Source organism: Humulus lupulus, chromosome 6 (assembly GCF_963169125.1).
Source record: "Humulus lupulus chromosome 6, drHumLupu1.1, whole genome shotgun sequence".
NCBI classification, from domain to species: Eukaryota; Viridiplantae; Streptophyta; class Magnoliopsida; order Rosales; family Cannabaceae; genus Humulus; species Humulus lupulus.
Genome location: NC_084798.1, coordinates 70,351,578 through 70,495,756, shown reverse-complemented (window position 1 = coordinate 70,495,756; position 144,179 = coordinate 70,351,578). Strand labels below are relative to the sequence as shown.

At 36.7% G+C, this 144,179-nt stretch overlaps 2 protein-coding genes across 2 annotated transcripts; both read left to right on the top strand.

Moving 5' to 3' along the window:
* Positions 1-52,912: 52,912 nt before the first annotated feature.
* Positions 52,913-95,747, top strand: LOC133784068 (beta-glucosidase 17-like). The gene is made up of 13 exons (XM_062223593.1): positions 52,913-53,008; positions 55,040-55,109; positions 75,766-75,824; positions 78,388-78,463; positions 79,526-79,603; positions 93,609-93,696; positions 93,829-94,081; positions 94,321-94,436; positions 94,581-94,795; positions 94,899-94,930; positions 95,063-95,165; positions 95,258-95,366; positions 95,576-95,747. The coding sequence occupies exons 4-13, from the start codon at positions 78,403-78,405 to the stop codon at positions 95,745-95,747; spliced, it is 1,227 nt and encodes a 408-aa protein (XP_062079577.1). The 5' UTR covers positions 52,913-53,008; positions 55,040-55,109; positions 75,766-75,824; positions 78,388-78,402.
* Positions 95,748-101,026: 5,279 nt separating this feature from the next.
* Positions 101,027-103,504, top strand: LOC133785194 (uncharacterized). The gene is made up of 5 exons (XM_062224448.1): positions 101,027-101,246; positions 101,478-102,185; positions 102,278-102,314; positions 102,403-102,462; positions 102,994-103,504. Exons 1-5 carry the CDS (start codon positions 101,027-101,029, stop codon positions 103,502-103,504), a joined length of 1,536 nt encoding a protein of 511 aa, XP_062080432.1.
* Positions 103,505-144,179: the final 40,675 nt, after the last annotated feature.

Below are 144,179 nucleotides of genomic sequence, written 5' to 3'. Positions count from 1 at the left end.
GTGGATGCCAAGCGGCGTGATGTGGAATTCAAAGTCGGAGATCAAGTCTTCTTAAGGATATCTCCTATGAAAGGTGTGAAGCGGTTCAGGAAGAAAAGCAAGCTTAGTCCCAGGTTTATAGGTCCTTTTGAGATATTGGACAAAGTGAGAGTAGTTTCATATAGATTAGCCCTGTTGCCAGCTCTAGCAGATAGTCACAATATGTTCCACATCTCGATGCTGCGTAGATATGTGTCAAACTCATCTCACGTCCTCAAATATGATATGATAGCACTCCATAAAGACTTGAATTATGAGGAAAGACCGGCTAGCATCCTAGATAGAATGATGAAAGAATTACGGTCTAAGAGTTTTCCGATTGTCAAGGTCCTATGGAGTAATAGTTTTGAATGGCAGGCAACGTGGGAGTTGGAGGAAGACATGTTAACCCAGTATCCGGAATTGTTTGATAAGTAAATTTTGGGGACGAAATTCTTTTTAGTTGGGGAGAATTGTAGAGTCCCATAATATTTACTTAACTAGCTAGATAGTAGTAGTAGTTGTAGTCAGTATTAGTTTGTAGTATGTTAGATTCCGTGGATTTTGGTTCAAGTCGGGACTTAGTTGGAAACTCATAGCAATAGTTATGAATTTTATAAGTTTAACCTATAGTTTAAGAATATTAATTATAACATAAGGTTTGATTAATATTGTTGGTCCTAGGCGTATTATTTATTATAACCTAAGGTTTAGATAGAGCCAATAAGAATATGACACTTGTCATAAGCATGATTATTAGGGAATTAGAGTTTGTTATTTTATGGTTAGTTAAGAAATTTGTGGATTAGGTTGTTATTTAGATAATTAAATAGATTTTCCCGTAACTTTAGCGTACTATAACTTCTGACCTATTTTTGATCCAGTTACATTATGAATTTCGAAAAATAATATTTCTAGAAAGTTGTAGATAATTGAATTATCTTTCTAACAGTATAAAGATGGTCTAAATCGAAGTCCTACAGCTCTAGTTATGTTAATTTTACTACATGTGAGTTTAGAGTTACGAGATTTAGGAAGTTAGAAGTTAGGATTCTATTTTTGTTATTTTTATTTTTAATTTTTTAAAACAAACTTTGACTCCTTAGACTTCCCTCTGAACGATTTGACCAAGTCCTAAGCCTTTGACTGAAGAATATTCAAATATTTGCAATTAAATTCATTATTTTTATTCAAATCCAAAAATAAGATTTTTATTCCTAGAACTCTATAAATATGACTTAGAACCCAGCCCTTCTCCTCACTCTTCAGCTGTGATCAGACTCCAAGGTGCTAGTGCTACCATAGAGTGATAAACACTTGGGTTGGGAAAAAGCTTTCCCATTCTTAAGCTTTATAAAATACTTGGGAAGTGAGGTTTAGTGTATTTCAGTATTGGAGTTAGACCAATCCATAAGGTCAACTAAGGTACTCATATTCTTTAAGTCCAATTCTTTAAAACTCTTTAGTTTTCTTTAGTTCCTTTTATTCAGATCCTAACTTTCGTTATTGGTTCTTGATTAGGTTCTTGAAACTTAAGTTCTTTCTTGGTAAGTTTCTTCCTGATGGTTTAGTTTCCACATTCATCCTTTAGTCTTTAGAAATACTCACCAATTGTATTGTTGGTTTTAGAAGTGTTCCAAATCCCGTCCTTGTTCTCATATTCCGGTGTTGGTAAGGAAAATATGATAGATTTTATGTGCTTATATGTTATGTTATGTTATGTTATGATATGTTATGTTATATGTTTATGCTATGTGTTGACGCGGTTCTTCGCTAACAGGTAATTAAGAAAAGAAGAGAAAGGGATTAGTGCTTAGGTTGAACCGAAACAGATATATGATCTTAGAAAATGAAATGGTGACTCAAAATACGTTTTTTGAGTGGTTCAAAGGTTAAAATCCTTCTACTCCACTAGTCAGTATTATTGCTATATACTGGATATTTGATTACAGGGTATTTCTTACAATCGAGAATCCAACCTCTATTAACTCCCAAGGTCTCCATATTTATAGGAGAAGGCACCTGGGAGTTGGTAAAAAGGTCATCCCGTGACCTTCTTTCCTATCATGTCAACTCTGTGACATTCATGATTAATTCCTAAACCTGACACATAAGTGTGGTCAAATCAATAGATAAGGGGATAATGGGCCGCACGGCCCAACCCAATCGTGGGTGTCTGAATACGCACGTTCCTGCTGTGTGTCCGAGAAGTTAGGGGTATATCAGACACGTGATGTCTGATATATGCACGTTTACCTTGCGTGGTTGACTTTATAAAAGGTCACAGCCTCCAACTCTAGCTCGTACCACGAGTTGGATGGTTACCTCGACCTGCGGCCTTCAGGGTCCAGACTCAGTCCTTGAGCAATCTTGGTGAATCCTTAGGTTACCTCGAGCTAAAGAGGTAGGGCCTTACGATGGCAGCTCCGGTCTTGGGGATGTCTACGTGGTAACCATGATTAGGCCGTATCTCAGCTCGCTAATCAGCCCGTGGGAAAATCAGGGCGTACATCTGCCCCCAAGCCTCTGCTCGTGGTACACGACGTCGTGTAGGGCCACAGTAGGGGCTTTTAGGCTTCCCCAAGAACTCTTCATATTTCGCATTCTACGCAGGCGTCGAATACGTGGAACATCGTAGTTGGTGACGGTACGTCTTCCGAGAACCGCATTAAATGGCCTAGCCTATGCCCAGCCGTCGTTTCATCTTTCGAGTGTAGGGCCTTGGATCCCACATCAAGGCAATCCAATGGCCCTCTTCATGTGACCCTTCACGCATATAAAAAGGGTTGGCCACCCTACGCGGGCCACCCATTCATTTGCAATCTTTTTCAGAAACTTTCCTCATCTTCTCTCTTCATCTTCAAGAGAAAAAACCCTTTTCTTCCCGACCGCCATTCTTATCGCTCAAGAAGTTTAGGCGCAGAGACTCCTTCAAAGCCTTGGAACCAACTGCTCCGACGAAGCCCCAACCCAGGCGATACTCTCATCCACTTCCCAGCCAAACACTCTGTAAGTCTCCTGACTATGCATGGTTCGAAATTATTTTTTATTGTAGCTACATGCAAGGGTTTGCTGGGTTTTGTGGGAATGAAGGGTGAAATCCTTTTAGGTTAGGGTATCTTTGTAGTAGAAAACCGTTTAGGAGCATGGTTAACAGGATGCATTTTCTGGGGAAAATTTCTGGGTAGGATTTTTGGGACATTAGCTCAAAATATCTAGTATTTTGGGTGTAAAACCGGGTAGCTTAGAGGGCACGCTTCACAGGCGGTTTTGCCTTTCATGCCTATTGGAACTTTCCCTCCAAGGAAAAATTTTAACCTGACCCTCCTGACACACGAATTCCGAGTAATCGGGGATCTGTTGGGAGCACAGACGCGTGTTCATAGAACCGCGTGGTCTCACTCTCCACGAGCTGGGCTTACCTCAGCTCGTGCAAAGAACGTTTTATTTTTCCTCATGCTCAGGTCGCCTTTTCTGAAATCTTTTCTTTTGTTCACTAGGCGACCAGATGGCACCGAAGAAGAATGCCCCAAAAAGGACCGCCGGCAGCTCGGCCTCCCAGCAAGACAAAGGAAAGGTGGTGATGGTCGAATCCCCAATCCCCCACTTCGGGCCAACGGTGGAACAGGAGCTCGAGGTGGCTCCTGACGCGTTCTTTGAGGCGAAGAAGATCGTCTCAAAGATTACCGACTAGACGAAGGTCAACAAAATATTCCTCTCCCACAACATCGGGCTAGGGAGAGCATCAGTGATTGCCCGACCTCCCGCAGAGGGCGAGCGGAGCTGCACGCCGCTTGACGAGGCATTTGCGGCCTGGAGCGATGAGCATTTTAAGGCGGGGGCCTTCCTCCCGTTGGACCAGTATTTTGCTGACTTCCTCAATTACGTGAAGTTGGCCCCCTTCCAGCTCCCCCCCAACTCTTATCAGCTGTTGGCGGGGTTAAGATATTTATTCTTGAAACAGGAGTGGGAGGTCCCCACTCCTGCAGACATTTTGTATTTTTTCTGCCTCAAGGCTAGCCCGAAGCAGCGGGGGCGAGGCGACAGGTTTTATTACTTAACCCGATTCCCCAACACGGCTGCAGTCATCGAGCTGCCCAGCCACCCCAACGACTTCAAAGATCAATTCTTTATGTCGATGGGGTTCAGAAACTGCGAGCTCCACTACTTCAATCGTCCTCGTAAGTGATTTTCAACCTTATCTCGTAAGTTAAGTGTCATTTAGTTCCTCCCGTATCCCTTTCTGACTAAGATTAATCCTGCAGCTATCTTCGCGAGAACAGAGAAATCTGTGACCCTCGGGGCCCAATACGAGACACTGGCGGGCCTGCCCCCTAGTGAGAAGGATTACCGCGTGCTCGTAACAGACGAGATGATGGTGGCCTGCAAGCTGATTTTCCCAAATCAGACTTTGAACCTAAGGAGGCCCCGGGGGCTTCCCCCAGCTCGCGACACCAGACCTACCATCGTGGAGGAGGTCGCGGGGGATGAAGATGAGGAGGATGAGGACGACGAGGTTCCCCTCGTGAGGAACAGGAAGCGGATGCTGGAGGTCGCCCAGAGAATGGACGAGGAGAGGATCCATTCCGGAGCAGCCGCGGGTCCTTCTGGCCAAGGTAACCCTTACATGTTTAGGAATTTAGATAGGGCCATTGCCGACCCCCGGCTAGCTAGGTTCAATCCCAGACAGATCGTCCAACGTCACCGAAGAGATCCGAACCTGGATACAACCCTGCTCCACTGTTGGGGATGTCCACGTGGTAACCATGATTAGGCCGTATCTCAGCTCGCTAATCAACCCATGGGAAATCAGGGCGTACACTATGATATGTATATGTATGATATGATTTAGTTCTTGGGTATATGTTTTGTTTAGATAACAAGCATATAATTTGTTTAGATAACAAATAAATTGTTTAGATAACAAGTCCAAATAGTATATTCCTTGGGCATATGATTTTTTTAGATAACAAGCCCCATAAATTTATATGACTTGTTTAGATAACTAGACCTGTAGAATTATGGGCATATGATTGCCTAGCTAGCAAGCCCCAAGATGTATGATGGCCATTGTAATAGATGTTTTTGTAGCTATATGTTTTATAGTGTATGCTTATGATATATGATATATGTTTTAGATAGTCTTATGTTCTTTTATAGTATTTGATGTAGTCTTATGCTTATGTTTACGATGTATGTTTTGTTTTTAGTAGATTTTCCTTGCTAGGCATTAGGCTCATTCCTTTATTTTAGTGTGATGCAGGAAAATGATTATGGAGACGGAATGATTCTTGGTAGCATGACATGTGTGTTGAGGATGAATGGAATGGATGGGCTGCGTGTCGATCGAGGATGACGTTTATTTTAATCTTTTGAAATATGTCTCTTTTGTAATTTCGCATTCAGATTTTTTTGAACTTGTTTTTAAAGCTATGTTTTATGTTTTGTAAACAATGGGATCCCATACCATACCATACCATATCACATTTTATTTTACATTTTTAATAAAGACATGTTATTTCATATATTTTGGGTTTTCAATAAAGGCATGTTATTTCTTATATTTGTATCGAAATAGTAGCTATGTCTAGTAGTTTTAATGGTCTAAGATCTTAAAAATAGTTGGGTCATTACTATGAATTATAATATTGTTGATAATATATCGCCATGTCTCCAACCATGTTCTACAAAATCCCTAAAACAAAGACCACAACTAAATTACTAAATTAGTATAGAAAAAAATGAATAACAAATTAAACAAAATAGTCACAGACAACGATGTCAAAAACTTGATGCATGTTATAAGTTATATCGAATTTAATTGTTATTTACTATATTATTAGTAAAGTAGTAGTAAGGGTCGATCCCACAAGAAATATTAATTTAATTTATTGCTCAAATAAACAACAAGTTAATGAAAGAGGGTTTGGAAAATTGATGAAGTAAAGAGAAATAAAAATATGAAAATAACTCAGAATAAATTTAATGATAGAAACAGTCAAGAGGTGATTCTCCACCACTAAACATACATTCAAGCATTTAATAACAGTATTGATCTCTATTCCCTATCAAATTACCTACCATAGAAAACACTAAAGTCGTCATTACCCTCGTCTCCTAAAGTAATTAATTAAAGTTAATTACTCTTAATTAATTTCATTCATTAAACAACCTAAAGGAAAAGTACCAAAGAATTAATTCAATTAAATTTAATAGAGACAGATTGATCTAAGAAACAAACTCAACTAGCATGCAATTCATTTATCTAGGTCATATTCTCTTTCATAATTAAAAACAACTTTGACCATATTCCTAATTATAATTCTTCACATAAACTTAGAATCTTAAATAAGTAAGTGAATATAAATCATAAGATGGTGATAGATTAACATAGGATCTTATTCCAGGGTCCTCTAAACAAGATAGAAACAATAATTATAAGCATAGAAGAATATAACCAATTCAACATATATGTAAATGAAAGAATGATGAAAATTATTAAACTCAAGAAATTATATTTATTGCTTTGAAATCACTCTTAACCAATAAAACTTAGTGAGACAAGTACAAGAATTTATAGTATTAATAAAGAAATAGGAGGAAGAATAAAATTGAAGAATAAACTCTTTCTTGAATTCCTTCTAAAATTTACTTAAAATAATGCTAAGTATTTTATGAGAAAAAGTGTATCCAAATAAGGACTTAATACCTTTATTTATTATTTTTTTCCTTTAATTTTCAAAACTACTAAAAAATCTAGAAAAAGATATTCAAAATGTTAAGAACAAATTGAAGACTTAAAAAGAACCAATTTGTTACAATTGTTAATTGAATAAAATTTGATTGGGTCCCACACGTTTTGACCACACTTGTTCCTTCTACTCTATGGTGCACGGGTAAAGACCACTTGCCATTTGATTGGAATGTAAAGCTCACTCACATGAAGAGAGAGTTGAAGGATGAGTGTTCGTGGGAATCACCCGTTGACCAAAAGAAGCTGTTAATAATGCCCCACGCGCGAGTGTATAACACTTGCTCACTCATTAGGGTGTGCATCACGATTGCGCATGAAAGAGGTAACCTCTTGGGGACCACGACTGCAACTAAGCTAAGAAGATGACACCTGATAGAAGGAGACCACATGGCTCGGCAGCTCGACTCCAAAGGTGCTAAATGGTTTACGGGCTGGGCATAAATTGAAATAGGCCTTCTACTCCTTTGAATATGGGCGTTTCTTTTGCTTATCATTTTCATAATTCTTTCTACAAAAATACCACATTTTACTTAAAGCAAAATAAATCAAATTAAAATTAGATATTTCCAATTTAAAAATATATCAAATTAATCCATAAAAATATTGATTAAAATAATTTATTTTAATAGTTTTAATTTATTTTAATAGTAACAAGTATTTCAACTCTAAAAAATTCCTTATAGTTTAAATATCACAAAAGAACAAAAATGAAATTATATTCATTGGAAACACTTAAGGCCTCATTTGGACCTTGAATTTTAGGAATGAAAATTTTTATGAAATTATATTCATTGGAAACACTAAAGGCCTCCTTTGGACCTTGAATTTTAGGAATGAAATTTTTTATGAAAGAAAGTAGAAATAAAATATTTTCCACAAAAGATTTTTTTTAATAAGTTTTTTGTATATATTTATAATTATTGTAAATTTTAAAAAAATTATACTACATTTAAGTTTTAATTTTTTTAGAAAAAAATTCATAATTTATTAATTCAATTTAAAATAAGAAAATTGAATTTTTTAGATTTCATTTTTTCCCTCTTAAAATGAAAGGTCCAAACAAAGTCTAAAACTAACAATATATAAATTTAAAGAAATTAAAACTAATGTGTGCTTGACTTAGTGGGGAGGGGCCTCTTACTTTGTACCAAGAGGTTGTGGGTTTGAGGTTTGAGGCAAAAAAAATATATATAAATATATATATATGGAAAATTTCTTAATGGTTACTACCCATAAATGGGTACTAACAATTATGATAATTTGATAACATAGTGACTTGGTATACCAAGTCACTAACAAGTAAATATTTTTTTTCCTACATTAATTTCGAATTTGGTAATTTTTCTTTTCCCATAATTAATGTTGTGTCAAATCAATGAGAGACACTAGCTATATTTAAAAATTGACATATATTTGAAAAATGAAAAGTTTACAATATTATATTTTCATAATAAATACAATTTTTTCCATCAGTTAAACCTTTCAAAAATTTGAAAAATCAAAATTTATTTTTAGAAATATTAATTAACAACTATAAATATGAACTATTGATCTTAATTCAATAATTAATATTAAAGTAACTATCCATGGTAGTAACCATTAAAAATACACCTATATATATATATATATATGTACACAAGTATTTATCTCCAAAATAGTGATATTGGTCCCAAAATGGTAGTGTTATCCGACACTCCTTCCTCCTATGGTATTCCTAGTAGGTTGTGTTAGTTCGAAATCATTATCATGTTTTGTCTTTCCATTGTATATAACATTTGTAAAATGTAAAGAATTAAAAAAAATTAAGGATTTAAAAATAGTCTAAAATTACACTTTATTGGCTGTAACTTATTTATAAAATATGGCATCAATTTAATATTGGCAACAAGATTTGTCCAAATAATCATGACAAGTACTATTGAACAACTAATGTGTCATTTAGCTGACAATATTAATTTAATATATATCACGTGATTTTGTGGCTAGTGAAAAACCCTATTTATATATTTTGATGTAGAAATAATACGTGATTGTCCAAAAGAAAGAAAAAGAAATACAAACATATAAGTCTTCTCTAATGGATGAATTATAATTTATGTGAAATTTGATCCAAAATATATGTTAATGATATATTTAATCACTTTTTGTATTTATATTCTAATACATAAGGTGTAAACTAGCTAAAAAAATGAATGTAGCTATTAATGTTTATTAGAAATATACAAAAATAATTAATTTTTTTATTAAAAGATAAATTAAAAATTAAAAAATTAATAATATGTAGTAATGAGTGTCAAAGAAGTAATTAAAAAAATATGACATTTATTGTGGACCAAATTTGACTCATGTTATATTTTGTGTCAAATTTGGCACAACTTTTAGATCATCTCCAATGAATGACGTATAATTTGAGATGTTTACATAAATATGGGGAAAATATATATAGCTTCTAAATTTATGGGAAAAAAAATAATTGTACAAAATATGGTAAGTTTTGAAAAAAAAATTTAAAATATGGTAAATAAATTACCATAAACTTAATTTTCTTATTTTCTCTTCTCTCCTCACGATCTCTCTCTCTTATTCTAATTTCTTTCTTTCTCCTCCCCCATTTCTTCCTCATTTCTTATTTTCTTTCTCACGATCTCTCCTCAGATTTCTTCCGGCGATGCTACCTCCGCCGCTGCCTCCGACGACGATGACGACAAACTGGTTTTTCTTCTTCTTCTTCTTCTTCTTCTTCTTCTTCTTCTTCTTTCTTTCTTTCTTTCTTCTTTTTCTTCTTCTTCTTTCTTTCTTCTTCTTCTTTCTTTCTTTCTTCTTATTCGGTCTTTCTTATTCTTCTTTTTCTTTCTTCAAATCTAGTTTTATTTTTTTTCTTCTTTTTCACATCTGATTTTGAACTTCATATTTGATTTTTCTGGGTTTTTTTTTTCTAAATCTGTTTAAATAACCAGGTACTTGACTTCATATTTGATTTGATTTAAGAAATGTACTTAAGAAAAGTTGACTGCTATTATTTAGTGTAGACTAGGGTAGTATAAGAAGCTAGGTAGTTGAATATTTTAGGGTACTTTTAACATATGAAAGCTTAGGTTAGCTGATTAGTTTTTTTGGTTGAAAATGGTCAAATTTGTCAAAATGTTCTTCCCTGTGATGTTTAGATCAATTGGATATTGGTTTAGCAGCCAAACGTTCATCAAATAAGGTTCTAACATAAATATTTATGTGTTTATTAATTATTTAAAGAAATAGAACTAGAACGTTTGCTCAAAAAATGTATCGATAGGTTTACAAAATTTATTCAGAATACAAGTACAAGAAATAAAAAAACAAGCAAACAAAACTTTTGATTTTTCAGGGTTTTTTTTTTCCAAATCTGTTTAAGTAACCAGGTAGCATGACGCCTGATTCATTTTATTCATATCAGATTTTTTTTAGACCTAGGTGTAACCAGTTACAATAGCGATTAATTTAGATTCTTTTGTTTAGATTTGATTTTGTTTTCACACCTGACTAAGCAACCAGGTACCATAGCAATTGGTTTTTTTTTTTTAGATTTGATTTTTTTTTTCAAACCTCGCTGTAACTAGTTACGATTATCAATTTAGATTTTTTAGTAATGTGGCAGTAACCGGTTACTACTATCAATTTTAACTGTCATGGCAAGTACTCAAGTGAATTGTAACTGGTTACTGACAGATTTGGAAGAAAAAAAAAACAGACCAGAATACATCTAGTAAAGAAGAAGGTAACCGGTTACCCCTATTAAAATAACTGATTGATAACTAGTTACTGAGCCAAACCTAAAAAAAAAAACCATTACCCAAAGACTAAAGAGTAGTCCAAAAAGTGACATGCTATAAAAGCCACAACCTACCTCTACTCCATCATCCCTCCCTTTCCACCAATTCATTGATCAATTTCAATATCGAAACTAAAAGAAAAGAGCACAAAAATGTTGGCTATATTTCACAAAGCTTTCGCTCACCCACCTAAGGAGCTTAATAGCCCAGCATCTTACAATGCTGGTTCGAAGCAAAAACTCCCAGAAGAAACTCTTTAGGATTTTCTCTCTCACCACCCTCAAAACACCTTCTCCATGACCTTTGGTCATGCTGCTGTTCTTGCTTATGTCTGACCAGACAGACCTTTCTCCGTAAACCAAAGGTAGTAGTCTAGTCCTTTTTTGATCTAGATCTACTGTTTCAATTTTCTTAAGATTTATATACATATATATTATGATCATTATTGTATTGTATTTATATGTGTATTATGTACATATGTTAATTCCTGTGCAGGTTGTTCTGTCATTTTGAGGATATTTACTGCCTCTTCTTAGGGAACTTGAACAACCTGAATTCATTTAATAAACAGTACAGACTAACTAAGGGCACCAACGAGACCATGTTCGTCATCGGAGTTGTGTGGTTGAAATTTAGCTGAGAATAGAAAAAAAACAAAAGTAATGATTACCCCCAATAAATTTATAATTATATATGTTTTTATATTATATTTGAGGAATATGTATGTTGTTGGTTTCTGTTTCATTTTTTTTTTCGCTGGTCTTTCAAATAATTGTGCCACAAGTATGCAACTGAGTCGAAAGAAATGATAAAAATTAACACAAATAAATTAAAGTTATAAAAAATAGGTACTAAAAAAAGTATAAAAGATAAAATATGGTCTACAAATAAATTTATACAAATATATGGGAAAAAAACTCCCATAAAAATGTAAATAAAAAAAAATACGCCATAAAAAACTTTTAAAAAAAAAACTGCCATATTTTTCAAAGTTTATAAAAAATTCCCATATTTAGTGTAATTACCTCCGTATAATTTGTGCCAAATTGGCCCAAAATATGAGTCATTAATATATTTGACCCACTTTTTGTATTTGCACTCTAATACATAAGTTGCAAATAGCTAAAAAAATCAATATAACTATTAATAAATATTAAAAATATACAAAAATAATTAATTCTTTTTATTAAAAGATAAATTTAAAATTTAAAATTAATAATATGTATTAATGAGTGTCAAAGAAGTAATTAGAAAAAGTTTTATTTATTGTGGGCTAAATTTGGTGCATGTTATATTTTGTGCTAAATTTGGTACAACTTTTAGCATATGTCAAATTTGACACATATTTTAGACCACTATTGAAGTTCAATTATATGGAGATGAGCTAAAAAATGGCTATACACCACTTTTCTAATACTCTATTGGAGAAGCTCTTAGCATATACTAAATTTGATCATATTTTAGACCACCATTAAAATTCAATTTTACGAGCTAAAAAATGATATACACCATGTACGCCCTGGATTTCCCACGGGCTGATTAGCAAGCCGAGCTGCGGCCTAACCATGATTACCTCATGAACAACCCCAACATCGGAGCTTCTGTCTCGAGGTCGTACCTCCTTAGCTCGGGAAGACCCCAAGGGCTCGCCAAGATTGCCCAAGGCTGGGGGAAGGACTCTGAAGGCCGAAGGTCGAGTCAAGTATGCAGCTCGTGGTATGAGCTAGATAGGGAGGCTATGGCCATTTGTAAAGTATACACACGCAAGGTAAACGTGCATATATCAGACATCACGTGTCTGATATCCCCCTGACTTCTCGGACACGCAGCAGGAACGTGCGTATTCAGACACCCACGACTGGGTTGGGCCGTGCGGCCTATTATCTCCTTACCTACTAATTTGACCACACTTATGTATCAGGTTTAGGAATTAATCATGAATGTGTAGAGTCCAAGAACTTTACTTAGCTAAGATAGATAATAGTATTATAGTATGTTTAGTATTATCTTTGTAACTGTGGATTTTTGGTTCAAACCGGGAATTATTTGGACACTCATAGTAGTACTTATAGATTTTCTAAGTTTAATCTATAGTTTAAGAATATTAAGTATAACCTAAGGTTTGATTAAAGTGACTGATATTAAGGATTATATTTATTATATTATAAGGTTTAGACATCAACCAATAGGATTTTAAACACATGTTATGAATGGTGATTAAGGATTAAGTATTTTTGGGGATTAAATCTAATAAGGAGTAAAGTTTGAATGTTATAGGGTCAGTCAGCAGCTTTGAGTACGTTGAGGGCTTAGTCAAGGCTGTTTACTCCATTCAAACTTAGCTAAAAATGTGTAATTTCGTGTTTAAATATTCAGCGTGTGCCGATATATCGCAGCTATAGGGGGCGATATATCGCAGCACGTAGATACGGAAAACACGAAACGATGCACGGTCGCCTCGGGCATACTGGCCCAGGCGATATATCGCCTACAGGGGGCGATATATCGCCTCCTTCAGCATAAATTCAAACTCTTTTGAATTCATTTCCTTTCAGCCATTCAAACTCCTTCAACAGTCCGGCATCTTTTGAACGAGTCTTCAGCCTCTGCTGAACGATTATTCAAATGATTTTCACCTAAAAAGCCATTATTTTTATTCAAGTAAAATCAAGATCTTTCTATCTCCAAACTCTATAAATAGGACCTAGTACCCAGCCATTATTCACCTTTTGCTCTAAGTTCAGAAGCTGCTAGTGTTAAGTGAGTGTGAGAGTGTAAACACCTGGTTTGGGAAAAATCATAAGCTTAAACATCATAAGCTTATCAAACACTTTGGGAAGTGAGGTTCTATAGTATTTCGGTTGAGGTGTAGATTGGTCTTTCAAGTCTTTGAGGTAACCAAAACTCTAGTTCATTTCTGTATTATGTTATTTTCTTCCTCATAGTCTTCTACTCAATCTCTAACCTTAATCTTCATTTTGGTTAGGGGATCTAAGTTCTTGAAGCACATAAGTTTGGTAAGTGTGACTTTTAATGGTTTAGTCTTTCCATCCCTTTCATTTCATCTCCTTTCTTCTTTAGACTCACTCTTTCTTATGGTTTTAGGAGTGTTCCAAAAAGTCCCAACTCAGTCCATTATATCCCGGTAACTTTGGTAAGGAAAATAGGCTAGAATCAATATGTTATGTGCTTATGTTATCTATATGTTTTATGTTATTAATGTGTTATGATATGTATGTATGTTTGTAGGCTTGGGCATATGACCCATATGACTAACAAGACCCCAAATGGATTATGGGCATATGACCTACTTAGCTAGTAAGACCCCACTAATTCCATGGGCATATGCTTGTTTAGTCTATGGAACCCCAAGTAATAATGGCCATTATAATAAGTGTATGTTATATGTATTATGTTAAGTCTTTATGTTTCTTATGAAATTATGTATATGATTAAGTGTTAGATTTTTCCTTGCTGGGCATTAGGCTCATTCCTTTCTGTTTATGTGCAGGAAATAAGCTTTAGAGGCGGAAAGATTCGTGACGCTTAGAGGATGTGTATCGATGGTGAATGGAGTCAAGGAGCCGAGCGTTATTTGATTCGAGGATATAGTCTTGTTTATGTTTTTATGGTTTTAAATGTATTTTCCGCATTTTCTATGTAACTCTTTTTACTTTAAGTTATTTTTGTTTTAAAGACAATGGGTACCCATATCCTACTTATTTTATGAAAGTAAACTTTGTTTCTACAAGTTTCTGATAAATTATGGTATTTTCGCAAAAATGTAAGTTTTATGTATAGTTTCGTTAATAGTCCAAAAAGTCTAGAGTAGTGGGTCATTACAGTTGGTATCAGAGCAACGGTTCTTTTGCATGAAGTTCTCCTCGATACACACGCTCAAAGCTCCGAATCGGACCGCCAAGTAAGTGTTTAAGTTACTAGTTATGTTACTTATGTGTATAGCTAACACCTTTAGTGTTTATGTTTTCAGTTAAGAATGAACGGAGCTTTAAGCAATGAGGATATCCGAGCCATTAAGGCTTTAAAAAGAATAAGGGAGCCAAGGAACACTGTAGGAGCACTAGAAAGGATCACTCAAAGATTGATCTTGTTCCACAAAGAGATAGGTCACCTTCAAGAGTCTAAGCAAATCATGATGAGAGCTGCAGAACAATATGTCCTAGTAATTAGGCTTTTAAAAGATTTTCCTTCAGCAATTTTAACTTTAGAAGAAATATGGGAGAATATAAATAATGATGATGACTTACAAGCAGCCCTAAGATATTATTCTCTCATACTTAAGTTCACCTATGATTTAGAGTTTCAATTCACTAATGAGCAACAACATAGGATCTTCTTGAATCTTCCCCGAGGAAATTTTGAGGCTCAAGACAATATAAGGAGATAGATAATGATATGCTAGATGAAGGATCGGATGTAGAAGATCCCAATTTTTAAGAATAGCTAGTTTTTCATTGTTTGTTTTGTTTATTTCTTTATTTTATGATTGTAATAAGTGAAAATTATTTTTCCAAATTAATTTCATGTTATTTTATCATCATGTATGAGTTTGATTTTATTTTCGCAATCATAATAAGTAATAAATAAAATGAATAATGACCAAGTTCAGTGAGGGTGGATACAAATCAATGAACCAAGTTTCCTTATTGAGAGTTAGGGGGCCTTAGTAGTGGGAACGATTTTACTGATCCCAGCCCTCCCTCAATATGGTTAACTTTGGAACAAAGATAAGTTTCGAGCCTGAGAATTAATTCATATAGGATGATTAGAAACACACTTAGAAAATAAAGATGACTTGTTTTTCTAAGTATAGAAACCCACTCTAATAATATATAAAGACCTATATAATTTTTCATAAGAAGTCATAATAAATAGGTCCGAGATATGTTTGTTTTAGAATAAGTTTTTGCCTTAGAGCCTATTAGGGTAAGTTATAACAAGTTCTCGACTGTTAGAACTTTTGGTGAAGATGTCGCTCCGAAGATCTGCACGCACCAACGGAAATGCCTCCAACGTTGTTCCAACGACCAATGATGCCCTCCAGTTCGCAGAAGAGGAGTGCGTGCTACTACTAGCCGCAACACGCCGACACCGCCAGCTGACAACACCGCGGAAATCGCTAGACGGCAACAACAAGTCGAGGAACTCTTGCCGCAACAACGTCAACAGGCGCAGACTCAGACTCAGCCTCCGCCGCAACCGCAGCCGCAGCTACAACAAATGGCCCTAGCACCCCAACAAGTTGGTCCATATGGGGGATGCCCAGTGACGAACCACGCGCCACATCCAGTACCGAATATGGAGTCAGTGTATGAAAGGTTCCGCAAGCAGCACGCTCCAAACTTCGAAGGGACTATAGACCCCTTTGAGGCAGAAGAGTGGCTAAGGAATGTGAAGCCAATTCTTACGCACATGAATCTTAGTAATGCAGACCGCATATCCTGCGTCTCGTCATTACTCAAAAAGGATGCCAAAATATGGTGGGACTTAGTTCACCTGACTAACGATGTCACCACCATAATATGGACAAGATTTTTGGAGCCGTTCCACAAGAAGTATTACACCTCAGCAGTCATCTCTAATGATAGAAGAATATGCTCGTCAGTTCAACAGATTAGTCAAGTTTGCACCAGAGTTGGTCCCAACCGACTTTACGAGGTTGACCAAGTTCATCAGAGGACTTAGACCAAAGATGGAATTAGGGGTTAAGTTAGCAAACCTGGAAACCACTACCTATGCCAATATTCTAGAAACGGCAATAGAAGTAGAAAGGATTCAGAGGAATGTTAGTGAGGAGAAGAGGGATTAAACGATGGTTCCAGACCAAAGTCTTTGCCTTGACCCAAGGAGGAACCCATGCTAGTAACAAGGATTTACAGGTCAGATCCTATCCTCGATAGTATATGTTCTAGTATCGCTTGGTTGGTAGCTGTATACTCGTAGATCTCGTTAGGAATGATAGAAAAACTAGACAAACCTAGTGAAAGATTTAGAACTAGGTTTGTAACCGAGTTGCCTTCGGGCAAAGTAGTTCTATCATCACGAATAGTACGAGGCGTACCGATCAAGATTGAGGACATAGAACTAGAAGGAGACCTGATAGAGCTAGTGATCAAGGACTTCGACGTAATACTAGGCATGGATCGGCTAGCACGGCATGGCGCAACGATCGACAGCAAACGCAAGAAGGTGATGTTCGAGACTCCTGATGGCCAGAAACTGTGCTTCATAGGACAAGCTTCAGGACTACGCACACTGTTAGTGTCACCTCTCAAAGCTCAGAGAATGATGGAGAAAGGATGCTAAGCGTTCTTAGCCAGCATCACGAATGTGGAGAAGGAGACGTCACTTAAAGTTAGAGATGTTCGAGTTATACAAGAATTTCCAGAAGTTTTTCCCGATGACTTGCCAGGATTGCCACCAACTCGAGAGATAGCCTTCACGATAGAATTAGTACCAGGCACCGAGCTTATCTCTAAGGCATCATACCGGATGGCACCTACGGAACTCAAGGAGTTATAGACGCAGCTACAAGAACTCCTAGACTTAGGCCAAGCCATTCACCATGGGGAGCTCCGGTACTATTCGTGAAGAAGAAGGACAGAAGTATGCGGATGTGCATAGACTATCATAAGCTGAACAAAGTAGCGATTAAGAACAAGTACCCGCTACCTCGGATTGATGATTTGTTCGATCAACTCCGAGGCGCGACTGTATTTTCTAAGATCGATTTACGGTCCAGGTATCATCAGCTCAAGGTAAAGGGAGAAGATATTCCTAAGACAGCCTTTAGGACTCGTTATGGACATTACGAGTTCTTGGTTATGTCTTTTGGTCTTACTAACGCACCAGCCGCGTTTATGGACTTAATGAATAGGGTCTTCAAGGATTACACAGATAAATTCGTCGTTGTATTCATCGACGATATCTTAGTATACTCTAAGGATGAAGTAGGGCACGAGGAACATTTGAGGATGAATTCGACGCGATTGAAGGAGCATAAACTTTACGCCAAGTTCAAGAAATGCGAATTTTGGCTTTCGCAAGTGGCGTTCCTCGGGCACATCATATCGAAAGACATAGTTGCAGTAGATCCATCAAAGGTAGAGGCCGTGAAGAATTGGCCTAGACCAAAGAACGCGTCGGAAGTAAGAAGCTTCTTAGGGCTAGCAGGTTATTATAGAAAGTTTGTAGAGGGCTTTTCTAAGATAGCCACTCCACTCACCAACCTGGCCCGGAAGCAATAAAAGTTTAACTGGAACGATAAATGTGAAGAAAGCTTCCAGTTGCTTAAAGATAAGCTTTGCTCAACACCAGTACTTAGTGTACCGACACCCGACGATAAGTTCGTTGTCTAATGCGATGCATCAAAGCTAGGATTGGGATGCGTGTTGATGCAAAAACGACGAGGTGATAGCCTACGCCTCACGTCAGTTGAAGGAGTATAAGCAACGCTATCCAACTCACGATATGGAGTTGGCAGCGGTGGTCTTTGCGTTAAAAATCTGGCGCCATTATCCTTACGGAGAACGGTGTGAGATTTATACGGACCACAGGAGTTTAAAGTACTTCTTTACTCAAAGGGAGCTTAACTTGAGGCAGCGCCGGTGGTTGGAGTTAGTAAGGGATTACGATTTTCTATACCACCCGGGGAAGGCGAACGTAGTTTCCGATACACTTAGTAGGAAAAGTTATGGAAATTTAGCAGCTTTAGCCAGAATAGAGAAGCCGCTACAGCAGGAGCTGATTAGTGCCAGAATAGAAGTGATTGTAGGCAAGTTGGCTAACTTGTCTATCCAATCGAATCTGTTAGAGGACATACAGATTGGTCAGAGGCATGATGACACACTAACAGCGCACATGAATGCAGTCAGAGAAGGCAAGACTACAGATTTCTCAATATCCAGTTAAGGTTTATTGAGATATAAGGATCGGGTATGCGTGCCAGACAATCAAAGTATTAAGAAGACGATCCTAGAAGAAGCGCACAATACTCCGTACTCAGTTCATCCAAGGTCTACCAAGATGACTCATGACATCAAGGCAGTCTATTGGTGGCCAGGGATGAAGAAGGACATAGCGGAGTATGTATCTAAGTGTCTGGTATGCCAGCAAGTGAAAGCGGAGCATCAGCGGCCTGTAGGATTATTGCAACCGCTTAGCATACCAGAATGGAAGTGGGACGATATAGCCATGGACTTCGTAACGGGTCTGCCAAAGACGAATAAGAAGCATGATTCCGCTTGGATAGTCATAGATAGACTAACCAAGTCGGCTCATTTTCTTCCTGTTAAGACTTCATATACGGCAGACCAACATGCAGACATCTACATCCAGGAGATTGTACGATTGCATGGAATCCCCAAGACGATAGTGTCAGATAGAGGATCAGTATTTACGTCAAGATTTTGGAGAAGCTTACAGCAAGCTATGGGTACTAAATTAAGCCTTAGTACAGCTTTCCATCCTCAGACAGATGGGAAGTCCGAGCGTACGATTCATATTTTAGAGGATATGCTACGCGCATGTGTACTTGATTTCGGAGGATCGTGTAACAAGTACTTACCACTGATCGAGTTCTCATACAACAACAGCTACCAGTCAACGATCGGAATGGCACCTTATGAGTTGCTATTTGGACAAAGGTGCCAATCACCGTTGCACTGGGACGAGGTAGGAGAAAGGCAGCTTCTAAGGCCTGAAGCTATTAGACAAGCTCAAGAAGCAGTAACGCTTATTAGACAGCGTATGCTGATTGCTCAAAGCCGCCAGAAAAGATATGCGGATACCAAGCGACGCGATGTGGAATTCCAAGTTGGAGATCAAGTCTTCATGAAGATATCTCCCATGAAAAGTGTCAAGCGGTTCGGAAAGAAAGGCAAGCTTAGTCCCCGATTCATAGGTCCTTTTAGATATTGGACAAAGTGGGAACAGTTGCGTATAGACTAGCCCTACCGCCAGCACTAGCCGATAGTCACAACGTCTTCCACATCTCGATGTTACGCAAATATGTGTCAGATCCATCTCACGTCCTCAAGTACGATACGATAGCGCTCCAGAAAGACTTAAGTTATGAGAACCGACCGGTTAGCATCCTAGATAAAGGGATGAAGTAGTTACGGTCTAAGAGCCTTCCTATAGTCAAAGTCCTATGGAGCAATAGTTCTGAACGCGAGGCAACGTGGGAGTTAGAGGAGGACATGCAAGGCTGGTATCCGGAGTTATGTGATAAGTAAATTTCGAGGACGAAATTCTTTTTAGTAGGGGAGAATTGTAGAGTCCAAGAACTTTACTTAGCTAAGATAGATAATAGTATTATAGTATGTTTAGTATTATCTTTGTAATTGTGGATTTTTGGTTCAGACCGAGAATTATTTGGACACTCATAGTAGTACTTATAGATTTTCTAAGTTTAATCTATAGTTTAAGAATATTAAGTATAACCTAAGGTTTGATTAAAGTGACTGATATTAAGGATTATATTTATTATATTATAAGGTTTAGACATCAACCAATAGGATTTTAAACACATGTTATGAATGGTGATTAAGGATTAAGTATTTTTGGGGATTAAATCTAATAAGGAGTAAAGTTTGAATGTTATAGGGTCAGTCAGCAGCTCTGAGTACGTTGAGGGCTTAGTCAAGGCTGTTTACTCCATTCAAACTTAGCTAAAAATGTGTAATTTCGTGTTTCAATATTCAGCGTGTGCCGATATATCGCAGTTATAGGGGGCGATATATCGCAGCACGTAGATACGGAAAACACGAAACGATGCACGGTCGCCTCGGGCATACTGGCCCAGGCGATATATCGCCTACAGGGGGCGATATATCGCCTCCTTCAGCATAAATTCAAACTCTTTTGAATTCATTTCCTTTCAGCCATTCAAACTCCTTCAACAGTCCAGCATCTTTTGAACGAGTCTTCAGCCTCTGCTGAACGATTATTCAAATGATTTTCACCTAAAAAGCCATTATTTTTATTCAAGTAAAATCAAGATCTTTTCATCTCCAAACTCTATAAATAGGACCTAGTACCCAGCCATTATTCACCTTTTGCTCTAAGTTCAGAAGCTGCTAGTGTTAAGTGAGTGTGAGAGTGTAAACACCTGGTTTGGGAAAAATCATAAGCTTAAACATCATAAGCTTATCAAACACTTTGGGAAGTGAGGTTCTATAGTATTTCGGTTGAGGTGTAGATTGGTCTTTCAAGTCTTTGAGGTAACCAAAACTCTAGTTCATTTCTGTATTATGTTATTTTCTTCCTCATAGTCTTCTACTCAATCTTTAACCTTAATATTCATTTTGGTTAGGGGATCTAAGTTCTTGAAGCACATAAGTTTGGTAAGTGTGACTTTTAATGGTTTAGTCTTTCCATCCCTTTCATTTCATCTCCTTTCTTCTTTAGACTCACTCTTTCTTATGGTTTTAGGAGTGTTCCAAAAAGTCCCAACTCAGTCCATTATATCCCGGTAACTTTGGTAAGGAAAATAGGCTAGAATCAATATGTTATGTGCTTATGTTATCTATATGTTTTATGTTATTAATGTGTTATGATATGTATGTATGTTTGTAGGCTTGGGCATATGACCCATATGACTAACAAGACCCCAAATGGATTATGGGCATATGACCTACTTAGCTAGTAGGACCCCACTAATTCCATGGGCATATGCTTGTTTAGTCTATGGGACCCCAAGTAATAATGGGCATTATAATAAGTGTATGTTATATGTATTATGTTAAGTCTTTATGTTTCTTATGAAATTATGTATATGATTAAGTGTTAGATTTTTCTTTGCTGGGCATTAGGCTCATTCCTTTCTGTTTATGTGTAGGAAATAAGCTTTAGAGGCGGAAAGATTCGTGACGCTTAGAGGATGTGTATCGATGGTGAATGGAGTCAAGGGGCCGAGCGTTATTCGATTCGAGGATATAGTCTTGTTTATGTTTTTATGGTTTTAAATGTATTTTCCGCATTTTCTATGTAACTCTTTTTACTTTAAGTTATTTTTGTTTTAAAGACAATGGGTACCCATATCCTACTTATTTTATGAAAGTAAACTTTGTTTCTACAGGTTTCTGATAAATTATGGTATTTTCGCAAAAATGTAAGTTTTATGTATAGTTTCGTTAATGGTCCAAAAAGTCTAGAGTAGTGGGTCATTACAGAATGTAACAGAGTTGATACAATAGGAAAGAGGGTCACGGGATGACCTTCTTACCAACTCTTAGGTGCCTTTCTCTTATAAATATGGAGACCCTGGGAGTAAATAGGGGTTGGACTCTCAATTGTAAAAAAGGTCCTGTAATTAAATACCCAGTATAGAGCAATAATACTGACTAGTGGAGTAGAAGGATTTTAACATTTGAACCACTTAAAAACCGTGTCTTGAGTCACCTTTCCATTTGCTAAGATTATATATCTGTTTCGGTTCATTATTAGCACTAATCTCTTTCTCTTCTTCTTTTAATTACCTGTTGGCGAAGAACCGCGTCATCATACCATTTTAAGCGTATTGGAGATCCTCTGAGACTTTTTTTAAGGAACATATAAGTTAGGGTTTATACCTTTTTGGACCCTGTATTTTTTTCCATTACTTGTTTGGACCCTGTGTTTTGACAAATTACTTTTTGGACCCTATGTTTTGTAAAATGGTTAAAATAGAACCCTAAACCCAATTTTGGTTAATGTTTTCTCAACTAAAATCACAAATAATTTACCAAACTAATAATTCAGAACAAAAATAAAACTGTATTGTTATATTTAATTTTTTCTTCATTAAAATTGAGTTTATAGTTCTATTTTAATCATTTTACAAAATATAGGGTCCAAAAAATAATTTGTCAAAACACATAGTCCAAACAAATAATAAAGAAAAATACATGATCCAAAAAAGTATAAACCTTATAAGTTATTATCAGCAAAATAAATGCGGCCACCGAAAAAATAATCAAATAATAATATTAGTGGGACGTAGTGAAAACAGCTTTTTTATATAAATTAGGCCACATCGTGTGGGAAGGGATAGTCCGGCAAAATTACTAATATAATCAATCCTATTCCAATGTCGGTTGTGGGACTCGACTCTCGTCGTTTATACATTGAAGTTCGAGGTCCCCATTATGCAATTTACATTATTGAAGACTGGAACCCATGTAAGGGTTTTTATTTAAAATGTAAATTAATTTTTCTTTTATTTTCCCAAAATTAGTCGATTTATTTAATAAGAGAATATATCATTTGGTCACAATTAAAGTTAAATAACATATCATATTTACTTTTAGTATCTAAAATAAATTAGGAAATTAACTTATTTTGTACTATTTATTTTTGCAAAATATTATTTTGGTAACTTTTTTTTAATAATTTTTATATGGTACTTTATATTTTAAAATCATATATATTTAGCACTTATAATCAGATTTGATAAATAAAATTTTGTCAATATGATCAAACTATCATCAGTTATATGTAATTAAGAACTCATATAATTAAGAGTAGTTTGATTAAATTGGTAAAATTTTATTAATTAAATTTAATTTTAGAGTACTAATTATGTACGATTTCAAATTACAGAGTATCAAATTAACATTATTGTAAATACATTATACTAAAATTATATTTTACAAAAATACAAGGTAGCAAATGATTACCAACCCTAAAAATTATAAAACTAGTAGTTACAAAACTAACTAATTCATTCGCAATCCGTGTAATTTAATGTTTACTTGCTTGTTTATTGTTCTATAACTAGCTACAACAATAACCTAAATAGGAAATAATAATTGAGAACATCCTAAAATTTAAAAATTGTAAACCAAACATGTTAATGCCAGATTTTCATTAAGTATCTCAGTATTAAAATCAAACAATGAACTTAAGAAATGAATATAAATCTGCAAGTGATTCAAAGTTGATATTCAAAATGTTGCTTATTGAAAAAGAAAATTTTCTGTTGCTCTCTCTTAATTACAAAATTTCAAACCCTTTCCATAGAGTACTCCTCTTCTATCTAATGGGTGAGGTTTCCACTGTTACAATTGGGGATCATTTTTCATAATTATATAAAAGGGGTAGGTAACTATTTTGTACCCTGTATTTTTGCAAAGTATCATTTTGATATCTTCTGTTTTCAATAATGCTCATATGGTACCCTGTATTTTAAAATCGTACATATTTGGTACCCTAAACTCAAATTTAATTAATAAAATTTTACCGATTTAATCAAACTACTGTCAGTTATGTAAGTTCCAAATTTAAATTTAATTACTTAATTACATATAACTGATGACAGTTTGATCATATTAACAAAATTTTATCTATCAAATCTGAGTCTAAGGTATCAAATATATATAATTTTAAAATATATGATACCATATGAGCATTATTGAAAATAGAGGGTACTAAAATGATACTTTGCAAAAACATAAGGTACAAAATGAGTAAACTCCTTGTAAAAGGAAATAATATTGTGATAAAAATATTTCTTCTAATAGGTATTGCTTGTTTTCTTTCACAAACATAGTATCAAAGTATACACTTCTTTTTCTTGCTTGATAGTTGGTGGTAGAATAAGAAGATAACCTCTAATAATGGTGATGAGGCTTGTGGCACAACCAGACCCTCTTCGAAAAATGGCAATAAAATTCTTCGCACGACAAAGATGACACCTCTACCACAAATCGCTTTGTTTCCCAAGAAAAGAACAATCGATCTGCCCATGAGAAGGGCTGCAAGTCCTTAATTCACGAGCACAAAAGATCTTTCCGACTTAATCTCCATATCCTGCCCACTAAATGGCTCGATTTTTTTAATCTTGGAAAAGAGCAATGTTCATGCATGGCTGTTGTTATATATATAAATAGTTATCATTGATGATTCCCTTGAGTGCCCCTCCCATAATGATCCTCATGATCAAGTGTAACAACAAAATTAAGTCATAATTGTTACACTTGGTTTTAATATATATATTTGAAAGCAAAATTTTGATTTTTATATAAATCCGGCCTTATTTGAATTTTTATTATTATATTATTTTATGTGTTTTACTACTTTTGTGCATAAAGTGGTAAAATTCAAATAATATTTGTGTATATGATATTATTTTAATTATTTCTTAGAAGTAAGTAAATCGCTTAATTAATTTATTTAGTAGTATAAATAAATTAATTTAGACAAGGACCTAGAATTTAGAAAGAATTGTCCTAAAGATTTAGTTTGAGAATTAAGTTAATAAAATAGAGAAATGGAATATTTTAGGAAAATTACGATTTTAGCCCCTTTATTTAAGCCAACTATCAAGTGTAACCCTAGGTTCTCAAAAAAGCTAAAAATAACTCTTCGTTAATATAGATAATAAAAAATGGACTACATCACTAGTTTTAGTTGAAGTATTATTAAAAATGACAAAAATACATTCGCTTAAAAAGCCATTAATATTTTTATTTTCATATAAACAACCTATAAAACTTATTAAACTCTAAATTTTAAAATAATGAAACCTAAAATAAAAAAAATAAAAAAACTATAGACTTTTTAAAATAATTTTATATAATCTAAAAAATATTATAAATATATTAATGGCATAAAAGTGTAAAAATATATTTTTTATTCGTTTTAGTTTTAGATATTTAAAAAAAAAAAAACTATATTAAAAAAATATGGATTTGGTTTGTGCAGAACCTTAGATATAAACAATCTTTGAAGACAAAATAAGAGTTTGGTGATATAGATTTTTGATTGTTGGGGATATGGCTATATTCAAAACTTTGAATATTACAATTTAAAAGAATAAACCAAAGATAATATACTCTTAAATGGAGGAATAGTACAAGGGAAATAACACAAATAAGATCAAGTAGTCGAGTGGACCTTTGAGTTGTAGAACCTTAGTTACATAAAATCACAAGTCTGATTTTATGTAAATCAATGGATATTGCAAATGTTTAACACAAATTAAGATTTTGTCCAAAAATATCTATTTCTAGCCTCCCCTTTGAGATTGTTTGAAGCTGCTACAATGGAATGGGATTGTGATTTACAAGCCTTGAATCTTCAAATAAGTAAAACTTTCTTGATGAAGTTCATGGAGAAAACTAGTAATCTTGAAAGCCACAGAGATATAAGATTTTTTTTTAGAGAGAGATGAGTGATCAATTCACTAAAAACTCAAATGAACCCTTTAAAGTCGTATAGGAATCATCATTAAAATTAACCAATGAGATTAAAACATTTTAATTTAAATTTTGGAGCCAAAAATATGTCATTGTACGGTCCTATATGGACCGCCCAGGCAACGCATCGCCTGCACCCAGGCGATGCATTGTCTGGCAGGTGAGGCATCACAACCATGTAGACGATGCGTCACCTATGTAGTGTTTTCAGAGACCAGCGATGCAGCGCCTCCTAGAGGCAACACAACACAGGTCCCACTAACTTGCTCCAAAATATCTCCAAATGCCTACAAAATTTTTGGGTACTCATATATACTCCAAAGAAATACTTTGGACCCAAAAATATGATGAGATTAGTTAAATATAATTGTTAGGTTTTTTACATAATGAGGTGTAAAACACTCAATAATTTTCACTTAAGTTGAAGTGAAAACATGAAATTGTGTAGTAGGCATCAATACTTGACTTTTATGAGTCTAAAGAGATACAATAAGGTATCTAAACATTCCAAAAAAGTTTGGAGGCATTTGGACACATTTTTGGGTCATGCTTGGGGCGTTAATATAGAGGCATCTCACTACAAGAAAAAGACTCCATAGCGACGACATCTATTGCGACGACTCCAAGTCGTCGCTGTGTGTAGGCAAAATCCACGAAAAAATATTTTTCTTAAATTATTAAAAATACAAGCTACAGTGACGACATGTCGTCGCTGCAGGGTCGTCAACAATACACAAACAGACCCTCCAAATTCCTGATACCCTACAGGTCGCTGTAGGGCATCAGGGATTTGGAGGGAACACGAGGCGGGAAGTGACTCTACGGGGATGACATGACATGTCATTGCTATAAAGTCATCATGGAAAAAAAGAGAGGGAAATATGTTATTCTAGAGCGACGATATGTCGTTGCAGTAGGATAGGGAGGGAACTTAACCACCAAGGGTTGATTGCCTATTTTTCACTCCCTATAGCGATGACATGAGTCCAATTTAATCCACTGGTCAGTTATTTTGTACTCTACAGCGATGACATGTAGTCGCAATAGGACCCAAAATAAACGTGGGAACATAAACCGCTAAAAAATTTAAGTCAAATTTCACTGTCTATAGCGACGATATGTCGTCGCTGTAGAGTAGACGCGTAGCACACAAGGGGGATTAGTGTACTATTCACTATCCTACAGCGACGACTCGTCGCTGTAGGGTCTCTTCATTTGAGTAAAATGGTGCGTTTGATATTAGCGACAACTTTCCATTACCTATAGCGATGACATGTCGTTACTATAGGTCACAGCGATATAACCCCCAGGTAGAGGCTTTCTTCCTCATTCTGCTATGTTTTCTTAAAAAAAACAGAGACTTCTCTGGTTTTCTCCACCTCCCAGTGCCGCCCAACGCCGCCCAACCCTGTTTTGGCCAATTTCTCCCAAGTTTCGGTAGTCTAAACCCATTATCTTGCTATTATATTCCTTAATATGTATTTTTTTTCTTAATATATGTGTGTATATTATGTATTTGGTATAAATGAGTTTTGACATTTTCTTTTTGTTTTCTTTTTCAGATTTAAGTATTGGATCATCATCCCGAGCCTTTGCCTTTGGATAATCCCCTAGCCCGAGCCTTGGGTAATTGTTTTTTAAAAATATTTTGTGATTGAGTAATGGTTAAATTATGTTTTTAATTGTGTAATTGGTTATTTTAGATAGTGTTGAATTTTGTTTTCATTTTAAGAATTTATATTGTTAATTTAATTATATTTGTGATTTTTTATATTTTTTTATGTTAATTTACTTTAATTAAATGTTATGTAATAAAAAAATGTATGATAGGTTAAATATATGTATATGTATATAAATGTGATCATGTGAATGTGAATATGTTTATATGTATATAAATGTGAATGTGAAATATATTTTTAAATTGTATGGTAGGTTAGATTAATATGATTAGATGTTTATTATAATATGAAGACCTTATTCATCAAATCCATGAAGGCGACTGGGGCAATGGTTAACCCAATGGCACCCCACAATGAAAAGCTGGGTCTAATTGTTGACCCTCGATTTGGCCAACGACACGGAGTCAAATATACGACAAAGTATAAAGCAAGAATGAGAAAAATGATCTAACAGAAAGGAAGAAAACACTAAGGAATTATAGTGGTTCGGTCCCAAAGAATGGTAATGACCTACGTCCACTTAGTGATATTGTTATTATTGAATCTCAAAGTCGTGATCAAAGAACTAGGGTTCTTGAGTTTCACAAACCTTGAATATATTACAATCAGACGATGTACAATTCACTATAGCTCTCTTTTTCTCTCAATATTTAGCAAAAAGACTTGGGAATCAAAAGTTCAAAAGTCCCTTTCTTGAGCTATTTCATGCATATTTATAGGCTCAAGGAGGGTTACACATGCTAACGTGTCCTATCTTTCCTTAATAATCACGTATAAAGATAATAATGAAGAAATATTCAACGCAGTTACTATAATATTATAGCTTAAAAAGGAAATAACTTAGGTTATACGACCAGCGTGGTCGTATAAAAAATTAACCCTAACGATGCGATGTACTTCTGGTCGATAGTCGAGAAGTACTTTCGCCACGTGTCAACCACGTGTGAGAAATTCTTGCCACGTCATCAGCAACCATTTTTTGGGTAAACATTTGCCCCCCAAGTTTATTTATTGCGACCAGCAATAAGTAAACTTAGGAAACTGACTCTTCGAATACCCCACGAAATCTGTCAGAACCGCCCATGTTTTCTCGAAAAAGATGACCAATCATGTCTAATCAAGTCTTTTCGGTTTCCCAAGAATGTGTCCGACGGCATTTCACTTCCTCGTGCTTAGAAAAATTAACTCGTGATTACCTCTTTTAATGTGTCGCAGTCACTATATATAATACCCCAAATCCATTTTTTTTTACTTTTACTTTTCACTCGCCATTTTTTCGTCAAGAACTCCTAAGAACCTCGACTTTCAGAGCCCAGAAAATTCAAAAAACTTCCATCGATGTTCTAAGGATCCTCCGCTCAGATGCTCAAAGCTGCTTCATTTCTGACCCCTCTTTTCATCCAAGTAAGTTTTACGAACCCCTTGGATGTTTGAGATGCCATGCAAAACTGTTTTTTATGTATTCAAGTCTGTGTTCTTGACTGTTCTTGGCCGAACTATTCTGGGATAATGGGCATACTGATAGATGCTTGGTAGGATAGCGAAATAATGTTCCGTAGGAGTTAGGAGCCAGTTTGGTAGTCGATATTGTAGATTTAGGGCGTAAAATCAAAGTGAAAATTCGATTTTTAAGCTAGTTGAAAAACTGGGTTTTTCCCGCCCCTTCGGAGTCGAAAAAGCTTTTTTCTGAAAAAAAATTTTACTTCCGCTTTTCAAACTGCCGGTATAGAACTTAGTGTTTTTGTTAGAATGTTGTTGGTCGTATAAAAACTTAATTTTTATACGCGAGCAACGCTATTCCAACTCTCAACACAAGCTTTTAAGCTTTATGTCTTACCTCCCCCTTTCTCTGCTCGCAGCTTTTCATGCAAGATCTGTGGGGAGGTGAAAGACCCATTGACGATGACTTACTAGCTCAGCTGCTTGAAGACGAGGAGCAACCGTCATTGCTAATACCTGAAATTCCCTTTTCTCGTGCCACTTCAAACACTCCATCGACCCTCGTTCAAAATATGGGTCGAGCGAAAACTAAAGCCCAGAAAAAGAAAACTCCCAATCCTTCAAATCAGCCTGCTCCTCGGGCTGAAATTCCCTCGACCAGTGGTCAAGCAGAAAATATTCCTGACCCAAATATCCAAACTCATGCTCAACCCCAAAATGCCATTCAACCAGATGTTGAATGGTATGTTGTACCTGAAAGCCGGGTGACGATCAGGATGATCGCCAACTATATTAGAAAATATGGACTCCTGGGGGTGACATTAGTCTGACCCAATCAAGACCAACGGGCGAACTTGCCTGGAGGCACTTTCGGCGCCTGGTCGAGGTACCATATTGAGGCAGGGGTTACCTTGCCTCTTCATCCTTTTTTCCAAGGGGTGGCCAACTACTTCGGGGTCGCCTCTTTCCAAATAACCCCTAATGGATATAGAATTCTTGCAACACTCTATATCCTTTATAGCCACAAAAAATGGCATGTGCCATCACCCCATGAGGTTAATTATCTGTTCGACCTCAAGTCTAACCCCAACCAAGAAAGCACGGGGTTTTTTCACTTTTGTCATCAGGAAACAGGGCGCACTTTCCTGTCCGACACCACTCACATATCGAACGTGGAGAGGTACTATCAGGAATATTTCCTTACGACTGACATGGTCGCGAACAACCTGGCCTTCACTCAAGGAGGTAACGTCCTTGTACCACTGGTCGTTAATCTTTCTTTGATTTTTTCTCTACACTTTCTTAGATTTTTAATGCTTTTCAGGCCCATGGTTGCGACCAGGCCCCACTCCAGACCAGACCCCACTCCAGACATGGAGTTAAGATCAGCCATCTTGGCCAGTATGACTGACATGGAGAAAAGTGTCAAGAATCTAGTCACAGAGGCTAACCTTAGGCTGGTCGGCCTTTTGGCCCTTCATCAGGATATGAGGGAGTCAACAGCGGGGAGTGTTACTAGCGGAGAGGTTCCCGAGCAACACCCGGACGTGGAACAAACCCCTCTGAGGAGGGCCACTGGAGTAACAACCAGGGAACCTTCCAGCACCCCGTGGGCTGCTGCTGCCCCCGCCCCAAAGGGAAAAGGGAAAAAGAAAGCCACCGAACCTCTTGAGCCCCTCAACGAATCTTCGGATGAGAACGGTACTGATCTCTCGCTCTTAGATAGCTTGCCAATTCCCTGTCACTTATTTGACGGGGACGGCAATTTTAAGTACGCTCCAAATTTAGATTCAACTTTCTTCATGCTAGAGAGGGAGTGTAAGACTAGTAGAGTATATAATGTAGCGACTAGTAATGATAGCTCGGGTATTTCACTTACAATTTTCTTTGTTTCTTTTCCTGACATTACATACTCAGTTGTTTATACTATCTCACTATTCGTGTATTTGCTTCTTTTTCAGACATGGACTCTGAGTGCATGTTCGACATATACAGCGCCTCTGAGGCTCCCGAAGCTCCCTCGAGCAAAACGAAAATGAGCAAGAGGCATCCCGGGGAAAGCAGTAAAATGCCTCAGGCCAAGAAATCCCACATTGCAGGCCTCCCAGAAGACGGACCCTCAACCAATGCAACACCACCCCCTTCTCCTCTCGAACAACATACTTCCCCTGCTCCTTCCGGGTCGACACCGTCTCCACCGGCCCCAACTGACCAGACTCAGCAGGCTGGTCCTGCTTCCACTGGGGGCGACATAACAATGTTATATTATTTTATAATATAATGTAATATTATATTATATTATATTATAATGTTTTAGATTAAATAAATGTGACAAAGAGTATCACATATTGTAACATATAATAGAGAGTTACAATATTTAGATATATGAGATATATCCAAATAATGTAACATATTTGGTGTTACAAATTTGTAACTTCCAAATATTACCCTTTATTGTGTAAATTTGTTGTTACACAATATTGAGATGAATTTCATAAATCCATATGTGAAATGACTGTTAGATTTATGATTTTAACCCCAATAATGTGTTTTGGAAGTTACAAAATCATTTGGGATGGTTTGGAACCGTTTGGAAAAACAACACATTTTTAAGTGTTGAAATTGGTCGATGGCCGCGGCCTGTGGGACAGAGGCTGGTGGCTGTGGCCACTATTGTCTCTGGTCGTGGCCACATGCCAAAAACTAACTAATTTTTCAGTTTTTTCAATCCTTGTTGAACGGCTCAAAAAACCCAAATAACTCCCAAATCTCATTTTTAATTCCATATTAATCCAATTAAACATTGGTAACAGCCATGGGGGTTAGTGGAATTTGAAATTCAAAGAGTGTCTCTAAACTCTATAAATAGGAGCCTATAGCTCACTTGTAAGACACAACTTTTCTATCCATTAGAGAACTTGGCTAGAAACACCTTGAGGCTTGATAATTCTAGAAAGCATTTCCAATATCTGAGAGAGATCCCTTAGTGCTTGAGTTAGGGGGAAATAAGCTTTTGGATAAAGGTTTTAAACCTTGTTCAAGTTGGTGATCCCCAACCCTCTTCACTTAGGTTGTGTAAGTGAGAGTTTTCTTGTATTTCTGTTCTCCATTTTATGTTCTTCTTATTCTCTTGTTCTCTTTACTTGTATATTTTGTTTAAGAGTTGTAATCCTTTCTTTTGTTTCAACCACCTTTATTTTACTTGTAATCATTTTCTTAGAGTTGTATTCTCACCATTCTCTTCTTCTTCATCATCTTCTTCATTTTCTTTGTTTATTTGTAATTTTCAGTTATAGAGTTGTAACTCTTTTTAATCAATCATTATTTATTTGTAATATATTGCATAGAGTTGTAATTTCTTACCATTTCCATTGAGGCAAATACATATTTTCCTAACATTCAAAATCTTATTCCTTTGTTTGTTTCAATAGAAGGTGAGACCATCAAAATCATGAATCAAGACCTAGTGAGGTTGGATAGGTTTGATGAGTCCAATTTCACTAGATGGCAAGATGAGGTGAGATTTCTTTTGACCACTCTCAAAATCGCCTACATTCTAGAATCCACTCTAGAACCTCTCCCAACGCCATCCGACAAGGACACTCTCGAGGAGGTGGAGAAAAGAAGGAAGAGGGAGGAGGACAATCTCCTTTGTAGGGGTCATATCCTCAACGCCCTTTCCGATAGGCTTTATGACCTCTACACTGAGACCAAATCGACCAAGAAGATATGGGATGCACTTGAGAAAAATTTTAAGGCGGAAGAGGAAGGTACCAAAAAGTTTTTGATATCTCAATACTTCGATTTCAAATTTTTTGATGATAAACCTATTCTTCCTCAAATTCATGAATTGCAAATAATTGTTAACAAACTGAAAGTTTTAAGGATTGAGCTTCCCGAGACCTTTCAAGTTGGTGCTATAGTGGCTAAATTACCACCAACTTGGAAGAGCTATAGGTAAAGAATCCTTCATAAAAATGAGGATTGTTCTTTGGAGGAAATCCAAAAGCATATTTGAATCGAAGAGGAATCGATATGTAGAGATAAACTTGTGGAGGGGTCTAATGGAGAGACTTCCAAAGCAAATGCAGTGTCACAACCAAAACATCCCAAAAACAAAGGGAAAAAGGGTAACGAGAAACCTTTGGGTCCAAAAACCAACCCAAACAAGTTTAAGGGAGAGAAAGGTCCTTGCTTTGTGTGTGGGAAAAAGGGTCACTATGCTAAAGAGTGTAGGCATAGAAAAGACCAACAAGGACCTAAGGTGAACGCAACTCAAGAGGAAAACATAGTTGCTACCCTTAGTGAGGTGAATGCGGTCCAAGGCAAGGTGAAAGGGTGGTGGTATGATACATGTGCCATCGTCCATGTCACCTATGACAAATCATTGTTCAAGACCTTTGAAGAGTCAAAGGGCAACCATGAGATTCAAATGGGCAATGAGGGCAAATCCAAGGTACTTGGCAAAGGTACCATTGAAGTCTTTTTCACCTCTGGCAAGAAATTTACATTAGTGAATGTACTTTATGTTCCCGAAATGAGTAGAAACTTGGTAAGTGGTGATTTCCTTGGCAAGCCCGGCATTAAAGCCATTTTTGAGTCCGGTAAACTTATACTTACCAAATCAAATGTATTTTTGGGAAAGGGGTACTCTTGTGAGGGTACGATTAAATTGTGCACCAATGATGTAACTTTCAATGTTATCAATAAAAATTCTAATTTCGCCTATATTATTGAGTATGATTCTTTATTTTTGTGGCATCTTAGACAATCGCATATAGGTTTTTCAACCATGAAAAGAGTAGTTAAATGTGGTATGATTGCATGCAATATTAAAAACTATGGTAAATGTGAAACATGTGTTAAGGAAAAAATGATTAAGAAACCATTTCCTAGTGTAGAAAGATCATCTAATTTACTAGATTTAATCCATAGTGATCTTTGTGAATTAAATGGTGTTTTAACTAGAGGTAGTAAAAGGTATTTTATTACTTTTATAGATGATTTTAGTAGATATACCTATGTGTTTCTTTTAAAGCATAAAGGTGAAACCTTTGATGCTTTTAAATTGTATAAATTAGAAGTAGAAAATCAACTAAATAAAAAGATTAAGGTGCTAAGAAGTGATAGAGGAGGCGAGTACTACTCTAATGACTTCAATACATTTTGTGAAGAAAATTGTATAATTCATGAGTGCACTGCACCTTATATACCACAACACAATGGTGTTGCCGAAAGGAAAAATAGGACTTATCTAGAGATGATAAATTCTATGTTGGTGTTTTCTAAGTTGAACTTCAACTTATGGGGTGAAGCGCTTTTAACCGCTTGTCACATTCTTAATCGAATACCGATGAAGAAAAATGAGATATCTCCATATGAGTTATGGAAAGGAAGAAAACTCAACATAGGGTACTTCAAAGTGTGGGGGTGTCTTGCATATTGCAAGAAAAACGAACCTAATAGAACAAAATTAGGTTCAAGAGCCATAAAGTGTGCTTTTGTTGGTTATGCCAACAATAGTAAAGCTTATAGGCTATTAGATTTAGAGTCTAATATTGTGATTGAATCTAGAGAAGTTGAATTTTTTGAGAATATGTTATGTAACAACAATTCTCAAGCTTCAACATCTCTAAAGGAGAATTTATTATGTGAGAACAATTCTCAATCTTCTACATCCAAAGTTGATTCTCAAGAGGAGAATTCTCAAAAGGATGTAAAGCAACCCTTTGAACCTAGAAGAATTCAAAGGCTTAAAAATCATAAAAGTCTAGTAGTGGATGAGATAGATTCTCAACCAATTTCATTCTACATGGTAGAAGGAAATAGAGAGAAAGTCATTAGGAAAATTCCTATTGTACTTCTCGTTGAGGATGATCCTAAGACTTATAGAGAAGCTATGTAATTGAGAGATAGTGCATTTTGGAAAGAAGCCATCAATGATGAGATGGATTCCATTCTTTCCAATAACACTTGGGAATTGGTAGATCTCCCACCGAGGTCTAAGCCAATTGGGTGTAAGTGGGTATTTAGGAAGAAATACCACACTGACGGCACTATCCAAACCTTTAAAGCTAGATTAGTAGCTAAAGGGTTTAGGCAAAAAGAGGGTATCGATTATTTCGATACTTATGCGCCTGTTGCAAGAACAACTTCTATAAGAATTTTGTTCGCTTTAGCTTCTATACACAACTTGTATGTTTATCAAATGGATGTCAAAACGACATTCCTTAATGGTGACCTCAATGAGGAGGTCTATATGGAACAACCCGAAGGGTTTGTCCTATCAAAATATGAACATAAAGTATGTAGACTTGTAAAATCCTTATATGGATTGAAACAAGCTCCTAAGCAATGGCATGAGAAATTTGATCAAGCCATCATGTCTAATGGGTTTAGACATAACAATGGAGACAAGTGTTTGTATTCCAAAACTTGTAAGGGATATGTGATCATTTTTTGCTTATACGTGGATGACATGCTTATTCTAAGTAATAGCATGAAAGGGATAGAGGAAATGAAGAGGTTTCTATCATCAACCTTCAAGATGAAAGATCTTGGAGAAGTTGACACCATACTTGGTATCAAAGTAAAGAAACATAGTGGGGGTTTTGCGTTAGGGCAAGCCCACTATGTTGAGAAAGTATTGAACAAATTTAACAATCTCAAGGTTAAAGATGCCAATACTCCATTCGATCATAGTGTAAAACTAAAGAAGAATGAAGGAAGAGCGGTGACTCAATTGGAGTACGCTAGTGCTATAGGGAGTCTAATGTACGCTGCCCAATGTACTAGACCTGATATAACATTTGCGGTAAGTAAACTTAGTAGGTTTACAAGTAATCCAAGTGTGGATCACTGGAAGGAAATTGAAAGAGTCCTAGGTTATCTCAAGAAAACTAAAGGATTAAGCCTTCACTACTCCAAATTTCCTTCAATTTTAGAAGGATATACAGATGCAAGTTGGATATCCAATCTTGGGGACAACTTGTCCACAACTGGTTAGGTATTTACACTTGGTGGAAGTGAAATTTCTTGGGATTCCAAGAAACAAACCTGTATATCTCATTCCACTATGGAAGCAGAGTCTATAGCTCTAGCTACTACCGGCAAAGAGGCCGAATGGTTAAGGGATCTGTTGATAGAGATTCCCCTAATCAAAGAGAATGTATCTACTATATCGATACATTGTGATAGCCAAGCGACATTGGTTAGAGCATACAACGGAGTGTAGAATGGGAAGTCTAGACATATTAGTCTAAGACATGGATATGTAAGAGAATTGATTCAAAGAGGAGTCATCTCAATATCCTATGTGAGAACAAGTGAAAATCTGGCGGATCCTTTCACTAAGCCACTAACAAGGGATTTAGTGGCTGCATCATCTCAAGGGATGGGACTTAAACTCCCTAAAGAGATTCACGATTGATGGTAACCTATCTTAACAGTAGTTATTCAACTAGTGTTAGGTTCAATTGATAACAACAAGTCAATCAAGTGAATATTAGTTGTACCCAAAACAAGTCCCATCTGAGATATTGAGTACTTGTGTGTTACCAAGGGGAGGGTTAAAACCGAAAGGTTTTTTAATAGAATTCAGTCTTGTAAAGACAAGTATTTTTTGTAACAAAATATTGTAAGAATTCTACCTATATGGACCTAGGGGTGGTGCCGCCTCTCATGAAAATTGGGAGTATTCTCAAGAACGTCCATGAATGGAAAGTGCACATGGCCATTAACGGTGCAAAGCGAGACATAGATGTCTCAAGTGAACATCGCAAAGGTGTGTGTGTTATCACCGATTTGTTATCATGAAAAGATGGTTCAATGCCTAGTGCAACCTAATTTTCGACAAATTTTGTGATAATTACACTATAGTAAAGTTCAAGTTGAAAAATACTTTGCTTTATGCACTAATGCAATGACTCCTATAAGAGAGAGTTGTTATTTAATCAAGTGGGGGATATGTTATATTTCAAAATATAATGATTGATTAAATAAGTGTTACAATAGATAACTATTTAATCCAGTGGGGGAATGTTATATTATTTTATAATATAATGTAATATTATATTATATTATAATATAATGTTTTAGATTAAATAAATGTGACAAAGAGTGTCACATATTGTAACATATAATAGAGAGTTACAATATTTAGATATATGAGATATATCCAAATAAAGTAACATATTTGGTGTTACAAATTTGTAACTTCCAAATATTACCCTTTATTGTGTATTTATTGTTACACAATATTGAGATGAATTTCATAAAACCATATGTGAAATGGTTGTTAGAGATATGTTTTTAACTCTAATAATGTGTTTTGGGAGTTACAAAATCATTTGGGAGGGTTTGGAACCGTTTGGAAAAACAACACATTTTTAAGTGCTGAAATTGGTCGGTGGCCACGGCCTGTGGGAAAGAGACTAGTGGTCGCGGCCACAGGCCAAAAACTGACCAATTTTTCAATTTTTTCAATCCTTGTTCAACAGCTCAAAAAACCCAAATAACTCCCAAATCTCATTTTTAATTCCATATTAATCCAATTAAACATTGGTAACAGCCATGGGGGTCAGTAGAAATTTGAAATTCAAAGGGTGTCTCTAAACTCTATAAATAGGAGCCTATAGCTCACTTGTAAGACACAACTTTTCTATCCATTAGAGCACTTGGCTAGAAACACCTTGAGGCTTGATAATTCCATAAAGCATTTCCAATATCTGAGAGAGATCCCTTAGTGCTTGAGTTAGGGGAAATAAGCTTTTGGACAAAGGTTTTAAACCTTGTTCAAGTTGGTGATCCCCAACTCTCTTCACTTAGGTTGTGTAAGTGAGAGTTTTCTTGTATTTTTTATCTCCATTTTATTGTATTGTGTTCTTCTTATTCTCTTGTTCTCTTTACTTGTATATTTTGTTTAAGAGTTGTAATCCTTTCTTTTGTTTCAACCACCTTTATTTTACTTGTAATCTTTTGCTTAGAGTTGTATTCTCACCATTCTCTTCTTCTTCATTTTCTTTGTTTATTTGTAATTATCAGTTATAGAGTTGTAACTCTTTTTAATCAATCATTATTATTTGTAATATATTACATAGAGTTGTAATTTCTTACAATTTCCATTGAGGCAAATACATATTTTCCTAACAAACAAGTCGTGTCTTAAGATCGATCAAAGACAGGGTCACAAAAATTGTGAAGCACGTTTGATGCCGAGAGGCGATGGCTTCGACTGAGACAATGGACATCGACCAGATCCTAATCTGCGCATTGAACGAGTTTGCCAGTGTAAGTTATCTTTTTCTGTGGAGACAACCTCCTTCATACTCTACAGTCAGTCTAATCTTTGCTCTAATCGCAGGCAATTCTAACCCTTATTGTCGGTCGGCTCCACTCGGGTGCCGTCACCAAGTAGTCCAGGACTTTGGAGCAACGACACATTGAATAACTCAAAGCTGCCGAAGCGAAATACGCCGAGCAGCTTGAGGCGGCGCTCGAGGAAAAGAATAAACTTGCTGCGAAGCTAAGGGAGAAGCAAAATGCTCTGGATAAGGCCGTCGAGCAAAGAGACCAGTTCAAGGATTCTACCTTCCCGATCGCGCAAGGCATTCCGAGATAGCCCGCTGCATTTCTCGACTGGCAGAAGAGGAGAGGGCAAGGCTACCTGCCTCGCCCGAAATCTCCTTGGCGACTGGCTTGGACGGGGCAGACAATGAAGCTACAGATGTCGTTGACCAGGACACCCCTCAAGATCCTCTAGCCTCTTAGTCTTTTCCCCTTCTATCTTTTAATCTTTTAATTATTCGACCTATGGGTCGTGATGTAAAGACACTAATTTTTTATTGCTGCGTGGGCAGCTATTTCCCTTTTAATCGAACAATTACATCCGAGCAATACTGCTTGCGGTGTAAATTAATTTCGTTTTTGATATTATAATACATTTTTATTTTATTATAACATCTGTTCGCATGACCGAACTTAGCATAACACTTTGGTTTTATTTAACAAAATACAAAATTTTGAAAAATACTCTAAGTACCCTAGCATGCTTTCACTTATTTTGCTCATGTGTTTACATACCTTTTGATGATATGCTTTGCTTACTTGTACCTTATATGCCCCCCAAGTGATCGAGGAGCTTTAGGTCCTTGGTCACTTGCCTTGACCAAAACCTGTTTGAAAAATACTGCTCGGAGCAAAATAATTGAAATTGTAATACAGCAAAACAACACACGTAATGAGCAAATACTTGTAATAAATACAATAATTGGAAAGAAATGACTGGCTGCGCACAGTCCCTTATATTTCTCGTAATAAATGGACGAAACATGTCTGTACGAGTGATCAATAAGATCTTACACTTATAAGCAATTAGTCACATAAAATGACTAACCCTTTTTCAAAACTTGTAAAAATTAAAATTAATACAAGCCAATTCTCTAAAAAGAATTGTTTATTGATAGTACTTGCGCAGGTGTTCTCCATTCTAATAGCGAGGAACGAGATCTCTGTTTAAGTGAGCAAGTTTATAGGTGCCTGGGTGAAGGACTTCTTCAATCTGGTATGGTCCTTCCCAATTAGGTCCGAGTACTCCAGCAGCCTGGTTGCGAGTGTTTAGAAAAACTCTTCGGAGTACAAGATCTCCAACGCTGAACTTTCTTTCTTGCACTTTAGATTTGAAATACCAGGCGAATTTTTGCTGGTATGCAGCTACTCGGAGTTGGGCTTGCTCACGTTTCTCATTGATTGAGATGAGGGATTCCATCAATAGTTGGCTATTTGAACCTTGGTCGTACGTTATTCTGCGATGCGAAGGCGGATCTAACTCAACAGGCAACATAGCCTCATATCCATAAACCAAAGAGAATGGAGTATGACCCGTTGCTGTTCAATGGGAAGTTCTGTACGACCAAAGTACTTCAGGCAATTGTTCTGGCCATGCCCCCTTAGCTTCTTCTAGTCTTTTCTTCAGTGTATCCTTCAGCGTTTTGTTGACTACTTCAACTTGTCCATTTTCTTGGGGATGAGCGATTGAAGAAAAGCTCTTGATAATGCCATGTCGTTCACAAAAATCCGTGAATAAATCACTATCGAACTGGGTGTTGTTATCCGAGACGATCTTCCTTGGCAATCCATAGCGACAAATGATGTTCTTGATCACAAAATCTAAGACCTTCTTGGTTGTTATGGTTGCGAGTGGCTCGGCTTCGACCCATTTAGTGAAATAGTTGACGGCAACCACGACATACTTGACACCGCCCTTCCCTGTGGGCAAAGATCCGATCAAAACTATGCCCCAAACTGCAAACGGCCATGGACTTTGCATCTGTTTAAGCTCATTAGGGGCTGCTCGCGGGATTTTGGAGAACCTCTGGCACTTGTCGCACCTACAAACTCCATCGAATCTTCATTCATCGTGGGCCAAAAGTATCCTTGCCTCAGTATCTTTTTTCACAAGCTTTGCCCCCCAGCGTGGTCTCCACAAAAGCCTTCGTGTACCTCTTTCATCAACTCTTTGGCCTTCTCTTTCAAAATACACCTGAGGAGTGGCATTGAATATCCTCTTCGGTACAAGATTCCATCAACCAGGATATACCTAGCAGCCTGTCGCTGAAGGGTCTTGGCTTTGTTTCTGTCTGTTGGTAATATGCCTTGCATTAGATACTCTATATATGGTGTCATCCATGCATCCGTCATCTGGATCACCATAGCGGTCTCCTCTGCTTGGATGCCTGGCATTGTTAGTCGCTCAACCGACACTATATTCAGAGTATCAACATCCTTCGCACTTGCTAATTTGGCCAAAGCATCAGCATTGGAATTCTGGTCGCGAGGTACTTGCTGGAGACTGTATTTTTCGAACTGAGCCAATAGATCTTTTGTTTTGTTTAGATAGGCAACCATCTTTAAACCTCGCGCCTGGTATTCTCCCATGACTTGATTCACCACCAGCTGAGAATCGCTGTAGATGTCAAGCACTTTTATATTCATGTCCCTGGCTAATCGCAATCCAGCGAGTAGTGCTTCATACTCGGCCTCATTGTTAGAAGCAGTGAAGTCAAACCTGATTGCGCAGTGAAACCGATGCCCCTTGATAACTCTACAAAATAGAGTTATTTGACCACTTTTTATGTGTTAATTGTTGCTTAGTTCTTGAGTTCATAATTGATTTATTAAGTTTTTTAAGTAATTTTGAATTTATTAGGTTTATTTTAATTTTATAAATTTTTGTGTATTTTTATAGTTATATTAGTAAAATGTTATAGTTTAAATTATTTAAAATTAATAGTGTTAAGTTAGGAGTAAAAAGATGTAATGTTGAGTTTAAATGTTAAATATAAATTAAGTTATAATTAATATTTTCAAAGAATTAAATTGATTTATTTTATAGTTGAAAATATTATATTATGATTTATTTTATATTTATTTTGTAAGGAATGTATGCTCTTCAAAAGAAAGAAAAATAAAGAGGAAAGTGGCATTTTCAAATGAAAGAAAGGAACAAAATGGTATTATTAAAATACTAAAGAAGCTCCATGGTCCAAGCCCACATCTCCAAGCTTCCTCCACGTGCCTCACCAATTTTCCTTCAGCAACATCACACCAAGCTTCAGCATATATCACAAGCACTCCATCCTTCAGCAATCCTCTCCACGCTGCCACCTGTTCAGCTGTCCCAAGTCTTCAGCATTCATCCAACTAAATCACATGCACCACATCACTCAGCACACTTCAGCCTCCCAGCGTGATTCCACCGAAGCTCAAGCTGTGCCTCAACATGCACCAGCCTTGGCCCAATTCATCCCTCAAGGCCCAATAGCAATACAAAGCAAGCCCAAAGTCACCCAAGCTCATGCCATCAACACAACATTCAGCCACCAAAAGGCCAAAACTCACATTTTTATTCCCAATATTTTTCACTCAAATATCAATTCACTCTTCCCTATTTTTCTTACCTAAATAAACATTCCTAATTTATTTTTTACCCTAGCTTTTCACTAATCTTTTATCCAACCAAACATTTCATCTTCCCAATACTCTTACACTTACTCTATTTATCCTACCACTTCCCAACACAATTAAATTAATCAATTTATTTATTTTAATTTGATTAATTTAATCTCCATATTTTGCCTATAAATAGAGTCTTGTAAGACCATTTGGGGGGCTCTTCTTCTTCATTTTTTTTCAACCTCTTCTACACTCCATATTTCTCTCTTCTTTTCACTATTTTCTATCTACCATTTTCATCTTTTGAAGAGCATGTCTAGTATGTTATTTTGTAATTTTTATTTCAATCTAGTTATGATCTTCTAATCTTTTTCAAGGGTTTTTAAGATGATGATGAAGCAAAATGTAACTAGATAGTATTTTTTTTATTGTATGTTGATTTCCTATTTGTGTAACATTGTTTATGGATGTTTCTATCAATGATATGCATTTTTAATCTATTATTGAGTGTTAAAGCATATTACACTTAGTTCTCCATTATGCAAAAATATGATATTCTTTGATTAAATGTTTTTCATTAAATTGTTTACATCTAATTCTTAGAACATAAGTATCATATTTTGCATAAACATAATATCTTTGATTTTTTGTAGTTTCATTAGGTTGTAACACAACTAATGCTTAGAAATTATATCTTATATAAGTGAAGAAAAATCCTACATTTTTGAAAGAGTAACTTGTGCTTGAATAGAAAATATATTTTGAAAAAATATATAGTGAGATTTATTTCAACTATATCAAAACTTGGGAATCAATATACTCATAAATACTATTGAACTTGCATTTTGTGGATTCTAAAATCTTAATAATCTTATTTTACATATCTCATTTGAAAACCATTTTTCTATTTAATCTTAAATTTTTTTATTACTTGTCTTTTATTTTTCTAAAACAAAATCTCATCAAATATTTGGAACTAGGTTAGAATATTCTTACTTTGTTTGAAATAGTTTCTTTTGATGTTAGTCAACTCCCATGGGTTCGACCTCGTATTTACATGAACATTATATTCTGAAACGATTCGTGCACTTGCGAGTTTAAATATTAAAACACCCTCTTTTGGGATCAACACCCCTCCGGCGTTATCAATATCACTCCTGCCCCAGCGTGGCACTCGTTAGAAGAACCATCTGTAAATAATTTCCACGTGGGAGCTTGGTTTTGACATTCAGGCTCATTAGGCTCTTCAACCTGCTCGCCATTTGTCAGTTCAGTGAATTCTGCAATGAAGTCAGCCAGGGCTTGTCCTTTTATCGCTGCTCGCAGCAAGTAAGATATATCAAACTGCCCAAGTTTGACTGCCCATTTTAACAATCTGCATGTAGCCTCTGGTTTTTGCAGGACTTGTCGTAGAGGCTGGTCGGTCAAAACCGTAATTGGATGAGCTTAAAAGTAAGGCCGCAGCTTCTTGGAGGCCAAAACTAGCCAATAGGCTAGCTTCTCGATGGGCGGGTACCACTGTTATGCTCCAATTAGCCTTTTGCTTACATAGTAGATAGCCTTCTGCACGCCTTCTTCCTCCCTTACTAAAACAACACTAGTAGCGTATTATGTGATCGCCAGGTAGATAAACAAAGTTTCTTTATCGACCGGCTTTGACAGGATGGGTGGTTGCGCCATATGTGTTTTTAGTGCTTGAAAAGCCTGTTCGCACTCTTCTGTCCATTCAAACTTCTTATTGCCTCTAAGTAGATTAAAGAATAGGACGCACTTATCTGTTGACTTTGAAATGAATCTACTAAGAGCGGCAATTCTTCTGGTTAAGCTTTGAACATCCTTAATCTTTTCTGGCGATTTCATGTCGATCAGGGCTTTAATTTTCTTGGGAATGGCTTCAATTCCTCTCGAGTTAACTATAAATCCCAAGAATTTCCTTGATCCTACTCCGAAAAAGGATTTTTGGGGATTTAGCTTCATATGATATTTGTTCAAGATGTTGAAGCACTCTTACAAATCCATTACATGCCCTTTTTCTTTCTTCGACTTACCAGCATTTCATCAATGTAGACCTCCATTTTTTTGCCGATCGGCTCCTTAAACATGTGGTTGACGAGTCGCTGGTAAGTCGCACCAGCGTTTTTCAAACCGAAGGGCATCACTTTGTAACAGTAGAGCTCTGTATTAGTCCAAAAGCTAGTGTGATCCTCATCAGGGGGATGCATACTAATCTGATTATAACCGGAGTACGCATCCATGAAAGAGAGGATCTCATGTCCTGCAGTGGCATCAACCAGCTGGTCGATCCTTGGGAGTGGGAAACAATCTTTGGGGCAGGCTTTATTTAAGTTTGTAAAATCCACGCACGTACGCCACTTGCCATTCGGCTTGGGAACTAGCACGGGATTAGAGACCCACGATGGATAAAACGCCACCCTGATGAACCCATTCTCCTTGAGCTTCTTGGCTTCTTCTTTTAAGGCCCTTGATCTATCTTTGTCGAGCAACCTTCTTTTTTGTTGCACCGGTGGAAAACTCTTGTCGATGTTTAGGACATGGCTGATGACTGCAGGATCTATCCCGACCATGTCTTTGTGAAACCAGGCAAAGACTTCCTGGTTCCTCCTTAAAAATTCCACCAGTGCTTTTTTGTTGTTGTCTCTAAGTTTTTACCGACTTTCACAACCCTGATCGGATTTTCTTCATCGAGTTGGACCTCTTCAAGGTCCTTGATGGGTCCCACTTCCTCTTCAAAATCCCCAAAGCGAGGATCTAAATCTCTATCCTCACTTTGGGCAACGCCCTATTTGGTGACATCATCACCCGAGTGGGCCTGAGCATCAGTTGCCATTTGCAACTCTTTCCCGTGAACATCTCTTGATACACCCTTCTTCGCCTTGGTGATCGAGGCATTGTAGCACTCCCTCGCTTCCCGCTGATTTCCCAATACGCAACCTGTCTCTGCGTCTGTTGGGAATTTCATGGCGAGGTGCCATATCGAGGTGATGGCTCGCAGGTCGACCAGAATCGATCTCCCAATTACAACATTGTATGCTGAAGGACAATCAACTACTATAAAAGTAGTGAGTAATGTCCTATTAGCAGGTGCAGTACCTGCTGTAACTGGAAGCCTAATCGACCCTGTTGGGGCGAGCCCTTCACCAGAAAAACCAGAAATGGTTTGGTTGCATGGCTCCAGGTCTTTCATGGACAACTTCGTTCGTTCCAGTGAAGACTTGTATAGGATGTTAACCAAACTTCCTGTGTCGACCAACACCCTTTTCACCATCATATTGGAAAATTGTACATCCACGAACAGCGGATCGGAGTGTGGGAATCGTACGTACTGGGCATCGTCATCAAAGAAGGTTATCGATTCCTCCTCTGTATGAGCCTTTTTTGGTGCTCGATCTTCCACACTCATCATCTCGATGTCCTGGTCGTGGCGTAGGTTTTGAGCGTATCGTTCCCTTGCCTTCTCATTGTCTCTTGCAAGATGCGGGCCTCCGCAGATGGTGAGTAAAGTGCCTGCCACAGGAGCTGGCTGTAAAGGTGGCGAGCATTTGTGTGCAGGCGCCTGCTCGTTGCCACCTTGAGCCTCTTCCTGGGAACCTCCTGCGGCTCGCACATATCTTCTAAAATGTCCCCGCCTTATCAGGAACTCAATCTCATCTTTCACCTGGTTACATTCATTGGTGTCGTGCCCGTAGTTATTGTGAAAATGAAAAAACTTCGTTGTATCTCTCTTGGAGATATATTTCCTTATAGGTGCGGGTCGTTTGTAAGGCATGCTTGAGCTGGTCGCCTGGTAGACTTCAGCTCAGCTTTTGACAAGGGCCGTGTAGTTGGTGAATCTCGACTCATATCGATTGCCTTTGGGGCGCTTACTCTCGGAAGTCGAGGGTTCATTGTTCGCCTGCCTTCCACCATTTCTACCATTGCCATTCTTGTTTCCTTTGTTGTTGCCATTGGGTTTTTCTGACCCGTTGGCGGCTTTGGCATGTTCTTTGGGCCCCTTGTCTTTATTTGGCGATTTCCCTTCATTGGCAATCGCATCTTCGAGCTTGATATATCGATCAGCCTGATCCAAGAACTCTTGGGTACTTCTAACCCCATGCTTTCTGAGGCTACTCCAGAGGGGTGAATGGCGCCTAACCCCAGCTGTTAAGGCCGTCATTTCACCTTCATCGCCCACTGTCTTGGCTCCAGCCGCTGCTCGCATGAAGTGTTGGACATACTCTTTCAAGGGTCTTCCTTTTTCTGTCGTATCTCGACCAGATGGTTGGCCTCTGTGGTGTGTACACGACCCGCGTAGAACTGTCCGTAGAATTCCTTCATGAACATTTCCCAATATACTATACTAGTAGGAGGGAACTTGAAGAACCACTCCTGAGCGGTATCAGATAGTGTCGCAGGAAAGATCCGGCAGTGGGCATCTTCTGACACTTTTTGTATGTCCATTTGTATCTTGAACTTATTAACGTGAGATACTGGGTCTCCGTACTCATCGAAATTTGGCAATGTAGGCATCTTAAACTTACTGGAGGTTTCAGCCGTAGCAATCCTCTGTACGAAGGGGGTGCCCCTCCTTCTATCGTACTCGATTTGGGACGTTTGTCCCCCGACCAGTTGTTGTACCGCCTAGTTCAGGGCATCAATCTGAGCCTGAACTACTTCCGGGACTGCTGGGGCCACTGGTGCCGGGGGAGCGTACTCATCATGCCTTTCACGGTAGTCGTTAAGTACGTCTCTAAGATCATTGTCTATTCGTCTCTGCTCGCTAGCTCCTAGCCAGCTAAAGACGTTCGGCTGCCTGGGCTGCCCCCCAACATTGTGGCTAGCTGGCCTATTTTATCTAGGTGGGGGGCTTCTACCTCCACCTCTTTCTTCATTTCTCCGGCCAGCGTTCCCTCTGCCGAAATCAGCTTCATTATAGCCATGGCCATCTCTAAATTGTGGCTGACTATGGCACGGCTGGCTGTTCACACTAATTCTTCCTCGAGGTGGCATCTCGCGAGCTTCAGGGGGAGGCCTGCACTAGTCGTTGGGTCCCCGTGCATTGTTATGCCGTGGGGGGCCCTTGACCGCAGAGCCTAACTCTGTGTTCCTTCTGTTGGCAAAAGGACGCGGTCCCCTGCTCGGTAGATTCGGTTCTTCATCCCCTGGGCGTCTAGGGCTGTGGGGCGATTGCCTGGCCCTATTCTGCCTCGGGCCCTGGGGATTGCCTCGACCAGCCTGGGATGGAGGCTGCTGCTCAGGATCCCTAGGTGGGATATCATCATGGGCCATAGGTGGCTGCTCCGGCCTTTGAGGGCTTCTTGGCTGGAGCGGAGGGCTTGGATTGGGACCTCTTTGAGGTGGCATGTTTGGTGGTTGATCATGCTGCGAGGCTGGCGCAGCTGATTCCTTTCCAACTAGATGGTTGCTTCAAGGGCGGCAATGGCATCCCTCTGCCGACGATCCATCTCAGCCTGTCGCTCACTTAACTCCTGACGTTGGCATTCTATTTCTCTTTGCTGCAGCGCCATCGTTTCCGCAGCATTCTCTTGATTGGCCCTCAGATTGGCCAACTCATCTTGCAACACTCCTAGCGTTGCCCTCAGCATTTCAGAGTCTAGTTCCTCCTCATCAAACTCCAAATGTGGTTCATTCTCGGCCACATTTGGGGGAGGAGGTTGGGATGGTGCCGCACCAGAAGCCTGTCCAGTCTTCTTGGATGTTTTCACCATTAGATTCTTTCACAGTTCTTTCCCAAACTCTCAATGAAAGCACCAAAATGTTGACCCTCGATTTGGCCAATGACACGAAGTCAAATATATGACAAAGTATAAAGCAAGAATGAGAAAAATGATCTAACGGAAAGGAAGAAAACACCAAGGAATTATAGTGGTTCGGCCCCAAAGAAGGGTAATGACCTATGTCCACTTAGTGATATTGTTATTATTAAATCTCAAAGTCGTGATCAAAGAACTAGGGTTCTTGAGTTTCACAAACCTTGAATGTATTATAATCAGACGATGTACAATTCACTATAGCTCTCTTTTTCTCTCAATATTTAGCAAAAAGACCCGGGAATCAAAAGTTCAAAAGTCCATTCCTTGAGCTATTTCATGCATATTTATAGGCTCAAGGAGGGTTACACATGCTAACGTGTCCTATCTTTCCTTAATAATAGCATATCAAGATAATAATGAAGAAATATTCAACGCAGTTATTATAAGATTACAGCTTAAAAAGGAAATAACTTAGGTTATACGACCAGCCTGGTCGTATCAAAAATTAACCCTGACGATGCGGTGTACTTCTGGTCGATAGTCGAGCAGTACTTTCGCCACGTGTCAACCACGTGTGAGAAATTCTCGCCACGTCATCAGCAACTGCTTTTTGGGTAAACACTAATGAATCCTAGATCCAGTAATTCCTACAACTGAATCTTCAGTTCCTTCAAGTCTGTTGGAGCCATTCTATAAGGTCTCCTTGATACTGGTTCTGCTCCCGGTGCAAACTCTATGATAAATTCAATCTCTTGGTGTGGTGGCAACCCTGGCAGGTTTGCTGGAAATACACCAGACTAGTTTCACCTATTCCAACTGAAACGACCCTAGAGGTATCCACTATGTTCGCTAGGAATCCCATGCAACCTTCTTACAATAGGTCTCTAGCCTTCAATAAAGATATCATAGGCACTCGTGGTCCACTCACTGTCCCCGCAAACACAAAGGGTTCCTCTCCTTCGAGCTCAAAAGTTACCATCCTATGCTTGCATTCTATCGTTGCCCCATACTTTAACAATCATTCCATCCCCATAATCATATCAAAGTCATCCATCACCAGCTCAATTAGATCCACAGACAACTCCCTAATGTCTATCTCTACTGGTAATGCTCTAACCCATCTCCTAGAGACTACCAGTTCCCCAGTTGGCAACAAAGTCCTAAATTCACTAGCATACAAATCAAAAGGTCTACACAAACGGTCTACACCCTAGCAAATACAAATGAATGAATAGCTCCTGAACCAATCAATGCAGTAAATGAAGAACCGACACTAGAAATCTAACCTGTCACGACTGGAGGACTAGCCTCAGCCTTGGTCTGGGTCAATGTAAACATTTTGGCTAGAGTGAGGCTGCCACTCCTCTTTGGTTCTTCTTTTATGGCTTGTGGGCAGTCCTTCCTCAAGTGACTGACACTCCCATAGATGAAGCATGCTCTAACTCTACACTCCCCCAGATGTCATTGCCTGCACTGTGGAAACTCTGCGAAGCTTCTCCAGTTCTCTCCCCCGCCCTAACGGCCACCAAAGGCACCTCGCGCCCTCCTATCTGGACCAGAAGGAACAAAAGAATATGGGTCCTTTCTCTTCTGCTCACTGAAGCCACCACCTCGGCTAGAACAAGTGAAGGGAGGCACCATCCTCCGTGCATCACACCTTGCGGTGCCTTCTTTCCAAATCTGGTCTTCAACACCCTCTGCAGTAAGGGCTTTTTCCACTACCTGAGCATAAGTGATATTCCTCGGATCCAATGTTATCTTAACATCATGGGCTATCATCACGTTCAATCCCGTAAAAATCGATTTGTCCTGACCATATCAGTAGGCACCAAGTCCAGTGCAAACTTAGCAAACCGGTCAAACTTCAAGGCATACTCTATGACAGTCATTCTGTTCTGAGTTAGATTGGTGAATTCTTCTACCTTTGCAGCTTGAAATGCAACACTGTAGTATTTCTCATTAAAAACATCCCTGAACTCATCCCAAGCCATAGTAGTCACATTCCTCCTCTGAGACACGACTTCCCACCAGATGCGGGCGTCATCCTGATGCAAGCCACCCTCTCATTTCCTTCAACCCTCATGAAATCCAATATGGAAGAAATCATATTCATCCACTGCTTTGCTCACAGTGGGTCTGGACCACCCTCAAAGGTGGGAGGGTGTTGCTTTCTAAACCTTTCATACAAAGGTTCCCACCTATTCTCCATCACAGGCTGGGTTGGCACTGGTGCCACAGCATGTGGGACCTGTAGTCTAACATCCCGAGGAGGAGCCTGCTGCCTCAGCTCTTAGAGTTCATCTTCAGTTCTATGAAGTCTAGCTTGCATTTCTACAAACATCTATAGCCAGTTATGTGGGGTAGGTGGAGGGTCCTGGCCCTGGTTGTTATCTTCGGCCATATTGTCGCGGAATCTAGTTGATCGCCGAGGCATAACTTCAATATGCCTGCAATCAATGATGCCTCACATCAGGCTCGATAACAACATCCAAAGAACCACCTCCCAGTTCAACCAATCAAACACACACACATCATTATCATGTAATAGTCAAAGGGGCCATGCCCTGACATCATATATATATTCATCATGCTCTATCTATATCAATTAGGAAAACAAGGCGATTTAGATAAGCAATTAAACAGATAACTCACTTAATACCGACCAACCCTAAGTCGAGCTTGTCTATGATAGCGAGCGTACATGTTCGGTCAATCTCCATTAACCATAGACCTTGGCACGCTCTAATACCAAGTAGTAACGCCGTACTACCCTAGAGTCGTTACCATATGATTTTAAAATGTGTCATTAGCTCGTTAATATAGGTTTTAGACTAAAAAGTGTGATTAAATTAAAGTGAAGAATTTTTCAATGAAACTTAAATATAAAATGTTGGACATTCATTTAACTCATAAAAGTGTTACATTGGGATCCCAAAATATTGTTTGAAAACATATTTACAACTCAAAAGTAATGCACATTCGACCTAGGCGACAAAATCAAACGTTTATAACACGTTCCTCAAAACTACCCCAGCTGTGGCAGCCAGGTAGGTCAAACATGTACGCGCCACTCCATGCCCTCCAACTCATGTGGTCGGTCTTTCCCTTGTCCTTACCTACACCATAGAGCACCCATGAGCAAAGGCCCGACAAGAAATCTCCACAAACATAACATATAACAATTCATTTCAGTAATCGCATAACTTTAAAAAGATACCACAGACAATTCACATAGCGGCCTATGCCGATCAAGGTGCGTTACTAGGCACCAGGTTCACGCTCTTCACCGAACAGGTGAGTACAACACCCTATATGGCCATGCCATGGTAGCTTGCATTCAGCATGCTTATTGTCATTCCTGGCATTTGTCGATCCCGACCCTTGCTGAACCCGGCCTTCGCCGATCAAACATATACACACAAACATGGCATAATAGTTATAAACATTCATACAAAATACTAAACACAGATAACTAGTATGTTCAGTTCAAATTTATTAATCAAAAGTGCACAAACTTCTTTGAAAAGAAATGTGCTAGAAAAAAATAAACAAAGTAAAAATTAATATAAACTTTGTATAGAAACATAAACAAAAACAGATAAAAATTTATAATAATTCTGCTATAATCTCAATTCAATGTCTACTGTAGTTTTTCACTATCGAGAGACAATGATTGCAAATGACACAATTGATGTGGAGAACTCATATTGAATGAAAGTTGAAGACCCTTTTATAAATTAATTTTTTCTCTATTATTAAATTTTTAAAGAGCCTATAACTAAAAGAAATGATTGGCACACTTTCAAATTATACACAAAAATTACACATTATGATGCGCAATTAATTTTAACTATACATATATTATTAAGTGAGGAAAACATCATTTTTAATGGTATAGTTAAGATTAATTATACATCACTATGTGCATATTTTGGGTACAATTTAAGAGTGTACCTAGCATTGCTCAAATTATGGAATTAATATTAGATATTTTGCCTATATTTTTTTTTCCAAAATCTTCTAGGTGATTATAATTAATTCAAATATAATATATTTGAATTTAAATTACAAATAATTATTAATTAAATGAATAATGTCTCCTAAAATGTTATAAGATATTTATTGATTCATCGCTATCTTATCTTCCTTAGCTCGAATTACAAATAATTACTAAATAGAATATATTTTGCCTAATTATAATTTAATGAATATATGACGTGCGAGAAAGTAAGATGTAGCATAGAGTTTGTCTAACAACTATTTAGTAGTGACTTGTAAATTTTGAATTCCTATCGTAAGTTGATTGATACGTGTTAGTGCGCGGTTTGTATCACACATAACTATATATTATATTTTAGTGTTTATAATTTTTTTGTACGATGTATTTTATTCTATCTTTTGAATTTTATATTTTATCAAATTATTTTTAGATATTGTATTTTGTAAAACAATTTAAATAAATATTTAAATTTAATTTTAATGAAGAAAAAATTGAATATAATAACACAATTGTTAAGCAGAATAATTATATTTTTTATTATAAATTGTTAGTTTGGTAAATTACTTATAGTTTTAATTTAATTTTTTTTGACCAAAATTCAATTTAAAAATATCTAAATTATTTTATAAAATAAAGAATTCAAAAAATATATCAAAAGATAAAAGTCTAAAAACACATCATTACTATACAAAACACATCTAAAAATATATAAATAAATATTGTATGTTAGGACAAAATTAAATGATACTGAATTATTATTATTATTATAATAATAAATATATATACTACCATGATGACTCATCATTGCACTCAAAATATTATTCGAGTGTTCGCGGTAAAAAAACAAAAAAGAAATAATTTTTAAATGTATATACATTCATACACATATATCACGTTCGAAATACTTTATAATAAAATATAATTCTACTTAATGATTTTCAATTATATTTGGTGGACATATCCTTACCGACACATATTTATGGGACATTAATTAATATATAGTAGAGTAAAGAAGTAGTAGGGAATTACTGTAAAAATGTATTAAATTAATTAATCAGCATTGTTGTACTACTTTTTGTATAAGTTAGTAATTTAAAATATACGAGACTTACTTGATACTAAATTACACCACTAACATATAGTATAATAGCAAAATTCTAAATTCATTTATATATATGAGGGAATAACATGATGAGTAGGAGTACTGATATCTAAGAAATGGAAGTAAATCGTGTTGGTGGTCTCCTTCTCTTCAGCTGGTTGATAACAGTGGCTGGGTTGTTTATTGCAATCTCTGATGCCAAAAGGGCCACACATTACCCTATTGCTTTCAACAGAAGCAGTTTCCCAGAGGGTTTCATTTTTGGCGCTGGCTCATCTGCTTACCAGGTATATAGATATATATACTCACTTGTTTGGCAACAGAAAATCGTCTCATTAATTCATTTCTCCGTTCTTATATCTATTTAATTATATTCATATAAAAGTTGTTTAGCAGTTATAATTTGAACAAAATATATACATTATTTAATAAAACCATGATATGTTAGAGTCATTTATTGGTTACATACAAAGAAAAAACGAAAATACAGAAAATTTGCCTCCTTATACGGTCTCTAACATTATATATATGAAGGAACTTTCGTGAACTGGATGAGGAGTAATGAATTAGTAATCATAATTTTATATATATATATTATCATTTAAGTTTTATGATATTTTAATACGGTAATAAAATGGTGGTTGATCGTATACCATTCATTTCTTATTCATGTTTTTCTTTTTGGTTTGTTCTATTCTAAAGTAAACATAATAATATATTGATTAAGCTTCTTAAGATTAATTAATGATATAAGCTTATATCTGAAAACTAGTCTGAGATGAAACTGTGTGCTTCTGCTGCTGTTGTTATGGCAGAATTGCCTTTGGCTTTGTGGTGTCTTTAACGAAGATTTATGTATAATTTATAGAACAAAGAAGGCTTGTTTTTTCTTTTAATCTCATTTGCTAGTGATAAATTAATTATATATGTTCACAAATATATTCTACGATAAATCTTCATAAACATACATCCTCATAATTTAAACAATAAAATGCTATTTTCTTATTACATCCTTCTCTTAACGAACCTGTATACTTGCACAAAATTAAGTTATAATTATTAAAAAAATCAAGATTTTATATATTTTTATATTTACAAGAAATATGAAATAATGTGGAAGCTGTAAATAGAAATTTGAGTATTGATGCATTAGGGCACCGTAACAAAAATATCATTCCCACTATATATATATATATATATATGTCAACTTGATAATAGTATTTTCTTTAGTTCCAAAAATACATTTATCATTTGTTTCCCATTTTTTCTATCTACTCTCTCGGACTCTCTATTCTCTCTCTTACTCTCTTGGTCCTGAAACAAAAATACCCAAAATCTTTCACTCTTCTTTCGCATTCATTGTCGAATATGTGGGCATTGTCTTCCACAGCCGCACATCAATGGCAAAAAATCTTGACCAGAGTAGGCGGGTAGGTGAGAAAACGCAAGAGATCGATGAAACAACCCCGACATAGAAAAATGTGAGGGATTTATTTGTTTATTCTGCAATAAATTGTCTAGGCCTAGTTTATTTGTTAATTTTTTTGTTCATAGGATAGATCAAGGTTGGAGAATGAAGAAATCTGTATTTTATTTTTGAGATTTTTATTCACCTCGATAGAAGTCGATAGGCCTCGATAGTATGCCTAATTCTATCGAGGTATGTCGAGGCCAGAACCTAACATAAACTATTAAGGTGAATAAAAATCTCGAAAAAAAACTTAGATTTCTTCATTCCCCAGCCCCGATCTATCCTATGAACAAAAAATTAACAAATAAATCAGGCACAAACAATTTATTGCAGAATAAACAAGTAATTCCCTCACATTTTTTATTTATTTCTGAGTTGTTTCGTCGATCTCTTGGGTTTTCTCGCTTACTCCGGTCAATATTTCTTGCCACTGATGTGCGATCGTGGTCGTGGAAGACAATGCCTACAAATTCAACAGTGAATGCGAAAGGAGAGTGGGAGATTTTGGGGATTTTGGTTTCGGGACCAAGAGAGTGAGGAAGAGAGTAGAGAGAAAGTGAGAAACAAATGACAAGAGTATTTTTGGAACTAAGAAAAATACTAGGATCAAATGGACATGTATATAGAGTAGGGTATTTTTGTTATGGTACCTTATTTAATGCATCAATAGTCAAATTTCCCTAGATATTTTAGAAAATAATGATCTTTATTCTAATTAAATAGGTTGCTTTACTTTTAATAGTGTTAATATCTGTAAGAAAACTAATGAATAATAAAATATAAGAAGATAAAAAAGTTTCAATTTGTTTTTGTAGTACATTGTTTTACACATTATTATTTTGTTTAGTCTGAAGGTGCAGCATATACGTATGGGAGAGGACCAAGCATATGGGATACTTTTACAAGAGAGCATCCAGGTTGTTTGTACTTTCAATTTAATGATATTTTCTTTTAATTAGATTTCGATTAATCATTATTTGATTTATAATATATTTAGACAATTAGGAGAGCAATCACGTCAATATATTTCAAAATTAATAAAAATAGAAATAGATGATCTAGTGTCACATTTTGTACTTCTCTCCCAACCCTTATTTGATTATTTATTTTGCAAATTTACCTTTTTTATGAAAGGAGACATAAATGTGTACATAAAATATTGCGCAATAAAATTATACATATTTAATTTACACAAAATATTAACCAATACGCATTTGAATAAACATAAGTTATTAATATATTTTATTTAAAAAATAATAAATATAGAGGTTGAATGTTGGGATGTTATCAACAATTAATTTTTATTCCACGTAAAAAAAACCAATATTATTCCTATTTCTAGTTCCGAATTCTGATGTTATGTTTTAAATAAGTTGTGATTTAAGTTTTACTTGCACTAAAAAAAATTGCTTTTTATTGAGGTTTAATGTTGGGATACTATCAGTAATTAATTTTTATTCCACGTAAAAAAAACTAATATAATTACTACTTTTAGTTCTGAATTCTGATGTCATGTTTTAAAAAAATTGTGATTTAAGTTGGAAAACTTGATCCTTTATGCATAGTCTACCATATTTTTACACTATATACCAACTTGAAAGTTTATCAATTATGTCATTTTTTTATTTAATGGGCAAAATTGTCTCTGCCATTTGAAAGTCATCACTCTTTTTCTCTTTCTTCTTCTCTTTAACTTCTCTCTACCGGCAGCAATAAAAAATAATATAAGTCATTAACACCACCATTTGAAGCATCTACATCCCATCACCATTGAAGTCACTGCAACAAAAAGGGTCTTTAGAGACGACGGATGTCGCCATTAATATTACCCAAAGTTGCCGCTAATAGTCCTTAGCGGCGACATGTTGTCACTAACGTGTCGCCGCTAATATTTCGACGCTAAATTCGATTATTTGCAGCGACAAAACCATCGCCCCTAATAAATAGTTTTAGCAACACCATTTTTGCCACTAATAAAATGAATGTTGCCCATAATAATCGTGATTCCTAGATTATATTTCGTCCTTAATAATATAATATTAGCGGCGAATTTAATATTATTAGGAGCGACTTTTGTTGCTCCTAATACTTTTATATAATTAAAAAAATAATAAAAATTTATTAAAATAATATATTTTAATTTATAATATCAAAATTAAATATCCATACAATAATTTATTAATTAAAAATTATTGTTTAATACAATAATATATAAAACATCTCAACTCTCGGCTCTGTATTGTCTCATTCTTCTGGTGCTTGCAGTGGTTGTGGTGCCTATGGTGTGTACGGAGGCATCGCCCATGGATACTATGGAGGTAACAATGATCTTCCATGTCCATACATGTATGGATACGGATAAGGCGAAGGTTGAGACAATGACCCACTCATATGAGGAGCCGGGGGTTGGGACAAAGGTCCGCTCATATAAGCATTATAAGCCTGAGGGTACGGAGGCATCGACCATTGCATATATGGTTGGATCGAAGGTTGAGATGGCAAAATTTGTGCAGGCGTGTCGGGATGGCCTGGTGAAGGCTAAGAAGCTGAAGCTTGAGATGTGTGGTGTGTCTGAGTTTCAGAAGACAAGCCTACATACTTCTCGAAAAACTGCTGATATGTATGTTTGTTGCCGGAAGTTTTTCAAGTGGAAGCTCCTGATACACATATTGAAGCTGTTCATTCATGACCTTCACAATGTCAACCAATTCACGCATTTCATCAGTCGACTGTTGAGGTGGTGCCTGAGACTGAGTGTTTTGAGAGGGACAGGTGAACGCTTTTCCCTTTAATTTGCGGCCAAATCCTCACTGGTGGCCCCGCCTTTCACCAAGAACCTGACTTAGTATCTTCATTTGATCGACCGAGGAAGAATCATCAGTACCAAATTCAATTGTGTGCTGAGTCTCAGCTTCAAGAGTTGACTTCAACTTAACCTGTTTTTTTTTTTTTAAGAAAAATATAATTATATGAATTGATAATAAAGTTAAACTTACATAATCTCATTCAGCATCCTCGTTGACAAAATTATTGTTCTTCTTTGTCTAGTGATACTCCTTCCATTCCTTAATTAGGTTTGGGTTCAACTAATAAAGAAAATTAGAATGTTAGAGAACTTATAAATTCATACAACTTAATTAAGTTAATATTTCACTTACTTTTTTTCGTGACGAGTGGCCGCTAATGATTTCATGCCTTGTATTGTAGAGTATTTCATTTGGTCTCGGTTTATTTTGATCTTCACCGAGCACACAATAAACTATGGACTCCTGAAAAACTCACAAATTTGTTTCCACTCATCGGCGTTGACATCTTTGGGTGGATTCTTTAGGACCTCGTCCCAATCATATGGTTCTTTGCAGATCTTTTTAAAGTGGGCATGCCTCTTAGTTTTCATATCTCAATATCTCTCAGCCATCTCAGCATCGATACTGTCAATGAGGGTGGTATAATTTGGCCACACATCTATTTGATAGATGTGCTACAATCAAGAGAAAACATGTTAATCGTGCTGGAATTATAATACAATTATTATTAAAGTAAATTCTAAAAAATTTAACTTCACTTTACTAATGACATTATCCTTATACCGTTTTGGGACACTAGTCCAATCCTTGTAATATCCTAGAACTGTTGATGTGACTTGGGTGCCCAAAAGACGGACAAAATTAGCATGTTCCGTTCCCATAATCTTGTAAGCGATAGGGTCAACCACTATAGGGAATGGATGTCCAGCTTCTCGCCTTCTATCGTCTAAATTTTTCCCAGCAGCAAGCCCACGACCTTTTCTCTTTGGTGGAGCTATTGTATTGTTTTAAATAAGTGCATCATATAATTTAGTATGTTGTATAATAAAGTCTAATTAGAAATAAATAAAGAATAAATTTTAAAATATCTAACTGGCAACTGGATGGGATCGTAGTAGGATCTGGTGGATCTTGACCACCACCATCTCTGTCATGATATGAAGCTACATCTGCTGACATCTTTAAACTAAATATGACCAAATTTGTTTGTTAGTATGAATATCAAATATATATTATTTATGAATATATAGTTGTAATCACTACAAAATTATTATTTAACATTTCTGATTACAAATCCACAACATAACAAATCCATAATTCCATAAATCATTCAACATTTCTGATATATAATTATTTAAATATAATTTTTTTTCTTGTACAGATACAAGAACTAAGTACAATAGTCAATGTCATCATTTATCAAATTAACATCTATTGGTGAAACATGATTGGTGTTATCATCATCACTAAGGTCAACAAGTAAATCATCCTCGTCATCGGCTTCTTCTACGTGTTCGACTTCTTCTTCATCATCATTAATAAAATCATCAGTGTCTTGAGCAGTGGAATAAGGTCGAGGGACGGTGCCTATGAATGTTGCTGGTTGATTAGATTGTTGAACAACCAACTCCCCATGCTCAATAGTCAATACGAAATTGAATGAGTTTGTATCATGTACAACATCAATATCAGCAATCTGATCAAAATTGTCTAGAATATCCCAAACTTGCCTATGATTCACTTATTCATGAAATTTTGGAGACCAATCCAATAAGCATCACATGCACAATTTCTCAATTTCATCCAACTCTTATCAATTGCCATCTATGGTAAATATAAGAACATACAATTTTAAAATATTAATTAAGTCAATTAGTTGAGTTGGTTGGTGAGCGTGTTTACCAATTTTATTTTATTTTATAAAAAAAAGTTAACATGAAATAAAATAAGACATCTAGTACTCCCAATTTTTTCAAGAAATTTGAAGAAACATCTTGAAAAAAATGAGGAATGCTAGAAGAATACATTGACTCAGATTACTATCCCCAAGGCATCCATTAGGTCTATGTCTATGACTTTTCGTTATTAGAAATAATAACACTTTTTTTTGTTATTAGAAATAATAACAATAATAACCATCATATCCTATCCCGATCCCCGACATTATCCCGACCCTATGAACCCTATCCAGACCCTACAAAGACTATATCCCCATCCTCGACCCTATCCCCACCCTATCCTGACCCTATCCTGACCCCCAACATTATCTTGACCCTATGAACCATATCTCGACCTTATAAAGACCATATCCCAACCCCGACCCTATCCCGACCCTATAAAGACTATATCCCGACCCCCGACCCTATCCTGACCCTATCCCAACACCCAACTTTATCCCGACCCTATAAAGACCCTATCCCGACCTCCAACCCTATAAGATCCTATCTCGACCCTGACCCTATCCTGACCTTATAAAGACCTTATCTCGACCCCCGACCTTATCGCGACCCTATAAAGACCCTATCTCGACCCCCAACCTTATCCCGTCCCTATAAAGACCCTATCTCGAACCCCAATCTCGCTTATCCTGACCCTATAAAGACCATATCCTGACCATATAAAGACTTTATCCTGACCCCTGACCCTATAAAGATCCTATCTCGACCCACAACCCTCTCTTGACCCTATAAATTTACCAAAAATTGGGCAGCATCTCCCCTATACTAATGACCTATCCATATGTAAATAGATAAAAGCAATAATTCAAACAACACACAATGAGTTTCTTCCTTATATCTCCGCAACACACACAAATTTCACAGAACCTACTTCACTAATACATATAAGTTCATAACATTCCGTTATCACCGCAGCACACAATATGTATTTTAGAACCTACTTCACTATGGATGAATATTTATGATATTCAAACTCCTCTAACAATAGTACAATATGGACAATAATAATAATAATAATAAGACAAACAATAATATATACATACCATTAATAAAAGGCTCCAAAAATTACACCAATTTATTTTCTCCTAAGAATAAAATTAAATTAAATTATAACACATAAAATATATATTATATATATACTCCTCACATATATATATATAAACACACAGTCAAACATACACAAATATATATATATATAAACACACATATATATAAATAAATACATATACATATATATATATATGCATAAACATACACATATATATAATTATATAATCAAATACATACACAAACACACACACGATCACACACATACACATACATATAAATATATATAGTCAAATACACATATATATAAATTAACAGAAATAACAGAAAAATACACATATATATAAATACACACATAAAATAATAAGAAATAAATAAAAATATTATATATATACACACATACATATAAATATATATACATATATGCGATCACATATATATATTTATACACATATACATGGTTATATACACAACCACACACATATATATACATATATTTAAAACTAAATAAAAATAAATAAATAAATAAAAAATATATATATAAAATAAAAACATATATAATTTAAAAAATATATATATAGACATACTGAGTGGGAGAGGGAGAGGGATAGGGGCGGCACGGGGTGGGGCAGCAACGGGGATGAGCAGCGCGGGCTGGGTGAGGTGAGAGAGAGAGAGAGATTGAAAGAAATATAGAGGGAGAGGGAGGGCGACGGGGTGGGTTGGGGCGGCTCGGGGGTGGGCGGCGGCGGGTTAGGCGACGGCCTGGGTGGGTGGCGGGGGGTGGGCTGGGGCGGCAGAGAATGAGGAGAGGGGGAAAGATGTGAGTTTATGGCAAAAACTGATGGGGCTTTGAGGTATATCGTGTGTAATATTGTCGCCCATATAAATTTTTAACACGTGGCGGCTATTAGGGGCCACACGTGTCGCCCCTAATATTCTATGTGTCGCCACTGATGCTCAACTAAAATATTTTGGTGGGAAATTTTCCACATTTTTTTAGTATTTTTGAATTTATTAAGAGCGATGTGTGTCGCCGCTAATAATCAATTTGTCCCTGCTAATAATATTTAAATTAAAAAAATATATCTGATGATACATCAACGACGACCATGCTTTGCCACTGCTAATATGAGTATTATTAGGGGCAACTTATTGTCGCCGCTAAAAATCATTTTTCTTCACCCATAATTAAAAAAAAAATTAATGATTCAAAATCCATTTCAAAACTCAAGCGGAATAAAATATCCACCTAAAACAATAATTTATGGATTTTGAAGACATATGTACAATATTTTTTTTGGTTTTGTTTGCCATTTTTTCAGATCTAAAACTTAAAAAATTGCAAAAAAAAAAAAACAAAACAATGCCTAACAATGCTTTGCCGATGGATTAACGATGCACTAACGATGATGGCTTGAAAACATTACTTTTAGGCGAAAACGATGCTTGACGATGCAATGGCGATGGTGGTTTGAAAACATAATTTTTAGGCAAAAAAATGATGCTTAACAATGTCTAACGATGCACTAACAATGTAGTAATAACGATGGCTTGAAAGCATAGTTTTAGGCCACAAAATGATGCTTAACAATGACTAACGATGCATTAATGATGCAATAACGACAGTGGCTTGAAAACATAGTTTTTAGGCTAAAAACGATGCTTAACGATTCCTAACGATGGATTAGACATCCATAAATTAAAGTATTAGGTGAATAGTTTATTCCGTTTGAGTGTTGAAATAGATTTGGAATCATTGATTTTTTTTTTTTAATTATGGATGCTTTAATGGTGATAATGTGTAGGTGTTTCAATGGTGTTGTTAATGGCTGATATTTCTTTTCTATTTTTTATTTAATATTGTTGTAGGTAGAGAGAAGTTAAGGAGAGAGATGACTTTCAAATGGCAGGGGCAATTTTGTCTAATTTTTCAAAAATGACATAATTTTGTGATAATCTTTAAGGTTGGCCTAGTGAAAAAATATGGTATACAATGATGCATAAAACATCAATTTTTCCTTTAAATTTTACTTATTCTAAAAAAAATTACTTTTTATTTTGGACAAAATATTATTCTCCCTAAACTATAGCACTTGTATATTTTTGCCCCAAATTTGTTTGCTTGGCAAAAATACTCCCGAGCTATAACATTTTTGCCCATTCCATCCAAAATAACATTGATTTGATGACGTGACTGTTAAAAAAATATTTTTTATTAATTAGTTGATTTTAAATTAGAAAAAATAAATAAAAATCATTTTAAAAAAAATTAATAATAACTTATTTTTAAAATAATTTTTTTTTTATTAATTATCAATGAAGAAGAAACGCCCTTTTAAATGACTTTTTTTTTAAAAAATAAAAATTATATTTTTATATAGTAGAGTGTAGAAGTGGAGAAATATTTTTATTTTTAATATGAAACTTTTTTACTTATAGGTAAACATATGATTAAATAATATTAAAAAAGTTTCTTCATATTTTTTCTTCATAATTTTAAATTTTATAGAAAATTTAGGTAGAAAATGAGTGACCAGGCAAACAAATAGTACAACTACTAAATTACAAAGTATATATAAAAGTAAGGAAGTAAACAATTAAGCACAATAAAGGAGAAACAAACCATAAAACAACGAAAATATATAATCTGTTACGCCCAGTTTTCGAGACCAGAAATTATGACCTCGAAAGCTGGACTCGTCAAGTATGAGCTCGAAATATATAAAACACATGTTTAAGGTCAAACCTCCGAGGCAAGATGGCAATCTCGAAGACATGTAACCTCGAGATTTTTTCCAGGCTCGAAAGTCATAGCATCGGGATACATCCGTTACCGAGTGCCTTCAGATCGAATAGTCCGAGCTTAAAGAATGTAGGCTCGAATCATGACAACCTCGATAGAATTTATCTACTATGAGTAGGTCATTGAATAAGATGGTCAGTTCGTAACCTGTCTGTAAACCTTGAGTGATGCGATGTTGATTGCTGATCTTGGAGATTTGATGAATCATCTAATGTAACACGCTTTGTACATTTAAAGATATTTATTGTTGTAACGTCCTGACATTAAATGGATATTAACAAGTCTGTTATCTGTTTTCATGGTCTTCAGGGGACGTTTCCTTGTATATAGGAGTTACAACATTTATTATCATTATTTTCAATTAATAAGAAGGAGTATTTTCCCGAAGTATGTGGGAATGAACTCTGAAAACTCTCTATAAATAGAGAGGTCATGAACACTTGTAGAGGACGGATCTTTTGCTTTCTTGAGAGAAACTCTGGAGAATTCATCTCTGAAGGATTTCCAGAAAACTCCAAGTCTTAATAAAATTGACTCGTGGACTAGGCAGAGTTAACTGCTGAACCACGTAAAACTCTTGTTGTTCTACCATATTATTCATCTGCGCCATAGTTCCTATTGTTTAATTGCTCTACATTTTAAGTTGACAAAAAATGGCGTCAACAGTTTGGTGCTTTCATTGAGAGCCTTAAGCAGTACAATCCCTTATTAGCTATGACTGCAAGTGATCAGAATATTCCTGAAGAAAACTATCCACATCGCCCTGGGAAGCAGCCGATGAAGAATCCAGAACCAGAAGAGAGAAGTGAGTCCTCCGATTCTCGAGGACCTCCGGCACCTCCGGCTCCCAGGGACGACGAGGACAAGTATTATAATCCTGAGTGGTATGTCCCCATTATGGAACTCGAAAACCGACAGTTAAGAAAACAGTTGGCTGAGGCCAAGAAGCGTAACGAGGAGCTGGCTAGATTAGCTGCAGAAGCGCAGGCGGCTCAGCCCCAACCTCCGCCTGAGGTCCAAGCCCCACCTCCGCGAGACGTTCATGTTCCTCCCCGCAGGCCTCGTGGGCGACCTCGCAAAAGCGTTGCCACAAGAAGGATGGAGCAACCTCCGCCACCGGCAGAACAGCCTGCTCCCTCGAGGCCCCGAAGAAACACCCGGGCTAAAGCTTCAGTTAACTCAACTGCAGAGTTACCAGTTGAAACTGGGAATAACCGAGCCCCTGCAGAGGCTCGGACTTAGAATCCTGGTAACACACAGAATGTTACCGAGCCGACACAAGCGAACTCGGGACCATCCAGACCCCGAAATGGGTGGCAGCCACCATCACCCATACGGTTCCCTCCATCGCCAATAAGATATCCCTCACCGCCTCGGAGAAATACACAACCGACTCAGGGTGATAGGGAAAGGCGGGCTGGGTGGAAGCATTGGAATGGAGAAGCTGCTAGAGAATGGAGAGGTGCCCAGCCTACGAGAAGCCAAATGTCTCAATCTCGTACTGTAGAGACGAGGCAGCCTGAAAAGAATCCATCTCGAAATAATCATGCGATGAGCCTCTCCAGCGATGAATCAGGGGACACCAGATTAGTTAGTATGTATGATCAAGGATGCAGAAATACTGTGAGCCAAAGGAACCACCCTGACCTGCGGGAACACCTAAATTAAAATCGGGGTAGTGGTAATCCCTCAAACCCAAACCTGAGAGATCGCCTAAATGGACGCAAGGATCCCATGCGAAGGCGTGAGCCTGGAATTGTGATCAATGATAACCAATTTCAGGCAAGACCCCCTGTGGATCTAGTTCAGGAAAGAATTGATCAACTAGAAAGAGCATTTAGGCTCTTATAGAATGAGCGAGGTCAGAATCGGGACGAAGATTCTGATGAGGAGCTCGAACCATTTGCTCCCCACATTTCCAACACTCCATTTCCTCAAGGGTTTCGGATTCCTCATGTCCCACCTTTTGAAGGGAAATCCGACCCGTACAGTCATTTAAGTACATTTAACACTATAATGAGAGCAAGTAATGTGGGTTATGAGCTCAGATGCATGCTATTTCATCGCTTATAGGACCAGCGAAAAACTGGTTCAAAAAATATATGAGGCATTCAATCACTTCTTGGGATCAGTTGTCAAAATATTTCAAGAAGCAATTTAAAGCCATGATCGGGATAAGCAATTTAAAGCCATCGGACCTGACCAATGTCCGGCAACAACCAAATGAAACGCTGAAAAGCTACCTTACAAGATTCAATCTGGAAGTCACCTGAGCTTGGGATGTAGACGACAGTGGTCATTTAATGGCCGTCCGAGCTGGGGTAATGCCGGGAAGTCCCCTCTAGGAAGATATACAGAGGAAGCCTGTGAGGTCAATAACCGAGTTTAATAGGCGAGCTTAAAGGCTTGTCACTGTAAAAGAGGCGAGGTCAACACTGAATATGACCTCTCAGCCAATAACTACAACGACAAACATAAAATCTGCCTGGACCTCGGCAAACCCATCAGCCTCGAAACCCCCTACAGAAAACCCTTCCAAAAGGAAGAAGAATGAAGGAAGTAACCCCGAGGCAGAAGGGGGAAAGAAGAATAAAGGGGAAAGGTATTTCTCCGTGTACAAGGTGTACACCGAGCTCAACGAGTCTCGGGAGAATATTTACCTTGCTAATGAAAACCAGGTCCCTTTCAGGCGTCCAGACCCCATGAGAAACCAAAAGTCCAAGAGAGACTCCAGTAAATACTGTCGATTTCACAGAGATACTGGGCACACTACTGATGAGTGCAGACAATTGAAGGATGAGATCGAAGGTCTGATCTCGAGAGGATACTTCAAGCAGTATGTCAGGAACCAAAACAATAATCAGGCTTCTACCAGCCAAAGGACAGCTGCACTGCCGCCTGCCCAAAACAACAATTTCTGGGCTAGGGAAGAAAAGAGACCCCCTCTGATTGATGGAGAAGATGTGGTAACCATCTCGAGCGGGCCTCACCTTGCAGGATCGGGAAAGAACGCCCAAAAGCGATATGTGAACGAGCTGAAAACTAGGGACGGGTCCCCTTATGAACCCGAACCCAGAGCTCCAAAATACCAAAAGGTTGAATCTCAGCCTATAACCTTTACTAAGGACGATGCGTCCCATGTTCAGTTTCCTCACAATGACCCACTAGTCATCACTCTCTAGCTCGTGAACAAGAGGGTTCACTAAATTCTCATTGACAATGGGAGCTCAGTGAACATTCTCTATAAGGCCACCTTAGAAAAGATGGGACTCACGCTTCATGACCTAAAAGCTTGTGCAACGACGCTATACGATTTTTCAGGAGAAGGGATTGCTTGTATGGGGTCCATTGAACTCCCTGTGACCTTGGGAGACTACCCAGTCTCAACAACCAAGATGATGGAGTTCGTAGTAGTGGACCTACCATCGGTCTACAACGTGCTGCTCGGGAGACCCGCCCTAGTAGGGCTGGGGGCAGTCTCGTCTGTAAGGCATTTGGCCATCAAGTTCCCGACTTCTAGTGGCATCAGGACACTGAAGGGAGACCAGTTAGCCGGAAGGGGATGCTATAGCATTTCCATAAGAGGAAAGAAGCAGATGAGAGCACAAGCACTCGTTGTTATTTAGAACAAAGACAGGACAGTCTTTGAATAGATGAGGAAATCGATCCAAGAATAGAGGAAAGAGCTGATCTCAAACCACTGGAAGAGCTCGAAGAAATCAGGCTCGAAGAAGCAGACCCCCTGAAAATAGTAAAGGTTGGGAAAAATCTCCCTGAAGAAACCAAATAGCAATTAATTTTCTTTTTGAAGAAGAACCAGGATGTCTTCACATGGTCACATTTGGAAATGATAGGGATAAGTCCAAATGTGGTGAGCCACGCGTTAAATATCGACAAAAGCTTCCCGCCGAAGCAGCAAAAGCAAATACTACTGGATGACGATAGGAAGAAGGTCCTTAAAGAGTAAGTCAATAGGTTAAAAGCAAACCAATTCATCAGGGACACTTTTTACCCCGATTGGGTAGCCAACCTGGTACTAGTCCCGAAGCCTAACGGGACATGGCAGACCTGTATTAACTACTCGGACCTTAACAAGCCTGTCCTAAGGACTGCTTCCCTTTACCACGGATCAACCAGCTCTTGGATGCCACGACAGGGCATGGACTCATGTCGTTCATAAATGCCTATTCTGAATATAACCAGATTTCCATGCATGCCCCTGACCAAGAGCATACGAGTTTCATAACAGACAAAGGGCAGTATTGTTATAACGTCATGCCATTCGGGCTCAAAAATGCTGGAGCCATTTACGAGCGACTCGTGAACATGATGTTCTTCGAACAAATAGGTAATAACATGGAAGTTTATGTTGACGATATGTTAGTTAAATCTCAACTTAATAATAACCATGTGGATAACCTCGAAGAATGCTTCGCCGTGTTACAGAGATATAACACGAAACTCAATCCTCAAAAGTGCTTTCAGAGTGTCTTCAGAAAAATTCCTGGGATTCATTGTGAATGCTCAGGGAATAGAAGCTAATCCAGATAAAATCCAGGCTCTGATTATTATGCCCTCACCTCAGAAGCATAAAGATGTCCAAAGTTTGACTGGCAGGATGGCAGCGCTAAGTAGGTTTATCTCGAAATCTACGGACTGGTGCCTTCCATTTTTCAACCTTTTGAGGGGAGGCAAGAAATTCGAATGGACGGAGGAATGCGAGTTGGCTTTTCAAGAACTCAAGAAACACCTCGTAGAACCCCCCATCTTGTCAAAACTCATTACGGGAGAAGTTCTGTACCTGTACCTTGCCACGACCGAGCACGCCATAAGCGCGGTACTCGTGCGGGAAGAAGAAAATGTGCAAAGGCCCGTGTATTACGTCAGTAAAAGGTTACTGGGGGCAGAATCAAGATATCCCTTGATGGAGAAGTTAGCTCTCAGCCTAATTCACTCATCTCGAAAGCTCCGACCCTATTTTCAGGCGCACCCCATCCATGTACTTACTGATCAACCACTAAGACAAGTCTTGTCCAAGCCAGAAGCCTCAGGTCGACTGCTCAAATGGGCCGTTGAACTCGGAAAATTTGAGATCACTTATCATCCAAGGACGACCATAAGGGGATAGGCCTTGGCAGACTTCATAGTGGAATGCACTGGCGTGGCCAACGATAAAGATATAACCTCGACCCGCGAGCTGTGGAAACTTTATGTTGACGGGTCTTCTAATGAAAATGGATCGGGATCAGGAGTAAACTTCTTACTTAATATATGTAGATTTACGGATTTAAAAAGATCAATTTATTTAGATTTGTTCTTGAAGGAGAAAACGCTCCATCTGTTCTTGAATAGCTTGTTTCAAAAGGGCTTCTGCTTCTTCAGTAAATGTCTTGGTAGAAAATATGATTTCTTGGAATTGAGGTTTATTCATTTTTAAATAATTCTGTAACTCAAGCAGAAACTTGATCACCCCTGCAGGAAGCCAATTTCACTCTGCCTTAAGATTTGACTTCGACGCGTCAAATAACAAGGCCGAGTACGAGGCTCTACTGGCAGGACTCCGCATAGCCAAGGAGCTCAAAGCCAAAGCCATACATTGCTACAACGACTCCCATCTGGTGGTTAATAAAATTTTGGGAGAGTACCAGGCTCGTGGTACGAGAATGGCATCATATTTAGAAAAGGAAAAATCGGCATTGGAGCATTTCGAGTTCTATGCGATAGAACAGGTCCCCTGAGAATAGAACTCTAACGCAGACGCCTTAGCCAAGCTTTCTACCTCTACTGAGAATGACGAACTGAATGTCGTGCCAATCGAACATCTCACGACGCCCAGTATAGACGAGTCAGAACAGAAGGATGTGTGCATGGTCAATTCTGAGCCAACCTGGATGACTTCGATAGTTGAATACCTTGAGACCGGTGTTCTCCTAGAAGAAAGGACCAAGGCTCGAAAATTGATGTATCAAATCCCTAGGTATACCATTGTAGAAGGAAAGCTGTATAGAAGAGGATATTCCATGCCGCTACTCCGGTGTGTGACCCCACCCGAAGCTAAGACAATCATAGAAGAAATTCATGAAGGGTTCTATGGAGACCATACTAGGGGGCATAGCCTGTCCAAGAAGATCATATGTCAGGGATACTTCTAGCCTACCATCAAATCAGATTCGTTTGACTACATCAAGAGGTGTGATAAGTGCCAACGGTTCGCCACAATTCCTCGAGCTCCACCATCCGAGCTAACTATGATGACCTCCCCGTGGCCATTTGCGGTCTGGGGAATCGACCTCATAGGCTCACTGCTGACTGGCAAGGGCAAAGTAAAATACGCAGTAGTCGCCGTAGATTACTTCACGAAGTGGACTGAAGCCGAACCTTTGGCGACAATAACCTCAAAGAAAGTCCTTGACTTCGTGGTGAAGAACATCATATGCCGATATGGGATGCCAAGGAAGATTGTGTCCGATAACAGTGCCCAATTCGACAGCGATCTGTTTACCAACTTTTGCGAAAAAATGGGATAATAAAGAGCTTCTCATCGGTGGCCCATCCCCAGGAAAATGGCCAGGTCGAAGCTGTAAATAAGACCCTAAAGAGTTCGCTAAAGAAAAAGTTGGAAGAAGCTAAAGGAAGATGGCCCGAAGAATTGCCCCAAGTTCTATGGGCGTATAAGACCACGGCCCGTACATCAACAAGACACACCCCATTATCTTTAGCGTATGGTTGCGAGGCTATGTTGCCAATCGAGGTCGAAATTCCCACAATTCAAGCCCTTGCTTATGATCAAACCTCGAACCACTCTCAGCTCAAAGAAACTCTGGACCTAATTGAAGAAAGAAGGAACGAAGCTCAATTAAAAAATGCTGCATACCAACAGCGAGCTACCCGGTACTTCAACAAAAGAGTTCGAGATAGAAAATTCGGCGTAGGAGATTTGGTGTTGAGGCGTGTATTCTTGGCAACACGGGATCCAGCAGCTGGCGTGCTCGGGCCAAATTGGGAAGGACCTTATCAGATAGAATCAGTCATCCGAGCCGACGTGTACAAGTTGGCAAGATTGGATGGAAGTCTGGTACCACGAGCATGGAATGGCAAACACCTACGACCTTACTATCAATAGTGTAGGAAGGATGTTGCCTATAATCATGCTTGTTTATCTGTACTGTTTTTCTATTTTTGAATTTTTCAAATAAAGTTTGATTTCGTTTTAATATGCTGTATTTTTTGCAATCTCTCTTAATTTAATAACCTATGGTCACATTCATAGGATATTAAGGGGGCATTAGCGGTATATATACCATCAGCTCGAAAAAATAAAATAGCATATACGAAAAAACATACAAGTGTTTGGATATAACCAAATGCGCGAGCTAAGATAGTTTGGATATAACCAAACTATCAAAAACATACAAGTGTTTGGATATAACCAAATGTGCGAGCTAAGATAGTTTGGATATAACCAAACTATCAAAAACATACAAGTGTTTGGACGTAACCAAATGCGCGAGATAAGAAAGTCTGAACATAATCAAATTATCAAGAGATCAAAATATAAGTGTATGGATTACAAACCAAATACAACCTTACTAGGTTTGGAACAAACCAGCTAAAACTAATCGACAGTAAGTTGGAGCATAACCCACTTCGCGTTAAGTCGAGATCGAGGCTGGAGTATCTTCCAAAACAATAGTTTTGACCTCATAACCTCGGGGAGCTACCCGATGACGAGAAAAAGTAACTAAAAAAGTAAAATATAACTAAACCATTTGCATTACACACCATATAAGTACTTTCGGGTGCATGGTAAAAATAATTGCCGACCTTGATAAAATAACGAGATCGGAAACGGATATTTTGAGCAAACTGTGCATGAATGCACTGAACCTCGAGCTTAAATCCAAACTATGTTTTTATGAATAAACATGCATATATGACACTTTAATATAAAATGCGCAAAATATTTCAACCCAAGAAATGTAAAGCAAATGTATTAAAATAAATTCAAAAAATGATATCTCAAATATCATAAAAGGCAGCTCTTTCACGAGCTGTAAAATTGTCTTGTTCCCGGGGGCATAAAAAATGAAAAATCAAACATAAAAAACTTTTACAAGAGATTCAGAGGGATGCAGCCCCGAGGCAAGATTTAAGAAGAGGAAGCGTTCTCCTTGGCCTTCTCAGCATCGTCCTTGGCTTTCTCATCATCGGCATCACCCCTGACTCCCTCTGCCTCATCCCGAGCGGTCTCCTCCTCATTAAGCCGAGCTTGCCATTTAGCCATGAGCTTTGCTTCAAGAGGGCCTAAGAAGCTGGTGTCGAGGTCGACATTGTTGGCCCAGATTCTGTACATGGCCATGTCGACTGCCCAGTCCTTCTTCTCCTTAAACTCTTCAAGAAGACGAGTCTTTTCACCCTCCATGATCTCGAACGTGGCAGCCTTCTCTTCTTCGAGCTTGGTATTGATCTCCTTGGCCCGAGCATTCTCCTTCTCAAGCTCTGCGAGCCGGGCATTTAGCTTTTCAAGCTCGGATGTCTTGACCTTTAGCTCCTCAGCTCCTACCTCCACCTTTGCCTTTGTGGCCTTGAGCTCGTCACTCAGTTTGAGTTGGAGATCCTTTGCCTCCTGAGCAAAAGACATACTCGTGTGGACCTCATGGTTCAACCTGTAATTAAGTTGAGCAGAGACAGCAAGAGTCTGGCATACGAAGAAATCAAATCAGCATATGAACCAAATATAGATACAGCTAGAAGCAAGAGAAGAAAGGTTACCGCAGCAGTAAGCTCGATGCTCTTCTCGTAAAGAGTATTGCAATCTCGAGCATTGTTCAAAAACTGCCAGTGAGAGGCGTCAAAGCCACCAAAACTCTGGCCCACCTGAGATAGAACGTCCGAGCCTAGCGTAGCTCTGTGGGGTCCAGCTGAGTTGTCAATCACATACTCATCGACGTGAGTAGAAACCGAAAGCAACTGTGTTCTTAAGGCTGAGGGTTTCTTCGGAGGTAGGCCAATTGTGGAATGGACCTAGATTACAGGAGGAGCAGGAGGTAAGGTCGAAGAGGACATCTCGGCCTGGGTAGGTGGACTCAAAACGGGGCTCGGAGCAATCGGAGTTGGGGGAGGAGGCATTTTCTCGGTCCTCGTAAGGACCTTAGCAGGCCGGTCTGTTTTTCGCGACCCCCTTGGGTGCTTACTCCTCTTGGCTCCGCCACTCACCAGGATGCTGTCAAGGTCGGAGTCCATCTTGCCTGCACATTTACACCACATTATGAGTTATCCCAAAACAAAATAACTTAACATGATGTAGACAGACAAGGGATAAAAAGACAAGTGGAGAGAAACCTAATTGGAACTCTCCCCCGAGCTTGTGCTCGGCGACCACGAAATTCCCCCATCTTCAGAAGAGGCAGGGGGAGTACCTTCCCTATAGGTGGATGTAAACCTCGAAAGGTCCCTATAGTCGTTATTCCCATATTGGACGACTATTCCGTCCCATACCTCGTTCAGGCTATACATGGTGTCGTATTTACCGAGCCGCTATCGAACCTATGTACCTTCTCATCTACCCAAGACCATACATAGAAATGGTTTCTATCGTCCTCGCACAATATTAATTTATCGGGTTTATGTTTAAGTAATGAGGGAGACCACAAATCCAAGCTAAGGATGACTGTACCTTGTTCATCTGAGCCCGAGCTCGAGGCCTCATCATTGGCCTCATTCCCCGATTGTGGAATCCTACGACGCTAAGCTGGAGATGGAGGCCTCGCATTTCTCCTCGGAGGAAGGTTGCTGGTTGGAAGAGGCACGAGCTCCCACTGGTCGTACTTCTTATTGGACCAGTCAGATGTAGACTGATCCTCCCCCAAAAGGCTGTATGCCTAGAGCTTGTCTTCATGCAGGAGATAGGAAAGGGACCTCCTGCCATAGGGAAGTTGGAGCAAAGTCTCTCTGTGCTCCCTCATCTCCTTGGTGGGAGTAGGGCGATGGTAATTGGCTGGAAGATCAAACACATTTCAACTAAATACGAGCCTAAGAAAAATTCGAGCACAAAAAAGAAAGAAGTTGAGATACTTAAGAATTCGTCTAAACGAGTAATATCTAGATGGAGCAAAGCTATCCGTCCAGAAGAAGGCTTTCTTGAAGTCTGGTGGATGATTGGGTAAATCCCCGAAGAACTTTGGCTCCTTGGGATAGCTCGAAAGGTAATAGAAGCCGCCCCTTCCCCAAGCTCAGGAGGGATTACTTTTCAAGCAAAAGAGATACAAAATCTCTTCTGGTGAAGGTCTTGCCCACTTCAGCTCGTGGTACAACGACCTCATGGCAGACAGAACCCTGTAAGAATTGGTGTTGAGCTGGAAGGGAGCCAGCCCAACAAAGTCCGTGTAGTCCTTGAAAAAAGACTTCAAAGGTAGTATTGCCCCTGCCTTTATATGCTCCTGGCTCCAAGCTGTGTATCTCAGCTTGCTGTCAAGATTTCCATCTCTTGGAGCGCGACAACTCCGCTCGTGGGAGGTCGGAGCTCGACACCTCAGCGAGCCCTATAATCTTATGCCGTGAAAGGCCAGAATATCAGTTATCTGACCTAGCGACGTAACCGAGCTCCAATAATGCTCGGCCTCAAAAAATTCTCTCCTTGGCTGCGAGGTACAAGGTTCCCCCATTAGCGAAAAGTGAAGATCACTCGATTTGAAGGCGATTGTTACTTTGAGCGTAGGGTTGAGAGGAATCGGTCTAGGCACGGTGTCCGGATCTGGATAAAGGGCGACCCTTAGTCTTTTACTTTTCCCTTCTTCGACCTCATCTATTTGACGTCGGAAGTGGTCTCGGGTGTCCTCTTGCTCACGCCTCAGTTCGCGCTCCCGAATTAAGCGCTGGTTCCGAGTAAAAGGAGACTCCGGGCTCGAAGCTAATGGTGAGTAAGGAATCGCGAGCTTTGACCCCCACCACTTTCCCGAATTCTGCGACATCTAACAAAAAAGAAAAAGGGTGAGGGCAAAGCGAGCAAGAAATAATGAGATAAATAATACCTAAGCTCGAATGATCGAGGCTACAAGGCAGGCTCAATTCAAAGGATGAGGCTAATCTCAGAGCGTGTATACCACCGAAAGGAAAGAAGGTGGACATGTTATGGGAAATCCCAAAATATCGAGGAAAAAAGGTGGCGGTTATTAAAAAGGTTCTTTTTTTTTTTTTTTTAAAAAACCTTGATTTTGTACTCGATATCTTGGTGTGCAAGATATGTACTCTGAGATTTGAAAACCCAGAAAAGGAACTATATTTGAACCTTTTCACACAAGAACTGGGTTTGAATCTAATGTCCACCAGTCGAAGCATCCTGGTGCATTAAACTAATGAATGGACCAAAAATAAATCCTAGTGCTAAAGTGCAACAGAAGCATAAACGTGCATGCAAAGATATAGTATGAATGCGGATATAAGAGGTTAATAACAGATACTTACACAATGAAGCTGGCGGGTACTGAGAAATCGAAGACCGAAGGAGTGTTTGCAGGAACGATCTCATGGAGTCGAATAAGCCAATGTTATTTTGTTTTCTTGGTTTGGAGAACATGCAAGAACCAGGACAAATCGAACTCTGAATTTTTCTTCTTTTTTCTCTGAAAGCACAAATGAAAGTAGAGTGGGGAAGACGATGGGGATGTATATATAGGCCCCTGGAAATATCAAAGGCCAAATTGTTCTGAGCCGTTGGCCATATTTCGTATCCGATCCAACGGTCAGGGACAATTGATTCGATGGTACTATACAGGATGGCAGACGGATAGGCGTGGGCAGATTTCCAAGGTACTCAAGTACTTTGAGTGATCAATACCCAGTTGATGCGTGTCCACACTCGTGTATATTTGATGGTACTGTTCCCAATGGAAGTAGTTCAAAAGTTTCCCTCTCATAGGATTCGAACAAATACTTTTGAGGGGGCAAAATGTTACGCCTAGTTTTCGAGACCAGAAATTATGACCTTGAAAGCTGGACTCGTCAAGTATGAGCTCGAGATATATAAAACACATGTTTAAGGTCAAACCTCCGAGGCAAGATGGCAATCTCGAAGACATGTAACCTCAAGATTCTTTCCAGGCTCGAAAGGCATAGCATCAGGATACATCCGTTACCGAGTGCCTTCAGATCGAATAGTTTGAGCTTAAAGAATGTAGGCTCGAATCATGACAGCCTCGATAGAATTTATCTGCTCTGAGCAGGTCTTGGAATAAGATGGCTAGTTCGTAACCTGTCTGTAAACCTTGACTGATGCGATGTTGATTGCTGATCTCAGAGATTTGATGACTCATCTGATGTAACACGCTTTGTACATTTAAAGATATTTATTGTTGTAACGTCCCGACATTAAAGGGATATTAACAAGTCTGTTATCTGTTTTCCTGGTCTTCAAAGGACGTTTCCTTGTATATAAGAGTTACAACATTTATTATCATTATTTTCAATTAATAAGCAGGAGTATATTCCCGAAGTATGTGAGAATGAACTCTGAAAACTCTCTATAAATAGAGAGATCATGAACACTTGTAGAGGACGGATCTTTTGTTATCTTGAGAGAAACTCTGGAGAATTCATCTCTAAAGGATTTCTAGAAAACTCCAAGTCTTAATAAAATTGACTCGTGGACTAGGCAGAGTTAACTGCTCAACCATGTAAAACTCTTGTTGTTCTACCATATTATTCATCTGCGCCATAGTTCCTATTGTTTTATTGCTCTATATTATAATCCATTAGAAAATATAATAGATTTGTAAATAAATATTTTAATTCTATTTTTTAAGCCAAAAAAACCTTACAAATACATTAGAAATAATTGTAACTGTTTATTATAGTTCTGCATTATTTAATTATTTATTTCTTAAGCTATTCACATTTGTTGTCAAAATTGACTCATCACTGTATTAACATTATTATGGGTGAATATTATTCATGACAGAAAAAATAGCGGATCGTAGCAATGGAGATGCAGCAGATGATTTTTATCATCGTTATAAGGTACCATTCGAATTAAACAATATAATTTCTATCTTCAAATTATTTATTGGAAAATTTTATGTAGGGAGATAGCTTTTGTCTCCACCGTTAGAGAGGTTTCTATTTTTAGTACATAATGGAATTATATCTTTTTTTTTTTTTTTTTTATATGACGGTGTACATTGTAGTTATAGTAGATATTCAATCAACTTTTAGAAAATTTTAAATAATTTACGGTACCGAAAACAAATTTCAAAACCATCTGCTTCACTCGCATATAAATCAAGCATCAAAACAACTTATTTTTGTATTTTCGGCACAAGAATATATTACAATCTATTTTTTTTATATGACAATGTACATTATAATTATTTAGAACATCCCACAAATTTTTGTAAAATTCCAAATAATTTACGGTATCAAAAACATGAAATAGATTGTTTTGAAGTCTCTTTTATACTCAAGTGAAATAATTTGTTTTGAAACATGTTTTGAGCACCGTAAATTATTCAAAATTTTCTGAAAAGTAGTAGGAGGTCCTAAATAATTACATTGTATATCGTCATAAAATAAAATTATATTATAATTTTTTCGCTTGCCAAAAATAAAAACATCCCTACCCCACGATGAGGACAAAAGCCATATACCCACAGTAGAAATTTCATATATATATATATATATATACTAGATACAAACAACGTGCATATGCACGTTTGCTTAGTTTTATTTATAGAATTTATTAATTATTTTTATTAAATTTATATAATGTCATATAAATTTTAAAAATAAATATCCTATTTTAATTAAATAATTTATTTATTTTTGTTCTAATTTTGAATTTAGGAATGACAACAAGAGATTATATATTATATATTTAATGTAATATTAAATATTATACGTGAATTTTTTCCTCGGCTAGAGGGGCTCTTTGTGAGCTTGTTTTTGTAATTGGCTTGTGATTCAATATATTTTTGGTTTCATCAAAAAAATATTATACGTGGATTTTAAATTTAAGTTTCTTACTAGTTTAAAAAAAAAAATTGTTGCTAATTCATAGTAGATTATATTATATGTTTAATATGATATTATTCTAATAAGTGAGTTTAAGTTTAATTAAATTTTATTTAAGTTATAAAACGTATGATTTTATTATTTTTAAATAATTATCATTGTAAACTATCTCAAAAACATTATATTTTAATTTGTTTAATTATTTATTATTTTAAAATAATTATCATTATAAAATATCTAAAAAATATCTTATTTTAATTTGTTTAATTATTTATTATTTTTAAATAATTATCATTATAAAATATCTAAAAAATATCTTATTTTAATTATTATTGTAAAATATCTCAAAAATATCATTGTTTATTTTATTTTATTTTATTTAAGTCACAAACTACCGTTAAATATAATAATATTCTATTAAATATAAAAATATTCTGTTAAAGTTAACATTAAAAAAATAAGAAACTGTTAAAACCAATAATTTATGTTATCTACACACTTATTATATATACTAGATACAAGCAACGTGCAATATGCACGTTTGCTTAGTTTTATTTATAGAATTTATTAATTATTTTTATTAAATTTATATTAATGTAATATAAATTTTGAAATAAATATTTTATTTTAATTAAATAATTTATTTATTTTTGTTTAAGTTTATGTTTGTTCTAGTTTTTGAATTTGGGAGTGATAACAAGAGATTATATATTATATGTTTAATATAATATTAAATATTATATGTGTATTTTAAATTTACGTTTCTGGTTAGTTTTTTTTAAAAAAAACAATTTGTTACTAATTCACATTAGATTATATTATATATTTAAGATATTATTCTAGTAAGTGAGTTTAAGTTTAATTAAATCTTTAAGTTATAAAATGTATGATTTTATTATTTTTAAATAATTATCGTTGTAGAATATCTAAAAAATATTATATTTTAATTTGTTTAATAATTTATTATTTTTAAATAATTATCATTGTAAAATATCTCAAAAATATCATATTTTAATTTGTTTAATTATTTATTATTTTTAAATAATTATTATTGTAAAATATCTAAAAAAATATCTTATCTTAAATTCTTTAATTAATTATTTTATTTTATTTAAGTTTAATAAATATTTACAAACTACCATTAAATATAAGAATATTCTGTTAGATATAAGAATATTCCGTTAAAGTTAACATTAAAAAAATAAAAAACCGTTAAAACCAAGAATTTCTGTTATCTACACACTTTTCATATATAATAGATATATACACATAGGGAGATTCTATTATAGAGCTTCAAAAAGAGTCCTATTGGTGGAGGTTTTTGTATATTCTTAACTCGTGAGTAGTTTTTGGTATAATTTTTTTTTATGATCATGTATTTTGTAATTATTTAGAGTATCCTGTAACTTTTTAGAAAATTATGAATAATTTATAGTGCGGAAAATTAGGTTCAAAATAGATTGTTATACATTGACTAATCTTTTTAGTTGGGTGAAAAACAACGTGTTTTCTCTTTTATATATATATATCTTATCAATTTTATAACGTCTCTTACTTTTGGAAAATATTACAGGAAGATATACAACTAATGAAGAAGATTGGTTTGGACTCTTTTAGATTCTCAATATCATGGCCTAGGATATTGCCAAGTAAGCTTCATATATCTATCTTCAAATAATGTTAATTGATTTTGTCTTATGTTAAAAATATTAGGGCTCTTTTTGTCATATTTTATTTTGTAAGTTAATTTTTTAAAAAAATATATGTATTTGGATAATATTTTCAACTTAAAAACAAAGGTAGAAAAAATATTTTAGAAATTCGTAAAAAAATAAAATAAAAAAAGAGAATGAGGATGAGGATGAAAAATTAAGAGAATATTGTCAGAGAGGATGTGATTAAAGAAAAAGTAATAAGACAAATAATAATCAGCACCCGATAAATTTTGAAGTTTTGGGCAACAATTTTCTTGAAGCCTTTCTAAAATTTAAACAAAAAAAAATTAATATATATATATTTTTTAAAATTACTAAATTTATATTACACGAAAATTATTACTACAATTTCAAACTTAGAACAAATTCCAAAATTTATACAATAAAATAACATAATCATATCTTTTGAGATGTAAATTAATGTCTAATAAACTTATTTAAAATAGGGTTTATATTTTTTTGGACCCTGTATTTTTTTTTATTACCTCTTTGAACTCTGTGTTTTGATAAATTACTTTTTGGACTTTATGTTTTGTAAAATGGTTAAAATAGAACCATAAATCTGATTTTGGCTAATGTTTTCTCAACTAAAATCACAAATAATTTACTAAACTAACAATTCAGAACAAAAATAAAATCATTATGCTTAAAAACTGTGGTATTATATTCAATTTTTTCTTCATCAAAATTGAGTTTAAGATTCTATTTTAATTATTTTACAAAATACAGAGTTCAAAAAATAATTTATCAAAATACAGAGTCCAAATAGATAATAGAAAAAAATACAGAGTTCAAAGAGATATAAACCGTTTAAATTAAAATTAAGAATGTGTAGGTGTTAATGAGCCTAACACATATCTACTTAAAGTGGAATGAGGCCATTCAAATATATATGACAAATTTAACTGAAAAAATATTATAATTAATTGAATTTTAGCAGATCCCGAGAAACATGATTTAAAATACTTATGTTTGTTCTTTCATTTATTTTTTCAGAAGGTAAACTCAGTGGAGGCGTAAACCAACTTGGTGTCGAATTTTACAACAATGTCATCAATGAGCTTCTTGCAAACGGTGATACTTACCCTACTTAAACTAAACTTCCAACTTTTTTACAATAAATATGTAGTAAAACAACTTTAATTTATCATTTTTTTTAGAGATAAGTAAAGACATTCATATAAACATAGCTAAAATAATAAATCATTAAAATTAATTAATCAGTAGATTTATCTCGTTCAATACTACATTATATATTTAATATAAAATAAAAACTTTACATATATAATTTTTTTTCAAACTTTCCTTAAAATTTTAGTACATATAGGCAATCACTATTGATTCTTTTATATATATATTTACATTATAAATTAGGGCCCACTTTTTTTTCTGTTTTTTTTTTAAATCGAATATATTATTTAACATAATTGGTATGTAAAATTGTAAATTAGTTTGATGTACCAATTATGTAAATGATATACTCACACGATCATTATTAAAATGATTTTTAAAATTGTATACCTACTCTAATTTCTCCCGGAATAATTTATATTTTTTGAATTTTTAAGGAGTGTTTGGAGTGAGGAGTTTACATATTTTATATTACTCGAAAAATTGAAAAGAGTAATTTGATAATGTGGAAATTTATATTACTTAGTTTGGTTGTGCATTAAAATCTCATTGGAATATCACTTTTTGTGTTTGGTTGTGCATATAAATTTATCAATTTTCATATTTCCATAAAATTAATATAATAATATATTTTATCAAAATAATAAATAATATAATCACAAATAGCAATTGACATTTTAAAAAATTACTTATTTTTTTCTTAGATTATAATTTATAAATAATTTTACTCATAAAATATTTTTTAACAAAATTAAAAAAATACACTTATTGAATACTAGAATCAAGTATAATTTTTAAAAATACAAAAATACTATTATTTTATTTTTAATAACATTCCATTTGTTATTTTAAATTAAAATAATGATAAAAAAGCTTTTTATATATCATTTTCTTTTAATAAACAAACATTATTCATCATTTTATAGATTGATATATGTATATTTATTTTTATATTATAAGCTCCAAAAATAAAATAAGTCATTAACAGATTATTACTTTAAGATTTTTTAAATAATAATAATTTTAAAGTGTTTCACATTCTTAGGATGCTAGGCGAATTTCACTTGAATCCAAAATCACGAATAGTTAAAATCTTTGGAGTACTGTTTCCCAAGTTAGAAAATTTCAAATCCAATACCAAACATGTGAAAGTATTCATATTCTCATTCCCATCTTCAGATTCCTGCATGCTCTTACAAATAATTCACTAGCTCACATAGACCATCTTGGAGGGTTAACACTAATTTTGTATATTCCATATTAGATGTACATCCATCCAAAAAAAAATTCTTTAAAATAGTATACAATTTTCTTTTTCTTTCTATTAATACTTAATAACTAATTTATTTAAATGGGTATTTATTTCTACAAATTAAATATTATATTTTAATTAATAACTACAATTTAAAATATTATTATATTTATTAAACCAACCAAATTTATTGATTAAATATTACATATAGCCTAAAATAACAAAAATATATAAGAAAATTGGCGACGAGAATATTCAAATCTTTTCAATTGTAGTACTCTAATTTTTTCTGGCAACAATAATACATTTTGTCCACTAAATGATGCAGTCGTTGGTACACATATTTAACGCTTGACATAAATGTACATGTAGGAGCATTCAATTAGTCTAGCTCATTGAAATTTGATTTATTATTTAAAAAATTAATTTAACTAATAAAATTATAAAAACATTTTCATAAATAAAAATTAATAATGAATAATAAGGATAATACTCAATCTAAATTAATGAAATCTTAAATAAACCAAAAATAAAACAAATCAAATTAATTTAGATTTTTGAAAGAAAAAACATGTTCTCTTGAGTTCTTCTCCATACCCATTTAATGAACGTCACCATCCATATCTAAAATCCAAAATTGTTAATGTTGGAAATGAGGATAAATTTTCCAGTTCAAGAACCTCAGATGAATCTCGGGAAACCAGAGATGAATCTAAGAACACAAATCAGTAAGACTAATTATCAAACAATTAGAAAACGAAAAGTATGAAAGCATAAATCAACACAAGTATATATACTGGTTCAGAACAAGATCAATGTGATCTTGAACCTAATCCAGTTTTAGGAACCACTATCTCTTCTTTATTCAATCAACAAAATGAGTACAAGACTTCAATGGAGCTTCTTGGAACAATATTGGATCAAACTCTCTAAACACTCAATCACACAGGTGTTTTCCTCTCAATCCCTGAGCAAGCACTTTCCCAATAGTTGTGCTTCTCAATACAGTTTCCCAAACCCAGCTCTCACAACATTTCTCAATACTCAATCTTGATTTCCACACTTGAGCTCTCTCGTCTAATCTAGCTTTTCTGTTGCTTCATCTGTGTAGTGCTCTTCACTGTGTTCTTCTCTCTTCGTTTTTCTCTTCTCTGTTTTTGTGTCTTCCAACAAGTGAATCCCACATGTCCTTTTATAGACCAATGACTTAAAGTTAATGAGGTTGTTATGATAGTTGAGAACCAAACAATCCATTAACAGAATTAGTTGGGATTTGGATAAACTACTCCCACAAATTCCACCTAGATTCTTCAAATCACAACCTAAATAGAATTCCGCTTGTAGAGATAGTGATCCTAGAGTTCCAACATTAGTTACCAATGTTGTGCAAGTTTAAGAAATGCTTAAACTTGTTCATAGGTAGCACCTTAGTTCCTATATCAACTGGATTATCCTCAGTACCAATCTTGTCCAAAGATATCACATATTCCTCTATCTTTTCTCTTATCCAAAACAAACGAATGTCAATATGTTTGCTCTTTTCGTGGTATACTGGATTTTTACAAAGGTGAATTGAAGATTGACTATCTGAGTATATCTTAGCTTTACCTTTCATCATCTTCAGCTCTTGTAGCATTCCTCGTAACCATATTGCCTCTTTGAATGCTTCGGTGGTGGCCATGAACTCAGCTTCAGTTGTTGATAGTGACACCACTGACTGTAGTTGGGACTTCCAACATATGCAATCTCCATTTGTTGTGAATACATATGAAGTAGTTGACCTCCTTGTATCCTTACTTGCTGCATAGTCTGCATCTACAAAACATTCAAGTGTAACTTTATGATCCATATGCTTGTATCTCAGTCCCATCTCTGTAGTTCCCTTTAGATATCTAAGTAGCCACTTAAGAGCATTCCAATGCTCTAATCCGGGGTTGGACATAAACCTGCTAAGAATGCTTAGAGCATGTGCTATGTCTGGTCTAGTGCTGACCATGATGTACATTAAACACCCTAGTGCCATAGCATAAGGGACTTTTGCCATTTCCTTTGTCTCCTCGATAGTCTTTGGACTTTGATCTTTTGAAAGTACAAATTGTCCTCCTAGAGGTACTGAAACACTCTTTGAATCCTACATGTTGAATCTCTGAAGTATCCTCTGAATATAACTTGCTTCTTTAAGATTCAGAATCCCATCTTTTCTATTCCTTGTCACTTCTATCCCAAGTATCTTTTGGACTTAACCGAGCTCCTTCATTTCAAATTCACCTTTCAACTTGTCTTTGATGCCTTTTATCACTGTTTTGTCCTTCCCCATAATGAGCATATCATCTACATATAGTAAGAGAAAAACTAATGTAGATTGCTCAAGATTTTTGTAGTATAGGCAATGATCAAACTTTGATCTAACAAACCCATTGTCTTGAACATAGGTGTCAATTCTCTTATTCCATTGTTGTGGTGACTGTTTAAGCCCATACAGTGACCTTCTAAGCTTGCACACCATCTCTTTGTTGCTTGATTTCACCTGAAAACCAGGTGGTTGATGCATATAAATGTCCTCCTCTATAAAACCATTTAAGAAGGCAGTCTTGACATCAAGCTGTTGTACTTCTAAATTTTGTTGTGCTGCAAGAGATAGCATCAATCTTATAGTCTTATACTTTACTACAGGTGAGAACACTTCATTGAAATCGATTCCTTCCACTTGTGTAAACCCCTTTGCGACAAGCCTTGCTTTGAACCTCAAAGGCTCATCTTTACTCAAACCTTCCTTCACCTTGAAAATTCATTTACATGAAATCACTTTCTGACCTTTTGGTTTTGCAACTAAATCCCATGTTCAGTTTTTGCTCAATGAATCCATTTATTCCTTCATTGCTTGACTCCATTCAGCCTTGTTCTTCCCTGAAAGAGCCTCTTCAACACTGTTGGGTTCTGGTGTGTCAGTTTGCTGCACTGATGCAAGTGCATAAGCCACCAAGTCAGCTTCAACATATCTTGCTGGAGGTTGTATAACTCTTCTCTCTCGATCTCTTGCCAGTTGATACCTAGATAGATCAGGTTGTTGTTCTATTGCATATAGCTCAGTTTCAGATTCACTTTGGTCATTCATATCAGTAGTAGCTTGAGTATTTCCTTCAAAGTTTCTCAGCTTAACTTCAAACTCAGCCATGTTCCTTTTACGTGTTCCACCTACATCATTTGAAACACTACCAATCTCGATTTTCAAGTAAGGAAAATCATGCTCATTAAAGATAACACTTCTTGAAATTATAATTTTAGGCTTACCATTTTGATTAACACAAAGTCTATAACCTTTAGTTCCTTTAGGGTAACCAAGAAAAATTCCCTTGACAGATCTAATGCCTAGTTTATCATTGGACTGGTGTGCATATGCTGCACAACTAAAAACTCTCAAATGTTTCAAGCTTGGGGCTTTCTATACCACATTTCATATGGAGTTTTCAAATCTATAGGTCTATTAGGACTCCTATTTATCAAATAGCAAGCAGTAGCAAGTGCTTCTCCCCAATAAGATTTAGACAACCCTGAACTTACTAGCATACGCCTAACCTTATTCAGTAGAGTACGATTCATCCTCTCAGCAACTCCATTATGTTCTGGAGTACTAACTACTGTCCTATGTCTAGTGATACCATACTTATTGCACAACATGTCAAATTCATGGTTTATAAATTCTAAGCCATTATCGGTTCTAAGAGTCTTAATTCTAGAGTTTGTTTGATTTTCCACATGATTTTTCCATACTTTAAATTTTTCTAGACATTCATCTTTAGTCCTAAGTAAATATACCCAAACACATATAGAATAATCATCTACGATAGATAGAAAGTAATATTTACCTGAGTGTGTTGGTATTTTGCTAGGCCCCCATAAATCCGAGTGATTGTACTCCAAGACTCCTTTGGTATTGTGCTTTGCTGCAGTGAATTTAATTTTATGCTGCTTTCCAAATACACATGCTTCACAGAAAGGTAATGCACAGGTCATCAACTTGTCTATGCTTCCTTGTTTGTGAAGCTTTCTCAGCCCCTGCTCACTGATATGTCCCATCCATTGGTGTCACAGATGCATCTCACTTTCCTGGGTCTTAACAACAGATGCTTCAGCAATTGCTACAGTTTCTCCTTCCAATACATACAATCCATTAACTTTCTTCCCTTTCATCACTACTAGAGAGCCACTAGTGATTTTCAAGATGCCATTTGTAGACTTGTAGTTGCATCCTTCATCTTCCAAAGATCCGAGAGAAATCAAGTTTCTCCTCAATTCTGGTATATGCCTCACATTTGTCAATACCTTGACCTCACCATTAAATTGTGTAACAGCTACCTTTCCAATGCCATAGACTCTGCAAGAAACATCATTACCCATTAGTACTTTACCACCATTAATTTCTTTATAATAAAAAAATGATTCTTTATTGGGACACATATTAAATGTGCATCCCGAATCAAGAATCCACTCCCTTGTCATGGCGGTTTCTGAGATGGAGAAAAGTTCTCCTTCTGAGACACATTCATCTTCTCCTTATGCTACAGCAGCTGAATCATTTTGAGATTTTATTCCTTGTTGGCATTTGTTCTCGTTACGAAATTGATTGTAGATGGGTCTTCTCTGGTCCTGGTTTGATCTAGACCCTTGTTGATTTCTTAACAGATTGCAAAATCTCTTGATATGTCCTGCCTTTCCACAGTGGTAACATGTTCTTGAATCCTTTCCTCTTGATTTAGAACGTGAGTGAAATGGTGTATGGCTTCTTGAAGAGCTTCTCTTTGTTGATCTTCCACGAACAAAGTAAGATTCATCCTTCTTGGATTCTTTCTCCAACTGAAGTTCAAAATCTTTGGACTTCAATGCTCCAAGAACTCCATCTAGTGAGACCTGGCTCTGATTTTGTTGGAAATGAGGATAAATTTCCCAGTTCAAGAACCAGAGATGAATCTTGGTAAACCAGAGATGAATCTAAGAACACAAATCAGTAAGACTAATTATCAAACAATTAGAAAACGAAAAGTATGAAAGCATAAATCAACACAAGTATATATATTGGTTCAGAACAAGATCAATGTGATCTTGAACCTAATCCAGTTTTAGGAACCACTATCTCTTCTTTATTCAATCAACGAAATGAGTACAAGACTTCAATGGAGCTTCTTGGAACAATCTTGGATCAAACTCTCTAAAAAATCAATCACACAGGTGTTTTTGTAACGCCCTGGATAGCCAGGACCGCTACACTGTGTACTTATAAAAGTGCAGGACTTGCTAACCAAGTCATTAATTTAAAAAAAACGTGATACTAAACATGTATGAGCTAGGGTTAAAAAGGTTTTGGTCTCAAAAGTTTCATTTTATAAAACTAAACTGTTATATACATAGGATGCCAAAAGAAACGGAGTTAAAAGTAGGTTTACAGACTTCCAAAAGTACATAAACAAATATTAGCCATACTAAGGCAAAATAGACAATCTTTGGATCTCGCGTCCCTGCCTAAACCTCAACAGTGACGGCTGAGCAGCTGGCCATGTAAATTTCGCTGGCAGAGCTCTCCAATCAAGGCTGGTCAAGCTTGCCCTGGCCTTTACCTGCACCACGTAGCACCCGTGAGCCAAGGCCCAGCAAGAAAACATGTGCAACACAAACAGTAATAACATACAGCAAACTCACTAAGCATGAACTCTCATCAAGTAATCCCCATTAACCATTCAACATATATTTAGAATCATGGATCCAATCAAACACTTATAACACTCATATCACATGTTAATCAGGGCCGACAACTTAGCCCGCACCCCCTGTTTACTCCACTGACTCCGACCCGCTTAAACCTTGCTCAGTGCATATTAAGCTGTCATTGGCTACCAGTGGCCAAGCCGCGCCCTGTGCGCTAGTGTAACCCTTGGCGCTCTTAGGCCGTTGGTTCACTAATTAGCTTGCATGGCATAATACCATCTATTCAAGCATACACAATAGGGAACTCTTAGTCCCATCACATATATTCAACCAGGTGCAGTTTTCTTACCTTTGGCTTCCAAGTGAATTGTTTACGAGCGACACTTCTTGAGCGCGATCCGATCCCCGAGCCCTAGTTTAGCACCTCAGCTGCAGAGTCACTTCTCCAAGAGTTCCCTGACCTAACTTCAAAGATTCCAGCCTCAAATTCAACCTTAGCTCTATTTTAGTTCTTGATTGGTTCTTGAGCTAAACCTCTAATTCATCCCTTCAATTTCCCCAAGCTTCAGCTGATTTCCCTTAAAATTTCAGTGTTTTTCTTCTTTGATAGAGAAAAGAGAGAGAAGGCTGAGAAAGAGTCGGTTTAATTTCTGTCTAGTGTTTTCTAAAATCTTCCCAAGTCTATCCTTAGGTTATTAAGCTAATCCCAAGGCTCGGGGTGCCGGAAACGTCCCGGAGGTAAAAATGGTAAAATCCCCCAATATTCCCGCTTAGACCTCCTAACCTCAAATATATCTCCAATTATTTATTTTCATAACCCGATAGTCTAAATAACTACGCGATACCTAAAATACCCTTGACTTATCCAAAGTCAACTGTTAAGCCCCGTTGTGACTTTTCCCTACTATCTAGCCCTAGGATCGCCTCGAGTTGTGCTTTGCAGATTTACCCACATAATAATGTGGTTCTCACAAGTATAACATTTAATCACATTTATATTCATATAATCATACAAGCATGCTTATTATATAATCATGCATTAAATCAATAAATTCACACATAAGCCAATTATGCCCTCCCGGCACACTAATCTAGGCCCTTAAGCCATATTAGTGATTTGGGTCGTTACAGTTTTCCTCTCAATCCCTGAGCAAGCACTTTCCCAACAGTTGTGCTTCTCAATACAGTTCCCCAAACCCAGCTCTCACAACCTTTCTCAATACTCAATCTTGATTTCCACACTTGAGCTCTCTCGTCTAATCTGGCTTTTTTGTTGTTTTATCTGTGTAGTGCTCTTCACTGTGTTCTTCTCTCTTTGTTTTTCTCTTCTCTGTTTTTGTGTCTTCCAACAAGTGAATCCCGCATGTCCTTTTATAGACCAATGACTGAAAGTTAATGAGGTTGTTATGATAATTGAGAACCAAACAACCCATTAACAGAATTAGTTGAGATTTGGAGAAACTACTCCCACAGTTAAACATCATATTACAAACTAACATCATACAAAAACATCTTACGAACATGTCTTGGGTATCTTTAACCCAATTAAGATTAAAACGAATAAAATTGTTAAACATCACCACCAATATTCAAAATCCAAAATCCAAATAAAAAATACATCTGCTAAAAAAAAGAAACTAAGCATCATCTTAAATCTAACAAAGAACAAGAATAAATCAACCATACTCTAGAACAAAAAAACTCAAACTTGAAATCATAAACAATAAACGATAAACCATTCATATTAAAAAGCAAAATACAAAATCAAGCAAAACCCAACCCTCCTTGACCCCAATCCCAATCCCAACCCCAACCTTATATTAAATCAAAACTGTTCTTCAATTCATATCCTTGAAACTCATATTCAACTCAACACAGATCTGGCAGAAACACACAGGCCCAAACGCAAAACTCTCATGCTCTATTGTCCTCAGCCCCTAACGCCCAACCTCTTAGTCGTCCTCACCCCCTAACACCCAACTTCTTCGTCGTCCTCAACCCCTAATGACGACGTCCTGACCTCCCTTCTCGGGTGCCGACGTAGTCTAAAGCCACTCTTCTAAGCTCTGCCAAACTGAAGACGAGGGTGTCATCGTCGAACTGAAGCCACACCTCCCAGCTCCTCCGGTCTGCCTGCAACCCATGGGAAGAAGAAGAAAGAGGACGGACATGATTTGTTTTAATTTTGTATAAAATAACTTTTTTTAATCTTGACTTTTAATAAGAAATGTTTTTTTTTTAAATAAATAAGATTTTATTTTTATTAAAATGTCTTTCAATTTGTTTTAGTTTTCATAATGTTTTTTTTTATCATTTTTATTAGTTAAAATTAATTTTTTAGATTGTAAATAAAATTTAAATGAGCTGGACCAATTCAATACTGCCATGTGTACACTTATGTCAAATGTTAAATATGGTACCCATGACTGTACCATTTAGTCGACGGAATGTATTATTGTGGCATTACTTTTGTCCTAGGAGCGTTTTCTATTTTCAATACTTTTGAAAAAAATTTAACTCATTTTTTTTTATGATAACGTACACGATAGTTATAACAATCATCCCAAATTTTAGGAAAATTATGAATAATTTACGATGTCAAAATCATAGTTCAAATAGTTTGTTTTCTAAGCGTATACAAAAATCAGCCACACGTGCAACTGACTATTTGAACTCTTTTTAATATCGTAATTAATTTATTCGAAATTTTTCAAAAATTGGCGAGATGCCTGTTATAATTATAATGTACACTGTCATGTAAAAAAAAAATTGGGTTATAATTTCTGCTAATGTAAAAAAAAAAACGCTCTTACTACAAGAAAAAAAGTGATACTCTTATGAAAATTCCAAAATATATATAAACAATCCAAAATTAGCGTTTTGTTTTTGTATTCTAATTTTAGTATATATATGTGATTCTTATTTTGTATTTCTTTCTCCACAATGCTTTCACGAATTGGTGCCAGTCTTTACTCATGTCAAAATGGCTACTTATGACGTCATTGATTCTTGGACAATTTCTCTACGAGCGCCTGATATGTTTTTGCCACAATTTTTACTGACGGTAAATGTCTTTTTTGTAGTAGTAATTGACAAATTTCCTTGGAATGAATCTTATCTCTGGCTCTTCCAATAAGTAGAGAAGTTGTGTCTTGGCATTGATGAAATTTTCTCTTCACTATCTTTGTCTTTTGTTCGAAACTCCTCCCATCTTGCTCTATGAGAGCACCACTACAAATATGACTCCGCATTGGTAAAATACTGGCAACGAAAATTTATGGTGTCAGTCGTGCAACCGACACCAATCACACCATAACTCCCAATGCCATTATTATATATATATATATATATATAGGATTGTTTATTATATATATATATAGGATTGTTTACAGCACTAATATATATATATATATATATTAGATTTAAATAATTTGTAATATGCATGTATTTAGTTTTATTTATAAAATTTATTAATTATTTTTATTAAATTTATATTAATGTCATATAAATTTTAAATAAATATTTTATTTTAATTAAATAATTTATTTATTTTTGTTTAAGTTTATATTTTTTTAATTTTTGAATTTGAGAGTGACAAAAAAAATTTATATATTATATGTTTAATGTAATATTAAATATTATACGTGGATTTTAAATTTAAATTTCTTGTTATTTCTTTTTAAAACAATTTGTTGCTAATTGAGAGTAGATTATATTATATGTTTACTGTGATATTATTTTAATAAGTGAGTTTAAGTTTAATTAAATTTTATTTAAGTTATAAAGCGTATTTTTTTATTATTTTTAACTTATTATCATTGTAAAATATTTCAAAAATATCTTATTTTAATTTGTTTAATTATTTATTATTTTTAAATAATTATCATTGTAAAATATCTAAAAAATATCCTATTTTAATTTGTTTAATTATTTATTATTTTAAAATAATTATCATTGTAAAATATCTCAAAAATATCCTATTTTAATTTTTATAATTATTTATTTTATTTTATTTAAGTTAAGTTAAAGTATTTACAAACTACTGTTAAATATAAGAATATTATGTTAAAGTTAACATTAAAAAAAATAAAAAACCTTTAAAAACAAAAATTTTCGTTATTTACACACTTATTATATAGAAGAGATATATATAATTTTTTTAGGTAAGAGTATTACTGTTGCCTCTACCGTAAGATTGTTTTCTATTTTCGTTATTTTTAGAAATTATAACTTAATTTTTTTATGACAACGTATGTGATAGTTATAGTAGGCATCTGCTAATTTTCAGGAAATTATGAATAATTTACAGTGTTAAAATCATAATTCAAATAGTTTGTTTTTCACGCGTACAAAAAAAAACTAGGCTTGTGTGCAACTAACTATTTGAACTCTGATTTCAACACTGTAAATTATTCATAATTTTCCGAAATTTGGCAAGATGCCTGTTATGACTATAATGTACGTCATCATGCAAAAAAAAAAAAAGGATTGTAATTTCTCCACCTCTTGAAAATAAAAAAATGATCATACGGTAGGAGCAAAAGTGATGCACCAACTTAAGAAAATTCCAATATATTTATATATTTATAGGGAGATGTTTAAATATATTTATGCATGATCCGTGAATAATTTTTCAGCGTTACTGTTTTTATGACCGTGTATAACATATTTATTTAGAGCATACTACAAATTTTCAGAAAATTTCGAATAATTTACTGTACCGAAAACTAGGCTCAAAACAGATTGTTGCATGCGTGACTAATTTTTTTTTTATGCGCATGAAAAACAACTTGTTTGAACCTTAGTTTTCGGTACTATAAATTATTCAGAATTTTTCTAAAAATTTGCAGGATGCCTTAAATAACTATAAAATACACGGTCATAAAAAAAATCGTGCCGAAAATTGCTCATGGGTCGGGAATACACAAGAGCCGCACTGGTGGGACTCTTTTTGAAGCCCCGACAATAGAATTTCCCTATATTTATATAGGGATCTTCTTAGGAAGGGACATTTTCTATTTTTGGCACATGAAGAAATTATAAACCAATTTGTTTTTTGTATATATATAGGGATCATCTTAGGTAGGGACATTACGTTTGCTCTACTGTAGGGATATTTTCTATTTCCGGTACTTGGAGAAATTATAAACCAATTTTTTTTGTATATATATAGGGATCTTCTTAGGTACCTTTGCCCCTACTGTAGGGACGTTTTCTATTTCTGGTACTTGGAGAAATTATAAACTAATTTTTTTTTTTGTATATATACAGGGATCTTCTTAGGTAGGGGCATTACTTTTGCCCCTACTGCAGGAGCATTTTCTATTTCTGGTACTTGGAGAAATTATAAACCAATCCTTTTTGTATGACAACGTAAATGATACTTATAGTAGGCATCCCGACAATTTTCGATAAATTTCGAATAGTTTCTAGTAAATTAATCTAAATTTTTTAAAAATTGGCGCGATACATGGTATAACTATAATGTATGTCATCATACAAAAAAAAGTTGGTTATAATTTCTCCAAGTGCAAAAAATAGAAAATGCCTCTACGGTAGGGGCAAAAGTTATGCCCATATCTAAAAAATATATATAAATAAATATATATATATATATGTGTGTGTGTGGTGACGACTACAGTGGGGGCATGCCTTTTGCCCTCACCAGTATGGCCGTCTCTGTTTTTTGCCACATGGAAAATTATAATCTAGTTTTTTTAAATGACGGTGTACATTATAGTGATTTAGGACATTCCACCATTTTTTTTAAAATTTTGAATAATTTATGATACCGAAACAAGTTATTTTGAAACTTGTTTCACGTGCGTATAAAACAAGTTTCAAAACAACATGTTTCTTATTTTCAGTACTCTAAATTATTTAGAATTTCCAAAAAATTTGTAAGGATTCTGAATAACTACATTGCACAACATATATATATATAAATGAATTTTAATATATCCATATACATAAAACACGAAAACATATTATTTTATAGGCACGTGAAACAAATTATTTTGAAAGATATTTCATTACCATAAATTATTCGTAATTTCTTATAAAAATAGGTGGGATGCTTACTATAACACATTGCACCATCATAGGTTAGGTTATATCATCATGCACTAAATATGGAAACGCCTCTGTCGGTAGGGACAAATTGCATGCCCCATATTATATATATATATATATATATATATATATATATCAGGAAAACCAGATTTCTCACCAAACTCGACACAAACCCAAATTGATAGTAATAAAATCAAGGCACGTTAAAATTTTTTTCCTGTGGTACTTAATCTACGTATGAAAGAATTTATAAAAAAATTATTGTGCTTTATTAGTCCACATATATCTTCGTTATTTTGTCTTTTTATTTTCCTATCACTCTAGAGCTATGTTTTCGTCACTTCGTTTATGATAGGACTGACGTAAAATAGAAGTTAAGTCACCTAATTAACTATGTTATTTGTCTGCTTGCTGCAATCTTTTTCTTTTTTCCTGGCAACGTCTTTTAGAAATACGGTGTAAAATTATGTAAATTATTATGTAAGATTTATAATACATTCAAATGTGGGTATCATTAGTCTGTTTGTTAGAACTCTTTAAATAGATTCTGTATAGAACTTAGTGAAAGGGATTCTTAGGATTGTAAAAACTGTGTAATTGGTATATATATATATTTAAAAATATTGCTAGTGATCAGTCCTAGGCAATTTCATTCATAACCTTTCTGTTTAAATTTGTTCTTTGATGTAAAAGCAACAGTATTGAAACAAAAATTGTCTACGGCAAAGGGTGCCTTGTGATTGTGTTTTTGAGTTAACATACACCACGAAAGTGTTCTATAAATTATTTTTGACCTCACCAATTATATATTAATTTAAATTTCTTTAATTTCCTTTGAACGTACTTTTTGTTTCCCCCTATTCCCTCCTAACTTTGTTTCTTTATTTTTCTTTTCGAAATCTATTTTTTACACAATGATACCAGGAATAACGCCCTTCGTGACATTGTTCCATTGGGATACACCACAAGCACTTGAAGAAGAGTATGGCAGTTGGTTAAGCACTATGATAGTGTAAGTGACAAATAATATGCATGATGATATACTTTATTTTATATTCTATTACATTTATTTCATATAAATCCTGGTCTGTTAACCTAGCTATTACATATATTAACGGTCGATTTTTCATATTGTTATAAATAGGGACGATTTTGTAGATTATGTGGACTTTTGTTTCAAAAGCTTTGGCGATCGAGTAAAAATTTGGGTTACCATAAATGAACCAAACATATTCTCTATAAATGCATATAACCTTGGTAGCCTGGCACCTGGTCGATGTTCTAGCTTTGCTGGCAATTGTACTGGTGGTGACTCGGCCACTGAACCCTACATTGTGGGTTACCATTTGCTTCTTGCTCATGCTGCTGCTGTGAATTTGTACAGAGAAAAGTATCAGGTATGCATACATAGACTAAAGTTTATTAAAGTGTTCCACATCCATGCCAGGATATCAACCTAATTATAAAGACCATCAGTTACTTCAATCATTTTAACTATTTTGAGATGGAACCATGAGTCTTACCAAAGAGCTTCATATATTTTTAAGTGCATTAGCACATGCATTTGTAGATCTCTTCCACAAAAAAAAAAAAAAAAAAAATCTCTCTATTCTAATGCATTTTTTTTATTATTCAGCCACATCACAGAGGGAAAATTGGGATAACAATAGCCGCTCATTGGTTTAAACCCAAATTTAACACAGCTGCTGATCGTCGAGCTACCACAAGAGCTATTGATTTTCTATTTGGATGGTAATTTCTATAGGCTATGTGCTTAGTTAACTTCAGCTCTTAAACTTATCTAATCTAATTGTGTCTTTTCGGTGCAACACTGTAAAAATATGTAAATTAAACTGTCCCATAGTGTGTATATAAATATTTTGATCTTTTGTATAGGTTTATTCATCCTGTAATTTATGGTGATTACCCCGAAAGCATGAGTACGGTTGGAAATAGATTGCCCAAGTTCAGTGGAAGCCAGTCCAAGCTATTAAAAGGCTCTATTGATTTTCTTGGATTGAATTACTATACAACAAAATACGCACAACATGTTCCTCTATCCAAAAACAAGCTCACAAGTTATGATACAGATAGACAAGCCACTCTCTCTGGTATGTATAAGCTCCATCATTTTTTCTCTACTTTTAATTATGATATTTCATTATTATTCTACTCTTAACTCAGTTTTTCAACGTATGTGATCACCATAAACAGCACACAAAAAAGGAATTCCCATTGGTACTCCGGTATATACATACTTCCCTATACAATCTTTTTTATTAATGTCTATATAACATATTTAAATAATTTTACGTTATATGTTTGAGTTTAAAAGAATTGATTGTCTAAAGGGTAGGTAATAATATATATGCATGCAGACTGCAATGAGCTGGCTTTTCATCTACCCAAAGGGACTTGAGGAACTTTTACTATATATTAAAGAAAAATACAATGACCCGGTTGTTTACATCAATGAAAATGGTTAGAGAAAAGCAAGCTTATATATATATATATATATCTTTTTCTAAGAAATTAATATTCTAATTAAGAAATTTCATACACAATTTGAATAGGAATGGCTGATGCAACAAACGACTCTTTGCCCATCAAAGAAGCTCTCAAAGACAGCTTGAGGATAAGATATCACCACAGCCATCTTTCCTATCTTTTGAAAGCTTTCAAGTGAGTCTTACTATGTTAAATACATGTTTATATATATATATATATTAAATGTACAAATTAGTTTTGTTTAGAAAAACTAAAAAAAAAAAAAATTAAAAGTAATAATGGTTTTGAGCTTATACATGTAAATCTATGTGTATATATATATATTAAGTATATACATGTGTATATATTTGAATGTAATATATACTAACATAAATTTTTGGCAGGCATGGTGCTAATGTGAAAGGATATTATGTTTGGTGTTTCTGGGATGACTTTGAGTGGGGTACTGGTTATACTGTTCGTTTTGGTCTCACTTACATTGATTTTAAAAACAATTTGAAGAGACATCTCAAGTACTCTGCCTATTGGTTCAAGATGTTTCTCCTTAAATACTAGTAAATGAAAAAGCACTGATGTGGGTCACCAAGAAATTTTTAATTAAGAATAATAATGCTCAGGAATTATTTGTGTCGAGTGTTGGCTTAAGTTAATCTTCAAACTGAGTTTAGTTCATGAAAATAATGTTTGAGAGCCTAATCAAGCTATGTTATACTGTACTAAGAAATAACAGATTATCATATGTATCTAAAGAATTTTTATATTTATCTGGTTAAGTATATGTACACACTTATTAGATTACTACTTTAAATTATCTCATAAATCAATTATTTTTCAATATTCTAATATTTTTTCTAATTTTTATATGAAAAATATGAGAAATTATTTAAAGTATCACAATTTTTTTGTCTTATGTAATTAGGACAAAAGATAAATCATTACACAATAAGATAAAATTAATATTATTAGATCTTAATTTTTTTTCTATTACCTTAAACTTATTGACGTGTTATAGCATCTATATATATTTTATTCAAACGAACTCAATATCATCACATTATATAAACTTTTATATGTCTTTTCCAAAAAATATAATCTTTTATATGTCTCTCAAAAATTGTGAACATAACTTTTTTTTTAAAGTATAATACCCTAATGGTTTGTAAAGTATAACACTTCAATAGTTTTTCACTAGTTTGTAAATCATGTGAGAAATATATTACTCATATAAGAAAAAAATATTAATTTTAATATTGATAAAAATTTGATGAACTTAAAATATTAACTAATTGGGTAAGATTATTTAATTAATAACCAATGTAACAAAAACAAATTGTTAGACAAATCAAAGTGAATGAAAAAAATACTTTATTTATAGCCTACAAGTATCATACCCCAATAGTTTGTAAACAATGTGGGATTTTTACCAACAAAAAAAATCATTGCTCAACATACACAAATAAAACTCAAATTCACCTTAATTATAATAAAATAGATAAAATAGCTCTAAAAAATTATAAAATGACACATCACCCCTCCAAAGCTCTCCCTTATAACCAAAAAAAAAAAAAAATCATTGCTCAACATACACAAATAAAACTCAAATTCACATAAATTCTAATAACATAGATAAAATAGCTCTAAAAAAATTATAGAATGCCACATCACTTCTCCAAAGCTCTCATTTATATAAATATATAGATTGTACTGTATTGTATAATTAATATATGGTATTTGCATTAGATTATTTTTATATTGTATTATTTGTATACATTTTATTAAGGTGTCATTATATATATAATGAATTATTTGCATATATATATATTAAATATTAAAATTTATAAAATATGTTATATTATTTTATATAATATAATAGTAGATTAAATAATGTGACAAAATATGATTTGTCACACCTTGTATAAAAACTCAGTTTTTACATTATAAAATAATAATTTTTTTCAATGGGTGGGTCCCATCGAGTCAAGAGTCAAAGACTCTCCTCCTTTTACCTCCTTCTCTCTTCCTGACATTCTCTTCTTTCTTCTTTATTTTTCTTTCTTTCCTTTCCGTTCTTTCTTCTCTCTCCATGACAACGCACGACAAGCTACGAACCAAACCACCGTTGACCTCTATTTCTGACACACACCGGAGTTGCAACTTCCCTAACCGACGAAAGACGATGACCCCCAAGATTATTGGTGGCAATCAGAGCTAAGACGCGCTCGTACGGAAGCTTCAAAGTTTTGCTTTCAAAACTTTGAGGCGACATTTCAACCAACTTCGACGTCTGTTTGACGAGTGGTTGGTACCATTGGAATCAGCGTCACGAGAGGAACATTCACTCTATAAAATACCTTTTACGGGTTACCTTTTTAGGACATGCACCTAAATATAAGTCCTAAAATATGTCAATAGAGTTTTTAGGAGTCTCATTGAGAGTCCTTTAAAAATATATTTTAGGACTCGCAATGAGTGTCCTAAAAACATATATGGGTCCTAAACAACTGAATAGAAAATTTAAGTGTATAATATGAGTGGTGGCTTTTAAGAGCTCACTTTGGGTGTCCTAAAAGAGTATTAAGGGCTTCCAAGGCATGCCCTAAAAGCTTTTGAGTAAAAAATGATAAAAATTTCTTATCATTTTCAAATTGGGGCTTTTAGCTAGCTAGGGACACTATAACAAATGTTATTTTCTACAACACTTAATAATAAGCTTATTTAAAAAGTTTTATAATAGCTATTGAAAATAAAGCTGAAAGTGAAAACATTAACTAAAATGTGGGCATATGAAACCAAAGGAAGCGGGAAATTAAAATAAATGTGATATATTTTTTCGTTGAGACTTTCTCTAGCTCTCTTTTCCTACTTCTCCCTCATTTCACACGACCACACAACCAACCCAAAACCCTAATTCTAGAGCGAGAAACTCGAGTAATAGATTCAAGGGCATTAGAGATATGGTAATATGGTGAGAACAAGCCACTATAAGAAATATACTCTTTAGCGGCGACAAACAGTCACCACTAATAATAGCATTATCAGCGGTGATAAAGCTCGGTCGTCGCTGATATTAGACGGGTAATTTTTTTGATTAAAAATATTATTAGCAGCAACATTTTTACTATCAGCGGCGACACACCCTGAAAAAGAAGTGGGAAATTTCCCTCCAACATTAATATATAAGGCTATTAGCGGTGACACGTGTCGCCGCTAAAAGTCGCCACTAGGCATTATAACATCTCAACCCTAAAAGCACAACCTTTCCAATAATCTTCGGGCCACCGTAACCAAACCATCCATCTCTCTCTCTACTCTCTCTTATGTGTCATGACTCTCGGACTCAGGCGGCAGGCGGAGGTGTCTCTCGGTCGTGGATCTCGGACTCAGATGGTAGGCAAAGGCTCCCATGCTTGATGCAGGCGGCATTCGAAAGGCTCATGACGCTTTCGTCTCCAACCAGTCTCAGTGAGTATGTTTCTTCTCCTTTATACATATATATATATTCTGTTTATATTGCATTTTCTTGAAGAAAAAAGAGAAAATATTTTAGTACTGGTATAGTGATGAGAAAATAATTATTAATTTTTTTGTTTGTTTGTATAAGTCATGGGCACAACTAGCTAGAGCCTCATTGTATTGAAACTAATTATTGTTTCATCTCTATTGATTGATTTTCTTCTCTATCCTTCGTGAGTATGCATCTCTTCATGGTCTCTATCATTCTTACCAAACATAATCATTTGTTCTTTATTCACCAAAAAAGTTAAGTTGGGCGATTTTGGGTTCTCATGTTTTGCTGGATTCATATGAAAGCGAAAGAAAACAAAAATTAGACTTCTCGAATTAGCCATCCACAATTGATTTTGACAGTAGCATGAGGGGGAGAATCTGTAATGATTTTCTTATCAGCCATTATGAAATTGATTTCTATTAGTTAAGTTTGAAATATATTATATATTCATCTCTTATTAAGTTAAGTATATTGATGCTTGTAGACTCTTAAGAAAACAAAAAAAGTGTGAGAAACGGGTTGTGCAATAAAAAAATAGTGATAATTAATTACATTACTATATCGATAGAGAAAGTTGGGTGCAAATCAAAACTAATAGATGAACAAAAGTTAAAATACTAGTGTTCTATGGAGCATTTATTAGTTTATTTTATTTTTGGCCCACACTATATATAGCAAGATTATTGGAAAATATATTTTAAGCCACTTAAACCTTAACCCTTATTTTGAGCTTTTTGTTCTCCTAGCTCTGTTCTCAGCTCGAGGACTGGTGCCATGGCGAAGACAAGGGTTAAGGTGCAGGGGAAGCTTAAATCGACACAGAAGAAGCGGAAAAAGCATGGTCCAGTTTCCACAGCTGATGTTCAAAAAACGAAATCTATGGCTGCTGTTCTTGGAATTGAGCCACTTCATCTCTCTGATGAGGAACCGGGTATTGAGGTGAATGTAGTTGATCGGGATTTAGGCATTGCTGACCTTCGGAAGGGAGGTGTGGAGCCAATTTCCCCCAAATTGACTCTGAGAGAGTTACAACAGCAACAAGAGATTCGAGAAGTTTTCTCGAATTTCTTGGTAGCTTTGAAGAAATTCTCACGGGAAGTTCATCAAGGTAAGAATCCGTCTCCCCGTATTCTGAGATTTGGAAATATTGTACAAAATTTAAGTTCTAAATTTGCTGATACTGAATCTGGGGGTAAGAAGCAGAATTTGAATGGTAAGGGGGTGAAGATTACCATGGATGATATTGAGGATGAAGTAGATTTTTGGAATTCTTCTATAGTTTGTTACGTTTTGGGAGCAAATCCTCCTCTATCTGTCATAGATGGCTTTGCTTGCCGAATATGGAAAACTAAGGGAGTTGACAAAGTGGGTTTATTGACTCATGGTGTTTTCATTGTCTGTTTTTTATCCATGACTGAGAGAGATGCTGTTCTTAATGGTGGATTTTTCTTCTTTGATAAGAAGCCTTTGATTATGAAACTGTGGGATGCTATTACAGATTTTAAGAAAGAAGATATTCGAAGAGTGCCCACTTGGATTCACCTAAATGATCTGGAACTGAGGTACTGGGGTGAAAGATCTCTCTTCAAGATAGTGAGTCAAATAGGGAAGCCTTTAATGGTGGATCTTATTACCAGGGATAGGGACAAACTAAGTTTTCCAAGAGTGTTAGTAGAAGTTTCAGTTTCACAAGAATTTCCTGAGTTTATTTCTTTTGAGAATGAGTTGGAAAATGAAATTTCGGTAGCTGTTACCTATGAATGGAAGCCTATGGTGTGTGGTCATTGTAAAGGAATGGGCCATAACACTCAAGATTGCAGGAAGAATGTAGGCAAGAAACAAGAATGGGTGGTCAAGCAGGTAGTAAAACAGCCAGAATCTGCAACTGAACAGGTTTTAAGAACTGATAGTGAAGGGTTTCAACCAGTTATAAAGAGCTGGAGGCCTAAGGATAAAGCAAAGCTTGGCCTAGTTGTGCCTCTTACTACTACTGTTAGTAATACTTTTCAAGCTCTTGTTAGTGAGGAAGGGGATAGTTCTCTAGGGTTGGTAGCAGAGGAGATCAAAGGAGGAGGGGGAGTACCTTCTCTTCCTAATGGATAGGATATTGAGCTGGAATGTTAGGGGGATCAATAGCCAGCACAAGCAATCAGCAGTTAAAAATTTAATTTGTTCCAGGCGGGTTGGCTTGGTGGGTCTCCTTGAAACGAAGGTTAAGGCTTCAAACTTAGGAGCTTTATATCTTCGAGTGTTTTTTGGTTGGTGTTTTACTTCGAATAATGCGTGGCATGAAGGTGGGCATATTGTAGTTAGCTGGAATCCGTTCATGTTCAATGTTGCTATCTTAAAGTGTTCTAGTCAATTGATTCATTTGCATGTCAGTTCAACCTCTAACAATGATAGTTTCTATGTTACTTTTGTATATGGTATGAATGATGAGGAAGGAAGGAATATCTTGTGGAAGGAGTTACAGGCTCTGGCTATGACTTCCCCTTGGATTGTATTAGGAGATTTTAATGATATCCTATCTAAAGAGGAACAGATTGGTACTTGTGTTAAGTATAACTCTTCCCAATCTTTTCAGATGTGTATTGCGACTTGCTACCTGGAGGATATAAAGTTTAGTGGGAACTTTTATACTTGGAGCAATGAACAGAAGGGTCGAGATAGAATTTATTCAAAATTAGATCGTGTTTTGGCTAATCAATTGTGACTGGATGCTTTCCCTACAGCTGAGGTTCATTTTTTGAATGAGGGGATTTTTTATCACTCTCCAGCTATTCTAACGGTGTATCCTGAGCTGATCTCAGGCAGGAAACCTTTCAAGTACTTTCAAATGTGGAATTCTTTTTCTGGTTTTCAAGAGCTGGTTCATGCCGATTGGAGTAGACCTGTTGATGGCACAATGATGTATATTGTAGTTCATAAACTTAAGCGCCTTAAGGGCACATTGCGGATAATTAATAAACAAGGTTTTTCTAATATTCATGCTGCAGAGTTGGAGGCCTTTCATTCTCTTACAGATTGTCAAAATATGTTGAGCAAGGACCCCCTCAACCCAAATTTAATTCAGAAGGAAATCGAAGCTCGTCAAAAGTATTATGAGTTACATAGGTCCTATTGTTCTTTTTTGCAACAAAAAGCTAAGATCAAATGGAGTCAAGAAGGGGATTCTAACACTGCTTTGTTTCATGCAAGCATAAGGGAGAGGAGTTGTCAGAATAGAATTTATTCTATAACTACTGATTCAGGAGATTGGGTTGATAAACCTGACCAAGTTTCAGCAGCCTTCTTAGATTACTATCAGAGTTTATTAGGCAGTAAGTTGGCGTTGAGGACTAAGGTGATTAAAAGAGTGGTTCATCAAGGTGCTATTCTAACTAGTGAGCAAGCTAATTCTCACCTTTTGCCTTATAGTAAAGAGGAAGTTCAGAAAGCTATTTGGGAGATACCTGGTACTAAGGCCCCTGGTCCGAATTGCTATGGTAGTTATTTCTTCCAAGATAACTAGGATTTAGTTGGATATGAAATCAGTGATGCTATCCTTTCATTTTTGCACTCTGGAAATTTTTTAAAGGAATTGAACAATACTATTCTGACCCTACTCCCGAAAAGTAATTGTCCAAAATTTGTGAGTGACTTTCGGCCTATTGCTTGCTGCAATGTTCTGTATAAGGTGGCCACTAAGCTGATTTGTTCTAGATTGCGCTCTATTTTTCCTATGCTTATTGCTCAAAATGAAGGAGGATTTTTCAAAGGAAGGTTTATTGCTCATAATATTATGATATGTCAAGATCTTGTTTGCCACTATGGGAGGAAGGCTAGTAAACCGAAATGCATGATAACGTTAGAATGGGATTTTATTGAGGAAATGCTGGAAGCATTTAATTTTCCACATCATTTCATTCAGCTGGTTATGTAGTGTGTTAGAACTCCGAAATTTTCTATTATGTTCAATGGATCCTTACATGGTTTCTTTGAGTCCAAGAGGGGCCTGCGGCAGGGAGATCCCATGTCTCCATTAATGTTTGTATTGTGGATGGAATATCTCTCCAGAATTCTGCAGCGAGTAGGAAAGAAGCAAGACTTTAAATTTCATCCCAGGTGTGAAGGGCTCCAGCTTAATCATCTCAGTTTTGCTGATGATGTTTTAATATTTTGTCATGGTGATTTCAGATCCATCTATTATTTGTTGCAAGGCCTTCAGTTATTCTCTAATACTTCAGGACTCTTTCCAAATCAGTCCAAATCAACCATTTACTGTTGTGGCATGAATGAGTCTGAAATTTAAAGGATTCTTGATGCCTCGGGTTATACTAGAAGCCATCTTCCTTTCAAATATCTTGGAGTGCCTATTTGTTCTAAGAGGAGTTTAGCTAAAGATTGTCAAATTCTTCTTGATAGAATGCTTGCTCGGCTAAAATGTTGGAGTTCTAGACACATTTTTTTTGTTGGCCGTGTAATATTGATCAACTCAGTGCTGCTTTCAATACATTGTTACTGGAATCAGATCATGATTATTCCTGCTAAGATTTTGAAAGAGATTTCAGCTATGTGTAGGGCTTTTCTTTGGAGTGGTCAAGCTTCTTTGGCTGGTCCAGGTCGGCTTGCTTGGGATTCTGTTTGCCAGTCCAAGAAAGTTGGTGGTTTGGGTTTTAAAAATAGCACAGTCTGGAATATTGCAGCTATTGGAAAGTATGTTTGGGCCGTTGCTGAGAAGAAGGATAATCTTTGGGTTAAATGGGTTCATGATGTCCTATATCAAGCAAGAAGATTGGTGGAATTACTCGGCCCCTGTTTCTAGTAGTTGGTATTGGAGGAAAATTGATGAAGTTAAAGGGAAATTTAAAAGATTGATAGAAAGGCTGCAAGTGCACAAAGAAGAGTATCAGATCAGCACAGGTTATTCCTTTATTCATTCTACTCTTGACAAAGTGCATTGGAGTAAGGAGGTTTGGGGAAGATTGAATACTCCTAAACATAGTTTTATTCTTTGGCTGGCTATTCATAATAGATTGAATACCAAAGATAGACTTAAAAGACATGGTGTTCTTGAGCAATCTGATTGTTTGTTTTTTGGTCAAGTTGAAGAATCATGTGAGCATTTATTTTTTAATTGCCAATTTAGTTTGACTTGCTACCATCAGGTTTTACATTGGCTGAATTGGAGAACTAAACTAACTTCTTTGAGGAAGGTCATTAGGTGGATTGAGAGGGCTTCAATTATCAAATTTCAGAAACAAGTTTTTTCGGCTGCCTTAGCAGCTTTGCTCTATCATCTTTGGAAGGCTAGGAATGATGTTTTGTGACTAGGGAAGCTTCTTCAGCCTGAGTTAATTTTTCAAAATAATAAAGTTAGTGTAAAAATAGAATTACGTACATATTTCCAAAGAAACTTAGTCAAAGGGATAAAGATTGGTTTGGGGTTTTGTAAAGGGGCTGTTTGTTTTGTTTTCATTTTTTGGCCTTACATTGAGGTGCTAAATTGATTTCTGTATGAAGTTGTTAGAAGTAATGAAATTTTCCTGAATTATCAAAAAAAAAAAAAAGATTATTGGAATATTCTTTTCTTCATAATGGTGTGTAGCTTATTTATGACCCGACACAAATTGAAAGTTGGATCCAAAAATGCAAAACTGAAAAATATATAACCTCACATTTGATCTTTCATGGACTCATTTGGTAAATATTATCCCTGGTTTTTTAGAGTTGCAGCATGGTTAGTACAAGATTTCTTTCTTTCTAACAAAGAAATTTCTAGCTAATCCCTAGCAATGTTATGCTATTTCAACTCTATTAAAAAAAATTATTTCCTTTACTTTAGTATTCCACATGAAAAAAAAAAGACTACTAAGAAAGCTGAATCTTTTTTTATTGATAAACTGTTTTTTTATTGACAATTTTAAACAAGTCATTTCCAACAATATATAGTAACATTTCTAAACATGTTATAAATTGAAGACATGAGTTTATATATATATATATATATATATATATTATCCCCTTAAAAATAAATGCAAGAGATCACATATATTAAACTGATGAGCAAAAGACAGAGAGAGAGAGAGTGGGAGTGAGTGAGTGAGTGAGTGAGGGGGTTCCATTTGGAACTCGATGGAGAAGAAGAAAATAATAAAAAGGAAAGAAAACCCACTTAATGGCAGACAAAACTCCAAAATTCAAGACCATAATTCTATGATAGAGTCTCATTGTATTGAAACCAATTATTACCTTTTTATCAAAACAAAAAAGAAAAACTAGAGCTTCATACTGATTATTGTTTCATTCATTTTTTCCATATATATGTACGAATTTGGCCACATTATAATATATATGTCATTTCATACTAGCAATTTTCTTATAACAAGTAAAACAAAATATATAAACTTTTAATATTATCATTCATTATGTTTTATTTCCCCCTTTATAGATCCTCTTATAATTAAGTACATATATAACGTGTTAATACAAATTATTTGTCTTTTATGTAATTTAATTGTCTAGTATTTGTGGCTATATACGACATTAAAAATATATAAGGCTCTTAATTTTAATAGTCGACATGTGAATGTGGCTGGATGTACCAGAAGGAAAGAAAGAATCAAGAGAAAAATCATTATTATGTATTGATAGTGTCACTGCATGCTATGATCGTGTATATGTGTGTGTTTATATATATATGTATAAGTGTGTATTGTTTACCGAGTTTTTCAGAAACTAAAAAGATATTATGAAATAAAAGTTGGAAAGAAAGGATTAGAGATGAACAATCTCAATTTTTACATGGTTGGGGCATTAATGAGTCTTAGTCCACGAGTCACTAGTATTAGGGTTTAGAGAGTTTTGACAATAGAGTTTTTCTACAAGTTTTAGCAGAGTTTTTGCTTACAAGATAAATTCTCGGATCCTTGCTACAGTGCACCATTGACCCTATTTATAGGCAGTCAAGTAGCTTGGGTCGGACTAATCCGGGCCCAATAGAGATGTAATTACAGTTTGCTCGCTAATGGAGCCATAATACAAAGAATGTGAGAAAACTAAATGTTGTTAGTCAGGGCCCATTGGGCTGGTTTAGGCATGGCCAAGCCTTATAGCTGCCCATTGTACGTTAGCACAGATTGGTTCGCGTGGGTTTCTAAGGGGATCCTGGGGACATGATCTGTCAGAGTAGTGACAGTACTGGTTCTTAGGAACAGTGTACATTCCGTGCATACCCTCTTTTGCAGGTTAGTTGGGGAGATCAACTGCCAGATTTCTTGGGGATATGTTAGAGTTAGGGAAGGCCAAGCTTGCCCTATCCGGACGTCTAGTTCGGGTTCGTTTACTAATATCTTGGTTCGTTTACCGGGGGCTCTGGTTCGTTCACCAGGACTCGGGCTCATTTGTCAAGGTAGATCTTGTGATGGTGGAGACTCTCCCTGGATTCATGATAGGGTCCGTTTCCGGGATACAGTTAGTCTACCAACTTAATAAGCATCCCAGAGGATGTAGGTTGGTGATGGCTGGAAAGGTCACTTGGCTTGTAGTGCTACCTAGGTTCATTTACTAAACTCACACCTCTCGAACCTTATTGGGCTCGATTCCATTTGGGCCGTCAAGATTTCTTCATTCCTTATTCACTGGGCTCAGGATGAGCCTTGACCTCTTCTTAGGGCCCATAGACCCATTTGGTCATGCCATGCGTCATGGGTGGAAAATAGGGATAACATTTACCCCCAAGTCTTCATCCATGTTCGCATGGTGGAGACTTGCCTCACTCTCCCAGATCAATCTCAAATATCCCGGTTTGTTTACCAGGAACCAGGTTCATTTACTTGGGGGCCATTTGGGTGATCCCTGTCCTTTCAAATTCCCAACATCTCAGACACGTGCCTCCAGGTTGATGGTGTGTCTGCACCACTCGCGCCCCAAAGATCTGGAAAGAATCTTTTGATTGCCCAGGTGACTGATGGGTGTCAATGCAATTCTTGAGACGTCTCGTCTGTACGAAAAAAGATATTTGGGTACTTGATTGAGATATTTAATGCCTTTATATCATCCGGAGCAGTTAGATTGGCATAGTTTTTAGATTTTCAATGTGGACCGTTAGATGAGGTAGGTGTGGATTATGGATTGACGGATCCACAGTGTAGTACTCGATTGGGCCAATTAATGCCTCTGCCCAATCTGGGACCTTCGAATGAGGTTAGTCTAGGGATCTTCATTGCGGACCGTTGGATCGAACAGTAACTTGTTTTCCTCTAAATACCTCAACAGGCTCATTTACACATTTTACTTATCCCACATATTCAAACTAGTAGAGCAGAGGTGAAAGATTCGTATGTCCAACATTGCCAGCAAGATTCTCCAGCGATTCATACACCTTCGTGTTCACTTATTTTCGACGAGACTTCTCTCCATTCAACTAGCAGACAGTTCTGTCCTGGTTCACACGTCTCGAAGACTTGACGAACTGTTGCATTGTCTCCTCAGGTTCAAGACTGAGATTATGCTGACGTTGTCGCCTGAGACTCTACGAATCTCAAATCCAATACCCCACAGTAAGTTGTCTGGTCATTTTCTCCTCTTTTTTACTCCTTTTTGGTTGTTTTCATTGTCACGCTATTTCTGCAACTATAAAACTATTACGGCTGTGATCACCGGGTAGGGTGGTTCTAGATAGGATAGTGGTAGTCATGAACCATAGAGTTTCTAGGTGACACCTCATATCAGTCTGGTTGTCCCGGATCAATCTGGACACCTCAAGAATGATTGGGGTGAATTAGAAGAACATTTGGCCTTTAGTTCCCTACTCAAAATCATGGGATCTCTATTGGTCCCGGATTTGTGTTCGGAGGGGACCTCTCCAAGAATTTTTACGAGAAGCCCCACACCTTAACCAGTTTTCTTCGGTTTTGGTGCTAACTACTTGGTTCTCGTTCTCCTTGTCGCTTCCAGGTCCCTGATCATGAGTTGCGACATTAGTTTGTAAGCGAAGGACATTGTCTAAGCGGGCCCTGTAGTCGTGGAGGGGACCAAACTTCCCACCGGCAACACGTGGGAAATGGACGGGGAAAGGAACGAGTTCTGGAATTACTGGATGCTGCATCAGTTGGAGAAGGCCCTTGGAGTAGAGTCAACTCCAACGCTAGTTTTATAACCGACTGGCCTAAAATGAAGAGAAGGCCCATACCGGAGCAGGCATGTTTGGGGCCTGGAGGATAGGCCACATCACTACGGGAGCTACTTTTTCGCTACACAATTATTTTGCACGATTCCTCATGTTTGTGGGGATCGCACCTTTTCAGCTTCTGCCCAAGCATATAAATTGCTTGCGGGATGGTGCACATTCTGTGCGTTGAAGAAGATTCCGACGCTCACCCCCGGGGAGGTGCTTTATTTTTACAAGTTGGAGTCCCAGCTCAACTTTAAGGACAAGACGCGGGATGGAATTTATAGACTGAAGGCCCGTGTCATTAGTCCGACTCTATTTAGTACGTGGAAGCACCCCTCTGATGTCAGGCACTACTGGTTCATGACATTCGGGCTCCTCTTCGAGAAGAACCCCACCTTGGTGCTGGACTTTCTGCATGTGGGTAAATCATCCTTCTTCATCTTTATCTAGCCCTTAATTTTGTTTACTAAACACTCACGATCTTGGAAAATAGGTATGCTAAGACTCAACTCAATAAATCGATCCTGGATCGAAAAAATTTCTATTCCACTCATAGTGCTAAGGAGCTAGATATGAGGGGCCTCGTGACTACATAGAACCTTCAGCTGGTCAAGTTAATTGCTGCAAACCAGTCAATATATGCCCCTAGTTTTCGGGGGTTGCAATGCGAGAGGGATCCTACCGTGAGGGAGGAGCTGGCTCTTATCCACATTGAGGCAGTGGAGGTCGTGGCCAAGGCGGATGCAGAGAAGGAGAAGAAGGAGCAGGCCTGTCAAGTGGAGAGGGTTGAATCCGATGAACTGGATGCCCTTCTTGAGGGGAGCCAGCCTAACACTAGAGCTCCAGGGGCTAGTATTTTGGGGTAAGATAAACACCTCCGATTTTATCTTATGCCCCCCGTATTGAGAGCTTTGTTAGGAATAGGCAACAATACCGTCATTATTTGACCGGGACCGTCGGCAACGTGGGGCTTCCTTGCCCCATTGTCGTTGACATGATGCCCCTCATGTATTCATCCTGGTTTCTTTAGTATGGTAGTTTTTTTATACCTGGATGACATGGGGGATCGAATTCATGCGTTCGCACTACGGGAGTTAAGTCAGGCCCAATCTATAAATAAGGGTCTGTCCCGGAGGACTTAGACTTGCATGTTTTTTCTATATCTGTTTGTGATCCCTGTTCCTTTGCGTCACTCATCAGTTTTATTTTTATTTCCATTTCAGGTGATCTGAAAGATGTCTAATCAAGTGCCCAAGATGAAGGAGATGATCGAGGCCAGGGCAGCCGTAGCCAAGGCTTCGGGAAAGAGAGCCACCAAGGGCCTGTCCGAAAAGAAGATCATAAAGCTAATACTCAGGAATTCAGAGCCAATTTTGGAGGCTTCTGAGAGAGTTCTAGTTGCAGATTCCATTCCAATGGCACTCATCAAACCAAACCTGCCCCAATATGTTCCTCTCCAGGTTATTAACTTGGAGCAGGAGCCTTCTGAAGGAGGAGGGGCAGACAAGACGAAAGCGAACTCAGTCGCCGCGGAGTCCTCGAAGCGGGCTAAGAGGGCCAGGACCAAGGATCTTGCCCTCGCTGAGGAGAATTCCTCCGGGGAAAGCCTCATTGTCATGCAGGAGGTTTTGGAGGCTCCTAGGCTTCCCATCAACCCAGCCCTTCCTGAGGAAGGGGACTTGATCCTCCGGGAATAGAGGATGAAGGTGGTGTCCCGGGCTTAGGACAAAGGTCAATACCAAAGGGAAAAGGTGGCTCGAGCCCTTCTCATTCGGCAGAAGGTGGAGTTTTCCAATCGTTTGGCGGCCTTCAATGCTCCCCAACAGATCATGGACCGACTAGTAGCCGAGATCAGGTTTTGGCCAAAGTTGGGGCACGACACGACCCCGCTTGCTGTGAACTTGTTACCCCAGGTGGGGACTACCATGTCCACCTTTCAGCTTAAGCAATATGCCACCTTGGCTAGCTAGGATGCCCTCTTTGTCTCCCAGGCCATTCGTCATCAGGCCACTGCAGTAAGCCATATGTCCGTTTTGTCTTTTATTTTATCATCATTATTTCTTGTGAATTTTCTAACTTTGATTTGTTCCTGGATGCCCTGTTGGCTCATAAGAACGTGGATCTGGTGGTCGAGATGGCAGTGAAGCTGGAGAGGGCCTAGATGGAACTAGAGGGGGTCATTAATTAGTGGGAAGCTGTTAGGGAGGCCCTTGCCAAAGAGGCTGCCTGGATTAAGACTAAGAATGAGGAGGCTGCTTGGGTTTGGGCTCAACACAAGGAAGCTTTGTCCAGGAAAGACGCCAAACATAAGAAGTTGGTGGATGACCTGGGGGCGGAGCTATCTCATGTCTGTGGTTCAGAGGCAACGACTAAAGCCCTTCTGGAGGTGGCTGAGGCTCAAATTCGCCAGGAGCGGGGTCCAGCTGAAGATGAAGAAGAGCGAGGAGGCTCGCCAGGAGAAGGAACAAGCTGACGAGCTGTTGGCAGTCACTTTTGACGAGGCCATTTACATGGCTTGGCTCCAGGATAAGAACATGAATCTCCTCCTCTATTTGGATTCGGCTGCAAAGAAGGTTGAATTTGAAGCCAAAGAGAAAGATGATGCGGTGCTCCTATCTAGGGATCAACAGAATGGGAATGCTCCGGACGTCTCAGATCAAAATGAAGCTCAAGCCTGAGCCATTGTATTTTAATTAGGGCTCCCTTTCTCCTTTTTGTTTTTTGTACCCTTACTATCATTATGGATGCCAATGCATCCAAGACAATTATTTAATTATCTGTATTGTTATTATACTGGTTTTTCTCTGCATAATGGTTCCCACTTTGTATGTGTTTATTTTTTCCTCCAAATTAACTAAGTGTTTTATCACTCTGCATGAATCGAGTTGAATTTTGAGTCCTGATTCCAATGGCCAGGATCATTAGGGGAAATAATGTAGAAGGTATATAACTTGTCTTGAGACCCACGCTCGGGTCTTGGTGGCCTGGACCGTCTTAGACTTTACCAATACAACTTAACTGATTTATCTCGACTATATTGTTCAGGTTCTAATGGCCTGGATCGTTATGGATTTTTTTAGATATGACTAAATTAATTAACTCATTCCGAACTCAAGGTTTAGGTTCCAATGACTCGGACCACTAGGGAGTTATCAACTATCTTTTCACTTATTTGTCATGATTTTGGTGTTCAGGTTTCGATGGTTTGGATTGTCAGAGAGTAGTTGATTGGCTTATTTAGAACCTGAGGTTTAGGTTCTGACAGCCTGGGCCATTTATAAGACTAACTTTAATCAATTTAAACAAAAAATTTCAACAGCCCGAGCCATTATTCAAAAGACATGAATAGGAGTTGGGTTTTGAACCCCCCGGACAACGTGGGCCTGGGCTAGGACCGGGCTTTGAGCCTTGCATCCTATTTTGGTTTAACCCCCCAGACCACAAGGATCCGGGTTAGGACTGGGCTTTGAGCCTTTCATCCTTTTTTATTGGGAGTTGGGTTTTGACCCCCTAGGACAATGTGGGTCCGGGCTAGGACTGGGCTTTGAGCTTTTCATCCTATTTTTTTGGGAGTTAAGTTTTGAACCCCGCGGACAATGGGGGTCCGGGCTAGGACTAGGCTTTGAGTCTTGCATCCTATTTTGGTGGGAGTTGGGTTTTGCACCCTAGTCTATATGAGTCAGGATCAGGATTAAGCTCTGAGCTTTGCATCCTTTTTTGTTTTTAATCATGGACTTGTATAGATGGCCTTACCCCCAAGTGACCAAAGAGTGTAGTCTTAGGTTACTTGTAAAAATTAAAGACGGGCGCGAACTTTTTCTTTCCTTACAAGATTTCTTATGGTGTTTTGTGCACACCATTTCCATTAAACCATAAATCTCCCTAGGGCGTACATTTCTAGAAATAAAAAAAGTTAGAAAATAGCAAAATTAGATCCTCCCAACTACTGATAGTACCAACAGAGGTGTTCTGCGTTCCAGGCCCTTGGGACCTCTGTTCCACCTAGTCACCTTAAGCGATACATTCCCGGACATACTTCATTTTTGATTGCATAGAGTCCTTCCTAGTTTGGTCCTAGAACCCCCACTCCTAGATCTTGAGATGTAAGGAAGACTCTTCTAAGGACTAGATCACCGGTTTCGAACCTCCGACTCTTAACTTTAGAGTAAAAGTGCCTGGTGATCTTACCCTGATACATCTTCAGCTGCCCTTGTGATTCCTCCTAGATCTTTTCGATGAGATCTAGGGATTCCTGGAGTAAGGCGTGGTTCTAGACAGGATCGTACGTATCCTGTTTATGAGACAGGATCACCATTTCTACTGGGATGACTGCTTCACATCCGTACACCATTGAATAGGTAGTATGTATGGTTAACGTTCTTTCTGTGGTCCGGTAGGCCCATAGGACGCAGGGAAATTCTTTCGACCACTTGCTTTTGCAGGCTTGTAGCTTTTTCTTTAATGTTTTCTTCAAAATCTTGTTCACAACCTCTGTTTGCGCATTTTCTTGAGGCCTTGTGACCGCGGAGAAGCTTTTGATGATGCCATGTCTTTCACAGAAGTCAGTGAAGTGGGCACTATCAAATTGCTTCCTGTTATCGGACATGATTTTCTGAGGGAGGCCGTATCGGCACACAATGTTGTTGATGACGAAGTCCGAGGCCTTTTTGGAGGTGATGGTGCTCATAGGTTCTGCCTCGACTCACTTGGTATAGTAGTCGATGGCTACGATAGCGTATTTTACTCCACCCTTTGCGGTCAGTAGGGATCCTACCAAATCGATTCCCCATACTTCCAAAGGCTAGGGACTAGTCATCAGGGTTATCTCCGTTGAAGGGCCTCGCAAGATCTTCGCGTACCTTTGGCACTGTTCACATTTGCGGACGTAATCAACATAGTCCTTCTTCATCGTTGGCTAGAAATATCCTTGCCTTAGGATTTTCTTGGACAAGCTGAGTCCGGCTGTGTGATCTCCGCAAAATCCTTCGTGCACTTCGTGCACTTTGTGCATGATTGCAATCATTTATGTACCAGATACACATAGAAGATAGGGCATGAAAAACCCCCTGCGATAGAGTTTTCCATTCATCATGACGTGTTTGGGAACCTGGTACTGAAGTTTTCTAGCAGCAGCCCTATCAGTGGTCTATTCCCCAATGGTTAGGTGATGGATGAGAGGGCCCATTCAAGCCGTAGAGTAATCGATGGTGTTGATGATTGCGGGGTCTTGAATACTGGGCACAGGTAAATGGTCGATCGAGACCACTTCAGAGAGTTCTGCTTCAACATATGTGGCCAATTTTTCCAATGTGTCTGCAAACATATTCTGATCCATAGGGATTTGGTGGATGAAGTATTTCTTGAAAGATTCGAGTAACTCTCGGGTTCGCGCCACATAGGCGGGCATCTTCTCCCCTTTTTTTTGGTACTCCCCCAAAATCTATTTGAACACCAGTTGGAAGTCACCGTGGACTTCAATATTTGCTGCCCCTTCCTCTCGAGCTAAGCGTAGTCCAGACAGCATGGCCTCGTGCTCAGCCTCGTTGTTTGATGCTTCGAACTGGAAGTGTAGGGGCTTTGCAATTGGTGACCTTGAAGGGATATCAAGATGATCTCGGCCCCGACCCAATTTTCATTGGAGGCTTCATCTACAAAGATTTTCCACAAGGGCATTATGGGGTCGATGGCTTCTTCCTCTTCAGTGATCCCGGTGCATTCTAAGATGAAGTCGGCCAGGGCCTGTCCCTTGATTGAAATCCTGGGGACATACCCAATGTCAAACTGGATAAGCTCCATGGCCCACTTAAAAAGTCTTCCCGATGATTCAAGTTTCTATAGTACTTGTCGTAGGGGATGGTTCGTCAGTTCCTTGATGGCCTGGGCCTAGAAGTAAGGTCTTAGCTTCTTGGAGGCGATTAGTAAGTAAAATGTCAGCTTCTCGATTAAAGGGTATCTGGACTCTGCGCCCAGTAACCTTTTGCTTACATAATAAACCGGGAGCTGGACCTTTCCCTCTTCTCGCACTAAAGCGGCGCTGATGGCGTGTTCTGACACTGCCAAATACAGGTACAATGACTCCCCATGCACTGGTTTCAACAAGATTAGCGCTTGAGCCAGATGTTCCTTCAATTTCTAGAAGGCTTCTTCGCATTCGACCGTCCATTCAAACCTCTGGTTTCCGTGAAGTATGTTGAAGAATGGGATGCACTTGTCTGTGGACTTCGAGATGAAGCGGCTCAAAGCTGCTTTTTTCCCATCATGCTTTGAATGTCTTTGTGATTTTGTGGCGATGAAATATCGATCAATGCTTTGATCTTTTCTGGTTGGCTTCTATTCCTCTTGAGCTCACTATGAAGCCCAGAAACTTCTCGGATGCCATGCAAAACACGCACTTTTTGGGCTTCAGTTTCATCCCATATTTTCGGATAATGGAAAATGCTTCTGCCAAGTCATCAGCATGTTCGTCCGAGTTCTTGGACTTGACCAACATGTCGTCTATATAGACTTCCACATTCCTCAAGGAACATCCTGTTAACCATCCTCTGATAGGTGGCCCCAACATTCTTAAGCCTGAAAGGCATGACGATGTAGCAGTATACACCCTTGTTCGTCTGGAAGCTGGTGTGTTCCTGGTCTGCAACATGCATTGAAATCTGGTTGTAGCCGGAGTAGGCATCCATGAAGCACAACAACTCGTACCCTGATGTAGCATCCACCACCTGGTCTATTCGGGGAAGATGGAAGCAGTCTTTCAGGCAGGCCTTGTTAAGATCCGTGAAGTTGATGCAAGTCCTCCATGTTCCGTTTGGCTTCGGTACCAACACCGGATTGGCCAGCCAAACAAGATACAGGGCCTCCAGGATGAAGTTAATCGAGGATAACTTCTCAACTTCTAACTTGAGGGCCTCCGCACTTTCCGCACCTAAGGGCCTTCGCTTTTGCCGGACGAGAGTTGCATTTTCATCAATGTTCAGGGCGTGACATATGATGTTGCAGTCAATCCCGGCCATATCTAAATGAGACCAGGCCAGGACATCCTGGTTCTCTTTCACCCAGGCGATTATGGCAGCCTTGACCTCTGGGTTAAAATTTCTCCTGACTCGAATTATTTTTGTCGGATCGGTGTCATCGATGCACACCTCCTCCACCTCCTCCATGGGTTATAATGCCCTACCTGCTTCTATTCATAGATCCAGTTCATCATCTTCATGGACCAATCTCCAAGTTGGCTGCGGAGGTGGAGCTGGATCCACATCTTCCTCTTCAATGGGTTCTTTGTGGACCATGAAGATTGGTCGGGCAGAAATGTGATAGCACTTTGGGGCGCTCTTCTGGTCTCCCCGTACGGTTCCCACTCCTCCATTATCACATGGGAACTTCATGCAAAGGAGGAAGATGGAGGTGATGGCCCCGAAGTCGACTAAAGCAGGATGACCGAAGATCACATTATATGTAGTGGGGCAGTCCACCACTACGAAAGTGTGAACGTCATTCCCTATTGCCACAGGCAGTTGAATCTTACCCATTGGGAGCAATGAATCCCATTGAAACTATAGATCTGCGTTGGGCAGGAAGCTAGATTTGCCTCTGTTAAGCCAATTGCTATAATTGCCAGCTTGAATAGGACATTGACGGAGCTCCCATCATCTACCAACACTCGGGATACCCTTTTGTTGGAGATTTGGGCATCAATGAACAAGGGGTCATGATGTTGGAAATGAACGTTCTGGGCATCCTCTTCTATGAACGTGAATGACAGGTTCATCAACTTCGGGCGCTAGGTCGGAGTTTGGACCAAGGTGCACACCTCATGGTCGTGATCGAGGTTGCTGAGGTACCTTTTCTAATCATTCTAGGATGGTCCTCCCAGATGTGGGCCTCCTAATATGGTGGTCACATGGACATCTACTCGAGGAGGGGCGATTCCAGGAGGATATGGCATTCTGAACCCAGGGGCCATTGGGCCTCCAGGTGATTGCACTACTGGGCCCCCCTAAGGGACCTGTGCTCCCGAATTTGGAGCGTACCCTCCCTGAGGATTTCGGTACGATGCCTCTGCACCCAAGGCCAAAGGTTGTCCAGGAGCTGTTGGTAGTCCCAGAACTCCTATTGGCATCTTGACCCATTGGTGGAGATACCCCAGTTTGATCAGATTATCAATCTCGTCTTTCAGCTGACGACACTCTTCGGTCATGTGGCCCACATCCTTAAGGTAGGCACACCTTTTGCTGGTGTCCCTTGAATTCTTTCCCCCTTTAAACATGGGGCTTGGTTTCCGATAATTGACTACATTGCCTGTTGCAAGGTAGATGTTTTCCTGGGTGTCCATCAAGTTGGTATACTCTGTGTATTGGGGGCTCTTACCCCCCTCCCATTCTTTGAGGGCTCGGATCGGTTCTGACTTTTGCCCAATCTCTTTCCCCGGGAGGGTTTATGCTTGCCTCAGCTACTTCGGCCTAAGGTGGTTGGGCACCGTCGAGACCAGCACTATACCCGGTTGGTGCCACTCCGTACCTGAAGAATGGGGTTGATGGATCCAAAGCATATCCCGTCGAAGTGGGCCCACAGATCTTCGGGGTCATAAATGGCATCCCTAGGGTTCCACCGGGTCTGGATGTCGTTGGGGTGCTAGATAGATATTTATCGGATACTGCGCTCCGTATCCGGGAAAGGTTTGTGTTGTTGACTGGGTTGCTGGCTCCCACCCAAGGGCTTGGATTCGAGCCTCTTCCCAGTTGATGATACCCTGAGCCCTCCTAATGAATTCTTCAAGGGTACCCACCTTGCTGCGTTGCATGTCGTCTCAGAGAGGGGACCAAGCTTTGATTCCAGACTAGAGAGCCACCAGGCGCTGTCCGTCATCCACCTTAGTTTTTGAGGTTTCCTCCGTGAAGAATTGGATGTAAGCCCTGAGGGTCTCCGTGGGATGCTGTTTGATGTTGGCCAGCAAACATCCCATCTCCGTGAGCGCGCTGACTTCCATGTCCATCTTTATGGCGGCCATGAACTGTTTACGGAAAGATGACTGAAATCTGGACCAAGACTGGATCGATCTCGTCTTAAGTCAAGTATCTTGGGCCGGGCTAATCCGGGCCTAATAGGGATGTAATTACAGTTTTCTCGCTAATGGAGCCATAGTACAAAGAATGTGAGATAACTAAATGTTGTTAATCAAGGCCCATTGGGCCGGTCTAGGTGTGGCCAAGCCTTATAACTGCCCATTGTATGTTAGCACGGACTGGTTCGTGTGGGCTTCTTAGGGGATCCTGGGGACAGGATCTGTCAGAGTAGTGGCAGTACTGGTTCCCAGGAACAGTGTATGTTTCGTACGTACCCTATTCTGTAGGTTAGATGGAGAGACCAGCTGCCAAATTTCTCGAGGATATGTCAGAGTCAGGGAAGGCCAGGCTTTCCCTATTCGGACTTCTGGTCCAAGTTCATTTACCGGGGGCTCTGGTTCATTCACCAAGACCCTGGTTCATTTGTCAAGGTAGATCTCGTGATGGTGGAGACTCTCCCTGGATTCGTGATAGGGTCCGTCTCTTGGGAACATATAGTCTACCTCCTTAATAAGCATCTTGGAGGATGTAGGTTGGTGCTAGCCGAGAAGGTAACTTGGCTTACAGTGCTACCTCGGTCCATTTACTAAGCTCACACCCCTCGAACCTTATTGAGCCCGATTCCATTTGGGCCATCAGGATTTCTTCCTTCCTTGTTCACTGGGCTCAGGATGAGCCCAGACCTCTTCTGAGGGCCCATGGATCCATTTGTTCATGCCACATGTCATGGGTGGAAAATAGAGATAACATGTATATATAAGTATATAGATATACATGTGTGTGGGTGTGTGTGGTGTATATGTATATAGAGCTGTAAATACAGGCCGGACTTTCTAGCACGGCACGAGCTCGGGAGGCACGAGCACGACATGACAAAAAAAAAAGGGCTTGGGCCAGGCACGACACGAATTGAAAATTGGCATGGCACGGCACGGCACGGCACATCACGGCACTACACTGCAATTCCGAAGGCACGACACGAAAGCACGAACAAACTAGCCCGAAAGCACGATACGATAAAAAGCCCAATATTTTGACATTAAGAATGATAATAAATTTTTATTTGTCAATTATCTATAAATTAAAATGATAATAAAAGTCTATTATTTTTCTCAATTTTATATTTTTATAATTATATTAAGTTATTTTAAGATTTGTGAGTTAAAATTTTTAGTATTTATTATTAGGTATTCAAATTCTAATAATTATCTTTGATATAATTTTGTGCAAAGTATTGTTAAAAAGTATATAAAAATATCTAAAACTACAATTTGAATAAAGAAATTTATTTGGATTGGTGGTGAGTCCATTGATTGTTAAAGAGGAGGTGGAGGGTTCAATTCCCCATCCTCACACTTTTTGGCAATAATAAAATGGGCCTAAAGGTGGGCTGACTCAACTTGGGCACGAGCACGGCACGACATGGGCCGGGCCCACGGGCCGTGCTGGGCTTACTCTTTCAAATATGGGCCGGCCCGGCCCGACACAAATTGAATACGGGCCCAGCCCGGCTCGACCCGAATTATTCGGAGGCACGAAAAATGTGGGCTGGGCCGGGCCGCCCACATTTACAACCCTATATGTATATGTGTGTGAGGTGTATATATATATGTTTTATGTATTTATTTTATATGGGTTATAATTTTTTTTCACTAAGTTTCTTTTCTATTTAGGAGAAAATAAATAGGTGTAATTCTTGGAACCTTTCTTTTGGAGCATTTTATTAATTGGTATCTGTCTCTTATTTCTTGCTTTATTATTATTATTATTATTTTCTATTGTTAGATGAGTTTAAATATCCTAAATATTCATCCATAGTGAAGTAGGTTCTGAGATACATATTGTGTGTTGCGGTGATAAGGGAGGTTATGAACTTGCATGTATTAGTGAGTTTTTTCAGGAGTCCAGAGTTTATTGCTCACTTAGCGAAGAATAAAATAAACCGAGACCAAATGAGTACTATGCAACACAAGGCACAAAATTATTAGCGACCACTCTTCATGAAAAAGTAAGTGAAAATGTTAACTTAATTAAGTTGTATAAATTTATAAGTTCTCTAATATTCTCATTTTCTTGATTAGTTGAACCCGAACCTTATTGAGGAATGGAAGGAGTATCACTGGACAAAAAAGAATAAGAATTTTATCAACGAGGATGCTAAACGAGATTATGTAAGTTAACTTTATTATCAATTCAAATAATTATATTTTTCTTTTGTATTATAATATTTTTTTAAAAATAGGTTAAGTTGAAGTCAACTCTTGAAGCTGAGACTCAACAAATAGTTGAATCTGGTACCGACGATTCTTCCTCGGTCAATCAAATGAAGATATTAAGTCAAGTTCTTGGTGAAAGGTGGGGCCATTAGCGAAGAGTTGGTCGCAAATTAAAGGGAAAGTTGTTAACCCATCCCTCTCAAAACACTTAGTCTCAAGCACCACGTCAATAGTCGACTGAGAAAATACGTGAATTGGTTGATATTGTGAAGGTCATGTATGAGCAGCTTCAGTACGTGTATTAGTAGCTTCCACCTGAAAAACGTCCGACAACAAACGTGGAGATGCAGAATACATATCATCAGTTTTTCGAGAAGTATGTAAGTTCGTCTTCTGAAACTAAGACACAACAAACGTCTCAAGCTTCAGCTTCTCAGCCTTCATCAGGGCATCCCGACACGCCTGAACCAACTTTTCCATCTCAACCTTCGGCCTAACCATATATTTATTAATGGCTCATGCCTCCATACCCTCAGGCTTATCATCCTCATTTGAGCGGACCTTTGTCCCAGCCCCCGCCTCCTTATATGAGTGGATCGTTGTCTCAACCTCTGCAGTATCCTTATCCTTATCCATACATATATGGACTTGGAGGATCATCGTTACCTCCACAGTATCCATGGTCGATGCCTCCGCACACACCACAGGCACTGCAGCCACCGCAAGCACAAAAAGAAGGGGACAATAAAGAGGACGTCGAGGGTTGAGATGTTTTTATATATTATTGTATTAAACAATAAATTTTAATTAATATATTATTGTATGGATATTTAATTAGGATAATATTGTATTAGTTGTGTAATTTGAATAAATTATTAATTTTATGCATATTAAATTTTAATATTATTATTTTTATGCATATTTAATTTTGATATTATAAATTAAAAATATTATTTAAATATTTTATTTTAATATTTTTGTATTTTATAATTACATTATATTATCAGGGGCAACTTTTATTATTAGGGATGAAATATGATTTGGGAAACATGATTATTAGAGGTGACTTTCAATTTATTAGGGCCGAAATTGTTGCCCCTAACACTAATTATTAGAGACAACTTTTTTGTCGCTGCTAATAATCGACATCAGCGTCGAAATATTAACGGTGACTTTGGGTATTATTAGGGGCGACATCCTTCGCCCCTAAAAACCATTTTTGTTGTAGTGAGCTAGAGGGCATTAGAGATATGATGAGAGCTCTGTTTATTGACGATAATAGAGTAAAGTAAGGACCCATCAATTCTCAATCTCATTCACAAGCTATTACTCTCTCATGAGGTTGGTCAAAAAATTTCATTGGAAGTGTCATTATTCTTCATTGGGCAATAGATTTTTTTTTTTAAATGAAATTATAAATTTAAAAGTTTTTCTTCAGAATTTGGGTTCGTGTTGCATAGATTTACCAGGTGTGCCTCTTATTTTCTTGAGTGTTATTTTAATATCTCGTTAACTCCTAAATTATTATATAAATATATATACTTATATTCACTTTTAGATTTTAGTTTTATCTTGCCAAAACTTATTTTTCTTTAGACGTTTACATTTACAATCCCACTTGATATTCATTTTTTAAGAAATATTAACAAACAATTATCTTGGCTTAAATCTAGAACCCAAAAAAGGAAACACCAAAGTAATGACCCATGGAGATGGCGACTGCCATTGAGATGGGATCTCTATTTTTATCACTTACAACCACAATTTTTGATCCATTGAGCAATTGCATTTCCTTTCTTCAGGTATTCAAAATAACTATGTTTTTCTTTTTTTATATTCTCATTCTGCCCTTACCCTATTTCTTCATTCTTTTCAATTCTTAACTATTCATCTTATTAGAAATCTATGCTAATTTCTCTCGACTTTCCTCATTTCGGGCTCCTTCAAAATTTTGATATGGGTATGCCTCTTTTCATTATTTAAGGCCCAAAAGTTTTTTTTTACTCTTAAATAAGAATAATTTTTTTTTATTAGGGTATTGAATGATTACACCTTTCTATAAAGGGGTGGATAATAGTAATTATTTTCTTGTTTATTTTGAAATGTGGTTTCTTGTTGTTATCTATTCTATATATTGAGTTTGGTTTGCAAAACAACTATTTTAAGTAGGAAATTTTGCTTTTATTATTGGGGTTTCATTATTTATGACTCTTAGTTGGATTTTTTCTTCTTCGCTGCACTGAATTGTTTAACTTTATTTGGATCTAGGGAAAATGCTTGTAAATATACAGTAGAATATGTAGACAAGCTTTTGGATTTAGTTCTTTTCTTTGCCTCATTTTGTTGGAACTTTTTAAGTCTTGGTCAACACTATCATAACATATGTGCTGCAAGAACAAAGTATATATATATATATCATTATTTCATCAAGATATTTATATTTTTTTTATATATATTACTAGATACACACCCACATAGATACACAATTAATAACTAAGAAATTAAGGCAAAATTTGATAATCAATCAAACTCACATCCCAGCATTAAAAAAAAAAACTCACACATCCAAAACCTCTATCTCTTTCTTGAGATAGAAAATATTGTCAGCCTTTGTGATTCTATATTTTCATTGTTTGTATTTTGGTGTACTTTTTTGGTTTTATATTGGTGCTAATTGGAGTTTAATACTACTCATATATCTAATTATATCTATTTTTGGCTAGACATTATGTTGCTAGTGCCATGTCACATAATTCTTCCCATATTTTACATTTCTTCCCATATTGTACATTCTACACTGTGTTTGACTTTTTTCTTTTCTTTTATAGTTTATTTATTTGACCTATATGATAATTTAAACTTGTAATTGAAAAAAATCAAATAAATAATCTTTATTCATGAAAAAAATATTTTTCCAGCAATAGATAACTATTTTTCATAATCAAAATTTGTGACTTTTTCCCATCCTCTCCATAGAATCATCTAATTTTTAGTGTAAAAGGCATCAATAATTATAGTGATAGAGATTTGTGCTCTGTTTCTGTTGTGCCTTTGAGTTTAACTATGTTTTGTGTTTAGTTAACACTACAACAAAAAATGCCATTTGCGTCAGTTTAGTACTGCCACAATTGAGATTTTGCGTCAGTTTAATATGTGACGCAATTGCTCATGACGCAAACCAGAGTGACATTTGTGTCAGTGGGGCACAGCCACAAACTGGAATTTGTGGCAGTGCCCCACTGACACAAATGACACTCTGGTTTGCGTCAGTGGGGCACTGCCACAAATGTTAAAAACGAGTATTTTTTGCGTCAGTTGGGAACTGTCACATAAAGTATTAACCTGGGAAATTGCAAATGTTTATGCCAATTTCCCTGGCCTATTTTGATAAAAATAATGAGCAGCACAAACAGAAAAAACAACAGCAGAAATAGAAAAATAGCAGTATGAACAGAAAAACAACAGTATAAGTTTTTATAAATATTTATCTAGAGTTAACATTTGTGATCAAAACTATAAAAGTGATTCAAATATCAAAGTTAATATATGTACTCTTGTGTTCTAAATTTCTAAGTGTTAAACCTATTTAATCTAAAATTTCCTCACCCACTTGCTCATTTGCTAATTGAGATACGCCATAATTGATTCAGTCCACTCATCCCATATCTCGTTGATTTCGTCAGCCGAATATGGACTCGTATTCGTAAACTAATTAGAAAATATTTAAAATAATAAGTTAGAAATCATCCAAATAAAATCATGAACGATAGTTTAAATGAAAATTAAAAAGCAAAACAATACCTTATTTTTCAAGTAGGCCTTCGGTCTAGGCTGTGAAATCAAGTCTCTAGCAAATTTCATAATGTAAAAGCCACACTCGGTTGGCCCAGTCTGGTTTCGACACTATTACAACATAGTTATCCAAAGTTAAGTATTATATTTAGTAAGTTATTATAATAGAAATATGTCAAAAAGTTGAATAGGATAAGTAATATAATTTACTTACCTTAGGAACACAAACTTTTAGATTGATTGACTCTTTTAGTCTTCGGTGTGTATCGTATTGATCCAACGCCCTGCACACAATATTAATATTTACCCATATATGAGTTTGAAATAAAATCATAAATTAATTAAGTAAAATGAAAAACTTACATGATAATTATCTCCTTGATTTCCGGACGAAAATGTGAGTTTACAGGATCCAAAAAAGCTACCGAATGACTGTGGGGCTGAATTAATACTAACATCCAATGAAAGCTACAATAAAAAAACTTGTGTAAGATATTTATCAATAAACAAAATATATGAATATAAAATTAAGTTGACTTGTTATTCCAAGGACAAATTAGAAACTGTGTCTCTAGCTCCATCTGTAGAAATCGATCAAAGAGATTTTTAGCACGTATTTCATTGGTTCCTGCATTAGTGGACACTAAAGCGGGATGCATGAAAGTGTACATGTGGTTCAATCCCTTCGTTTGCACCAAATCATCGAGGAAGCTACATATAATTAAAAAAGTAAATAAACTATTAAATTTCAAGTTAAACTAAATAAACTAAGATTATAAACACCATTGTACCTCATATATAATGCTAGCTTAGTCTGTCCAATCATCTCATAGTTGTAAAAGTGGAGGATATCATCTTTCCCTAACAGAGCGATAGTTTGGAATCCAAATACCCTTTCAACAATTGGAATTTCTACCACGCGGTCAGCTTTCCATTTATCAATAAACTTCACCGAACACCTCAATATTTTTGTGATAGGCACTTCTGTAGGCTCCTGTGTCGATGCCTCTATTCTTTTCTTTGATTGTCTTGGTTGTTGAGTGGAGGGCATAAGTGGCTCTTTCGTTTGTTGATTAGTAAGAACCCAATGTTGTGGCCATCCAACATCATACCCGACTGCTTGTCCAACCAATGTATAACCTTCCATTGTAAGCGAATATGGTAAACTAGCGTTCTGTTGAATGGCTACCTCAACTCTGACACGATAATTTCTAGGAGACAGTTGAACGCTATGTATTTCTGTGCAACAGGCACTTACAAGTTTCCCCTCTGCAACTATATTTTGTGTCAAACCAAGACACAACTTACAATTAATCTGTTAGACTTTTCGATAAACTAGTTTATTTTTACTGTATCAAATATATGCAATAATGAACTAATAAGAAACTATTACCTCATCAGGAAAATTTGACTGTGGTGGTGGGGGAGCACATGGTGCCTGCGTCGGTGGTGGAGGAGCAAGTGGTAGCTGTGAGGGTGGTCGGTGAGCATATGATGTCCATGTCGGTGGTGGCGGAGCATGTTGTGCCTCTGTCGGTGGCGGAGGGGCATGTGGTGTGTTTGAGGCTCCTCCTACACCCGAACCAGATGCATTTGATGATCCAAATGCACCGCTCTGTTGAGATGCAATATGCGCCATCAACTGGTTTAACTTTTCCTCCTGTTGACGTGCCCTTTCTTCGGATTGACGCCATTTCTCTTCAAGGTTTTTATAACGAGCATCTTCCACACCTTTTTATTTGTGATTGAATCTTTTTAGTGGTGGGACATGAAAAAATTGACGGGGAGCGACATGTGCACCGACCCCCCTAACACGTCCCCCATGCTCTGGAGTGCCTAATGCCATTGTTAGTATATCGTTTGAACCTTCCTCCACTAACTCGCCTTCTGATACTTTTTTCCTATATTCTGCCTATATACATAGTAAATAAATCGATTAGAATTTAACACACACATTAATCATTACAATTATTTTAAAAAATTGAAGAACACTTACAATCTTATTGACCACATCTCGAGCTTCTTCATCAATAACTTCTCGATTCTTGTTCATCCGTGCCCGTGTCCACATCTCAGCTTTGTCATATTCGATCAACTCATGAACCAATTTCTATTCCATTTGTTGCTCTATCAGTGCATAACCACCACGCCCTGAATGATGTGGATACTTGTTCTGAGCCTGAGCATTTTGTTTTTGTTTTCTCATCTCTTCCCAGTCTGGGGTTAGTCTTTTTGCAACAAATTTTTTCCAATTTTCTAGTTTGTAATACTCGATGTACTCTGATGGCGGCTTGGCAAGAAGCTCAGGAGCTACATTCTTATATACATATATAAGATCTTTTGTTAGTCTTGTTTTCCAATTTCTCCATGTTTTTCCTGCTTCTTTGAGGACGTCTGTTTTAGAAGAATTTGGAAGTTTGAACGTTTCCTGCACAAACGAACCCAAAAATATTAAACTTTTTTCAATATATTAATTCGTTATGATAAATTTAATAGTCAATATTATAGCTTACCTGTATTTGACCCCATAAAGTCTCTTTTTTATCCTTTGACATTTGTTTCCAATTGTCAATATCTAAAGGAAGGATTGTGCGTGATAGAAGATCGATAGTGCTGTTCATCTTAATCCCTCCTTTTCCCATCGCTCGACCAAAACGATTGTACTCGACCTCATAATTGTGACCCTCACTTCTTGCTTTGAATACATCACTACAGTTTGATTTACCCCTATACTTCTTATCTTGTGTATTTGTTGGCGCGGTAGGATTAATCCCCTCCAAACCATTACCATGATCATCAATAAATGGATCGCCATCTTCATCATATGATGGATCCATAATCAATGTACCTACAATTAAGTAAACACAAATATTATCTGGTATAAACTTCACAAAATACATAAAAACAAAATCATAAAATTAATACATATACCTTTAATTATCTACCCATAACCCTTCACCATTCTCGCGTATATAGTCATCGTCATTGTCAATGGTGACATCAATAGGTGGTGAATCAATGGTAAACTTTTCCTGTTCAAGTATAATGTCATCGCTCCCAGACTCTTTCATCAAATAATCTTTCGGTTGACTTGTTAGGACAACTGACCATCGAGCATCTACTGGATCACTCACATAAAATACTTGCTTGGCTTGTGATGCCATTATAAAGCGGTCAGATTTATGTCCTATTCGATTTAAGTCCACCAGTGTGAATCCTAAGTCATCTTTTTTGACCCCATTATCACTTTTCACCCAATCACACAAGAAGACAGGAATTCGAATAGTCACATAATCTAGTTCCCAAATTTCTTTGATCACCCCATAAAATGTCATATCACAATTTATGAGATTTTTATCTTTGGAACTAGATATTTGAAAAGTTTGGGCGATAATAGTAACACCACTATTTTGTGTCTTTCTAATATTATCACGTTCTACGGTGTTGAATTGAATACCGTGAATATAATAGCATTGATACTTAATTACACTCATTGAAAGACCTCGTGCTATCCATTTTAGTGTTTCAGACACTTTGTTTGTGGTGTTAATCAGAACCTAAAATACAATAAAATAAAAAAAATGATATTAAATTCTAACAAGCTAAAATACAATAATACTCAAACAAGAACATCACAAGTATTTTACCTCATTCTCGAACCAAGTGCTGAAATTTCGATAATGTTCATCTTGTACCCATTTTTTATTCTGAGACTTATTAGGATAAGTAGTCTTGATCCAATTGAAATGTCCTCTTCAAGAAATATCATTTATATCATTGTCAATATAATGAAAGAGAAAAATAAGATTGATCGTGCATATGTATAAGAACTTACTCGATGTATGGTTGAACATCATCAATATTTTGTAAGACTAAGCGATGTGCTTCATCTCGATCATATTTATTTACTCCAGAAACAACACCACCTCTACCACCTTTACTTATTTCAAACTTAATTTTAGAAAAACATAGTCCAATGCTCGCAACACCTGATAAGTATTCTAAGCAGAACTCCATTGCTTCTTCAACGATGTAGGATTCAACTATGCAACCCTCAGGTCTACTTCTATTTCTAACATAACCTTTTAAAACCTTCATATACCGTTCAAATGGGTACATCCATCTCAAGTATACTGGTCCACACAATTTTACTTCTCTCACCAAATGAACTATTAAATGAACCATTATGTCAAAAAATGAAGGTGGCAAATACTGGTCCAACTCACACATAGTTATCACGATATTTGTTTGAAGATTGTCCAACTTCGACACATTTACCACTTTACAACAAATAGATTTAAAGAAAAAGCATAGTTTGGTAATTGCATATCGAACTTTTTTGGGTAACACAGAGCGGATAGCTACCAGTAGAAGATGTTCAAGTAGTGTATGATGGTCATGAGACTTCATTCCAACTAAATTCAAAATTTTCATATCTACCAGAGAAGAAATATTTGAAGAATAACCTTCTGGTACTTTCACATTCGACAAAGAATGACATACACTTCGTTTTTCTTCTTTAGACAAGGTATAACACATAGGTGGTAAATAGGTTCGTCTCTCACCAACCTCTGGTTGTAACTTACTGCGTATACCCATTACTTTTAAATCCAACCGAGCTTTGATTCCATCCTTACTCTGACCAGGAATATTCAGCAATGTACTAATTAAGCTATCTGACACGTTTTTCTCAATGTGCATTACATCCAAGTTGTGCTGCAAAACCAAATGCTCCCAATACTCAAGCTAAAAAAAATAGATTTCTTCTTCCAACAACCTGTCGCACCATCTACAACCTCCTTTGTCTTTTCATGTCTAACATTTTTTCTCTTATTTGTAAAATTTCTAGGTTTTCCGAACTTGCATTGGACTTTGTTCAACTTTGTTAACAATTGTCCTCCAAGTAAAGGTGGTGGAGCCTTTCCAAATTCATGTTTACCATTAAAGGCATCTGTCAAACTTCGAAATTTATGTTTTTCGGATAAGAACTTTCGGTGTCCCATATAACAAATCTTTCTAGAATATTTTAAATATTCAGAATGAGTCCCTTCTTCAAAAATGGGACATGCCTTGTACCCTTTCACACTAAATCCAGAAAGATTACCTAAGGCTGGAAAATCATTAATAGTCCACAACAACACTGCTTTAAGATTAAAATTTTCTTTCTTATAAGCATCGTAAGCATTAACCCCCTCATACCACAATGTGCTCAAATCATCAATTAAAGGAGCTAGGTATACATCAATATCATTTCCAGGTTGTTTAGGACCAGATATCAACAAGGTCAACATGGTAAACTTCCTCTTCATACACAACCATGGCGGTAGATTATAGATGACTAGCATTACAGGCCAACAACTATATTTACTACTAAGGGAATTGTGTGGATTAATTCCATCAGCAGAAAGACCCAAACGAATATTCCTCGGTTCATTCCCAAATTCCGGCCATTTAACATCTACTGTTTTCCTAGCTGGCGAGTCAGCTGGATGTCTTAGCTTGCCATCCTTTACTCTATCTTTAGCATGCAAAATTAAAATTTTAGCATGATCATCATTTCGGTACAACCTAACTAAACGAGGTATCGGTGGTAGATACCATAAAACCTTTGCAGGGACACCTTTTCTAACTGCATCTGATTTTTTTTTCTTTTTCCATCTAGACTCGCCACATGTCGGACATGCAATTGCATCAACAAATCTCTTTCGATATAAGATGTAATTGTTAGGATAAGCATGTATTTTTTCATATTGCATGCCTAACGAACGCAATGTCTTCTTCGCTTCATAAAATGAAGACGACATTTCATTACCTTCGGGTAATAATTCTCCTAAAAATGTTAATAACTCTGTCATTCCCTTATCACTCCACCCATGTTTGGCTTTTATGTTATACAACCTAAGCAGTGCTGATAATTTAGTGAACCTTGTACAATTAGGGAAAATAGGTTTCTCAGCATCTTCTAAGATTGATGGAAATTTAATTGGATCCACATGTGATTCATATTGTGCATCATCAATCATCTCTGTAACATCATCAACTTCGTAATCAACATCAAAATACTTATTATTCTTAGATTGTCTCTCATCAGTCCCTTTCATTCTTTCACCGTGCAAAAACCATACTTTATAAATTTTGTCTATTCCATTCCTAAATAAGTGGTCTTTTATTTTAAAAATTGGCATCCTCACAACGTTACCACACTTAACACATGGACAATGAATACTATTAGGAGATTGAGTATTTCTTGCACAAAATTGCAAGAAAAACTCAACTCCATTCCTATATTTCATGGATAACCTATCCGCTGACATCCAATCTCTATCCATTGTCAAACTTCACACAAAAAAAAAAAAAAAAAAAAAACAAACAAAGCAACAAAGATTAACAATTAAGTTCGTGGATTACTTAATTGACAAGTAAATAAAGGAAACAATATGTCCAAAAAAAATTGGGCAGCATTTCCCCTATTTCTATCACATTTCCCAAATTTAAAATGTGCATTTATACAGCACATGGTATACACAAAAATATTCAACTAGTCAATCAAACAAGCATAATTCTCAAATTACTAAATCCTAAAAAAAATTGACCAGCATTTCCCCTATTTCTATCATATTTCCCGAAATTTAAATAAACATATATATATATATATATATTCATCACATAAACACAACAAACCAATTAATCAATCAAACATGCATAATTCCCAAATTACTAAATCTTAAAAAAAAAATGGAAAGCATTTCTCCTATTTCTATCATATTTCCCAAAATTTAAATAAATATATATTCATCACATAAATACAACAAATCAATTAATCAATCAAACATGCATAATTCTTAAATTACTAAATCTTACAAAAAATTGGGCAGCATTTCCCCTATTTCTATCATATTTCCTAAAATTTATATAAACCTATATTCATCACATAAATACAACAAATCAAGTAATCAATCAAACATGCACAATTACAGCCTTATATCAACGCAACACACAGTCCTAGATCCTATCTCCACTATTTTATAATTTGTACATGCTACTAAGTTCAATATATTAATTATACATTAAGGTTTAAAATATTACCTCTAATATAAAATCCTCTATCTGACCAACAAAGTTGTCAACAAAATACCTACTAAAATACAACGATATACAAAAAAATAATAAAAAAGTTAACAAAATATAAAGAAAAATATCATAAAGCTATATTGTAACTAAATAAACAATAAAGTGCCTAAAGGAAACAAATAATTTGTTATATGTACTCATTTGTTTACTTATACCCGAAATAATTTAAAAAAAAAAAAGTTAACAACTCACATAAATAAAAATCGACTATAAATATCCTAACTAATCAATAATAAAATATAACTTAAAAAAACAAACAATTTTAATATATACCTATTTAACCAATTAAACCCAAAATTTAAAAATGATTTTTAAAAGGGTTTATACTTTTTTGGACCTTGTGTTTTTTCCCATTACCTGTTTGGACCCTGTGTTTTGACAAATTACTTTTTGGACCCTAAGTTTTGTAAAATAGTTAAAATAGAACCCTAAGCTCAATTTTGATGAAGAAAAAATTGAATATAACAACACAGTTTTTAAGTAGAATGATTTTATTTTTGATCTGAATTGTTAGTTTGGTAAATTATTTGTGATTTTAGTTGAAAAAACATTGACCAAAATCGGGTTTAGGGTTCTATTTTAACTATTTTACAAAACATAGGGTCCAAAAAATAATTTGTCAAAACACAGGGTCCAAACAGGTAATGGGAAAAAACACAGGGTCCAAAAATGTATAAACCCTTTTTAAAAGTTAACAAAATATAAACAAAAATTTACTAATAATAATCAAACTAAACAATTAATAAAACGAAACTTGTACAAAATATATATATACTCATTTACATTGTAAATTCGAAATTTAATTAAATTTTAAAAAAAAGTTAATAAAAAATAAATAAATTATAATAAAAAAATTCTAAAGAAATAAAATATTAAAATGAAAATTTTAAACCTAAAACAATTTCATAATCATTAATTTAAAACTATCTAAAAATTAAAAATCCGAAATATAGTAAATTTATAAAAAAAAATCACAAAAATTAAGCAATGTGGGTTCTTGATGTAGAAAACCCCAAAAAGCCAATAAAGATTATGGGTTTTCAAGCTATAATCTTAAAAATAAAAAAAAAACTATATATAAGTTTCATAAACATATATAAATCATTATTTTGACATTAAAATTGAAAAAAAAAAAGGCTAAAAACATACCTAAATGTGTAGAACTTCGGTTGGGCGCCGCTGGTTTGTGAAGAAAACGCTCCTGAAATGATTTGAGTGAAATAGGGCTCGGCTGGGGATGAAGAGGGTTTTATGAAAAGGAGGCCCAGTTGCGTCAGTGGTCCACTGACGGTAATGGGCGTTTGCATCAGTGCCCCACTGACGCAAACGCTCTGTTACCGTCAGTGGGCCACTGACGCCGTTAATGGCCCGTTTGCGTCAGTGCCTCACTGACGCAAACGGTCCCATTAAACAGCGTCAGTGTACGTTATGACGCAATTGGACCATCATTTGTGGCAGTGTCCAACTGCGACAAATGCTAATTCTTGGTCAACAGCGTCAGTCAACTGCGTTGACTGACGCGTTTGACTGACACAATTGCCCTTTTTTGTAGTAGTGTAAAGAGTTTTGATCATAATTAATATATCATTAAATTAATTATTTGGTAAATTTTTGAGTTTCAATTATTAAAAATTAAAAAATGACTGAAATTGTATATAATAGATAGTTATATATGAAACCTACATTCTTTAAATATTTATTTTTATAATAGATAGTAATTGTTTATTTAAGATATTTCTTTGTTTTTCTTTCAACTAATTAAATTTTTTATTGTTGTATTATGAGTTATATATCTTTTTTGGGTTGGTTTAATTCTAGAATAAATATTGGAGAAAAAATAATTAGGATCAATGGAATAAGGTTAAAGATAAAAACAAATGTGAAGAGTAGTTCTCATAAAATGTTATAGAAACATTCATGAATATTATTCTATTTATTACTAATTATTTAACAATTATAAAATAATGTGTTTATGATATATGAAATATTTTAGTTATTCCTTTTAAAAATAAAAGAATTAGTGATTTGAAACACATGGTATAAGCTCTCTAGGAATCAACATGATTTACTATTTAAATTATATTTATTTGCACTTTTTAAAATTAAATGTCAACATCTAACATTTTTCTATTTTTTCAATGTTGACATTAATGTTTAGGTTAATATTTTGATTTGTCTTAAAAAATTGACTTTGTAGCTAATTGCAAATATGTATGTTGTATTTGATTTTTCTTTAATTTTCAATTTTTTACAATTTTGAATAGAAACTGTATAACTTTAGTGGAGTTTGAATATCTTAGATATTCATCCGTAGTAAAGTAGGTTATGAGAATTGTGTGTGTTGAAGTGATAATGGAAGGTTGAGAATTTGCATGTCTTAGTAAAGTAGGTTCTGAGAATTCTGTGTGCTACGATGATATATGGATGAAAACCTGTGTGTTGTTTGATTTGTTTGACTTCTTCGTGTTGATTGTGACAGATGGCTAGGCTAGTAAATTAGGGGATATGTTGTTCGATTTTCTATAGATTTTTTTATACTTAGTTTTGTTTTGTATGTATATTTTATTTTCTTAACTTTTCCTTTTTATTAAAGAAAATAGGCAAAATATGGAAAAGACTTGGATGTCAGCTGATAGGTTGTCAGTGGAATAGTTTGGCATGATTCAAACTATATTTGTTGTCATTGTAGTAAGTGTTGAAATATGAAAAAGATGTCTGCCACAATGATAAAAGACCATTTATATGTTTAACAAGAACTATTATTAGATGAGGAAAAGAGAGGATTGTTGTTGTTTATGAATCAAAATAAGGTTTCTACTTTTGTGACTCGCGCAAATAGTCGTGCTCAAGCATTATGTGACAAGATGTTATATTGCACCTCTAAAAAGCATGATTGGATAGTTACGCCTTATAACCATGGGTAAGTTTAATTAATATGCTTTTCATTGATACAAAAAAATAGAATCTTAAGTAAAAAAACTTTGTAATACTTATTTTTTCAAAAGGGAGCATTGGATGTTATTTTTATTATATCCCAATTGGCATTATTGTTGTTTTCTTGATCCTCTCAATGCACCATTAGATAACAGGACAGCCATCAAGGACACCATCCATGATGCATTTGAGATTTATTTCACAGAAATAATAAAAACACGTAAAAAGATCAACAAACACTCAGCGGGAGTAATGTATTTCCAACCTGCGGTATGTTTCTATTTGTATATGGGTTTATGTATATTTAAAGATGTTTAAGATATTTGATACTAAGGTTTGTACATGTATTACCAATATTTATAGTTTCATAAACAATCAAACAATATCGACTGTGGATATTACGTTATGAGGATGATGAAGAATGTACTTATAAATGCCCCTTATATCAAATATTTTTTGTCGAAACAGGTAAGAATGAATATACAACTACATAATATAAATATAGTATGGTTTTTCTATATGCTGTGAATTTATTAAAACTAATATAATTCTAATTAAAGTTTTGTTTCTTCGTTTTTTCAATTTACCTCTTAAAAATTATATACTACTCAAGAAATTGACGAAGTTCGAGAAAAATGGGCGATGTCATTTTTACAATTGGTTAAAGCAAAGTGAAAGATGTTATAAGCTAGCTTACAATACATGTTAATGAGAAATTTAATTTTCTTTTGATTTTTTTTTTTTTTTTGCGTTTTTGTGGTATTTTTGGACACTCAATGAGATATATTTTTTAAGTCAAAATGAAAAATGTAGCTGCATTTTCTAAAAAAAAAATAAACTTTTAAGGGCAAGCGAAGAGAGCCTTAAAAACTTTATTTAAAGACACTCAACTGGATATTTTAGGACATGCATTGCGAGCCCTAAAAACATTCTTTTAGGACACATGAAGAGATCCCTAAAATTTTTACTTAAACGCACTCAACAGGATCTTTTAGGACACTCATTGTGAGCCCTAAAAATATTCTTTTAAGGCTTGCAATACGAGTCCTAAAAACATTCTGAGCCCTAAAAAACCTCACATTTTAAGGCTCTCAAATAGAGGGCTCGCGAAAGCCTTCTTTGTAGTAGTGATTTCCCACTAAACCATTCTGGTCAACCTGCTGTTTTTCTCCGGCGAGATTTTTTGAGCTCCTCCCCTTTTGAAACTTTTTTCGGCGACACTTGGGGTTGTTTGGGCAAATGGGTTGTACTTCCGTGATGTACCACTACTACAAAAACACCCTTTTATGACACTTTCTTAGGACACTCACCTAAATGCGAGTCCTAAAAACAACTCCTGGACTTTTTAGGACTCGCAACCCTAAAAACTATGGGTTTCCTAAAAGTTTGAATTTTTTTTAACAAACACCTCTTGGACTTTTAAGGACTTGCGTTGCAAGTCCTTAAAACTATGTGTGTCCTAAAAATTTGAAATTTAAAAAATCACAAATTCCCTCTAATCCCTCAAATCACTCAATATTATAAAAAATAACTCAAAACACACACTCTCTCCTCGGTTCTCTCTCTCTCTCTCTCTAAGCTCCCTCTCTCTTTCTCTCTAGCGCGTCTTTTCCGTGGCCAAACGACCGCCTTTTCGTCGCCGTCGACGGCCACGTGCTGCCCCAGAGATGCGCCGCCCCCGAAACCTCTAACCCCCCGAGCTCAGCCCCTCACGCGCCGCCTAAGACCCTCAAAGTGGTCGTCGAAGTTTATGCGATTTTGGGTTTTCCTCCAACAATCTGACCACTTTCCAGCCACCACAATATTCCTTGCATCTTGGGCTTCAAAATCCACTAACAAATTAGATCGAATGGCCACCATGGATTGGTAGCGCTGCAACTTACTCCGACCATTATTTTAGGACTCGCAATGCGAGTCCTAAAAACATTCTTTCCAAGTCCTAAAAAACCCTGCGAGTCCTAAAAACATTCTTTGCAAGTCCTAAAAAACCCCAGTTTTTAAGGCTCTCAAATAGAGGACTCGCGCCCCGCGAGTCCTAAAAAGCCTTTTTTTGTAGTAGTGTACTTATCAAGAAGATCGTTTTTATATATAGAAAGTTAGTTTCCCTCACCATTGCTAGAGCACCGCAAACGGCCACTTTGTGCAACTGGAGTTAGATTTTTTATTGTCTTTAAATGTTATCATGTTATATGTCATTGGAATCGGTTTTAAGAGTACATTACAATGATGATAATAATTTATTCAATTGAGGATCATAGGACAAAGTGACTTTGAAGCGGGCTAAACTACTTAGAACCTAGGATTAGCAGGCTTAGGAGCGTTTCTTTGGACAGAGGATAACAATCCTAAAGAGGTAGGGGCTTAACTTAATTATTGGTCTTGTTTTATCTGTATCGAATAACATTAGACATATTCCAATTTTTTATTTATAAATTTTTTGAATAATTGAAAACTTAATATGCATGCTTTTCTAGACTCAACTGAGAGCATTGAGTGCCAAATATATTTTTATATACTTATCTATGCAGGTTAAGATTTTTGGTTTTTATTCACATGTGTTGACGGTAAGAACTCGTCAACGAAGTTAAGTTAGAAAAATTAAAGTATAGAGCTTATTGATGAAGAACTTCAAAAATCTAAACAGAAACTTAGTGAATAATTGCAGAAACAAAATGGGGAAAAGAACTTGTATTTCTTATGGTATGATGCTACAGTGTTTTTTTCAACCCACCCCCCAATCTTCAAGAAGGGTTCCCTTTATAGTAGGCTCTAATGGCCCTTGATACATTATGGTCCAGGGGACCAAATCGTACACAAGTACATTGTCAGGAAAGTGGTTTCAGGTGTGGTGGTATCGGCTCCAGTACGTGGTCAGAGACATGCAGGCCATGTCACCTCTCCTAGTACTCTCACTACTTGGCTGGCATGAGTATTTGGATCAGTCATACGGGGTCTTATAGGTCATACACCGTATGAGCTCCGTACTTGTACGATATTTTCGAATTATACTTGTTCTTTTACCTCTAAACGTTGGAGTTTCCGCAGGTCCTCATAGGAGACACCTTCTTGAGGTGTGGGGTGCGAGATACCTGATTCACGTAGGGGTCGCGACACGTGACGGGGCTCTAGTGCCCTTGGCGCAAGACGGGCCCCTTGTCACGAGACGCCCGAAGCACCTCAAGGCCACCCATGAGATGTGGGTGATAGGCGCGTGAGACGGGTCTAGCGAGGGATGCTTGCACGAGACGTGGCCTCGCTGGGTGCACCGAGGGGTGGCACGCGTGAGACGCATCTCGCGAGGGATGCTTGCGCGGGGCGTGGCCTCACTGGGTGCAACGAGGGATGGCAGGCGTGAGATAGGTCTCGCGAGGGATGCTTGCGCAAGGTGTGGCCTCGCTGGGTACGATGAGGGATGGCAGGCAGAAAACAGGTCTCGCGAGGGACGCTTGTGCGAGGCGTTGGCTCTCTGGGTGCACTGAGGGATGGCAGGTGCGAGATGGGTCTCGCGAGGGATGCTTGTGTGAGGCGTGGCCTCACTGGGTGCGCTGAGGGGTGGCACGCCCGAGACGGGTCTCGCGAGGGACACTTGCGCGAGGCATGGCCTCGCTGGGTTTGCTGAGGGATGGCAGGCGCGAGATGGGTCTCATGAGAGACGGTTGTGTGAGGCGTGGCCTCCCTGGGTGCGGCGAGGGGTGGCACGCGCGAGGTGGGTCTCGCGAGGGACACTTGCATGAGGTGTGGGCTCACTGGGTGCACCGAGGGATGGCAGGCGCGAGAAGAGTCTTGCAAGGGATGCTTGCACGAGGCGTGGCCTCGCTGGATGCACCGAGGGATGGCATGCACGAGACGGGTCTCGTGAGGGATGCTTGCGCAAGGCGTGGCCTCGCTGGGTGCGCCGAGGGATGGCAGGCGCAAGATGGGTCTCGCGAGGGACACTTGCGTGAGGCATGGCCTCGCTGGGTGTGCCGAGGGATGGAAGGAATGAGACGAGTCTCGCAAGGGATGCTTGTGCAAGGCGTGTCCTTGCTGGCGACACCGAGAGGTGGCAGGCGCGAGACGGGTCTCGCGAGAAGCCCTTATGCGAGGCAGATGGGTGCTAGGCACGCCGAGAGGCTCTGTCAAGGTGCATGGGTGCTAGGAATGCTGAGTATAGCTTCACGTGCCTCCCTGCGAGAGGACGGTGGCCCAAGGGTTTCGTGGCACAAGCATGTATTTAGGCGGTTATGGGACCTTAGCATGTGTTTTGGACCTTTTACAGGTGTGGATTTTTGAGCAACCACAACATGCAGCCGTTATGCTGCCTAATTTTCTAAAATAAAGGGAATATGTTGTTTTTTTATTATATTTTCCAGCATTAGGTTATACTGCTGAGAGCCATATTAATCGTTGTTTGTGCATATTGTTGTTTCACGACCTAATCTTCGTGTCATCATAGGTACGTTAGGTATTCACTCTCCTGTAGGTGTAAAGACCTAGTATATGTATACATTATGTGATCTAAGCCACCTCTTGTGGTGGTTATCTGGCATGACTACACGGTTTATGATGTTGTTTTTCTGTGTTGGGTAAGAACTAGGGATCTAGTGGACAATGTGATGTGCACATGTAGTTTGTCTCTTTTAATTATTTGTGGTTTCTAACTATTTTTGGTTTATACATGATGACATATGTTTTGTTTTCAAAGCTAATCATGCAGGGGTTTTATTAAATTATTGGTCATTTGATATTAGTTGTTTTCCTACTGGCTTTATAGGCTCACCCCTATATCTATCCCCTTCTAAGAGCTAATTGATGTGAGTGTGGATAAGGTGATTTATTGGTGGAGCCAATGTGATTTCAACCAAGTTTTCTTCATGGCCTTACTCCTATATTTTAAACATTGTTTATAAATTTAATTTGGAACCTTAAGGTCTGTATACACTACTACAAAAATGGTCATTTGTGGCAGTTCCCAACTTATCTTAATTAATAAATCTGCCATAATTTCTTTTTATTCTCTAAATTACATAACTCCGTGAAACTATCCAAAATTAACCTGGTCAACTTTGATAATTCTAATTGATAATTAAATCAATTAATTGAGACTATCTAGATGATTTTATCCAAGCTACAGTGGGGACCATAGGCCTATGAAATCAAGATCCAATAAGTTATCATAAATCTAACAAATAAATTTACTAACTTATTAATTCATTGTGACTCCACTAAAGACTTGAAATTGCACTCTTGAATTCATAGAATTCTCTATAACTAATATAGATATGCTATTAATTATCCATTGTTACAACCATAATTGTCACTCAATCCTCTATAGACGGTCTACAATGAGATGAGACTAAAATACATTTTTACCCCTCATTGTATTTTATCCTTAAAACATTTAGTTCCTTGTAAATGATATTTCAGTCAACTAATATTAATTATTTAAATGAGATCTCTATCATTTAGCACCTTGAACCAAACTAAAAGGAAACCATCTTTTCACTTCTTCATCATAAGCTATAGATGTTCACATCTATGATTAATACTCCCACTCAATTATACTACCAAGTTCCCAAGATGTAAGTATGGGCTAGTCTGTAGGGTAAGCTGGTAATGAACAAGTTAAAGAACTCAAATAATACAATCAGTTAGAATACTAACCACTCATAATTGAGATTGAATTGACCTATGGTCAACTATATGATATGACTAGAATAGATAATAACAGTATGTTTACTTATCTTATCAACTGTCAATATCGGTCCAGTCCGATGTAACAAAAAAATTCAATCTTATCTACTTTGCTAATGTTCTAGAAAGGACAAAACACTGTGATGTGTAAGTAGAACATATCGTAGATTGGCAAGTCAATATAAATCCTGTGCACTCACTAATCTTAGGACTAACTTATTTTGAACATATAATAATATTTATATTCCACTGTGATTACATCACTATAAATATGATTAGCTATATGCTCGGGATTTAATGGAAGTTTATATTAAACAAATAATCATGAAAATAAAACATGTGAGCAAAGTGATTGACCAAGTCAAAAAAATGATTTCTATTCTTTTATTGATAATAAATGAGATTACAAAGAAATTGGGTTTTAATTACGGCATAAAACCCCAACATCATTTGCCTATGATAGATGAGTTGTTTGATCAGCTGGGAGGTTCAAAGTGTTTTTCCATGATTGACTTGAGGTCAGAATTTCATCAATTGAGGATTAAAGAAGAGGATATTCCTAAGACTACTTTCAGGACACGTTATGGGCACTTTGAGTTTTTGGTGATGCTAGTTGGATTGACAAAGGCGCCTGCAACATTTATGGACCTTATGAATAGGATCTTTAAAATTTTATAGTAGTTTTTATTGATGACTTTTAGGTATATTCCAGGACACTCGAGGACCATGCTTATCACTTAGCAATGGTGTTGAAGACTTTGAGAGATCATCAATTGTATGCTAAGAAAGAGAAATGTGACTTCTTGATGATTGATGTAAAATTCTTAGGGCATGTATGTTCTCAAGAAGGCCTTACTGTGGTTCCTCTAAAGATAGACTCTATCTTGCAGTGGGAAAGACTGAAGAATGTTACTGAGGTTCGAAGTTTTCTTTGGTTAACAGGTTACTACCGTTGCTTTGTGGAGAATTTCTCTCAAATTGCTACACCTTTGACAAAGTGAGCAAGAAAATATTTAAAGTTCGTGTGAGAAGAAAGTTGTGAAGAAGCTTTCAAAGAACTATGGTGAAAAGATTGACTACGTCGCCTGTTCTCACTGTGCCTATTAGTGATGAACCGTATGTGGTATTCACTGATGCTTCTGGTACTAGTTTAGGAGGAGTTCTCATGAAAAATGGCAAGGTTGCTGCCTATGCTTCATGAAAATTGAAGCCACATGAGAAGAACTATCCCCACACATGAATTGGAACTTGCAGTAGTGATTTTTTACTTGAAGATTTGGAGATTTTAATTGTATGGGGCAAAGCTTGAATTATATTTGACCAAAAGAGTTTAAACTATCTATTTACTCAAAGAGACTTGAATTTGAGGCAAATAATATTGGTTAAGTATATAGAAGATTATGATTTCACTTTGCAATATTATCCTGGAAAAGAAAATGCGGTCGTTGATGCATTAAGTAGGAAACCTTATGGTTGGCTTGTTTAGCTCTTGAGGATTGGAAAAGAACGATCACTGTGGGTGATTATAATTTGTAGTACTATGAGGAAAAAAATTGCTTGTGTTTCTAATGTCGCGGCTACACCAGTGCTACTTTAGCAAGTTAAGCAATGTCAATGGGAAGATGAGAAATTGAGACTTATCTGGAATCAAATTTGAAACGGTGAACAATTAGATGGATGGACAGTAAATTTCAAAGGATTCCTATACCATAAGAGAAGGTTGGTCATTGTAAATATCCTTGATCTTAAAGAGTGTGTTATGATCGAGGCTCATAGGTCTAAGTTGTTGTACATCCTAGAAGTACAAAGATGTACCAAGACTTAAAAATACAATACTGGTGGGAAGGTATGAAGGGAGGTGTGGCAAGCTTTGTAGCTAAGTGTATGGTTTGTCAACAGGTTAAAGCTAAGCACCAAAGATCTTCAGGTTCGCTTCAACATTTGCCTATACCAGAATGGAAGTGGGACAAGATCATGATGGACCTTGTGTGACTGGATTGCCATTACACCATTAAAGCATGACACTATCTGGGTGATTGTCGATCGTTTGCCCAAATATGCTCATTTTATTCCAATTAGGAAGGAATATAAGACTTCTAGACTAGCTCGACTTCATGTGGATAACACACTTCAACTACATGGGTTACCTTCAAACATTGTTTCTGTTAGAGATCCTTGATTTACATCAAGGTTTTGGTGAGCATTGCAAAAATCTTTGGGGACTGAGCTTAAATTGAGAACTGCTCACCATCCTCAGCCAGATGGATAGTCTGAGAGGACCATCCAAACTTTGGAGGACATTCTTCATTCTTGTATTTTAAATTTTGGAGGTAGCTGGGGAGAACACTTGTCTTTGGTGGAGTTCACTTATAATAATAGCTACCAGGCCAGTATAGGCATGGTTTCTTATGAGGCCTTATATGGGAGACCATGCAGATCACCCTTGTGTTAGGCAGAACCAGACAAGCATGTCACTATTGGACCTCAAATTATCGCTACTACCATTGAGAAGATAAAAGACATCTAAGTGAGACTTAAGGTTGTTCAAAGTCGCCAGAAAAGTTATGTCGATCTCAACTGATGAGATGTTGAGTTTGAGGTTGGTGACTGTCTTCTTGAAGGTTACTCCTATGCATGGTGTGACGAGATTTGAAGTGAATGGTAAGCTAGTCCTGAGGTATATTGGATCTTTCGAGGTTATTGAGAGGGTTGGGGAGTGAAGGGTAAGCTAGCACAGTTGGGGCATGTTGACAATGTGTTCCATGTGTCGATGCTGAGGAAGTATACTCTAGACTCGTCGCACATCATTGAGTATGAGGCTATCCTTCTTCATGAGGATGTGACATATGAAGAGCAACCAATCAGAATCCTGGCAAGAGAGTTAAATGTGCTAAGGAAGAGAGAGTCCAGTAGTCAAGGTATTATGGCAAAACCATAGAGAAGACGACATTACTTAGGAGTTATAGTCGAAGATGTATGAGAAGTATCCTCATTTAGTAGAAACTAAATGATCATTTATAAGGTTTATTTTCCAACAAGGGTCGAAGTTTGACCTTTGACCACCCCATTTATATATATTACATATCTGCCATAGCCTAGGGCTCGGGTTGTAACACATTGTAACATAATATTGAGAGTTACAAAATTGGACATATGTGTGTATCCAAGTGTAGCATATTTGGAGTTAAAAATCAGTTACAAATTTATAATTCCCAAATAATACCCAATAACGTGTAGATGGAGAGTTACACATTTGAGATTGAATTTCACAAAGCCATAATGTGATATGGATGTTGAAGATGTGATTTTAACTCCCATTATGTGTGTGGATGTTATAAAATCATGTGGGAAGAGATTGGGATTTTTTTGAAAAATTTAAAATTTGAAGGCTAAAAAGGCCAATGGCCGCAGCTGCTAATGTCCCTGGCCACGGCCTGGGGTGATGGCAGCCAAATCCAATTTTGTCTTTTCTCCAATTTGAACATTTTAGCATCCCAAGTAACTTCCAAATCTTCATTTTAATTCCAAAACATCCAATAAAACATTGGTAACAACCATGAGAGTTGGAGGAATTTGAAATTTAAAGGGTGTCTCAAAACTCTATAAATGAGAGCCCAATGCTGGAAAATACTTGGTAAATAAGCTTTCCACAAAACACTCTATAAAAGAGACACACCATTTTGTATCCACAAAACACTTGGCTGGAAAATACAAAACTGAGGCTTGATAATTCTAGAGAGCATTTCCTTGTGATATCCCTTAGTGCTTAGAGAATAGGGTAAATAAGCTTTTGGACAAAGGTCTTGAACCTTGTTCAAGTCGGTGATCCCCACAACTCTACACTTTGGTTGTGTGAGAGTTTGTGTTCTTTCTATTGTTCCTATTTCATTCTTTTTTTATTCTTGTTCTTATTTTATTTGTATTATCATTGTCTTGAGTTTGCAATCTTTTTCTTCTACATCTTTCTATTTACTTGTATTTTGTGCAAATGAGTTGTAACATTTCTTTAATCAATTAGCTTGTCTATTGTATTTTTTTTTTTGCATATTGTTGTAGTTTGGTTTTCCCTATTTCCATTGAATAAATCTAGACATGCTTGATTTCTAAAGTTCTTTTTTATGAGCTATTTGGTTCAAGAAGGAATCAATTTAAAACATAAAGGGAGTTTTAGAAACAAAGAGGTTTCTAGAATTGATATTAAAAAAAATATGTTTATCTTGGATATTGAAGTATAAAATAGTGGGGGTGTTGACTATGGTCAAACTCACTATTTTAATAAAGGTGTAACTATTTTAATCAAACTATAACTAGCACAAGGTTTGAATAAAATAATGAGAGAATGATTAAGTATGCATACATTAGAAAAGAAATGAATCAAATGAAATTATTTCTGTTGACGGTGAGTTCTCATCAATGATGTAAGGTCGGAAAACTCAAAGATATGTCTAAGAAAATGATGAACTTAGAAGGAACTTAGAGAAAACTTGAAGAAGAAAAGTTTTGAACAACAATGGAGAAAAGATGCTTGTATATCACTCAATAGCCTTAGTACACAATGAATTTCCCAACCCCTTAGTTCGAGGGGTCAAGGTCTATTTATAGTGGAGCTCTAATGAATCCTAATACATTATGGCCCTTTGGGGGCAAGGACGTACGTGGGTACTTTGTCAGGGTAGTGGTGTCAGCCCTAGTACTTGGTTAGAGGTATGCAGATCATGCCACTACTTCTCGTACAACTTTGTACCACCACTACTTGTTGGATACAAATGTCAGGGCCACGCCTTTAACCTCTCTAGTCCAGAACGTTCCATACTCGTACGTATGCCTCGTACATGATGTTTTTCCTTGTTTCTCCAAGATATGCCTCAGATCCAAGCTTCTTTGTATTCTACTAAGTGTTAGAAAGCTTGTAGGTTTCGCCCCAAGATAGAGTGCATTTCTTTAAAGAAAAAGTTTGATGTAGGAAACAGGCCCTTGTATACTAATCATTTTCCAACTTCGTCTCTTGCAAGAGACGACCTTGGTTGAGTCACATATGGGAGACGTGCTCCGCTAGTGACACCTACCGTAGAGAGTAATGTAAGGCCTCATCAGCAAAGCAAGTGTTCCAAAAAGAAAAGAGGGTTTGGGTGACAACAACTCCACAAGGTGGTCTCTGGGGCCGAGCTGTGAGGGGTCTCTAATGGTATCATCTACAAGGGCGATATGTGATGGTGTCTCGCATAGTCTTGCGAAGCTTCACGACACGATGCGGGGAATGGCCAGACAGGCATCTCGCGAGGCCACATAGGCGAGATGCAACGATGTCTCGCATGGTATCGCGACGCATCTTACAGGGTCACCTAGGGGAGACGCGAGGAAATCTCATCGGGTCTTGCGAGCCATCTTACGAGGCCACCTAGGAGAGATGCGAGAGAGTTTTGCATAGGGACATACTTGCATAGCAAGACCCTTAAGCCCGTTGTGGCCTTTGCGTAGGGATGGCCTCCCATAGCGAGGCCCTTAATTTCCTTGTGGCCT

What these genes read in the sequence shown, in the direction of transcription:
- LOC133784068 (XM_062223593.1), top strand. Translation starts at nt 78,403, where the DNA reads ATGAAGAAGATTGGTTTGGACTCTTTTAGATTCTCAATATCATGGCCT. An exon ending in TGTACAGAGAAAAGTATCAG is followed by an intron (nt 94,082 to 94,320) that starts GTATGCATACAT and finishes TTTATTATTCAG; the next exon opens with CCACATCACAGAGGGAAAAT. An exon ending in TATCTTTTGAAAGCTTTCAA is followed by an intron (nt 95,367 to 95,575) that starts GTGAGTCTTACT and finishes AATTTTTGGCAG; the next exon opens with GCATGGTGCTAATGTGAAAG.
- LOC133785194 (XM_062224448.1), top strand. Translation starts at nt 101,027, where the DNA reads ATGTTCAATGTTGCTATCTTAAAGTGTTCTAGTCAATTGATTCATTTG. An exon ending in CCCTGGTCCGAATTGCTATG is followed by an intron (nt 102,186 to 102,277) that starts GTAGTTATTTCT and finishes AATTTTTTAAAG; the next exon opens with GAATTGAACAATACTATTCT. An exon ending in GGAGGATTTTTCAAAGGAAG is followed by an intron (nt 102,463 to 102,993) that starts GTTTATTGCTCA and finishes TGAAATTTAAAG; the next exon opens with GATTCTTGATGCCTCGGGTT.